This window comes from Monodon monoceros, unplaced genomic scaffold (assembly GCF_005190385.1).
Source record: "Monodon monoceros isolate NGI ecotype Baffin Bay Population unplaced genomic scaffold, NGI_Narwhal_1 Super_Scaffold_12, whole genome shotgun sequence".
Lineage (NCBI taxonomy): Eukaryota > Metazoa > Chordata > Mammalia > Artiodactyla > Monodontidae > Monodon > Monodon monoceros.
In genome coordinates this window covers 148,374,537-148,518,715 of record NW_021703768.1, presented here as the reverse complement: position 1 = coordinate 148,518,715, position 144,179 = coordinate 148,374,537, and the positions used below count along the sequence as shown (strand labels likewise).

The 144,179-nt window shown below is 43.8% G+C and overlaps 1 protein-coding gene and 1 pseudogene across 1 annotated transcript; one reads left to right on the top strand and one right to left on the bottom strand.

Annotated features, from left to right (window-relative positions):
• Positions 1–50,905: 50,905 nt before the first annotated feature.
• Positions 50,906–111,146, bottom strand: NSG2 (neuronal vesicle trafficking associated 2). The gene is made up of 5 exons (XM_029218178.1): positions 110,976–111,146; positions 109,936–110,086; positions 94,090–94,173; positions 56,463–56,573; positions 50,906–52,726 (listed from the first exon to the last, which is right to left on the bottom strand). Exons 2-5 carry the CDS (start codon positions 110,062–110,064, stop codon positions 52,535–52,537), a joined length of 516 nt encoding a protein of 171 aa, XP_029074011.1. The 5' UTR covers positions 110,065–110,086; positions 110,976–111,146; the 3' UTR covers positions 50,906–52,534.
• Positions 111,147–113,435: 2,289 nt separating this feature from the next.
• Positions 113,436–114,006, top strand: LOC114893203 (annotated as a pseudogene).
• The last annotated feature ends 30,173 nt before the right edge of the window (positions 114,007–144,179 follow it).

The following is a 144,179-nucleotide window of genomic DNA, read 5'->3' as shown; positions in this document are numbered from 1 at the left end:
ATACTTGAAGATAGATACTTCTGCTCTTCAAGACACTGTTTAAAAAATGAAAAGAAAAAGAATAAATTAAAAGAACAAAAAATATAAAAACAAAAAAAAGACAATCACAGACTGGGTGAAAACATTTACAGATCATATCTCTGAGAGAGGACTTGGATCCAGAATAGATAAAGAACTCTCCAAACACAATAATAAGAAAACAAACAATGCAAGAAAACATGAGGGAAATATTTGAACAGACACTTTATCAAAGAATACGTACAACTGGCAAATAAGCACATGAGGATATGCTTAATGTTTTTAGTTATTAAGAAAATGCAAATTAAAGCCGCAGTGAGATACCACTTTGCATGTATTAGAATGGATACATAAAAAATTCTTTTGACTTTCAACATCAAATGTTGATGAGGATGAGGAGCAACTGGAACTTTCATACATTGCTGGTAGGAGTGTGAAATGATACTGTCACTGTAGAAAACAGTTTGGCAGACTCTTGTAAGGTTAAATAGACACACATCACAGGACCCAACAAATCCATTCTTAGCTATTCACCCAAATGAAATGAAATGTGTATGCAAACGTTTACAGTGGCTTTATTTTCAACCAACAAAATCCAAATACAAGCCTAAATATTCTTTAACTGGTAAATGTAAGAACAAACTGGTACATCCTTACAATGGAATACCACTCGGCTACAAAAAGAAACTAACCCTTGGTACATGATCGAGATTCAATGGCATGGGAAAATCTCAAATTCATCATGGTAAGCGAATGGGGCCAGCTGCAAAAGGCTATATACTGCATAATTCCGTTTATATGATTTTCTGGAAATATAAACTATAGGGACAGGAAACAGATCTGTAACTGCCAGGGGCTGAGAGTGGGAGAAGAGTTGACTGCAAGGGACCTGGGGCAGTTTGAGGGATGATTAATGGAACTGTTCTACATCTTGATTGTGGTGATGGTTACACAACTCTATACATATGTCAAAACTTGCAGAGCCATATACTAAAAAGGGTAAATTTTACTGAAGGTAAATCATACCTTATTTTTATTTATTTATTTATTTATTTATTTATTTTTGGCTGTGTTGGGTCTTCGTTTCTGTGCGAGGGCTTTCTCTAGTTGCGGCGAGTGGGGGCCACTCTTCATCGTGGTGTGCGGGCCTCTCACTGTTGCGGCCTCTCTTGTTGCAGAGCACAGGCTCAGTAGTTGTGGCCCACGGGCTCAGTTGCTCCGCGGCATGTGGGATCTTCCCAGACCAGGGCTCGAACCGGTGTCCCCTGCATTGGCAGGCAGATCCTCAACCACTGCGCCACCAGGGAAGCCCTATTTATTTTTTAAAGAAAAAAAATCACTATAATGACTGAAAGTAGCCATACACATTCTGCATGAGTCCATTTATATGGAATCCTAGGAAAGGCAAATTAATGTATATTAATGAAATTTGGATCAACAGTTGCCTGAGACTGTTGGCTGGGTGAAGGAGGCATGGACTGGAAAGGAGTATGAGGCGTATTTTGGGGATGATAGAAGTAATTCTGTATCTTGATTGTGACACTTTTTCATGGATGCATACATCTGTCAGAAGTCTCCGAACTTTACCTTTTAAATGGATGCAGTTTATTGTACATAAATCATACCTCAAGGAAGTTGATTTTTAAAAATCCAACTCAAATTTTGTGTTGTCTGTGAAGCCCTCTAAGACCTCCCCAGGCATCATGGATTCTCCCTTCCTCTGGACCCCATGGATATATTCTATACATGGGTACCTTTCACAGAACTGGCTTTTCACGCCTCGTTCTTCTCCAACACCCAACACAGAGCCTAGAATTCATTCTTTCAAAATAATTATTTCATTACAAATATGTAATGCACACCTATTAAGAACTAGGCAATGACTGGGCCTTCATGAAGATTACAGTACAGCTGGAGAGAAAGATAATAATCTCGTAGATAAGTAAACATAACTTCTCCGAGCCTCAGTTTCCTCATCTGTAAAATAGAGGTAATAATAACCATCGGGTCGTTGCGAATATTATAACAACCTTATAACATTATATGATGTTATACTAATGTCAGTGCCTGACGCATAGTGAGTACTCAGTAAGTGGTTGTCATTATTAAATTTAATTACTACTGTGACAACGGGTAGGAAGGAAATTAACTTCATTCAGTGATAGAAAAAATGAGAAAGCACCTACTTTAGAAAGGGTCATGGGGTACCTTTCTTCGAGGGGACATTTAAGCTGGGACTTGAAATCTGAGAAGGCACCAGCCAGGCAAAGTCTGTTCCTGGCAGATGGAAGAGCCTGTGTGATGCTCTTGAGACAGGGAGTTGGTGGGCCGCTTGGAGAAGCTGTAAAGAAATCAGGTGGCTTCAGCCCAAGCAGGGAAGGGGAGAGAGTAGAGGAGATGAGAGAGAGGCAGGGGCCCCTGCACCAGGGCCTCATAGGCACTGACATGGTTTGGGCAAATCTTGGTAAATGTTGGATGGATAGGTGCCTGTGTTGATGGATGGACAGATGGAAGGATGGATGATTGGATAGTTGGATGGATGGATGTATACATGGTCAGACGGATGGCCACTCAACTCAGCAATCACACAGATCTGAGTGAGCCATCTTTGCCTCTAAGCAGCTATGCAAACTCAGGCAAGTACCTTTCCCTATCCCAGCCCCTGCTTCCACATCTGCAAAAATATTGTTTATAAGAGTAGTGATGCCACAGGATTATTGAAAGAATCAAGTAAGATCATGCACAGAGGCTTCCATTTAGTAAATTTCTCTCACTGTCTCCCCTCCCCCCGCCGTGTGCGTGCATGCATGTGTGTGTGCGTGTGTGTGTGTGTGTGTGTCTGTGTGTGTGTTTCATACACCCAGGTCAGGAGCCTTGCCTCAGCTTGGCAAAAACAGAAACAGGACTTGGTGAAGCAACTGGAGCCGACTGGGCTCAGAATCCATCAGACTCACCAGGGTTGGATGCATAAACCGGAAGTCAGGTTCTGTCATGCCCTGAGGAGGAGGGACTGGGCCATTGAATGAGGACATTCTTGGAGGTCATCGGAAGCTGACTAAGGCAGGGCAGGGTCAGGGAATGGATGGATCTCAGCAGCAGAGCAAAGCGAGGGAAAGGACAAGGAAAATGGTGAACGTGTACACAAGTCTTCTTAGGATGGGGAGCACTTACACAGATTTTCTCATTTGATCCTCACTACAAAGCTAGGAGGAGAGTACTATTTTTATCAACATCCCCATTTCACAGATGACGAGCCAGAGGCTCAGAGAGGTACGTCAGGCTTCCCACCAAGGCACCCGGTTCAGTTAAGTGTGTGCTGAGAAAGTATGGGTGGCCTTGGCATTGCATTTCTGACTGTGGGCAAGCTCATCTGTCTTCTCCCTGGCAACAAACAAATGTGTACATTTTCTGTGTGTTCTTTGATATGGGAAATGATAAGAAGCACCAGGGCAATTAATTTACTCAAAGTCACCCACTGGTGAGTGGTGGAGGGGAGATTCAGACCCTGGCTCCCAAGCCCACCCTCCACGTCAGGGAAAGCCCTGCTATGCACACACCCGAGCCCCAAGGTCTCACTCCATGGCCACCCTGCTCTCCTCACCTCCGGCAGGATGCAGTCGGTCATGAGCCTCTTTAACCCTCCCACAGGCCTGGCGGGGCAAATACAACTCCATCCACTCTATAGATGAGGAAATTAGAGCGCCCTTCATGCCCGCTTCCCACTTGTAGAACTTTGTCCAGGCTGTGCCTTCTCTGCCTACCCAGAACCGGGGCAGTGGGGCCGGGATAGATGATGCTTGGTTCTAGAACTTCCTGGGGCCCTCGGTCAGCAGCTCCTTTGCAAGCCTGGTGACCACTTCCTCACCCAGCCTTCCAGGCTCAGCTCAAATCCCACCCCTTTTGTCCCACCCCCAGAAAAACCTAGTGATTCCTCCTCACTCCAAGGCTTCCTTACAGCAGCTCCTCCTGGGATTATAACTGGCTCTGCATCGGCAGCATCCCATTCTGGAGAGAACTTTGGAGGGAAGTATCTGCAGGGTGGAGGGCCATGCACAGGGCTGGGATTTATTGGGACACAGAATTAACAGAACTTGGAGATGAAGTGGATGTGGGAAGAATGCTACAGGAAGGAGACATAAATACTCCCAGCTCTCTGGTATAAGCAAAGGTGGAAGACGATGCCATTTGCTGAGAGGGGATGGAGGAAGCCAGCTGGGGCATCCGTGGAGGGGCAATTGGAAGTCCCATGAAAGCTGGAGTCCCGGCACCAACGACAACAATCTCACAGCAAAGAAATCTTGACAAGGTGTTGAAACCTTTGGAGGCAGAGTCACCAAAAGGCACCCTTTCCCTCAAGTCCCAGCCATTACATTTCTAGACCTTTATTTAGATGATGGAAGCACCTAGAAAGAAATGAAACCAGGAATTTTCAGTGTGGATGAGCTCAGTCGAGCTCAGATGGCTAGGAAATCACTTACCTTTTTGATTCCAGCTGCTGTCTAATGAAATTCCTGTTTGTGGGGAGGAAGTAGAGAAGGGAAGGGGGAGGGGAGATGAACGTCAACAGCATCTGGGGTCCTGGGCTAAGCATAGGGTTGGCCTTGGAGTCAGCAGGTCTGCGTTCTCACCCCAGTGCCACCTCTAATGAAGGCTGTAAGTCTGGCCCTTTCTCTGGAATGCCTGGAAACTTTCTCCTTGTTTCAAGGCCACTTTCTGTGACTCTTGTCTCGCTCTCAGCAGAGTTAGACATTTTCCTCTTTGCTCCTCAACACCTTGTTCATCCCTCAATTACAGCAGCTGCCCTATTTAATTATGATCGTTCCTGGTCGGTGGCACAAGTAGAAAGAACCAGGAAATCAGACAGTCTGGGGTTCCTGTTCCGAGCTCTTTCTCTCACTACGTGTGACCCTGGGGAAGTCACATTTCCTCTTTGGGTCTCTAGCCCTCAATGTTGTCAGGTTTCAAACATAGGAAGAAAAATGCACATAAACTGCTTGCTATCATTATGGGCACGTGTTAACTGCACAATAAAGATTAGGTCCTTGCCCCAAGAAGATGGCAGGCTCTATTAGGATTGGGACCCTCTATCTTCTGCATCTCCAAGGATCTGGACTTTGCCAGCAGCTTGAAGTGTGTTCATGTCCTGGCTCTGCCCCTTACCAGGTAAGTGACCTTAAGGCAGGTCATTTTATTTCTCTGAGCCTCAATTTCCTAATCTGTAAAATTGTGGCTTTTGTTAGGAAAAATCATAAATGTGAAGTGTCTGGTGATGTCTGGCACTCATTACTATAAAAACCTCAAATTGTCGAATTAAGCCTTTCAAACTGCAGAGTCTGAGATCAGGAACTGTTTCTATCTTCACTAGTGTAACCCCAGGTCTGCCATGTTCAGTTGCACAAATTGTGCACTGCACTATTCCAGAGCACCCTTCATACAGATTTGTTGTGAATTGTGCCAACTAGAGTTGTGCAGTGCATCAGCCCTGCAAGTACCACGCCTGGCATTGTTCTAGGTGCTGTAAACAGGATCAATTCCTGCTCTCATAGAGCTTATATCATAGTAAGGAGGGGGGGAAATAAACAAGAAAATAAATTAAATGTTACCAGTAAATACAAGAGGAAAGAGGGTGATGTGACAGACAGTGACTAGGCTAGGGAAGCCTTTAAGGTGACAGTGACATGAGCTGTGGCATGAATGTCAGCTGTGCAAATATAGAGTGAGGTGTTACAGGGAAATCACAAAGACAAAGCATGAGTGTGCAGAGAAGTGGGCAGAGGGCCAGCCATCGTGGGCACACAGTCCCAGGTAAGGACGACATGCCCTTCTAAGGGCTCCAGGCAGCCTCAGGAGATTTCCTTCAGGGGCAGGACATGATAGAGTTTGTGATCTACAAAAGGGAGGGGTGGAAGCAGGGACCAATCAGGAGGCTGATACAGTCATCCTGGTGGGAGATAAGGGCCACTAGGACCAGAGGGTGAGTATTAGAATCAGAGAATCCAGTTAGTGCATATCAGAAGTAGAGAAGTAGTAGACACAAATGAATGGGCTATGGAAGAGAAGGACAGAGAATTGTCCTCATCTGGGGTGGATGGAGAGCCACTCATGGAGTTGGGAAGCCCGGAAGAGGGATGGGTTTGAGGAGAGTTTGCAGTGCTATGAGGCAGCCTCGTGAAGCTAATGAGTCTCAACTGATGCTCAATAAAACCCACTGGATGAATGAATGAGTGAACAAACGAAGGAACGAGGTTCCATGTCCTCTCTAACCTGGGGATAATAATCCCTCCCGTGAAGAGGGATAAATGGTCCCAGTGGTCTGACCCTGAGCTGCCCTCCGTCCTCCCATCCACCCCCTCCATGGTGGATGGGAGGTGGCATTCCTGGTGTCCCGTGGAGGGGCTGGGCCTCTGCAGGGCAGAGTTGCCGCTCTTTCCCTGTGCTTTCCTGTAACTCCCTAACCCCCCTGTTCACCACACTTCTCCGCTCCCTCCCCCCCATTTGGTCTTTTCATTTTCTGGCAGGTGTCGGATTTGTGAAAATGTCAGTGCTCTTCTTTCTGCCCGATTTCACTTTAAATGCTCTTCAGAGAGACCTGCAACTTCACAGCAGAGCTATGGGACCAGAGAGAATTGGGCTTACATCCTGTTAGTCACAAGCTGTGCTGCCTTGAGCAAGTCGCTTCCTGTCTCTGAGCCTCAGTTCCTCACCTGCACAATGGGCTACTGGTCCAGCCTGAGAGCTTACCCTCAGATGGACCCTAGACCTCAGCAGAAATTCTGGCCCAGAAGAGCAGCAGATTGAATGCTAATGCTCAGCTTTCTCCCAAATGAATGTAAGACCCCAGGAAGCTCGCTTCCTGGATTCAAACATCTCCTCTTCAGCTGTCAATTCGTTCAGAAAGTATTTCTTGGGCCTGTCCTGTGTGCCAGGGCCTGGACCATATATTGGAGCAGATGAAGTGTTAAGTAAGATGTGGAATCCCGGATCTTGGTAAAGGAGAGTCATGTGAATGGGCAGAGAGGGGGCTGCAGGATGACCTAGCAGTCAAAAGTCACCCCCAGTCAGCCTCCAGGAAGGCTGCTGAGAGGAGGGGTGTCTGAGCTGAAACCTGGAGGAGAAGAAGGAGCTCCCAAGGTGAAGGTGGGGGACGTCATGTGCTCTGAGGCAACCAAAAGCATGAAGCTTAGAGAAAAGGAAGCACAAACAAAAAGGAGGGAGGAGGAAGCATGAACTAGGGAAGCAACGCCATCCCATCAAAGAGCGCCTGGCTCCTTCGGTATACTATAAACCACTAACTGTTAAAAAGGGATGAACTCTAGAAAAAAATAATATAGTTTTTCTGCATTTATATTATGAAGCTGATGTAGAATATCAAAAATTCTTTATTTTGAAAAACAATGTAATCAATTTGACATAATTCATATATATTGAACCTGTGGTACACACACACAATAAAACTTACATTCAAAAAAAAAAAAAAGAGCGCCTGGCAGCTTCAGGCCACAGGCAGCAGTGCTATTCAACTTAAGGAGTATCCTAAGGGCACTGGTAGTGTGCGTGGGCTGTGGCAGGAGCACACGATCTGATTTCTGGGTGCTTTGCAGAGAATGAATTGAGGATGGTAGATGAAGCAGGGAGTGCTGAAATCAGGCACGAAATCAAAGCCGAATTCCCCTTCCACTCATGAGCCCCGGAATCAGAAGGCCCTCGGTTTAAATCTCAGTTCCACCACTTAATATTTACATGGAATTTGATAAGCCACTTTTCCTCTCTAAATCATGGGTTTCTCGCCTATAAAATGGGAGTAGTTATAAGATGCGTCTTGGAGTTGCTATAAAAAATTAAATGAGTTGATCCACGGACAGTGGTTGGCACAGAACAAGTGCTCAGTAAACGGAAGCTATCACAATTGTTCCTGTTGTGCGTGTAATCCCCCACCACCCTAACATACCTTTGGACTTCAGGGTATGTGAAGTCCAAAGTCCCTCCCCATTTTCACAGCCAATTCCAAGGCAACCGCTGTGAGCAGGGTTGAGGGGTGAGTGGCAGAGAGGCCTCAAAGGATTTGTGCTGTAGCTCCGTTGCCTAGCAACAGCATCAGCCACTGCGTCATTGCAGAGCCAGGCCGCATCAGGCACCCTCAAAACAAAGGCAGCAGCAGAGATGACTCACAGCCAGTCTTTGGGAACTGGTGGAAGCAGGGCCTTTTTGGGGGGGGGCGGTGAGGGGGATCATGTATACCCAAATTCTAGCTCTAGGGAGGGACCAGCCTCAATTCTAGCTCCTGCTTTCCCCCCAGGGGACCATCCCTCTCACCATCCCCTGGGCCTTCTTGTACAAGGTGGAGACAAAGAGTTGATTATGTGCCCACTGTATGCCAAAGAACTCTGTGTACATTGTGTGTGCCATCTTCAGAACAGTTCTTTTTCAGTTTACCATGGAGGACTCCGAGGCCCGGAGAGGAAAACATTCACAGTCAGAGTCTAGCTAGCCTCAAAGCCCATGCTCTTGTCATTATGCTGCAGTGTGCCTCACAGATCCTTTTCCCCAGCTGTCACCTCTCTGCAGAGCTCTAGACCCAAATAGCCAAGCACTCCTGGCACCCATGGAGGAACCACAAGCACCACACTCAAGAGGATCCAAACTGGGCTCGTCTCCCTCCCTCATCCAGCTCCCACCCCTCCTGAGTCCTTTTCTCTGTGATGGCACCAGTACCTACCGGGCAGCCACATCGAATAAAGTAGGTGTCATCGTGGGCCTTTCCCTTCCTCCTCGACCTCAATGCCACTCACCAAATCAGCAACTGTCCCTTTCTCCCCCCGCAACCCTTTCTTCTCAGTTCATCTTTCCAACGCTCATCTAGCCATGGTCTCCTGGACGGTATGTGCTCACCCCAGGCCAGCCTCGGCCTCCCGCCCCATGCCCCATCCCGCAGCTCCTTCCAAAGGCCAAATCTGACCATGGCACTTTTTGCTTCAACCCTATATGGCTCCACCAACCACATTTGAAGCCCAAACTTCTTACCAGGGCCTGCAAGATCCCTCACAATCCGGTCCCCATGCCGGCTGCCCACAGCACATGCACAGACATTCATGCACACACACGCTTACAGACATGAACTCACACACACACACACACACACACACACACACACACACACACACACAGCCATCCTGGAAGAGGGTCCTGCTCTCCATCAAGCCTTCAGAGGACCGCAGCACCGGCCAGCACCTGGATGGACAGCTTCATGAGAGACCCCAACCCAGAACCACCCAGCTAATTCACTCCGGGATTCCTGACCCACCGAAACTGTGAGATAATAAACGTTGGTTGTAAGCTGCTAAACCGTGGGGTAATTTGCTCCACAGCCATAGATAACTAATACCGTTTCCTAGACTAGATCACCTAACCTCGCTATGCCTCCATTTCCTCATCTGTAAAATGGGGTTAATAAGAACATGTGGACAGGACTTCCCTGGTGGCGCAGTGGTTAAGAATCCACCTGCCAATTCAGGGGACACGGGTTCGAGCCCTGATCCGGGAAGATCCCACACGCCACGGAGCAACTACGCCCATGCACCACAACTACTGAGCCTACGTTCCAGAGCTCACAAGCCACAACTACTGAAGCCCGTGCTCCTAGAGCCCATGCTCTGCAACAAGAGAAGCCACCGCAATGAGGAGCCCGCGCACTGCAATGAAGAGTAGTCCCGCTTGCCACAACTAGAGCCCGCACGCAGCAACAAAGACCCAACGCAGCCAAAAATTAATTAATTAATTGATTGATTAATTAATTAAAAAATAAAGAGTTACTGACCAGGAACTGCTTATCACAGCGCCCAGCGTCTATGAAACAGTCAATAATTATCAGGTATTAGTATGATTTCTATTATTATTTGTTCTAAAAGGTTTCTTTTTCGTTTCCAAAGACTCTTTCATTTCCAAAGTGTGACTTTCCTGAGTAACACTGAACAGCATTTTTTAAATTTGGGGTACTTTATTTTTAAATATAACTTGTTATGTTTGATAGTTTGTGGAATAACATCTTCCAATAGTCTCTGTATTAAATGCTAAATATCAAAAACAGAACAAAATTAAGGGCTTGCGCAATACCCGAACAGGTGTTCTCGGCTTATTATGTCTTCCATAAAAAGCCTAGGTACCGTGATCGCTGGAAGTCAATGCCATTACTCTGCTGAGAAAAAATTTCAGCCCGATGATTCACAGCCTTTTCCTGCAAAGTGACGCTTCCCCTAAAAAAACAATAACAATAATAATAGGTAACCAATCTCTTCGGCCTAGTTCTCACTCTGCTAAGTGCCTTACGTGCATAAGCCCTCACATTCAGGAGCATCCAGTCGGGGACCGATGGGGAACTTGAAGCTCAGAGAGCGAAGCACCGTGGCTGAGGTCTCCCAGGGAACAAGCGGCAGATCCAGGACACAAGCCTGCTCCATCTGACATAAAAGCTGCTGCTCAGGGGCGTTTCGAGACCGGACCCCTCCTCTCACCTCCCCAGGCACTTCCAGCAAGGCTGTCATTGGCTGTGGCCAGAGCTGTATGCCTGCTCTGAAGTCAGAGGCACTTCTTTTCTGAGGCTACGTCTTTAGAACACGCTCCCACCTGCACTGCAGGGACACCGGGACGCGGGGGGCCCTCCAAAGCTGGGGGCCACCTTTTGCTTCAGGGTGTGGCACATGTCCCTAACCCCCATGCCATCCATTTGCTGCCCCACAGCCCTCTGAGGCCTCCAGATCCGAGGAAGGCCAAAGGCCCGGAGTGAATGAAAGTGCCGGCCAGTCACAGCTGGGGGATTCCAGCAACCCCTTACTGAGACGTCACAGAGGCCAAGGCACCGGAAAGCAGGAGGGGCCTGGCCCCTTGGCTCAGGACTTCCGCTCAGAGCTCTGCCATCAGCACCCTCCTTGAACTTGTCTGTTTGGCAAGTCCTGTTCCAGCCACCCTCTCTTACCCAACAGACACCCCAGCGGGTGGCTGGCTGTGGCTGGAAGCCAAACAGTGACCTCGCCAATGGTCACCAAGAAAGCCATCTCTTCTGGCCCTTTGTCCTGGGCTCAAGTACAGGAGAATGTGCAGGACTGAGACTCTGGCGTCTATGTGAGGCCCATCAGACGTTAAAGTTCAAATGCTTTGGGTCCATCTGCCAAAAGGTGGACTAGTTTTCAGACCTTCTTTCTCACCCAGCAGGAAGAAGCACACACCTCTCAGTTAGAGCCTGAAAGAGGGCAGGCTCTGCTTCTTGTTATCTCCCAGAGGCAGGGGGACAGAGAGCCTTTATGCACCTGGAGATGTGCTGTTTGCACAATCTTACAGTGAGAAAGCCAGACCCTGAGAGCGAGCAGAAGAGGCCACGTAGCTTAACTCTCACCCCGTTGCCTCCTCTGTCTCCTTGTTTAGGGGATACTCAGCTTCTCCTTGCATACCTCAACTGACGGAGAGCTTACCACCTCCCAAGATGGCCCTCTCTGGAACCCAGATTTTGGAATCAGAGCCCTGGATTGGATATTCAGTTCAGCACATGACCCTGGGGAAGCCACTTCACTCCTGTGGGTTCCAGTGTCTCCCTTTCCATAAATAGGGCTTGTGGTCTCACAGGTCTGCAGGGAGATTCAAATACAATATTGGCTATGGATGTACTTTTGAAATGGAAAGCCACGTGCAGCAGTGAGGGTTATTTTTGTAGTAATTGCTGTCATTATGAGGCTGTCATACAGCACAAATTGTTCCGGAGCTTCTCTGATGTAGAGCCCACACTCGCTCCCCATCATCTCCTACGCTCTGGATCTTCCCGCCCTGTGGGTTAATCACAGCGGTTGTGGTGAGAGAGAGAATATTGGTCAGCTTTGTGAAGACGCCAATCCAATCTGAGAATCGTCATTCTGGAAAAATATGGACCGAGGGTGCGCTCGCTTAGACTCCTCACTAATGAGCTAGTCACAAGGCCACGTGCACCCAAGAGAGGTACGTGCTCTCACCACCCCCTGCTCCTTCTTTCTGTCAGCAAGCATTCTAGTGCCTTCTACAGGAGAAACAGAGAGATCACCCAACATAGTCCCAACACACGGCACCCCTCTACTCTGTCTCCTGCTGATATATTTCCTCCTCTCCTATCAGACGTTTTTTATTCATCCATTTGTTCCCCATCTGTACTCTCCTGCTAGAGCAGAGCCTTCTCTGTCATGTTCTCCACTAGGTTCCCAGTGCCAGCCCAGGACCTGGCATATGAGATACTGAATCTATGTTTTTTGGATGAATTTATAAATAAATGGTGAGCAAAGTGCAGCCTCTGAACCCAAAGGATTCTGTCTGCTGGGGAACAACAGACAAGCATTCAGGTGGTATCAATTCAATGTGATCATGATAACAGATGAACAAGGAATAGTAGGGACAAAACAAGAAGAGGCAGGAACTCTGCTTCCACGGAGTCCAGGAAGGCTTCCCTGGGCAGAGACTTGAGTTGGGCCTTGAGGGGTGAGTAGGAGTTAGCCAGGTGGATGAAGAAACTGTGGTGCAAAGAACTAGGGTGTTGAACAACGAGATGCATTGGTGGTAGGACACACTGTTCCTTATGGCTTCAGAATAGGAAGAGAGCTCTGGAGCACTGAAAGAAGTGAGGCTGGGGTTCTGTTCCTAAAATGCAAGGTCAGGACTTGTGTGCTTCATCAAAGAGCAGTGTGGTGTTCTGAGAGCTCTGAGCAGGAGTGTGGTGGGATCAGAATCACAGTTGGGAAGATCACTTCGGTGCAGTGGGTTAGAGAGGGGGTGACTGGAGACAGGGAGGCCAGGGCGGAGATGGGTCCAGGAAAGGGGCAGGTCCAGAAAGGGGCAGGTCCAGGAGAGGGGCAGGGCCTCCTGAATGGGGCAAGGGCAGGGAGTTAAGGAGATGGGAATGAGAATGTCTAGAGTCAAGTTGAGAACAAAATTAGGAACAAAGAAGAACTGAGAGATTTTTAAATGAAAAACTCATCTGCTTTATGATGTTAGCACTAGTCTAGATTCCCCAGGTAGAAAGGGAGGAGATGAGACCACATGTTGATATTCACTATGTGCCAGATACTTTTCGTTCATTGCTTCGCTCAGTCCACGAGATGGGCATTATTCTCTCCATTTAACAGACAAAGAAACTGAGGCTCAGAGAGGTTAAAGAATCTGCCCAAGTTTTCACATGGAGGGCAGAGCCAGGAATCAAACACGGTTCCTTCTGACATTAAAATCCAAGTTCCTCACCTTATATCACCTGCCTCCCAGAAGACTCAGTGGGGGACAGGTTTTGGAAAGAGGGGAAGAAAAGAAAGTAGCAAGGGACAAAACTGTGCTGCCTGCTATGGTCTGAATGTGTCCCCCCAAAATTCATACGCTGAAATCCTAACCCCTAAAGATGGTATTAGGAGGTGGGGCCTTTGGAAGGTGCTTAAGTCATGAGGGTGGAGCCCTCATAAGTGGGATTAGTGCCTTTCTAAAAGAGGCTTCCGGGAGCTCCCTTGCCCCTTTCACCATGGGAGGACACAGAGAGAAGGTGCTGGCTTGAACAAGGAAGAGGACATTCCCTGGAAGGCAGCAACCGTGGTGGCAACTTGATCTTGGGCTTCCAGCTTTTGGATCATGAGCAACACGTTTCTGTCATTTGTAAGGTAGCCAGTGGGTGGTATGGTGTTAAAGCAGCCCAAACCTACCAAGACACTGCTCTTGGAGCTCACCTTCAAGGGGATCTTTCTTTCTCGTTGCCAAATTGTCTTGTCTAAATGCCAGTAGTAAAGAGAACAAATTATCTTTTTTCTTCTGTGCTAATTATGCTAACATCAAAGATTTTTAAAAATCCTTCCTCATTCCTGATTCAGGCACTAATTTCCTTTGCATACTTTAAACTGAGAGTGTGGAGACATAAACCGTGACCTGCTTTTCTCCCTCTCTTCTGGTGCCAATTGTTGGAAAAACCTTTGGCTTTAAAATGAGAATTTCAAAGCAGACCGTCCAAGTTCTTAAAGAGAAGGAAAATCCCAGTTATTGAATAGCCAGGAGAGTGCTATTACTGTAGGTGCCTTCTATGCAAGATTGTTGAATCGTGACATGTTATCATCTTCATTTTACAGGTGAGAAAACTGTGAGTCAGAGGTGGACTTTTTCACGCAGAGTCACACTGGTAAGCGAAGACCGAGCATATCAGGTCCATCATGTGGATCCATGCCGGCATGTGGCAGAGCCTATGGCCATTTCCTCATCGCTGGGCACAGCTTGGGCACTGAACAAATGTTTGCAAAATGCACGTGTGGGTAGACACGTGAGTGTCATCTTGCTCACTGTGACATCAACTTCTATACCTGCATTTTCATTTCCAAGTATAGGCCTGATATCTAGTGTTTACTCCATCCAGGTTTGTTGAGAAGACAGACGAATCATGTCCTCATCGGTGCAGAGTGGCAGAATGGTCTCCTGCTGGGGTTCTAACAATACATCCATAATACAGAGCTGTCCCTGCCCAGGTGACCACGACTGACAGAGGGCCAAGCCATGAAGGTGGGCTGGAGTAGAGCCACTGCAGAGAAGACAGGCTTGGAACTCACCAAACCCATTCGTCTAGTTTCCGAGGCACAGAGCGACCTCCCATTTGTACGCAGGTGGAGCCATGTGACTGGAAGAGAAGGTATGACAAGAGCAAAGGTCTTGAGTCAGAAGCTAGCAGAATTCATGCTTGAGGTACAATAAGAAGGAAAGTGTAGCTGGAGTCCGCCATGGTCACTTTTACCTGACATGGCTTTTTTGAGGGTCATACAAAGTTAGAAAAGGGAAAAACCTCAGGCAGCAGATTCCTCTTTTCCTCCTTCTTGGACCTGTGGCAGAGAGATGGACCAGCTGAAAAGATGGGCAAGGACTTGAGCTTAATGGGAAGTCGAAGATGATGGCATTGAAGTTGATGATGGTCCAGGAGTGTACCACTGGGTGGCTTTCAGTTGAAGTGACAAAAAAAACGCCCTGACTCTGGTTCCTGTACTAAGAACATTTATTTATCTCTCATAGAAAAAGTCAGAAAGTAAGTGACCCAGGGTTGGTGTATCAGCTCAGCAATGTTAGTGAGCTAGATCAATACCCCTTGAGTTCTCTTGTCCTTCTTCTCATGGTTACAAGATGGCTGTCATGGCACCAGGCATCACAGCCTCACTTGACCATCTTCAAAGACAGAAGGCAGAGAATAGTAGTGGCATGGTGGAGCAGAGTTTATCCTCACATGCCTCCTTTCCATTATGGAAAATACATTTTCCAGAATCTTGTCAGCAAATTGACTGGATCGCTGGTCATACACTGGGAAGGGACTAGTATTTTAGATTGCTGTGGTCACCATGCCCACAAAGTCACTGCTCAGTCTCTAAAGTAATTGGTCAGTTCAGGATAAGTAGACAAATAAACACATTGAACTAATCAATCAGGAGTAACAACTCATCTTTGAGCAGTACCTTATAATTATAAAATGATTTCACATATATTGGCTCCTTACATCCTCATAGCCAACTTTTCAAGAAGGGGATATCATCCCCATTTTACAGATGAGAATACTGAGGCTCAGAGAGAGAGTGACCAGCATATGGCAGAGCTAGATTCGTCTGACTCAAAATTTCCCCGGGCTGCATCTACTTCCTCTTCCTCCATCCAAACCATCTGCCTGGTTGGCTAAGGGGACTGCTTGGTCCCCATTGCCCAGAAGTCTCCTTCAGAAGGAAGGGGAGGGGAATCCTGAGCTGTTGATCACGTACTGTGTGCAGAGAACAGATACACAAAGAGCAGAATGATGTCTCTAGATGGTCATGTGGGGCTGGTTCACATTCTGGGTTCTACTGACCTTTCTTTAAGCAGTTGGAGCCCTTGGCCTGGCCTTGAGGGGAATCTGGGTTGTTTAAGCAGGAAGACCAAGAGACAGACATGGTGGATGTGTGCTGACTCCCAAAATCAGCTCTGAAGAATCAGCAGGGGAGGTTGTGCAAGAAGCTTGGTGCAGGGCTTCCCTGGTGGCGCAGTGGTTGAGAGTCCGCCTGCCGATGCAGGGGACACGGGTTCGTGCCCCGGTCCGGGAAGATCCCACATGCCGCGGAGCGGCTGGGCCCGTGGGCCATGGCCACTGAGACTGCGCGTCTGGAGCCTGTGCTCCGCAACGGGAGAGGCCACAACAGTGAGAGGCCCGCGTACCGCAAAAGAAGCTTGGTGCAGGGTTTATGGACCTAGATTTGGAAAAGAGAAGAGGGGGACAGTTAAGCCTCTCCTGCCCCTGCTTGTGCCCCAGGCATGGAAGGAGGGAAGCCAGGGTGTGGAGGATAAGGTGGAATGTGACACCACATTGAGAAGCACACACCAGCATCAGGAAAACAGGAGGGCACCTGCCGTTCTCAAGCCAGGGACTCCCAGAGGCAGTGACACCCACCCAACCTGTGGATGGTCCAGTGGAGACTTAGAGAAGCTGAGCCACATCCAGAACACCGCAGGAGGACACCTCCTTCCAGCAGCCAAGGTCACATATAAGCTCTCCCACCATATTCCTAGACTGAAAGCTAGGGCCTGTGACACCCACAGGGGATGCTTTGGTGCTGAAGGGTGGCCCCAGCATCTAGGACTCAGGTGGACAGGTCAGAGTCAAAGGTCCCACCCCTGATGACATAGGCACAGTCTCTTTGAATCTCAACAATGAGTCTAGAAAAACATATATTGGCATTTTACCATGATACAGAGCTGGAAACAGACTCAATGAAGTTCCATATCAATTACCAAAAGAAGGAGGAGGTAGGATTTGAACCCAGGACTGTATGTTCTTTTTCTGCCCTTGAAAAGATTGTTCCGAAATCACAACGTGTCTTCTTCATACCATGCATGTTGCTTATTCATCATTATTTTCATCTATTATATATTATCACTACTATATCTTTTTTGTTGTGGAGTATCGTCCTGTCTTCAAGGATTAGGGGTCTCCTGAAAGCAAAGATGCAAATATCTGGAGGAGAAATAAACTAGCCTCACCTGTATTTTAATAGGCTCTCAATCCTCAGACTTGTCCAGAAAGACCTAGAGGCCTGGGGACAGTGGTTTCCTCCATCTGCAGATGCCTCCTCACTTGCTTCCTGGCCCTGCTGTTTCCTCCCCTGGGGAATAGCATTAACTGTCTACTTTCCTTCAAAAACGGAAAAACAGTCTCGTGGCAAAACTTTAAAGTATATCTGATCTGATAACCAGGTAGACAAGCACAGTCGCTTTAGAAGGCATGTTCAGATCCCAGGTAAACTTCTCTTGCTCTTGGGAGGGGGATAATCTTTGAACCTGGTGACTAGTATCCTCTCTCCTCCCTCCCCATCTTCACATTACTTTCTCTGCTCCTTGCCATCCCCTCCCCTGCCCTTGGGCCCATCCTGCTGGCAGCCTCAGGGGCTAAACGTGGGCAACTAAAGCAGGAAAAGGGGGACTTCCTCCTGGCTTTTAAAAACCCAAACCCTCAGGGCAAGGAAATCTCCTCACAGAGCAGGCAAAATATTTAGGAGAAAACATGAGGCCGAACGAACAAGGTCTCTCCTTCCTTTGTAGCTCACCACCCTGCAGATCAGAACCAATTTTTTCCAGACTGGGGATAGCTCTCCTCTGAAGAGAGGGTCTTAGAGGAGAATCAAGATACTCTGGGTGGGTCCTAAAGAAAGAGCCCCGATCTCTCTCCAGGCTAAGCCCCAAGAAGGGAGCCAAATCCCCAAGATGTCTGTGCGATTCCAGAGGAGAGAGGACCTGCCCCCTTGCAGCCCACAGGAGCCCAAGAGAGGGGAAAGAGACCACAGAAAGTGATACATGGTGTATCTTGGAAACAAGTCTATGAACAGCCTTGCACAGGAGCTGCGGAAACAATGAAATAACCTCTGAACATCCAAAGAGCCAGAGACTCAGGGGCCAGCAGAGCCAGCACTGCTGAAGGAAAGCAGCCCTTCATTCTCTCTCTCTTCCGCCTCTGTCTCTGTCTCTCTCTCTCCTTCCCTTCCTCTGTCTCTCACTCCCTCTGTTTCTCTGTCTCCCTCCCTCTAATCTCTCTCTCTGTCTCTTTATGCGCGCACGCACACACACACACACACACACACACACACCATTAGAAAATCTCAGACAGATCCTTCAAAACATATCTACATAAGAGATTGTCCCACTAGTATTATTATTTTCACTTCGACTTTCTCACCATCCTCACACCCTGGACCCAGCCATCACCGTCTCACCTGAATTGCTGCATGAGCCTCCTAACTTATTTCCACACTTAATCCACTACAGTTTTTCTGGCCACAGCAGTCAGCGTGATCTTTTAAAAACACAGGTTAGATCATGACATTCTTCCTCTGCTCGGAATCCTACAGCAGCTTCTCATCTCACGCAGCACAAAATGCAAATTCTCTCTGTGACCTACAAGGTCGTACCTGCCCGCCCCTCAGAACTCATCTCCCAGTTACATCCTCCGTGCTCACTCAGCACCAGCCACTCTAGTTCTCCGCAGACACACTGAGCTCACACCCCACCTCAGGGCCTTTGCACAGGATCTGGAATTCTCCCGGGCTGGCATGGACCTTACTCCTTTAATTCATTCAGGTGTTGGCTCAAACACTACCTGAGAACCCAATCTCTATAAGCTCTGAAAGCATGGTTTTGTCTAGTTCTTTCATGTCTGTATCCCCAGCACTTAGGAGAATGCCTGACATTTCCTTTGTGATCAATGACTATTTATTGGATAAACAAATGACCCATGTTGACAACTAACCAAGGGCCTGTCAAGTAAAATGCTGAGGTTTTTTTTTTAATTAATTAATTTATTTATTTATTTATTTTTGGCTGCGTATGGTCTTCGTCGCTGCGCCTGGGCTTTCTCTAGTTGCGGCGAGCAGGGGCTGCTCTTCGTTGCGGTGCGCGGGCTTCTGACTGCGGTGGCTTCTCTTGCTGCGGAGCACGGGCTCTAGGCACGCAGGCCTCAGTCGTTGTGGCTCTCGGGCTTAGCTGCTCCGCAGCATGTGGAGTCTTCCCGGACCAGGGCTTGAACCCGTGTACCCTGCATTGGCAGGCGGATTCTTAACCACTGCTCCACGAGGGAAGCCCCCTGAGTTTGAAAGGATGTAGTCAAAGACCAGAGTAGCCAGGCCCTTCTCCAGATCTTAGGCACCACCCTAGGAAAAAGCGGGGGAGTATTTGCTCGTGTCCACCACCCTAGAATGGGGACTAAAACTAGAATTAATGTAAATGATAGAAAATGAAATTATGTTTCTTGCCCTAAGCTTGTGGTCTAAGATTCTCAGTAGGCACACTTTCCTCGAAGCAGAAATCCTCAGCCAGTTGGTGGCAACCTCTCAACAGCCTCAATGATTTTCTGTTGGAACAGCTCACCTGCTTCCTTCATTTCCAGGCACCCTTAAACAGCACTGAATCCCTTCGATGTGCCATACCTGGGCTGGTATCAATAATAGGCTACTATCAATAATAACGATTAACATTTATTGGACTTTTACAGTTCCAGAAACTGTGCCAAAGGCTTCCTATGGGTGATGTCCTTTAATCTTCCCAACGGCCCTGTGAGGTTTGTAAGGCTCGCACTATTATTAACCATACGGCAGGAGCTTGAACAGAAGGAAGCACAATGCTGCAGGGACACAGACGGAAAGCTGATTAATTCTCTTTAGGATGGTGCGGGGGGGGGGGGGTCAGCGAATTCTGCCTTTTGCAGCTACCAGAACCCTTCCAGCCTCTTCCTTTCTAAGGCTTTCAAATCTATTGTGCCCTCTCAGACACCCCATCCTTAGCTCTTCCCGTGGCTCCTCCTTTTTCAGCTCCAGTCTCCTTCCAAATGTCCCTCCAAAGTAGAGTCCCATCTCCCCCACTGGAAAGTAAGCTCCCTGAGGGCAGGGCTCCTTCCTGTCTGGTTCATTACTGTATTCCCCAAACCTGGGTAAGTGATTGACACAGCAGAGGTGCCCAGTAAGTATTTACTGAACAAATGTCTGTATGAGTGTGTGAGTGAGTTAACTAATTGAAATTACAACAGGCTCAGTAGGCGGGGAGGAGGGAAGAGAGGAACAGAGAATTCTCCTTTTTGAATGGGTAAAGCTGGAGGGAGGTTGCCAGAACATATGGCAGGGAGGAGCAAAGACCCATCAGAGATGTCCTCTGTCTCACTCTGCTTAGGGAGCCTCATGGTCAGTTCTCCTAGGCCCTCACCCCCAAGCAGAGTTCTTAGAACATACTAGTCTCCTGATGTTTGATGAATGAGGGAATGACTAGGAATCACCCCAGCTGAGCAAATGCATAGCCAGATGGTGCTGCCTCTCCCTAGCATTCCTTCCTCAACGAGTAAATGGTCAGTTCACTGTTTTTCTCACTAGCCCATTCATTGGAAATTTTGATGTCGGGCAGATCTGAGTTGGTACCCCAACTCAACCACCTTGGACAAGCTGCTAAGCCCCTGAGCCCCAGTTTCTGCACCTGCAAATAGAGGTAACAGTACCTGCATGAGAGCTGTGAAGATTGAAAGAGATGAGGCCTGCAAAGCCCTCTGCATGATGACCGGTACATAGTAAGTGCTCAATAAAGCACTGGATCAATGAAGGAATGGGTGAATGAATGAATGAAAAAGGGAATACGTATTTTTGGCTAGACCTTAGATTTAGTAAATTTGAGACAACTTGATGCAAGAGAGGCTGCAAATCCTCCTTTCCAAACGTCTTGAGAGGTAGTGCTTATTGAAAAGCATACTGAAGCCTCTTGACAGACTAGAGTGGTGGCTTTAAGGGCATGGGCCAGGGATGCTGATGTGATGATTGGCATCATCCTGTCCTGTGTCCTGGCCAACACAGGCAGAGGGCTGCCCCAGCACACGGAAAAGGGACCCCACAGAGGGGCCTGGGGGCTTGAGGCAGCGCCCCCAGCGAGCTTGTTGGCCCTTTGCAGACTTAGTTTAGTTAAGTCTGAGAGTGTGGACTCTGGAACTGTCTGGGTTCGAAAGTCAACCCTGCTTCGTATTCATTGAGCAGGTTTGTGCAAGTCACATGACTTCTCTAGGCCTTGGTTTCCAAATCCGTAAACTGAGAATAAAACAGCATTTGCCTCATTGGGTGGTGGTGGGGATAAGTGAGTTCCCACAGGGAAAGCATGAGAACAATGTCTGGCACACTGTAAATACCCAAGAGACAGATATTGGCTGAAAGTATAAATAAAAAGATTCTGGCCTTATATAACTACCCTTCACTCAGTGTCTCCTCTGTTCTGGATTCTGGACATGGAAGATGCAGAGATAAATAAGCTATGACCTCATTGCTCCCAGGCTGGTAAGGAAGGCAGCTGTGTAAACAGACAGTGGCCCCCGAGGACACTGGGGCTGTGGTGGAAGAATAATTAACAGACTGGGAGACCCTCAGCAAGGGCACCCAAGCCAAGCCTGGGAAACCAGAGATTCCTTCCTGGAGGAGGTGATGAACTTCAAGTGGGAAGGAGCACTGAGCCGGGAAGAGGGGAGGGAAAAAGCATTCTAGGCCAAAGATTGTGAGAGCCATGGCCCAGAGGCCAGCATGGTTGGCACAGCCAGGGGATAGGAGGATGAGAACATGAGGGCAAGGTGGGAGATGATAGCTGTAGGAATCTGCAGAGCACACTCTGTGTGCCAGACTCTGTGCTCAGCATGGGGTACGGGGAGAGCGAACAGTAGCAGCTCTCAAGGGGCATACAGTCTAGTTAGAGAGATGGAGACCTAGATTATGATATTATAGTCATAATAATAATGCAGTACGGCAGGTGCTATGGCTGAGCTTTGCCCAGCGGCTGTGGGGATCCCTAGGTAAGCACAGGAGAAGAGTTTTGAAAGACTTCTCAGAGGACAAAATAACTGCAACAATCTTTCTTCTTTCCTTCCTTCTCCCAAGAGGTAGTATAGGATGTGGCTGAGAGCGCCAACTCTCTGTTCATATCTCCGTTCTGCCCACTTAGCAGCTGTGTGACCTTGGCCAAGTCTCTTAAGCTCTGTTTCCTCATGGGATTGTTATAGAATTAAACAAGTTAATATATTTCAAGTATTTAAAACCATACCTACCGCAAAAGTAAGTGCTGTCTGTGTTGGATGTGGTAGATTCACTTATTCAGTATCTGTGTATTCAGGTGCACTGCATGTCCGACATTGTTCTAATCACGGGAGACATGAGAGGGGACCAAATAAACAAGGTCCTTGCCTTCATGCAGTTAAGATTCTAGGGAGGGAAGATAAGTAATAAGGATGGAAACAATAGATGAACAAGATAATGTGTGCTACTGGTAAGTGCTGTGATGGAACTACATCAGAGGAGCGGGTGACTTAGATAGTCTGCTCCGGAAAGGCCTTTTAGATGAGCTAATTCTCTGAGCATAAGGAGAAGCCAGCCGGGGAAGAGCTGGAGACAGAGAGAGCCAGACATTGGCCACGGCAGGCCCGATGACCCCGGATGAATGCATGAAAAATCAGCTCAAGACTTCCCACTAGGATGTCTCCCAAGATGTCAGGAGCCAGCGTGGCATGTTCAAAGAGGGGAAGGAAGATCAGTGTGGCCAGGGCAAAATTCAGAAGAGGAAACATGAGAGGAGATGAGATGAATAAAATATGGCTGAGAAAGATGGGGTTTGATGGAGTTGGGGCAAGAAGACCCTTTACGTGGGAGACTCCTTATGGGCAAAGGTTCAAATGTGTGGGTCTGGCTTGCTCACGGCTGCGGCTGGAATTTAGGGTGGATGGTGAGGGTAATGGCTGGAGAGGGTAATGGTTGGAGAGGTAATGGCTGGAGAGGGTAATGGTTGTGCGGATAAGAGGGTATTTGAGCTCTAGCTTCTATGCGACGAGAGCCACCACAGACCAAACTCGGTGTTTTAGAAAGATCGCTGTACCATGTTAGTTTCCTTGGGCTGCTGTAACGAAGTGCCATAAACTGGGTGGCTTAAAACAGAAATTGATGGTCTCACAGTGCCAGAGGCTAAAAGTCTGAAGTCAAGGTGTCAGCAGGGCTGTGCTCTCTCTGAAAGCTGGAGTGGAGAACCTGCCTTTCCTCTTCCGAGCTTCTGGTTATTTGACGGCAATCTTCGGCATTCCTTGGTTTGTCCAAGCTTCCTACAGAGCTTCAATCTTTACCTCTATCGTCACATGGCTTTCTCCCTCATATGTTTGTGTCTTCGGTCTTTTTTTTCCCCTTCTAATGAGGATACCAGTCAGATTGGATTAGGACCCACCCTAATGACCTCCACTTGATTACTTATTTCCTAGTAAAGTCATATTCACAAGTACCAGGAATTAGGATTTCAACATATCTTTAGAGGATGCAATTAAACCTATAATAAGTATGGATAATATCAGAGTTGTCTCTGGCCCAAATTAGCAGGTATCTGTATGCTGGAAAACACAAGAGGCTGGCCCTGGAGAAAAGGTGAAGACCCATGGGAGCTGTTTTTTTGCAGATTCCAACCATAAGCATTTGCAGATTCCAACCAAGCATTTTCTTGGACTTCCCCAGTGGCTCAGTGGTTAAGAATCCACCTGCCAATGCAGGAGACACGGGTTCAAGCCCTGGTCTGGGAAGATCCCACATGCCGCGGAGCAACTAAGCCCATGCACCACAACTACTGAGGCCATGTGCCACAACTACTGAGGCCTTGTGCCACAACTACTGAGCCCGCGGGCCTAGAGCCCGTGCTCTGCAACAAGAAAAGCCACCGCAATGAGAAGCCCACACACCGCAATGAAGAGTAGCCCCCGCTCACCGCAACTAGAGAAAGCCCTCACACAGCAATGAAGACCCAACACAGCAAAAAGTAAAATTCATTAGTTAATTAAAATAAATAGAGTCCATAAAAACAAAAAAGACCTTCTCAAAACAGTGTCTGGTGGGATTTGTTGCCTGGATCCACACAGCTGCCACCTTCCCGCTGATGCTATGAATCAATAATCTTTTCTCAAAGACTGTGAAAGTCAGGACCTTATCTCCTGACTGGAGATGGTTTTGCCTTCCCCGACTTCAAACGCACTTCAGAGGCACACACTGTTTGCCTGCTACCTCTGCCTGAACAGCAGCGAGCTCCAGGGCCTGTATGCGGGCCACCCCCAAGAGGGGCACCTCTCTGCCTCTCTGGTGTCGGCGGTGGGAGGCAAGAGGAGGTGGTGGGGTGGAAGACTGAGACTTCCCAAGCTCTGCCATGTGCCCGCATGGGTGCTGGGCTCAGGAAGGAACCAGAATTTGAACCCAAAGGCACTAAACTTCTCAGCCTTTGACACAGTCACGCCTCACCCATCCCACTGCCCCCGCCCCCAGCCTGGAAGCGCTAAATAGGCTGCAGGCTTGCAGAGCCCTTCTAGATCCTTTGCGTGTGTCAGGATAGACTAGTTGCTGTAACAAACGCATTTCAGTGGATCATCATGAGAATGGCTCATTCACACAGAAGTTCAAAGTGAGTGTTCCTGGGTGGTAGATTCCCTGGGTAATAAGGAAGAACCGTGCGGGTCTAAGATTTGACCCTGCTTGCAAGCTAGCAAGTTGGCTTGCCACCATTCCGCGGATGCTGGCAGAAGGCACAGGACTCTGAGTCAGAGGCAAAGGACCTGAGTGTCAAGTTCATATTGGTTCTCCTTGTTCTCAGCCTCCACAGCAGAGATGCAGAGGAGCCCAGGAGGGTGCTGCACAGCGGGCTTACATCACAGACGAGGAGCCCCATGCTTCTGGAACCCAAATCTTTTGGCCTGGGTGGTAAGTCGATCTTATCTTTGCCCTGAAAGGAAGTATTATCTTTATTCTACCAGGCAGCGAGCAAATCTTCCCTCTGCTCCAGAAGCAGACACCATCTTTATCTCCCGAAGCTGTTCACTGTACAAACATCCTTGAAAAAATAGTCTGGAACAAAAGCTGTCAGTGCCTCTGCTCACAAGACATACAGAAAGGAGAAACCCCGTGAACAATAATCTCCCAAGAGTAGCTCCTCAGTAAGCAAGGACTCAAGAGCCCAGGTTCCTTCCAAACCCTCCTCCATATCCTTAGAGCTTTCTCTATACAGATGGAAAATGGGGGAAGAGGATAAAGGATCAAAAGGGAGAGAGGATTTAACAGTGTAGGCTTGAAGTAGTGTGCTGGTATTTCACTGAGCCATGCTTTGCACGGGAGATTGAGAAGTGTAGTGTAGCTTGTGCCCAGAAGGAAGAGAAAAAAGGAATGCTTTGGTGAACGACTAGCCAGGTTCTGCTGTTCTGCTTTTTTTTTTTTTTTTAATTGAAGTATAGTTGATTTACAATGTTGTGTTAGTTTCAGGTGTACAGCAAAGTGATTCACATTCTTTTCCCTTATAAGTTATTACAAAATATTGAGTATAGTTCCCTGTGCTATACAGTAGGACCTTGTTGTATATCTATTTTATATCTAGTAGTGTGTATATGTTAATCCCAAACTCCTAATTTATCAGTCCCCCACCCCCTTCCCTCTTTGGTAACCATGAGTTTGTTTTCTGTGTCTGTGGCTCTATTTCTGTTTTGTAAATAAGTTCATTTGTATCCTTTTTCTACATTCCACATATGAGTGATACCATGATATTTGTCTTTCTCTGTCTGACTTACTTCACTCAGTATGATAACCTCTAGGTCCATCCATGTTGCTCCAAATGGCATTATTTTATTCTTTTTCATGGCCGAGTAATATTCCATTGTATATACCACATCTTCTTTATCCATTCATCTGTCGGTGGACATTTAGGTTGCCTCCATATCTTGTCTGCCATTCCACTTTAATTCTAAGCTAAACTTTACAAAGATCCTCCAAGGATTTCCAGGAATCTCCTGGGAACTAGAGGTAAGGATAATGGGGAGTGTGACTGAGAAACAGAAAGAAAGAAGGGAGGACCACTCCTCTGAGTATATAGTAAAATATCTATTTAACAAGAGTACTAGATTTGAAAAATAAGAAGCACAATTTTAAATCCTTGAGACTATACTTCCCTAGAATGACAACCATCCCAGACTGAGTGTTTCTTGAGATGCGGGACTTTGGGTATTAAAACCAGGAGAGTCGTGGGTCAACTGAGGCAGCTGGTCATCCAATGTCTTGGCTGTGTAGTCTCAGGAAATGATTTCCTCTTTCCGAGCCTCACTTTCTTCACTTAGGAAGGAGACATACCCTTACAGATATGTGATGAGGGACCCAAGGAGATGGTGCATGGAAAAATCTTTTACAAAGAATCACATACATGTGAGTGTAGCTTGAAATATGTTTTTAGAACCCAGAAGGTTGAAGCGGGGCAGAGGGAATTGGATCCAAATAGGAGCCATCATTGAACAGTTTAACGTATAAAATGACGCCATCATTGAACAGTTTAACGTATAAAATGAGGAAACATGAGATTCAGGACAATAAGCCAGAGGAAACGCACCCAAGCCCCACCCCAGAGAGTCTGTGGCAGAACTAGGCCTCTTAGCAGTGAGTTCACTACCTTTCCTCTGCCTCTCATGGAATTTCTTGCCTTCTACTCCCTGTATCTAGCAGGACCCTTGTGGAGTCCACAACACCCCCCCAAAGATGAGTACTCAAAGCCATTCTTGTTGTAGATGGAAAGACTCCTTGTAAATGTTCAAACCCACATTCACCCAGTCCTCTGTCTTTGTGGCCGCCAACTGGTTGGGAAAGGAAATTTTTGTCACTGTCATGAGTATTTATTTCCTTCAGTTAACTCTGGCATTGTATTATGAGAGCCCTAAAATATTGATATTCCCCATGATTTGGAGTCAATAGGGAATAAAGTACTTTGCACAAATCCTGGTTTATAACTCAGATACTTAAAAATGAACTCCAGCATTACTGTTCAAATTTCAAATAAAAACCTCATATTCAGTCTGGGTCTGCTCAATTTTCTAACCTTCACTGGAGTATAAATATGATTTGCTTCTTCTTGAGTCCAGAAATTTGCTTTACTAAGCCTCCTAACCATTTTTGTTTAAAAAGGCTAATTTATCATGGCAGCATGTGTAGGATTAAGTGGAGAATCTGCTCAAATGGACTGCCCCAATCTTTATCTGCGATGAAACACTTACATGCTTCATCATGAACACACCATCATGTATTGACAACCAAAATGGAATTCATTTTTTTTCTCTCCAAACCTGGTTCTCTTCCCAGGTTCCCTGTCCTAATAATGCCAGCACAGCCACTTAGATGCCCAGAAACACAAGAATATTCTAGACTCTTCCCTCTCCCTCACCACCACCCCCACACACACTCAATCTGGCAGGTGCCTCATCATTTCCGTCTCCTCAAGTATTATCTTCTAAATCAGTTGACATTGCTGCAGCTCTACTTTGTTCAAGTCTTATCTTCTTTCCCCTGGACTATTACAGTAGCCCCCCGACCGGGTCCTCTGTCCCCCGTTCTCCCACCTCTGATTTCTACACCACCTAGGCTAGCGGTCACACATCCTTCTGATTGTCTGCATTTTTCTTTATTTTAGATTTCTCTCCTTCCTCCCTGATTCTTTAAGAGCATCACCCACCTCGGCACTCAGCCTAATGTGTCTCATATGTGGCCTTAAATATGCACTGATTCTTCTCAGCTAAGTGAGGTTGCTTGGTATAAAATGAGTTTTAATTTAAATAAATAGTATCATGCTATTAAGTTCCTTTGGTTTCCCTTCTCTTTCTCAGTTTTGTTGCACGGAGACCTTTTCATGTAGCTGTAAATACACCGAGTTTGTGGTTTCTGGCTTCCGCAGAGTATTCCACAGTGCGCATCCACCATATTTTATTTGTTCTTGCCCCAGTGGTGGCCACTCAGGGTGCCTTCCATCTTCTCTTGCCCTTCCATTCAGACCCTAGCAATGACCATCCTAGGACATGCTCCTTTGCAGACCTTGGAAGCGATTTATCTGAGCTGTATACCTAGGAATGTGTCAACGGGAACATATGGCATATGGACATATGCATGCTTCATTTTGCTAAGTGATGCAGAGCACTTTCCAGAAGGACTCTGCCAGTTTATGTTCCTGCTTCTGAGCAGGGGAGTTCTGGTCTCCCCACATCCCCATCAGCATGTGGAATTATTCACGTACTAATGTTCGCCAAATTAATACATGGAAATCCATTATCACAGTATTGTTCTCACTTCCATTTCCCTCATTACTAGTGACTTTGAGCCCTTCTTCATATAGTACTTAGCCATATGAATTTCCTCTTCTGTTCCACTCCTTTGCCCAATGTCCTATTGAATTCTGTCTTTTTAAAAAAATTGATTTGTAAGGGTTCTTTACATATTACAGGTACCAGCAACTTGTTGATATGACATACTGCAAAAATCTTTATACAGCCTGTCATTTGTCTATTAACTTTTCTGGTGCAATTCGTCATTGAGAATGAATCCTCCATTTTAATGTCAGATTCATCCAGATTTGCTCTATGGCTTGTCAGGACACCCCTTTTCCCCCCAGTTTACTCCTGGTCCCAACCATGTGATTATGGCTGAGACAGCCACGTGCCTTCAGGGTTATCTTGGCTTTGTGGACACAAGAAGTTGGGTCACAGGTGGGCACCTGGCCCCACTGGGCCAGTGATCCCATTATTAAGGGAGGCAAAATGGGGACTGAGTGCAAATCAGTCAGTCTCTTTCCAGGTGGCTGTCAAATTTGGGAGCTGTTGATGACTATTTTCTACAGTGATAAAGCTGACCTGCAGGGTGACACCAAAATGTAATAGGTATGTGGAGAGAAGCAGAGGAAGGGCAGGATAGGAGGGCATCACACATTTCCTTCCCATTCTCTGGTTCCTGAGTTCCAGCTCCGTAGAACGACCCAGCATATTCTTGACTTGTATTTTCCAGTTACCTTACAAAAAGCCATATTTGGGCATTCAAACACCATTTTTAAATTAACCACATCCTTTTGCCACATCTACTGCCATTTGCTTAATACTATTCTTTCAATTGACCAGATATTTTTTCTTAAAACTTTTGATTCAAAGAGGAAATTTCATATCAAGACTATAAGTAGAAAGTTAGCAGTATTTGCTATACCTAGAGGTAATGATAGAAGTAAATAGAAATAAAACGATGTAAATGTTAACTAGATGCCATCACATGCTGAAGAAATGCATTCAAGCAGAATAGACCTAAACTGAGACTTTCTTCTCAATGTAATCAGGATTTACAGAGATTTAGGGAGATAGTAACCCTTTCTTGGTGTGATTCAATGTTATATAGTGCCTTCTCTCCAACCTCCTAAAAGCATCTCCCTGCCCCAGTGGTACCTTTAAAAACTAGTGTTCTAATAAATCTTTCCTCTCTCCCTCTGACAGGTTTTTATTTTTCTTTTCCTTAATCTATGTTTAATAATAGGTTTCTGATCATTGAAACGAAAAACATAACAAAATGAGGTTCCTGCAGTTAAGGGGCCCAGTAGTTCTAATTTATCATTAAGAACCAGGCTTATGGGAAAATGGTTGTAGATCACCTTCTCGGACAAGTTGTCCAGGACTCAGGCATAGGAACCCCTCCTAAAAGCAAGGGGGTCTGGGAAATGTAGTCCAAAGCTCAACAGCTGATCCTTTGCAACAACTCTACACCATGGAATTAATGCATGGATCTCTTATGGATGGTGTCTGCCACACACTGTCACCAACAGCTCGCACAGGGCTGAATATGTTATAGGAGCTCAGATGAGAGAGGGAAGAAAGGTAGGAAAAAGGGACAGAGGAAAAAAATGTGCCCTATTCCTTTCCTTTAGGTGAGAAAAATTCTATTCATCCTTAAGTCTCATTATTTTAAATGAGCATGAACTACTTTTTCCACGGCTATACGGATAGTCAGCATAAAGCAGTGAAAACCTTATGGTTTTATTAAGCAGATTAATTTTCACTCCCAGAATCTTTCTGGGAGTATATCATGTACAGATTAATTCCTGAAAGGTCACTTGGAAAATACTTTTCTATAAATTAAATCTTGTCTTCCCCTGACCTTCATGTTGCTATCAGAGTTGAGTTTCTCTGGGAGCATATTTCTAAGTCCTATCATCTTTAAGAATCCAGTGAAACATATAATATCACAAACTGGAGTGTGTGTGTGATGGTTCTCAAAGCAAGTCACACAATAAAATGGCCTGGGACTAAGAATTGCTCTGAGGTTGTATTAGTTTTCTAAGCATGCAGTAACAAATTACCACAAGCTGGGTGGCTTAAACAACAGAAATGGATTGTCTCATAGCTCTGGAGGCCAGAAGTCTGAGATGAAGATGTTGGTGAGGTTTGTCCCACCCACTGACTATGAGGAAGAAGCCATCCCATGCTTCTCTCCTGGCTTCTGGTGATTTGCTCGTCATCTTTGGCATTCCTTGGCTTGTGGATATATCGCCTTGATCTCTGCCTCCACGTTCACATGGCATTCTCCCTAGGGCATGTGTGTCTTTGTGTCCAAATTTCCCCTTTTGATTGGGACACCAGTCATACTGGATTATATGACCTTAAAGATCATCTGGAAAGACCCTACAGTATTTTCAAAGAAGGTTGCATTCTGAGGTTCTGGGGGGTTAGGACTTCAACATATGAATTTGTGGGGACGCAATTCAACCCATAGCAGTCATTGTCTCAAAATCAAAATGTTCAAAGGAGAAATAGTAGGGACCATGTAAGAGAACGAAATGAACTGCACGGAAGCCAGCCAGCCTTTGTGATGCCTCCTGGTCCACAGCTAGAGAACAGAAAACACTTCTGATTTCTCCAACCTTCTTTCCCAGGAGTTAAAATAGCAACTGACCCCTAAAACAATGGGCTGCGGGCTTGTCAAGAGGATTAGAAGGTGGGTCCTAGAGGTGGATGGCCTGGGCTCTGATCCAGGCTTGCATTGAACCAACTATATGAATTTATACATGAGCCTCTGTTTTCTCATCTGTAACCTAGGCTGATGCAGACCTCATAAGATTGTCCCGATGATTCAGTGAGCAAAATGCCTTGTAAGTAGTTCCCAGCAGGCATTGTGTTAAGCGCTGGGTACAGAGTGGTGCTTAGGACAAGCTTACCTTAAAAGAGTTGTATGGTGACCTGCCACACGCCCATCGCCTAGATGTGATCAGTGCTTTGCTGCATCTCCTCCATCACATACCTCTCCATCTCTCCGCCCCCTCTAGCCTTCTGTTACTCCATCTCATTTTTAATGCATTTCAAAGTAAGTAAGTTGCCAACATCAGTACTCTACCTCCTCAACATTTCAACATGCATATCATTAACCAACGTTCAATATATTTTTTATTTTGCGATAAAATTTAGTACAGTGAAATGCACAAATCTTAAAAGCATCCATTGGTGGGTTTTGACAAGTGATACCACTGAAATGCAAGCATTTATCAAGACACAGAACATTTCCATCACTCCAGAACCTTCCCTCATGCCCCTTCTGAGTCAATCTCCACATCCGCCTACTCCCCAGAGGTAGCCACTGTCCTGATTTCTATCATTAGAGACAAGTTTTGATTGTTACAAAACTTTATATATGGAATCAGACAGTAGGTACTCTTTGAGGCAAGCTTCTTTCACTCATATAATGTTCTTGAGATGCATCCATGTTATTGCATGTCTCAGTGGGTCGTTCCTTTTGTTTCTCAGTCACCTTCCATTATATAGATAGATCACAGCTTGTTTACCCATCCTCTTACTTATGGACACCTGTGCTGTTTCCTGTGTTTTGGCTGTTCCGAAAAACTCTGCTATGGATATTCTTACACGAGTCTTCGTGTGCACATGTGCTTTCATATTTCTTGGGAATGCAATTGTAGGTCATAAGGTAGGGATATGTTTAGTTTCATTTTTTTTAATTCCAGAATGTTCTACAAAGTAGCTAAATCATTCTACACTGCCTTCAATTTCCTAAGATTTTGAAAAAGGAAGATCACCCTGGTGGCCTCTGAGGAAGGTAAACTGGAGGAGGAAGGGCCCAGACCAGGCAGGTGATGGACTGAGAGGCCTTTGCAACATTCTGGAGTAGGTGACAGGAGCTGCACAAGTGCCTCCTAAATCACCAAGACCTCGCTCTTCTTTTTAAAAGGTTTATAATGCAGCAGGATTTTGCTCCTGTGTGTGTGCTCAGAATAATCCCAAACTACTACCAGGACACAAGACAGGGCTGAGAGAGAGAAGTCTTCATTCTGAATTTAGACAGTAATTTCTTGGGAGAAAAGAGACTTATAAATGTGGACTATTTTAACATTTGTGCCAGTGTATTCTCTTATTAACTCTAACGAGGTTTCACCTATTTAATATGAGAGGGGGGCCAGTCTGGGCTGAGAAATGAGGATATTTCCGTGCTGTTTCTCCATTCCTTCACCGCCCTGCAGCTGGTGCAGTGAATGGCCTCCCCAGCAGCTCCCAGCAGCAGGGTGTGGGTGCTGCCCAGAGAGCTAAGCCTGTGTTGGGGTCTCCAGCCCTCTCAATGAAGCTGGGAACCCCTTAGCCAATTTTAATCAGTCCCTTTTTCTCCTATACTAGCTGGCAATCTTCAAACTGGGGTGGGGTGCAGATCCCTGAGAGGATGTAAAGTCTCGGGTTTTAGGGAATCAATTTCCAGATCTTCAGCTTCCAAAAGCCCTTGTTTCTCAAATGGGCCCTCTGGTAACTTCCAGGGTCTGCCTGTTCTTTTCCACCTTCTCTTTCACAATCACACCTCTTGCACTTAACAAAAGAAAGGCTTGCTTCTCCTCCAGCTTATTATTGCTATAAAGGGCAAAGATCTCCAGGACCAAATAAAGGGGAAAAATTTCAGAAGGACAGCTCCAGAGTCAGGGAGCCCCTTAGCAAAGACATATAGTGAGGAAAACTGGAGCAACCTCTTTGCAGGATCCCTCTAACTTTATTCAACCATCTATTTATCTGTCTTTCCATCTATCGGTCTGTCTATCTAACTTAGAATTGTTTGTTTATTTTTTAATTTTTATCGAAATATAGTTGATTTACAATGTTGTGTTAGTTTCAAAGTGATTCAGTTATACATATATATATATATTCTTTTTTAGATTCTTTTCCATTATAGTTTATTATAAAATATTGAGTATAGTTCCCTGCGCTATACAGTAAGTCCTGGTTGGTTATCTATTTTATATACTAACCTAGAATTAGAATTCAGAAGTGCAATAGTTGTCTCATGGTCAAGTTTATTTGAACTAAGTGATGCAGTCAGATGTTTTCTTTCAAACACTTTTTTTTTTTTTTTTTTTTTTTGCGGTACGCGGGCCTCTCACTGTTGTGGCCTCTCCCGTTGCGGAGCACAGGCTCCGGACGCGCAGGCTCAGTGGCCATGGCTCACGGGCCCAGCCGCTCCACGGCATGCGGGATCCTCCCGGACCGGGGCACGAACCCGTGTCCCCTGCATTGGCAGGCGAACTCTCAACCACTGCACCACCAGGGAAGCCCTCAAACACTTTGATCTGGCTGATAGTTTCAGTAAGTGGCCTTGCCATTTAGGCATGGGGGCTGACATTTTTCAAAATTGAAAGCACTAAATGTGCAGCTTCAAGATTTCAAAGAAAATATATCTAAATCAAATACTTATACAATGAATAATAAGGTACGTCTTTTACAAGCATCTAAACTCGTGACTTAAAAGAATTTATGTTATTAACCTGAAAAAATGTGCAAGAGAAAAAGCTTTTAAAATTATTATTGTTTCAGGGGGATTTGGAGTAAAATTTTCCAAGACCTCTGCCTTGGGATATCACCCTTCATCCAAACCGGCTTCTCAATGTGTTTCTTCCAAATAAATACTATTGTGCTCTTTTCAGGCGGAAGTCTGGAGAATTGAATTCTCCCCAGCTCATAACTTAAGGGGAAAGAAATGATAAAACTGTCCCTTTGCTTTTGGGAAAGGAAATGCATTTGCAAAGGATTTGATCAGCCACAATAAAGCTGCCTGATGGGCCTTGATGAAAGACTGGACGTATCAGAGACCAACAGAATCACAGGGTGCTCTTTTCGGCCAATCCGTATCCCGAAGGCCTCCATTGAAAGAGGCTTTCTTACCAGAATTGCAGGAAGGGGCTGTAGGCTGAAGCCCAACCAAAAAGTACTGCTTGGTGCTTTTCACCCAACAAGGCTTTGCCACCTTCACTTGGAGGACAGCTCTCCTCCAACGAGGAGGCGTCCGTATCAGCAGCGGCCCCTCTGCTTGCTTAGGAAGCGTGGAGAGAGGATGCACCTGACTGCAGGACCGGCTTGAGCCCAGCTGCACCGTTCATGCGTGTTCCTGAGAAAAAGGTCAAAGAACAAGTAATTAAAAGCACCACTTCTCACACTGGAGAAAATACAATAATGACTTCAAAAGATTTTCCTGTTTTCTTTCCAAAAGCAATTAGATGCCAAGCACCTTGACTGATCCCAAGTCCAAATAGCTGATGCTATTTTATCTAACTCATGATTACAAAAGCATTGGAGAGCTAACAGCAGCTATGCTAGGGAGAAGGTTTGTTTTCCAGCTCATCTAGTCCACATGAAGTTTTTCTCCTATTTTTTTTTCCTCCTGGCCAGCTCATGGTTGGGCTGCGGTGGTAGGTGTGGCAGTTGTTATTGCCTATGGAGTGTTCTCCCCTCACCACACTGTGAAACTTCCGGCACCAGAGTTCATGGCGGACTCCCTTCCCATGGCCCCCTCTAAGCTGTGTGTAACACTGCATCCTGCCTTGCAAGGGTCAATCTGGGAGCTCTGTAAGGGTGGCACCAGGTCCTCCCACCTGTGAGTCCCCAGCAGCTGATCCAGGCAGCCTGGGCACTGCCTGAATGATTACGGGACATTTAAAAGGATGAAAGAGCATCCCTCTGGAGCTGTACGTGTTTGGCATCTGTCACTATCTCCTTGAAGGTGGGGTCTGCATTTCAGACGTCACTGGCTCCCCAGTTTCTAGCGGAGACTCTACATGTGGGAGGTGATCAGTGAACACTGAACTGGATGGGTCACTCAACTTTGTGTTCATTTATTGTAACAGCTATACAGTGACTAGTTGCTACATACAGCTCAGAGAAAGAGCACAGCCCTTGGGGTCTGCATTCGTTTGCTGGGGCTGCCAGGACAAGGACAACAGACTGAGTGGCTTAAAATAACAGAGATTTACTGTCCTCATCGCTCTGGAGGATAAGTCCAAGATCAAAGTGTTGGTGGGTTGATTGGGTCTGGGATGTGAGGGAGAGTCTGCCCCGCCCCTCTCTAGCTTCTGGTGGTTTGCAGGCAGTCTTTGCGTGTCTCAGTTTGTAGATGCATCGTTCCAATCCTCTGCCTGCACAAGGTGTTCACCTCGTGTCTCTGGTTCTGTGCCCAAACTCACCGTTTTTAGAAGGACACCAGTCACATTGGATTAGGGGCAACCAATGACCTTACTTTAACTTGGCTACCTCCCTAAAGATCCTATTCCCAAGTAAGGTCACAATTTGAGACACTAGGGGTTAGGACTTCAACGAATCTTTTGGGGGAACACATTTTTTAAATTTTATTTTATTTTATTTAATACAGCTGGTTCTTATTAGTTATCTATTTTATACATATTAGTGTCTATATGTCAATCCCAATCTCCCAATTCATCCCACAACCACCCCCACCCCGCTTTCCCCCCTTGGTGTCCATACATCTGTTCTCCACAACTGTGTCTCTATTTCTGCCTTGCAAACAGGTTCATCTGTACCATTTTTCTAGATTCCACATATAAGCATTAATATATGATATTTATTTTTCTCTTTCTGACTTACTTCACTCTTTATGACAGTCTCTAGGTCCATCCACGTCTCTACAAATGACCCAATTTCGTACCTTTTTATGGCTGAGTAATATTGCATTGTATATGTGTACCACATATTCTTTATCTATTCCTCTGCTCATGGACATTTAGGTTGTTTCCATGTCCTGGCTATTGTAAATAGTGCTGCAATGAACATTGGAGTGCATGCATCTTTTTGAATTATGGTTTTCTCAGGATATATGTCCAGTAGTAGGATTCCTGGGTCATATGGTAATTCTATTTTCAGTTTTTTAAGGAACCTCCATACTGTTCTCCATGGTGGCTGTATCAATTTACATTCCCACCAACAGTGCAAGAGGCTTCCCTTTTCTCCACATCCTCTCCAGCATTTGTTGTTTGTAGATTTTCTGATGATGGCCATTCTGACAAGTGGAGGTGATACCGCATTGTAGTTTTGACTTGCATTTCTCTAATACTTAGTGATGTTGAGCATATTTTCATGTGTTCGTTGGCCATCTGTTTGTCTTCTTTGGAGAAATGTCTCTTTAGATCTTCTGCCCACTTTTTGATTGGGTTGTTTGCTTATTTAATATTGAGCTGCATGAGTTTATATATTTTGGAGATTAATCCTTTGTCCACTGATTTGTTTGCAAATATTTTCTCCCATTCTCAGGGTTGTCTTTCCATTTTGTTTATAGTTTCCTTTGCTGTGCAAAAGCTTGTAAGTTTCATTAGGTCCCATTTGTTTATTTTTGTTTTCATTTCCATTGCTCTAGGAGGTGGGTCAAAAAAGATCTTGCTGTGATTAATGTCAAAGAGTGTTCTTCCTATGTTTTCCTCTAAGAGTTTTATAGTGTCTGACCTTACATTTAGGTCTTTAACTCATTTTGAGGGTTCTTTTGTGCATGGTGTTAGGGAGTGTTCTAATTTCATTCTTTTACATGTAGCTGTCCGGTTTTCCCAGCACCACTTATTTAAGATCCTGTCTTTTCTCCATTGTATGGCCTTGCATCCTTTGTCATAGATTAGTTGACCATAGGTGCATGGGTTTATCTCTGGGCTTTCTAACCTGCTCCATTGATCTATATGTCTGTTTTTGTGCCAGTACCATATTGTCTTGCTTACTGTAGCTTTGTAGTATAGTCTGAAGTCAGGGAATCTGATTCCTCCAGCTCCATTTTTTTCCCTCAAGATTGCTTTTGTTATTCGGGGTCTTTTGTGTCTCCATACAAATTTTAAGATTTTTTGTTCTAGTTTTGTAAAAAATGCCATTGGTAATTTGATAGGGATTGCATTGAATCTGTAGATTGCTTTGGGTAGTATAGTCATTTTCACAATATTTATTCTTCCAATGCAAGAACATGGTATACCTCTCCATCTGTTTGTGTCATCTTTGATTTCTTTCATCAGTGTCTTATTGTTTTCTGAGTACAGGTCTTTTACCTCCTTAGGTAGGTTTATTCCTAGGTATTTTATTCTTTTTGTAGCAATGGTGAATAGGATTGTTTCTTTAATTACTCTTTCTGATCTTTTGTTGTTAGTGTATAGGAATGCAAGAGATTTCTGTGCATTAATTTTGTATCCTGCAACTTTACCAAATTCATTGCTTAGCTCTAGTAGTTTTCTGGTGGCATATTTAGGATTCTCTATGTATAGTATCATGTCATCTGCAAACAGTGACAGTTTTACTTATTCTTTTCCAGTTTATATTCCTTTTATTTCATTTTCTTCTCTGATTGCCATGGCTAGGAGTTCCCAAATTATGTTGAATATTAGTGGCGAGAGTGGACATCCTTCTCTTGCCCTGATGTTAGAGGAAATGCTTTCAGTTTTTCACCATTGAGAATGATGCTTGTTGTGGGTTTGTCATATATGGCCTTTATTATGTTGAGGTAGTTTCCCTCTATGCCCGCTTTCTGAAGAGTTTTTATCATAAATGGGTGTTGAGTTTTGTCAAAAGGTTTTTCTGCATCTGTTGAGATGATAATATGGTTTTTATTCTTCAGTTTGTTAGTATGGTGTATCACATTGATTGATTTGCATATATTGAAGAATCCTTGCATCCCTGGGATAAATCCCACTTGATCATGGTGTATGATCTTTTTAATGTGTTGCTGGATTCTGTTTGCTAGTATTTTGTTGAGGATTTTTGCATTTATATTCATCAGTGATATTGGTCTGTAACTTTCTTTTTTTGTAGTATCTTTGTGTGGTTTTGCTATCAGGGTGATGGTGGCCTCATAGAATGAGTTTGGGAGTGCTCCTTCCTCTGCAATTTTTTGGAGGAGTTTGAGAAAGGTAGGTGTTAGCTCTTCTCTAAATGTTTGATAGAATTCACCTGTGAAGCCCTCTGGTCCTGGACTTTTGTTTGTTGGGAGATTTTTTTTTTAATTAATTTATTTATTTATTTATTTTTGGCTGTGTTGGGTCATCGTTGCTGCTCCTGGGCTTTCTCTAGTTGTGGCGAGTGGGGGCTACTCTTTGTTGTGGTGTGTGGGCTTCTCACTGTCGTGGCCCCTCCTGTTGCGGAGCATGGGCTCTAGGCGTGCAGGCCTCAGCAGTTGTGGCACATGGGCTCCGTAGCTGTGGCTCTCAGGCTCTAGAGCTCAGGCTCAGCAGCTGTGGTGCATGGGCCCAGCTGATCCACGGCATGTGGGATCCTCCCCGGCCAGGGCTCAAACCCGTGTCCCCTGCATTAGCAGGCAGATTCCCAACCACTGCGCCACCACGGAAGCCCTGTTGGGAGATTTTTAATCACAGTTTCAATTTCATTACTTGTGATTGGTCTGTTCATATTTTCTATTTCTTTCTGGTTCAGTCTTGGAAGGTTATAGCTTTCTAAGAATTTGTCCACGTCTTCCAGATTGTCCATTTTATTGGCATAGAGTTGACTGTAGTACTCTCTTATGATGCTTTGTGTTTCTGCACTGTCAGGTGTAACTTCTCCTTTTTCATTTCTAATTTTATTGATTTGAGTCCTCTTCCTTTTTTTCTTGATGAGTCTGGTTAAAGGTTTATCAATTTTGTTTATTTTCTCAAGGAACCATCTTTTAGTTTTATTGATCTTTGCTATTGTTTTCTTTGTTTTTATTTTGTTTATTTCTGCTCTGATCTTTATGATTTCTTTCCTTCTACTAACTTTGGGTTTTGTTTGTTCTTCTTTCTCTAATTCCTTTAGGTTTAAGGTTAGATTGTTTATTTGAGATTTCTCTTGTTTTTGAGATAGGATTGTATTGCTCTAAACTTCCCTCTTTGAACTACTTTTGCTGCACCCCATAGGTTTTGGATCATCGTGTTTTCATTGTCATTTGTCTCTAGGTATTTTTTGATTTCCTCTTTGATTTCTTCAGTGATCTCTTGGTTATTTAGTAATGTATTGTTTAGCTTCCATGTGTTTGTGTTTTTTTACAGTTTTTCCCTGTAATTGATTTCTAATCTCATAGCATTGTGGTCAGAAAAGATGCTTGATATGATTTCAGTCTTCTTAAATTTACCGAGGCTTGATTTGTGACACAAGATATGATCTATCCTGGAGAATGTTCCACGTGCACTTGAGAAGGAAGTGTAATCTGCTGTTTTCGGATGGAATGTCCTATAAACATCAATTAACTCTATCTGGTCTTTTTTTTTTTTTTTTTTTTTTTTTTGCGGTATGCGGGCCTCTCACTGCTGTGGTCTCTCCCGTTGTGGAGCACAGGCTCCGGACACACAGGCTCAGCGACCATGGCTCACGGGCCCAGCCGCTCCACAGCATGTGGGATCCTCCCGGACCAGGGCACGAACCTGTGTCCCCTGCATCGGCAGGCGGACTCTCATCCACTGCGCCACCAGGGAAGCCCTGGTCTATTTTGTCATTTAAAACTTGTGTTTCCTTATTAATTTTCTGTCTGGATGATCTGTCCATTGGTGTAAGTGAAGTGTTAAAGTCCCCTACTGTTATTGTGTTACTGTTGATTTCGTCTTTCATAGCTGTTAGTATTTGCCTTATGTATTGAGGTGCTCCTATGTTGGGTACATATATATTTATAATTGTTATGTCTTCTTGTTGGATTGATCTCTTGATCATTATGTAGTCCTTCCTCATCTCTTGTAACATTCTTTATTTTAAAGTCTATTTTATCTGATATGAGTATTGCCACTTCAGCTTTCTTTTGACTTCTATTTGCATGGAATACTTTTTTCCATCCCCTCAATTTCAGTCTGCATGTGTCCCTAGGTCTGAAGTGGGTCTCTTGTAGACAGCAAATATATGGGTCTTGTTTTTGTATCCATTCAGCGAACCTGTGTCTTTTGGTTGGAGCCTTTAATCCATTCACATTTAAGGTAATTATAAATATATATGTTCTTTTACCATTTTCTTAATTGTTTTGGGTTTGTTTTCGTAGGTCCTTTTCTTCTCTGTGTTTCCCACTTAGAGAAGTTCCTTCAACGTTTGTTGTAGAGCTGGTTTGGTGGTGCTGAATTCTCTTAGCTTTTGCTTGTCTGTAAAGCTTTTGTTTTCTCCGTCAAATCAGAATGAGATCATTGACGGGTAGAGTAATCTTGGTTGTAGGTTCTTCCCTTTCATCACTTTAAATATATTGTGCCACTCCCTTCTGGCTTGTAGAGTTTCTGCTGAGAAATCAACTGTTAACCTTATGGGAGTTCCCTTGTATATTATTTGTCATTTTTCCCTTGTTGCTTTTAATAATTTTTCTTTGTCTTTAATTTTTGTCAGTTTGATTACTATGTGTCTTGGTGTGTTTCTCCTTGGGTTTATCCTGCCTGGGACTCTATGTGCTTCCTGGACTCGGGTGGCTATTTCCTTTCCCGTGTTAGGGAAGTTTTCAACTAAAATCTCTTCAAGCATTTTCTCAGGTGTTTTTCTCTCTCTCTCTTCTTCTGGGACTCCTATAATGCAAATGTTAGTGTGGTTAATGTTGTCCCAGAGGTCTCTTAGGCTGTCTTCATTTCTTTACATTCTTTTATCTTTATTCTGTTCCACAGCAGTGAATTCCAGCATTCTCTCTTCCAGGTCACTTATCCGTTCTTCTGCCTCTGTTATTCTGCTATTGATTCCTTCTAGTGTATTTTTCACTTCAGTTATGGTATTGTTCATCTCTGTTTGTTCTTTAATTCTTCTAGGTATTTGTTCTTTAGTTCTTCTAGGTCTTGGTTAAACATTTTCTTGCATCTTCTCGATCTTTGCCTCCATTCTTTTTCTGAGGTCCTCAGTCATCCTCACTATCATTATTCTGAATTCTTTTTCTGGAAGGTTGCCTATCTCCACTTGATTTAATTGTTTTTCTGGGGTTTTATCTTGTTCCTTCATCTGGTACATAGCCCTCTGCCTTTTCATTTTGTCTACCTTTCTTTGAATATGGTTTTTGTTCCACAGGCTGCAGGATTGTAGTTCTTCTTGCTTCTGCTGTCTGCCCTCTGGTGAATGAGGCTATCTAAGAGGCTTGTGCAAGCTTCCTAAGGGGAGGGACTGGTGGTGGGTAGAGCTGGGTGTTGCTCTTGTGGGCAGTGCTCAGTAAAACTTTAATCCACTTATCTGCTGATAGGTGGGGCTGAGTTCCCTCCCTGTTTGTTGGCCTGAGGCAACCCAGCACTGGAGGTTATAGGCTCTTTGGTGGGGCTAACTGTGGGCTCTGGGAGGGCTCATGCCAACAGAACTTCTGCTGCCAGTGTCCTTGTCCGGGGTGTGGGGGGAAAACATTTCAACCCACAACAGAGTTCACCAGACCTAGGTACATTTCCAGCAGTGGGACCCTATGCTCTAGGGTCCTAAGAGGATGCACCCCCTACTTGTGTGTTTTTCTGCAATATAATGTAAATGAATATTCTTCCCCTACTGTCAGAGCACCTTGGAATTCCCAAAACATCTGGATCCTTTCTCAAAGGAACTTTCTAGCCATGGTATGAAGTAGGGATCAGCACCCCCACTTCACAGATGAGGAAAGTGTGGCTCAGAGAGGTGAAGTGACCTGCCCTAGGGCCCATGGGCAGAGAGCAGTGAAACTGGGATTCAAATCCAGGTCTGTTTGACTCCCAGCCCAGGACCTTGATGCCACCTATTTGCTGACAGTGCCTTCATTTTCTCTTTCAAGAGCTCACTGGTCTGAATTGTGTTGTTGTTGGTTTTTTTCCTTGTTAATTAGTGGGACAATTTGCATAGAAGGGAATAAATTGCCGACATAGAGAGACACATCCTCCTAATCAAATGTGTTTGTTTAAAGCTGCAGGGGAAAGAGCTGACCTGTGGAGATGCTGTGGATGCTGTCATCCTGCAGGAGAGTGGGACTGGGGGCCTCCAAGCCAGATGGCAGAAGGCCACAAGGAGGATGGAGGGTGGCGAGGGTGGGCACAAATGGACTCCACACAAGGGTGCAGAGACGCACACCTGGGTGCCAGAGCAGCAGGGCGGGTGTAAACCTCAGCATCTGACCCCTCTGAGCTTCTGTTTCTTCATTTATAAAATGAAAGAATAATAATACCTACCACATATTCTACTGTGTATATAAAGAATTATAAAATAAGTAATGTAATAGAGGAATAGACAAGGAGCTATGGAGGCCCAGAAGAGGGGCAAGTCTGTGCCACGAGGATGACGAGAGTGAGCCTGAGAATGGTGAGAAGGGCAGGGAGGGTATGAACCTCACTCCGTAAGTTCAGGTGGGCAAGATTGCTCTCTTTTCCCCCAAACTCAGTTAAACTCCTGTCTTGAGCCTTCATTCTGCTGGGCCAGCAGGAGATGTAGCCTCAGCCATTCAAGGAATTTCGTTCTGGGATCAGAAGCATCTCTTAGAGACACAGCTTGCCTGTCTCCATGGTCTTTTCAGCCTGCTTCTGAGCCACAGATGAGCCCCTACAGTCTTCTGGATGAAGACTGTACAGCATGTCCATTCTCCGGACATGCCTTTGCTCTCTGGGGCCTAGGTGCCCTTGGGTGGGGGAGGGGGCACTTGGTGCCCTTAGCATCCAGGGTCCCTCTTCTCTCTGAGATCCCCAACCTCTCTGCTCCATCCGCTGCTCCCTTCAGCCCAGGGGATTCTTACTGGAATAAGACAAATCTTTCTACATGTTTCTTCAAAACACTTCATCTGTACCCAGGAATTATCTCCCCTCTGTGGTGTAGATTTTGGAAACAAAAGCAAGAAGTTCAGGAAAGGGCTTTCTGCTTTCCTTCCTGCCTTATCCTTTTCCCACGCAAGAAGGATACCTATTTCAATAAGGCATGGTGAGGAGGATGGAGAGAGGGGAAAAAATGAAACAGTGTCCCAGCTTACAGGGCATTTGAGGCTATGGGTGCTGTGAAGGGCCATCTTGGTGGGACTGAGTGTGTGTGGTGAGGGGGGTGTGGTCCATGGAAGACATGAGGGGGTGGGAGGAGCCAGGGTGCAGACTGCAATGGGCTTTCAACGTCAAGTTTGGGAGACTGGATTTAATCCTAAGGACCAGGAGGAACATTGAGAGGCTACAGTCAGGGGAGTCATGGGCTCCATTTAAGCCAGTGAGAAAGCTGGATGGGAAGAAAAACTAAAGGAGGGAGATTGTAAGGAGGCATCTGAGGGAGGAGTGAGGGGGGCCTGGACTCAGATTCTGGCAAAGGAAGGGGCCAACTCAAGTCACTTTGAAACTGGAATGGTCAGAACTTAGCAGCCGATAAAATGTTCATTGATATAAAGGGAAGCATCTAAAATGGCACCTGGGTTTCCAGTCTGGTGACATCATCACCCAATTTAAAGCACATGGACATATAACATAGTTGGGGGAAATATGATGAAGGTTCTGGGGAACATGTTGACTTTGAGGTGCCCGCAGGGATATTCAGTTAGCAAGAAACAGCATGAAGAGATATATATGAGTATGAATCTCAATAGAAAGATCTGGGCTGGAAACAGACATTTAGAAGTTATTGGCATAGAGATTTTTTTTTCATCCATCCCTTCAACCATCCATCCAGGAGATCACTGACAAGTAATCTGATGATAAAAATAGATTGTAGCCATTCTGTGATACAGGGATACACAGGATTTGGGGGGGACTGCTATGGAGAATCCTACCCAGTTTGGAGAGATCAGGGAGATCACAGAAAAAGTGACACCTGAACTGAGTCCTAAGGTGTGAATTGGAAAGTGCTTCATGGATGAGAGAACTTGGAGACTGAGGAGCTCACCTGAGGATCTAGCTGGAATCATGAACCTAAGCCCAGAGGAAGGTCATTGTCACAACCAGTCCTAAACAAGGCACGGTGTTCAGATGGAACATGGATTTCATTTATGTATTGGTCATGGTAATTCTTTTTACTGTAACAAATAAAACACAGAATTTCATTAATAGCACCATAAAAGTTGTTTTTCATTCATGTAACAGCCCAATGTAGGCAGGTGGCTCTCCACATGGTGATTCAGGGATCCAGGCTCCTTCTATCTTGTGGCTCCATCATCCCCCCAAGAGTTCTCAGCTTTACAACATCGCAGAGTAGGGAGAAGTGGGAAGGAAGAGACAATAGAGACTCTGCACTACCTGCTTAAAAATGCCATCCTAGAAGGGACACACATCACTTCCACCTTCCACTCACAGTCGAATGCTGAAAACTAGCATATAATGAAGCTTAGAAACAAGAGGGGGTGAGAAAGATAATCCCTTACCAACTGAAGCCCTCATGGTGACAACTCCATGCTATGGAAGGTGGTCATGGACTTTCAATAGAACCAGCAATCTCTGTCACTCTCAGTATCAAAGTGAGCGATAGAGGGAGCATGGATAACTGTTGTAGGGGAAGATGATTTGGCTGCAATAGGGCTCAGTAAGAAAGCTGATGTGACAGATTCACAGTCTTCCATGAGTGCAGATAGGAGTAGTTATGGTGTGTGGCCAGTTACTTCCAACCCAGGCATGACACCTCTTCCTCAAATTTGCCTTTTAGTGAAGCCCTATGGATTCATGTTGGGGTCCCAAGTAGAGTGTGGAGGAGGTAAAGGTGCTGTCAATATAATAAAAGAATAAAAGAGCTGTTTGGTTAAAACTCTGTAGGGCACAGGAAACACAAGCAGTCCTGCAGTGGTCCTCTGATGATAGACTGAAATACAAAGGGAAAAGGGCATCTTCTCCCTTTACCCCACCAGAGCCTGAGGAAAGTGGAAACTACAGGACCCCAGGGCATCAGTGGCCCTGCCCATCAGAGTCTGAGAAATTCTGGGTATCCAGGGAGCTCAGTGGATAACAGACCCCAGCAGGTTCACACCTGTTCTCCAGCACATGTGAGAGTCCACCTGGGCTAGGAAGAGTGGTCTTCATAAGAGGATGGAATCTCCCAAAGGCAGATGGGGGCAGGTGTCTATGACATTTAAGGTGCTATTGTTATTAAGACCCCATCATTACTCTCAGTGGTGAGGCCTGAGAAACTCAGCTTAAATATAACACAATGCATTGAGCCATTCAAAAATGTTAGCTTTCAGAAAATAAATGGCTCTCTATATATGTCTTACAACGAAACACAAAGCAAGATGGTTACCCTAAAACACAAAGTTTACGAATCAAAATGTGTCTCTAGTGATGTCAGAAATTCTAAATGTCAAAAAAGGCATGTATCTGAAACATTACATGTATACGAGAGATGAATAAGTAAATATATTGTAAATAATAGTCATCTGTCTCACTGTCAGAGAAAGAAATTACAATCAAGCAAAGAGAGGATGTTAGAATAAACCCTTTGCATTGGAACCAGAGGTATCAAAATAAACTTATGTTTGATTTTGATAGAGATAGATAGATTATAGATGATAAAAGAGAAACATGGGGAGAGAGAGAGAGAGATGGAGAATGACAGAGAGAGAGAGAGAGGTGTGTGTGCGTACATGGACTGCTGTACCTCCATCATTTCCTAACTCTGTCCACTGAGAGGAACTAGAAGCAATGACACTCCTCTAGCACAACTAACATCAGATCTTGGTTTCTAAATATGATTTCTCAACAAAAAAGAATCAGAGCTCCTTGGAGTCATGGTTGATTCCAGGACTGGGAAAGGGAGAACACAAGATGAGCCTGGAGCATCTTGTAGTGCCAGAAACTAAGAAAGCACTGAAAACAAGTGGGATGTGTATAAACTATATGACTAATGAGAACCTACTGTATAGCTCAGGGAACTCTACTCAGTGCTCTGTGGTGACCTAAATGGGAAGGAAATCCATAAAAGAGGGGATATATGTATACGTATAGCTGATTCACTTTGCTGTACAGCAGAAACTAGCACAATATTGTAAAGCAACTATACTCCAATAAAATTTTTTTTAAAGTTAAAAAAAAATAAAGTGGAGAAAACAAAAGTGGGGTGTGTCAAAAGGACACAGGAACCAACCTGAAAGAGCTTCCAATTACAAAAGCTGAAACAATCTGAGCAACAAAATAGAGTATTTGATTATAACCCAAAGAATATATAAATATCCTTGAGTCCACACTAATAAAATGAATGATTGAATCAACACATAAATGGGGACAAGAAACAACTCTTCCTTTCAGAAGAATTCTGATAAATGAAAGTAGAAGAAATAGAAAATTACTACCAGAACACTACAGTAGTAACTGCTGCAGGCAAGACCCACTGATGAACGCTAAAATTAGTGTCAGAAGGTTTAAGGAGAAACAGGATATTTGTACATCCTCCAAGTACCTTCCCCCCAATTTTTACTAATTACAGAGGGAAACATGGTAACATTACGGTGGAGAAACTTGGAAAACACCACCTAAACTGAGGGGTCGAGGTTAACAACACTAAGAATAAGACAGATCAATATCACATACCCCATAACGTGATGCACTAAGAGCGGCATATCCCCTCAGAATCCCCAAAATCGTATCTTCAGTGTAACTACGGGAAAACAGCAGACAAACCCCAAATTGAGGGTCAGTCTACAGAACAGTTCTCTTCAAAAGTGTCAAGGTCATGAGAGACAAGGTAAGACAGGGGAACAGTCACAAATAAGAGAAGACTAAGCAGACAACTAAATGTAACGTGGGATCCTGGAAGGATTTTAGTGGAAACCTCGTGAAATCTAAATAAATTCTGTAGTTTGGTTGTTTCTTTTTTTTTTTTTTTTTTAATGCATGTAAGGAGTTTGATCAAAATTGTTTCTGGAAATGTGATGGAGACCTCAAAGCAATATTTAATGTCTTAGCAGCCGCATGGCACAGGGATATCGGCTCAGTGCTTTGTGACCGCCTGGAGGGGTGGGATAGGGAGGGTGGGAGGGAGGGAGACGCAAGAGGGAAGAGATATGGGAACATATGTATATGTATAACTGATTCACTTTGTTATAAAGAAGAAACTAACCACTATTGTAAAGCAATTATACCCCAATAAAGATGTTAAAAAAAAAGGAATAAAATTCCAAAAGTGACATTAGCAACCATTCTAGAAGAAGCACACAGCCTCTGTAGAAATACAAGTAAATTCGCTCTTTTTCCTTAAAAAAAAAAATTAATATCTTCATTAAAATGATATATTTGTGTCTTAGTTTAGCAAATAAAAACTGTTAGTAGACAGAGGAAGATGGGGTGTATGTGGCTCTGTGCAAGGGTGTCTGCTCTGACGATCTCTGGGAGGCCTGGAAAGAAAGGGGTGTGCCCATGAGCTTCCTAAGGGCCCATGGGAGCTAATCGACTTCTGGGCTGTGGGCACTTCACAGCCACTGCATTATTTTAAGCCACAGCAACTCTATGAGGGGGGGTGTTATTTATAAATAATTCCAATTTACAAATCAGGAAACTGAGTCTGAGTGAGACTTATTAAGATATGGCAGCCACAATTTGTTGAGTGCCCGCTACAGGTAGAAATTTATTATTTCATGGCATTCTTGCAAAACGAGGTAGATACAATTATTATGCCCGTTTTAGAGATTGGGAAGCTGCAGCTTAGAGAGAGGAAGGGAACTGGCCAAGGCTACAGAGCCAGGAGGAGCAGAGCCTGGGAGCCACACTCCTCCGGGGCTGTGTCACCCTCTGCCACGCACCCCACTTCACACCCAGCCCAAACCCAGCACAGAGCCCACCATGGACCTAGAATTGAAGCATAATTACAGCAAGTCAGTTCGCACCTCCAGACACCGTTTCCCTTGGAAGGAGACAGGGAGGCAGAGGCACAGACAAGGACAGATAAGAACAGAGAAGAGACAGAGCAGAGAGTCTGAAAGAGGTGTGGCCACCTCTCAGGGCAACTCGGACTCATGGTCTCTGGGGCTGGGTTCTCAGAAACACATCATTTCTGACAAAAGAGCAGAGTCAGATGAACACCCCTCTGTGCCAGACTGCATCTCATGGCATTGATATTGCCAAGGAAACCAGCCCTCAACGGATCCCGAGAGCTATTCTTCTAAAGAGACAGTGTTGTGTACTTCTTGAAAAAATTATCGGAGATTTATTTCTTTTCTTTCTTTTTTTTTTTTTTTTTTTGCGGTACACGGGCCTCTCACTGTTGTGGCCTCTCCCGTTGCGGAGCACAGACTCCGGACGCGCAGGCTCAGTGGCCATGGCTCACGGGCCCAGCCGCTCTGCGGCATGTGGGATCCTCCCGGACCGGGGCACGAACCCGTGTCCCCTGCATCGGCAGGCGGACTCTCAACCACTGCGCCACCAGGGAAGCCCAGAAATTTCTTTCTTATTCTTCCTCCACATGAATTCCCCCTGGGATTAAAGCCCATCGTAGGGATGGAGGGGGGATAAAGTGATTCACAGCAGCTCCAAGTGGTCTTTCAATTTTCCAGAAAAATATACATCTCCCTAATATGTTCAAACCTGATTGACTGCTGGGAACACCCCAGGCGCCATTCCTGCCTCTCCCCAAGGTGAAGCGATAGTGCCTTCATTTATCTCCCTCCCCCTCTCCCTGGCCTGGACCATGAGCCACAGGGCAGTAGCAGCAGCTTCCTGTGCCTACTTAATCTTCGCATCCAGCACTGGCACTGGGGAGACATCCCAGGGGCATCTGTGAGGGGCAGCCTTGGGCTGTCTCCTCGGCACCTTTATGAGGCTGTTCCCATGGCCTGGGAGGACGGCTCTGCGGTGTCTTCTCTCCCCCTCCTGATTTCTTCCTGTCAAAATGCAAAATCCTTCAAGATCCAGGTCTAAGTTCAGTTCCTCCAAGAACCCCAGGCTGGCACCCCACTGCCACGCTCTCCCCTCCTGAGAACTTCTGTCCCAGCTCCTCTCCTGCACACCTGATTGTCTGACCTCCCCAAAAACTGTGAGCATCTTGAGAGAGGTTCCCACTGCTGGAGAGCAGATTAAAAAATGAGCAAAAGCCACGAACAGATCTTGTTCTACAAACCAAGGCACTGTTTTTATCATCATCTCCTGGTTCCCCTTGGCCCTTTGTCAGCCAGCAGCGCCCTGCAAAACCCCATCCTCCAAAACCCAGGGCAGCTTTCCCCTGACCAATACCCCTTTGGTTAAACTCTTCTAGAACCAATCTCCCACTCCTTGGATATTTGTGGGAGGAGTTAAGCATCCTCCTTTTTTCTGATGAGAAAATTCCAACTCCGCCAAGAATAGCACATGGCCCCAGGGTCGGTCCTAAAATCAGAAATCTCTGTCCCCGTCTCCTGTCCCTGACGTTCTCCCTTCCTTCCAGTCGTACTCCCAGAGCCTGTTCATTCCAGAGAAAAGATAGCTTTGGTTTATTTTTTGAGGCAATGGAGTGGCAAATCCATTTATGACAGAATGTTTGAACATGTGTTCACTAAGTCTTTAGCTGACTTTGCATAATTGAGAAAAATAGTGGGTGTTCATGCATTGGCCATAAGGATGAGGCTACCTCTGAGAGTGGGAGGCCAGCCCACAGCCTGGCCCTGCCTGCCTAGCTCACCAGTCCCTGAACAGAGGCTGCAGTCTAAGGCCTTATGGGTGCAGGTGCGGTTGGCTAAGGCCCGTTTGTGCTCAGCTGCCTTTGTGCAGGAGCCGTGCTACCTCTCTCCTCCTTCCCTCCAGCAATGCCTGCATGGCCACCACCCCCAGTGCAGCAATGAGACTGGGGAATCAGCCTCCAGCTCTGCCCACATTCAATCTTGACCTCTCCCCCAATGGTCTGCCATCTGAGGTTGAGAAGAGCTGTGAACACAAACTAGAAACTCCCAAGCAAAAGGCAGAGATAAGCGGTTACTGCTGGAATGGCACTGTGGTTGAGAAGCTGGTACCCAAATATGTGGGTTGGAATCACGCCTCAGCCGCTTCCTAACTTCAGGTCTCAGGTGGAGGTGCTGCGCTGCTCTTTCATCTCAAAATAGGTGTGATGATGACATGATGACAGTGATGTTGAGTATGGGGGTACCTACCTCACGGAGCTGGTGGAAGGGTTACAGGAACCAGGATGCTCAAAACGCTTACTGCTTGGAATGTAGAAAGGGACCTTTAAATGTTTGCTATCCTTAACATTCACTGCTGATACTGAATTCAGGCTGAGAATAAGCTAGTTCGCTTTTATAAGTGTGACGTGACTTTCTGAGGCATGAACCTTGACAGCATTGCTTTGGGGTCTTACAGAAGCAGTCGAGGGGGATAAAGTAGTCACACACACCTGGGTTTGAATCCCAGCTCATCCGCTGTAGCCCCAGGGCATCTCTCCATCCCTCTGAGCCTCAGTCTCTTCATCTGTCAAATGGGGACCAATAATCTCTACCTGCCTAGGTAGTAATAAGCCTTAAATGAGCTCATTATGAAAAGGGACCACTCATCACCCACCAGCTTCCTCCTTAAGCTGTTGGCCAAATGCATTCTGTCAATGGCGCCCTCAGACTCTTCTTGTGCCAATGTCTGTTTCCACATCCGACCCTACCTCCAGACTTCAGAGAGTGAATATGTGTCATTCGTGGCTGAATGCCCCATGCCCAGCACAGCCTGGCCCTCTGCAGGAGCTCAGCAGATGCTCATAGGATGAAGGATGTTGGGCTGCAAGATAAGAGCCAGGTGCACCTCTTGGTCCTTTGCCTTTGACCTCAGCGTCATTTCAGACCCATTCGGCTGAGGATGGAGTTCCCTCCACAGCCCAGATCCAGCCCCAGCCTAACAGGACACTCTGCCCACAGAGCTCACCCATCCTCGGGGACCCCTGCCCCCAGCATCTTCCCCAGCAGGCTCACTGAGCAGAAGATAAAGAAAAATGCAAAGGAAGGTCAAGACCCAGACACATCTATCTTTATTTGTTTCCTGTCAGAAAAGTCCAAGGATTACACCAAAAAATACTTCAGCCTCTGCTACCTACCGACAAAAATACACCACAAAATTATAAAGCGCTCAGCAGTTTTGCTAGGGACAACTTGTTATTCCGCTTTAGATGACCAATGAATTTACAGGTGACTCGAGGTGACTGAAGGGTGGGGAGGGAGGAAAAGTCAGATGATAGCTTTCAGCAGACTAGTTTGAGCTACGCTTGTCTTATTACCCAGCTATCATGTACGACGATTTCAGCATCACAGCAAAGCCACACACGACAAAGTGCCCTTTAAATGGCCTGTTTGAGCTTCGAGGGGAGCCAGTACCACATCTCATACAGCCTCTCCCAGCCAGTGCTAGCTTTGCTGGACCTGGAGCCAACGCCACACAGAGGGGCTCTCCCCAAAACGTTTGCGGGAGAGCCGCGTGGAAGCGCCTGAGGTGGGACCAGGGCCACGGGAGGCCTGGGCAATGTCAGATGCTGCCTCCTGGCTAGGAGCTTCCAGAACCAGACTGCGGAGTTTGGACGGTGGCCCCTGTCAACACAAAGGAGTGGCCAAAAGACGGCCACAGGTCTTAGCTTCCTTTAGAAATGATTTGGCTTTGCTGCAGCTCCAGTGAAAAGTCTCCCTGGCTGTCACCTGAGGTTCCTGGTTAGGACACTTCCTGTTCTTCCTCGTGTTATTAGCACTTTGGAAAACAGCCAACAGACACAGATTTTAAACTTGGGTGCTGTGCTTATAGCTTGGCCAACTGTCACATGCCCACGCTGGGCTTTCTTCCTGCAGCCTCTCCTTCCTTCTCTTTCTACCCCTTCTGTCTCCTGGGCAGTACCCAGGTGTAGGGCTAGAAACACAAGAGAAAGACAAAGAAAGTCTGCCCGCTGCTCAGTGTTTCTTATACCCTACACATCCCTAGGCCATGCAGCCCGGCCCCAGCTCCAATGCCCATACAGACAAGTTTGTGCTAACTTTGCAAAACACACGACGCGGTGGAGGCTTTTCTCTCTGGGTTGTATGCTTCCTGGGCTTATAAATGCCAAAATCAGTCCTTCTCTCCAACTCAGCGGTTCCTAACTTCCGGTATTCCTCCCCTGCAGACCGGAGGCCAAGGCAAGCAGCCCCGCCTGCATCACTCACAAGTTCTGTACCTTCCGAAGCTCACACTGAAGCTACCATCTCTCGTCTAAGAAGCCCAGAGCATCTGTGCTCTTTACTACCCTTCAGTGTCTTCCAGGTGCAGCCAGTCTAACTCTTTTTTGTTCGTTTTCTTTGTTTCTTTCCTCTTCTGTTTTTAAATTTTCCTAACAAATAATAAGCAGTGGCTTTGAAAATATCTTACATGGGAACAGTCAACACGAAACATGCCTTTGTACATGAGCCTGACTCGGGGACGAATCAACCATACCAAAGGACGAAAAGAAATATTGATTCAGACAACTCCAGTGCAGGAGATTTTCGGTGAGATCCCACCCCCCCACCCCCGGCCCCACCCCCGCCCCCATATCCCGGGAGTACAGTGTTGTCTTGTAACTGGAGCTTGGCTTAGCCCACGGGGGTCCCCCTCTCCGCCCCCGATTCTGGCTGGGGGTGGGCCTCTAATGGCCCTGGGTCTTGGGCGGCTTGGGCTCGTGGATGACGGCGGCTGCCGACAGCCACGGCCCGATGGCCCGGGCAGTGCTCTGCTTGGCCACGCTGTAGTGGCTGATGACCGTGTAGAAGCGGCTTCTGGAACTGGGGTCCTGGGATGAGTAGTAAGCATCCAGGGAGGCCGGGATACAGCGCTTGTGCTAGGGGAAGAGAGAGACAGAGTCAGGGGTAGCTCAGTGGACTGCTTCCAACCCGCCCTGCAACACGGCCACCCCACCTGGGGCCCACAGGCACGGCAGGCTCTCAGCCAGAGGGCGGGGGATGGTACCTGGCCTGCGCCTGGCCCTCATCAGGCTTTCCCCAGCGTCATCACCATCATCAAAGCTGCCACCTACTTGAAGCCAGAAGAAACTAACCTGATGCTAGGTTGTAGGTTCCCAGAGGTGGAGAGGTGGTAGGAGAAATGGGTGAAGGTGGTCAAAAGGTACAAATTTCCAGTTATAAAATAAATAAGTCCTGGGGATGTAATGCATAGCATGGTGACTGTAGTTAATAATACTGAAAGTTGCATTTTTGAAAGTTGCTAATAGAGTAGATCTTAGAAGTTCTCATCACAAGAAAAAAATTTGCAACTATGCAGGGTGATAGATGTTAACTAGACGTATAGTGGTGATCATTCTGCAATATATACAAAGACTGAATCATTATGTTGTATACCTGAAACTAATATAATGTTATATGCCAATTACACCTCAATAAAAAGTAAAGAAGAAAGAAAGGGAGAGAGAGAGAAGGAGGGAGGGATGGAGGGAGAGAGAGAGGAAGGAAGGAAGGAAGGAAGGACGGGAAGGAGGGAGGGAGGGAGAAGGAGAGATGGAGGGAGGGAGGGAGAGAGGGGAAGGAAGGAAGGAGGAAAGAAAGAGAGAAAGAAAAAGAAAGAAAGAGAAAGAAAAGAAAAGAAAGAAAGAGAAAGAGTGAGGGAGGGAGAGGAAGGAAGGAAGGAAGGAGGGAAAGAGAGAAAGAAGGAAGGAAGGAAGGAGGGAAAGCGAGAAAGAAGGAAGGAATGAAGGGAGAAAGAGAGAGAGAAAGAAAAGAAAGAAAAAGGGAGAGAGAGGGAGGGAGGAAGCTGCTGCTGCTACTAATTCAAGGTCAACATGCTCTGCTTACTGACTGTGTGGTTACAGTAGACACTTGGTAGCTCTTTACCTGGCTGATTCACCCATCCCCTAACTCCTCCTCTGGGCCATTGCCTGCAGCCAACTGCTGTCCATTTCGTTCCCTTGATTGGATAGTTGTAACTCTTTTCTCTTATACCAAAAGACTTGGTTCCTGACAACATTAATATAATTATATATTTGCATTATCCTACAATATATATCAAATGGTCACAAAATAACAGCAATATTATGAGTAATAGTTAGACTACTGAAGGAACTATAGGATTTCTCTGCAGCTCTCTGTGTCCTTAGAATATATGCCACTGAGGGTGTACAGTCAATATACTGCATTCTACAGTCATTTGGAATATTTATTTTCTTGGTAAGTTTATGTTCCCAACTTGATATACAGCTAGATTTTAGCTTGTATTTAATTTCAGGAATTATTTTTTATTTATTTATTTTTACAAATACATCAAACATTGATACACATCAAGGACGAATGTAGAGCAAGATACATCCAGAGAAGCCTTGCTCCCCAGCCCTATTCTTTCTGTCCCCTCCCTGCCCACCTGAGTCACCATTTTTCTTACTTTTTTAAAATTTATCCATCCAGAATTTCTTTCTGAAAATAGAAGTAAACATCCCTGACCTCCCCTTTTCTCACTCCAATGTAGCACATTTTTTTCTTCACTATTATCCTGGAGAGTATTCTGTGTCCATGTCTGGAGCCCCCCCTCACTCATTTTCACAGTTGTTTGAAATTCCATTGTGCGGATACATCATAGTTTATTCCACTGTCCCCTATTGACAGTTGTTGCCAATCTTTCAGAACCTCAGCTTCTAACAACTAAAAATGTCATCTTAGGAAGTCATGTAGCAGAACCAAAGGACATGTGTTTTTTTTGTTATTTTGTTTTTTGGTTTTTGGTTTTTGTTTTTGCGGTACGTGGGCCTCTCACTGTTGTGGCCTCTCCCGTTGCGGAGCACAGGCTCCAGACGCGCAGGGTCAGCGGCCATGGCTCACGGGCCCAGCCGCTCCACGGCATGCGGGATCTTCCCGAACCGGGGCACGAACCCCGTGTCCCCTGCATCGGCAGGCGGACTCTCAACCACTGCCCCACCAGGGAAGCCCAGGACATGTGTTTTTAAGACAGAACAGTCCCCATTTGATTCCCTCACTTTGAAACATAACATCTGTGATGTCTTAGAAAACTCATAACAAAACGCTCTTAATCTCCGTTTCCTCAGATGTAAAATGGGGGCAATGAAACCTATTTTTCAGAATGGGTGGAGAGCTCAACTGAGATATTGTTTATGAAAATGTCTAGGTAGGGGGTGACATATAATGGGTACTCAGTAAATGGTAATTTATAAATATTCGTTTCAGCTCTGAAATGTTACTACCACTAACATTTGTCGAGAGCCCATTCTCTAGCAGGCCCTTTGCTAACCGATTTTATTTAAATTTTCTCCAAAATCCTGTGGGCAGACATTATTGACGCCCATTGCAGGCGAGAAACCTGAGGCTCAGAGGGGCGAGAGGATGCCCGGGGCTCATGCAGCCAGCTCAGTTTTGCAAGGGAAGGAGCACAGTCAGAGTGAAGGTGACGGGGAAAGGGCCCAGCTGCAGGATTGGGGGAGGCCACCTCAGAAGCTCTGCTCCCTGTCTTCACGTCTCTGCAGGAAGAAGAAACCAGCCATCAAACCAGGAAGACTCACACCTAGGCAGAGCGCTCTGGAGACGGAAGTCTATTTGCAGCAGGAGTGAGCTCTCCCAGATGCGGATGGGCAGTCCGAAGCGAGGGCCATCTGGGAGGAGGCCCTCTACTGCCTACTTGAGACCGAGTCCTTCATGCAAGCCTGAAAACTCCTTGCCAGACATTTATGACTTTTTTTTTCTTGTAATTTTTTATTTCATATCAAAATTTATTGTGAAGATACAACTTTTTAGGAAAAAATTTTAGATTGCCACCATCAGTTTTGTTTTGGTGTTACTTATGCATTTCTTTATACTAACTTTTTTACGTATTTCAACGCCTTTATTGAGTGCATAAAGTTTTCTTTTTTATTGAGGTATAGTTGATTTACCATATTTTATAAGTTTCAGGTGTATAATTTCATGAGTCACAGTTTCTACACTTATAGTTAGTATAAAGTATTGGCTATATTCCCTGTGCTGTACAATATATCATTACAACTTAACTTATTTTACACATAGTAGTTTGTGCTTTTAAATCCCCTACCCCTATCTTGCCTCTCCCTACTTCCCTCTCTGCACTGGTAACTACTAGTTTGTTCTCTATATCTGTGAGTCTATTCCTTTTATGTTATATTTACTAGTTTGAGGTATTTTTTAGATTCCACATACAAGTGATATCATACAGTATTTGTCTTTCTCTGTCTGACATATTTCACGTAGCATAATACCCTCCAAGTCCATCTGTGTTGCTGCAAATGGCAAACTTTCATTCTTTTTGTGGCTGAGCAATATTCCATTGTATATACATACCAGTCTTCCTTATCCATTCATCATGGATGGACACTTAGGTTGCTTCCATATCTTGGCTATTGTAAATAGTGCTGCTATGGACATTGGGGTGCCTGCATCTTTTCAAATTAGTGTTTTCATTCTCTTCGGACACATCTTACATTTTAAACAGTCTGTAGGGAGGTTGCCATACCCAGATTTTAAATGTCAATGAAAAGAAGACATTGATAAACCCTTTAATTGAAGCTGACAGTCACCTGGGCCACTCCCCTGCCAGAAGCCCCTTACCTTATAGACAAATCCTTCTGGGCAGCTGTGGTCATAGGTGAAGGCTTTGTAAACCACCAGGAACACGATGCAGGCGAGGAAAGCTAGGGCCAGGCTGACGAGGATGGTGACCTGGAGAAAACAAAACAGAATCCTCCAGCCTCAGCTTGCCTGCCTTCCATCCACATGGTGCAGCCTTCGAAACCCAGAGCCGATAGGCAGCCTGGTATGTTAGAAAGAGTAGGGGGTGGCCAGGGGCCCAAAGAACCAGCTCTGTCTCAGCTCTGTCACCAACTTGGAGTGTGAGCCTGAGCAAGGCATCTGCAGTCTTTGGGTCTCGGTGTCTCCTTCTTCCAGAAACTCTCGGAAGCTCCGTCTTGGCCCAATGTGTGATTTCCACCCCCTCCCCATTTACTTTTCCTGTTAATTCTGTGGGGGCAGGGAGATGACCATTAAGCCCTCACTTACGGTGTTCCTGCCTCCCATCACCTCCCTCCCTGCCACTGCTGAATTCCAGTCTCAGGTATCAATGCTCATTCCACCTCCACTTGGATGTCCAGTACTCACCTGAAGTGCGTTCTCAAACAAAACTCCTGCTTCCCTCCCATCCCAAACCTGCTCCACGCCCCGCATTTTTACCTATCTCAGGAAGTGTCAACCCCACCTTTGCAGTCACTCAGGCCAAAAAGTTTGAAGTCATCCCTGACTCTCTTCTTCTCCCATTCTACGTCCTAGTTACCAGCAGAAGCTGTCATTTCTGCCTTCCAGCACATCCATAATCCAATCACTTCTGACCCACTAAATCATCTCTTTTGTGGCCAAAGCCATCATCACCTCTCACCTGCAGTACTGAAACTGCCTTCTAACTAGGGGCCTCCTCGACCCTTACATGTATTCACACACAGCAACCTGAGAAGTCCATTCAGACTTGAAGTCAAAGCATGTCCCTTCTCTGCTCAGAAGCATCTAATGGTCTCCACATTGCTCGTAGTGAAAGCCCAGCTCCTAACCATTATCAACAAGTAAGCTTTAAAACAAATACAACACCAAACAAACTGAAGTCACCAACAGGATTTACCAGAAAGGACTAAGTAGCTAATTTCGGAGGCACCTCCAGGTTTGCACTGGCCCCATCCCACCACCTGTGTACAAAGTGGTAGGGTAACCCCCATGATGCTGGGCACCTAGTGTTATACGCAGGTGTAATATGTCATGTTATTTTTAAAGCTGCTGGGCTTTTCAGTCAGTTGGCCTAGAAATATGGTAGAATTCCTATCATGGAGAGAAGTCTTATGGTGATTCAGAAGAAAAATAAAATCAACTTTGGGGTGGGGGGCGTCCCTATCCCATCTCCTTCCCACCTCAGGACATGGTTTATAAGGACAGGAGGAGATGGGATTCTACATTACTCCAAATGGAGTCATTTGTTAGCAGCTGTAAATACTGGATGGAAGGAATTTGAAAAGGAAAAGAGGAAGATGGGTGTGGGAGACGTCCATCTGAATCCTATGGGCAGACACTGTCTGTGAGAAGTTCCTGTGCATGTGTGTATATGAAGTTTTAGGACGATGTGCTATTGTGATGTAAGAGATAAATCTATTTGGTCTTGTTCCCGGTTCCTGGCACAGAGCTAAAATACTTGTAATTTCCTAAGTGATAAGAGCAGGGTAGCAGCATCTTTTGTTGTAATATTTGGTTTTTGTGCCCAGTTCCTGAAATAACTCTGATCCATAAAGGTGAAAGGAGCAGCTTCTATTATTCATAACAACCCCCTTTCAACTACATCTGAGTTAGTGTTGTCATATTATGTTATGAGGTAACTTTTGGAAAGTCCCTAAGGATGGGGGCTGGTTGCCAGAGGAACTAACCATTGATTGGAGCGTTGTAACTTAACTGCCTCCCCGACCTCCAGGGAGGGAAGAGGGGCTGGAGATGAAGTTAACCACCCATGGACAATGCTTTAATAAATCATGAAACCTCCAGAAAACCCTAATCGAAGGGGCTCAGAAAGCTTCCAGGTTGGTGAACAAGAACACATCCATGCCCCTGAGGGTGGTGTACCCCAAACTCCACTGGGACAGAAACTCCTGTGCTCGGGACCCTTCCAGACCTCATCCCATGTATCTCCTCATCTGGCTTTATCGTCCTTCATAAGGAACCAGTAATAGTAAGTAAAGTGCTCTCCTGAGTTCTGTGAGCCATTCCAGCAAATCACTGAACCTGTGGAGGAGGTTGCAGAAGCCCCCAGTTTATAGCCAGTCAGTCAAAAGTTCAGATGTCAACCCGAGATTTCTGACTGACGTCTGAAGTGGAGGCAGTCTTGTGGGACTGAGCCCTCGACCTGTGGGGTCTGTGCTGACTCAGGACAGTTAATGTCAGAGTTGAGTTAAGTTGTAGGAAATCCAGGCAACCTCCACCAAGAATTGGAAAAGTACATGGTATGGAAAAAACCCCACACATCTGGTGTCAGAAGTGAGAGTATAGAGAAAAAAATGTTTTTTCCTTTTACATGGTGACACATAAAATTCAGTTCTAAACTACTGTCCACACAATGTGCTGTCCACCCTCTCCATTCACATCCCAAACCCCCAGCTGCAGCCTCTTGCTGACTCATCAGCCTTCTCCCCAGGATTAGGGCGGTGACAACATGGGGTGAGATGGTACAGAGGTCAGACTGGAGTCACCCAGCAAGATGTGGAGAGAGATGGAGATGTCAAAGGCCAGAATTTGGAGCAAGAGGTGCCCCCAAAGACGTATACACCCCTTAGAACCTCCAAAGATAGTATTTGATTAGTTCAGGGACAGGAGCCACCCAAGACCACTACTCATCGCTGAGGACCTAAGAACACCCAGTCAGCAGGTGTTTGGAGTATAGATGTAAAGAATTTTAAATGCCCAGTTTTCCCAATAGCCAAAAGGTAGAAATAGCCCAAACATAATCAAGTGATGAGTGGGTAAACGAATTATGGTCTATCTGTACAATAGAATATTATTCAGCAATAAAAAGGAATGAAGTTCTCGTACAAATGTGGTGGGCCTCGAAAACATGCTAAGCGCAAGGCCACATATTGTATGATTCCATTTGTACAAAATATCGAGAATAGGTAAATCCATAGAGACAGAGTGCAGACTGGTGGTTGCCAGGGGCTGGGATGCAGGGAACAGGGAATGACTGCTAATGGGGATAGAGTTTCCTTTTGGGGTAATGAAAACCTTTTGGAACTAGATCGAGGTGATAGTTGCACAACATCGTGAATGTACTCCATGCCACTGGATTTTTCACTCTACGTTCTCAACTTTATGGTATGTGAATTTTACCTCAACTTTCTAAAACATGCCCAGAGCTCCGGCTGACTGTGTCAAATGGACCTTAAACTCCTGCTAGCACCCCCTCATCAGAGCTGCCCCCATGACGGGGACAGACACGCTCACAGTCGCCTCCATGGTCGCAGACCTTGAACATGCAAAGGAAAAGTCGAGGGCTGCAGCCCGCCCTGCCACCACCTGAGGCAGGATCTGGGGGAACCCTCAGAGAGCTCCCCCTCCAAATGACCCCATACAGCCCCAATCTCCGACTGAGCAGAGAGCCAGGTCTCTTAACTGACTCGGAAGCAGGACAAGACTCCAGTGTGGGTGTCCCCAGGCAGGGCTGGATGCTTCCCCTGGTTCCCAGCAGGCTGATTATGGCGCTGGGAGCTGAAGCAGGGCCCGGCAGGCTGGCTGTGAGACAGGTTCCCTTTATGGCGGGGTTTTTTTAGGTGGGGCGCGGGGGGACCTCTTTCATTCCTAACAGCCCTGAGTTAACAGCCTCCACCTAGGAGGGGCAGGATCTGATTCACCATAGCACTCCTATGGCTTGACGGGGTAAGCACAGCAAATGTTTCTGAAAAAAGAAAAGAGAGGGAGGAGAGGAGAGAGAGAGGGGGGATCCTAAAGGATTCAGTGCTGGTGCCTAGATGGCCACCACCCCAGTGGATTCTGATTTATCTGGTCAGGGATGGTGGGTCCAGGACACTCTCCAGGTGATTTTAATGTACAACCAGACATGAGAACCGCTACTCCAGTATGACTATGTATGAGGGTCCTTGAGCTTAGAATCACCTGGGCAGGGTTTTAAGCGATCCTGATGCTCTGGCTCCGTCTCAGACCAATTACATCAGAATCCCAAGGCAGTTGCTGTGTGCGGGCAAGTATTGAGAAGAGTGCGGGACACAGACCCCAGGCAGGGTGGCCTATATGACCATCAGAGTCAAGGTCTGATGCTGACTGGGACGCCAGGGGTGCAGCTCACCTCAGGGCATTCTTCCGAGCAAGGCTAAATTCTGCCACGTGTTCCATGGCCCCAGCACGAGGGTGATGGGAGGCCGTTTTAGGCGAAGATAAGTCTGCCTCCCCGCCCTGAATCTTGGTAACTTCTGCAACAACTAGAGGTCGGTCATTCCTTAAGAGACTGTGGAGGTCAGAGAGTTCAGGGCTGTGAATCAGGCACAAGCCCTCCCTCAAGGCTTCACAGCCCACAGGCAGAGGTGGACAGGAGGACACAGGCACTTGTAACACAAGGGTGGCACCATGAGTGAGGACATCAGCACAGAGGGCTCCTGGACCTAACAGGCCTGCGGGTGGGGAGATCAGGGAAGGCCTCCTGTGGGAGGTGACTCCGGAAGTGACTTCAGGGAAGGATGCCAGGATAGGGGAGGAAGAAGGTTCTGAGCGGGGAAGTCACACCTGCCACAGTGCAGAAGCTGGGGCTGTTCTGGAAACATCATATGGTTTGTCATGGCTGGTCCGGAGGATGCAAGTGAGGGAGAGACGGGCCTCGGGCAATGGGTAGGTAGGAAGAGAATAGATAAGGAAGGACCAAGCTAAAACTTGGGCTTTATCTCCAGGGTGGCAGAGAGCCCCTGAAGGTTTTAAGCAGGGGAATGACAGGATTAGAATTACGTTTTGGACAGATGGTATGGTGGGGGAAGGGAGGAGTGAGGTGGACATGGAAGCAGGTTTGCAGGGGCAACGCCGGAGGCAGGAAGGCTGATGTACCAGGACATATGCCCTAAATAGGCCAGACCTGGGGCTGTAAGGGTGGAAGGGGTCAATGGCTTGAGAAGGCCTGGGAGGTGAGCAGAGTGGTGTGAAAAGGAAGGAGGAAGGGGCTGACTCCCAGGAGGAAGGAGGATGTCGAGCTGGGTCTGGATTCCTATTCTTAATGACCGAGTCAGTGTTGGCTATTGGCTGGGGTGGGAGGGGGAGACCAAGGTTTCTGATTGGTTCCAGGGTGAGATTTTTCCTGAAGACGGGTCTCCGTGGGGCATCCTGAAGCTGGCCTCTCCCTTTCCAACGGATTAGATTCTTGGAAGTCAGAGGTCCTAGTACTTGGTCCCTGCAGCAAAGCTCCTGATGTGGCAGGGGAGCCTCAGAGGACCCGGGAGAGCAGTCCCCACTTCCCCCATAGAGCACCTCTGAATGTGAAAGCCAGCAGCACATCAATATCGATTGACTCAGTTTATATAGCCTTGTTGCTTGGAAACATTCTAAAGGCCTTGGCTTTACCTCCTGAATGGAACAGCCTTGGATTAGAAATAAACAAGTTCTCAATGCTGATTTGAGTGTTTCCTTAGAGATTGGGTCCTCTCTGCTCCCCATCTCCCTGCTCATCCCTTCATTCACTCAGCACATGTCTATTAAAGGGCCCACTGTGAGCCAGATGCCGCCATACAGTGGGAGTTTACGGCAGGGAGAGGGTCAGACGCCGAACTAGCAAATCACCAAATAAATAACTTCAGAACAAGACCACAGCAGGATCTGGAACAGTGAATAGGAGGGGAGCCTCAGATATGGTGGGCAAGGGTGGGAGAAAGAGGCCCACACAAGAAGACCCTGGGCCAGAGCCACCTAGACCGAGGCGCAGCCCCAAACCCCTAAAAACAAGAGGAGCTCAGGGTCTCAGTGGACCTGGAAGAAATGGTCTGACTGAGATGGGAGGAGGGGCAAGGGGGAAAGAGTGCTGAGGTGAGACCCTATAGGCCTTTGGAGACCAAGATCACCCTTGTCCTGCCCAGGAGAGGAGCTTCCTCCAGCTTCCATCCAGTGTTTTCCAGGTAATGTCCTGCTCAGCCTTGCGTCCCTCTGCCACCCTCCGGCCTCTTAGGCCACCGCTCCCTGGCTCACAGTTTCCCCTCCAGCCACCACCCACCCCCAGGCTGCTGAGGGCTCCTTCTGTCATGCTTATCCGTGCCTTGCCCAGCCCTGGAACACATCATCCCCACTACCGTGTCCTTGCTCATCAACCTCCTGGTTCAGCCCTGGGGCCCCTTCCCTGAACACCTGATCCTGCCCTGCTCTGTACCTGGGGCCTGCTTGGGCTGCCCTGATGGGACCCACCATGTCATCCTTACCTCCTCATACCTCTGAACCCTCCCTCTGCTGGGAATGCTCTGGGCAGCCAGCAATCTCATCCTTTCCTCTGTACCCAGCACCATGGCTCCCACAGTGGGGGTCACCCATAAACACTTCCTGAACTGAAATGCTGAATTGACTTAAGACCTGGAGGATGAACACATCCATATACACATGCACACACACACATGCACACCCTTACTCCCCACATACACACGCGCAGACACTCAACCTGGTCCAAACCACATCACATGGGATGGGGTGGGGCACTGAAACATCTGTACTTCTCCAGCCCCTAGTCTCAACCCCTTCCACCACCCGCCCATACACATGCTCAAAATAAAGTACCTTAACCTTGAAAAAACTCAGGGTTTGGGTTAGCATCAGCTAAGACCTGCCCAAGATCTCTCCTCCAGCTTTCGAGCATAGGTCAGGGAGAGAATAGAGGAAGAACTTAGAGTGTGCAGCCAGGGCCTCTGGTGAAGGTGCACTGAAATGGCAGTCATGGTGACCACCCTGTGATCCACACCTCCACATAGTGATAATAGCAGCAGTAGCGGTAGTCACAGTAACAAAAGATGCTAAGAGTTATTGGGAGCTTACTGTATACTAATATCACCACCATCATATGAAGAAAGTAGAATTCTTAACCCCATTTTGCTGATGGAGAAACTGAGGCTCTGAGAGGTTAGGTGACTTGCTTCAGGTCCCACATTTAGTAAAAGATAAGTCTGAACAATGCTTCGAGGTACCTCAAGGGCACCTTGAACTCACCATGCCAGAACCAGCCTGCTGTCTTCCCCTCAGCTGTGGTGGGAAGCAGCTCTGCCCACTCGCCTCTGGACCTTGCAGAGGTCCAGAGGCGAGTGGGTTGTCCTGCAGCCAACCCTGCCAGACCTCCCACTTCTGTCCCCAGCCCCACCCGTCAGCCACCAGTTCCCGGAGCTTCTGCCTCTGGTGTGGTTTGTTCATTTCTCTCCACCATCTTCAGCATAACTTCCCTGGGTAGGACCACCATCACCTCACCCCTGCATGCAGCGGCCTCCCTGCTGCTCTCCTGGCCTCCAGCCTCCCGGCTTCTAAGACCACCCTAGACTTTCTAACAAGCCCACCTGAGCATTGCTGCTTCCCTGGTGAATGAGCCATCACACCTATAGGGTCAAGTCTGAACTCATTACAGAGCAGACAAGGCCCTTCCTGATGGAAACTCGATGTGCCTCTTTGGCCCCAACCCCTCCCCCCGCTGCCTGATTGCACCCTCATTTCCCCCACCTCAAAGCTCCGGCACTGCTGGGCCCTCTGCCCGGAATGCCAGCTTCCCCTCCCAAGTCCATCAAGCTGCTGCTCATCCTAGACCCAGGTCAAGTTTCTTCTCTTCCCCAGAGTCTTCAGGTGGTATTTAGCCACTGCCCTGTCTGCTCACTGCTCCTGACACACTTTTCCCAGAGCACTCTAATTAACCACCACCTGTATGCATCCCCTCCTGAGAGGCAGTGTGGAATACTACAACACACTTCCGTTTACTAAGCACAGATTGTGTGCCAGGCACTTTTCTCAGCACTGGACGTGGATTTATTCTTTTTTTTTTTTAAACATCTTTATTGGAGTATAATTGCTTTACATTGGTGTGTTAGTTTCTGCTTTATAACAAAGTGAATCAGTTATACATATACATATGTCCTCATATCTCTTCCCTCTTGCATCTCCCTCCCTCCAACCCTCCCTATCCCACCCCTCTAGGTGGTCACAAAGCACCGAGCTGATCTCCCTGTGCTATGCGGCTGCTTCCCACTAGCTATCTATTTTACGTTTGGTAGTGTACATATGTCCACGCCTCTCTCTCACTTTGTCCCAGCTTACCCTTCCCCCTCCCCATATCCTCAAGTCCATTCTCTAGTAGGTCTGTGTCTTTATTCCCGTCTTACCCCTAGGTTCTTCATGACCATTTTTTTTTTTTTTAGATTCCATATATATGTGTTAGCATACAGTATCTGTTTTTCTCTTTCTGACTTACTTCACTCTGTATGACAGACTCTAGGTCCATCCACCTCACTACAAATAACTCAATTTCGTTCCTTTTTATGGCTGAGTAATTCCATTGTATATATGTGCCACATCTTCTTTATCCATTCATGTGGATTTATTCTTACAACAGCCCTACAAGATGGTACATTTTCACTTTTTAGACTAAGGCACAGAGAGGTTACATAATTTTCTCAAGGTCACACAGCTAATTAAGTAATATAGTCAGGAGCCTAACCCTCTAGAGTATGGCCTGGGCTCGTAGCCTATGCTATACTTCTCGTAAAGCGTTTATTCACTAAATATTAAGCACTTACATGTGCCAGAGAGAATTCTACACACGGGGCGTACAGTGTGGAGGAGGACAGTGAGGTTCCTGCTCTCGTACGGTTTACCTTTAACTGTTTCAACAAGTGTCCACTTCTGCAAAGGGGAGTAATAGTAGTATCTGCCCCTCAGAGCTCTGAGGATTAAATCAGTAATGGATGGGAAGCCCTCTAGTGCGTTGAATGGTGGCCTCTCAAAAGATATGTCCACGTCTTAATCACCAGAACCTGTAAATATGATCTTATTTGGAAAAGAGGTCTGTGTAGATGTAAGTAAGCTAATGCTCTTGAGATGAAATCATCCCTGGATTGTGCAGGTGGGTCCTAAATCCAAGGACAAGTCCCGTTATGTGAGACACACAGAGGGAGACAAACACACAGAGAGAAGAGAAGGGCATGTGAATAGGGAGGCAGGGATTGGAGTGATGCAGCCACAAGCCAAGGGACACCTGGAGCTACCAGAAGCTAGAAGAGGCAAAGATAGATCCTTCTCTAGCCTTCAGAGGGAGCATGGCCCTGCCAACACCTTGATGTTGAACCACTGATCTCCAGAACTGGGAAAGGATGAATTTCTGTTGCATTAGTCCAGTGTGTGGTCACTGGCTGTGGCAGCCCCAGGGTGCTTTCCCACAGTGTCTGGCACATGTGCTATATAGATGTGCACTCCTCCGTCTCTCCATATCATCTGCCATGCTTCTCAGCAGGTACTTCAAAGGCTCCAACCACTCAGGAAGACTGCCATTTCTCAACATGTATTTCTCTTGTATACCTTTTCAGCCCTTTTTTCCTTGGAGAACTCCTAGTCATGCTTCAAAGCCCAACTTACAACATCTCACCTCCTCTGGGAAGCCTTCCCTTGCCAATTTGTGTTCTCACCACACTTTTATTCCCTTCACCACTTAGCACTCAGCCCCCTGTATCACGACTATCCATTCTATTGTATGTTTGCCTCTGTGGTCCCAGCTCATGACCTGGCACAGAGCAGAATGTACATCCCACATTCCCTACCGCCACACCTCTTTCTTCATTTTTGGCACAAAACACTACCAAGAGTGAATTTTAGGGCCCCTTTTAACTGTTCCACACCTGACAGGGTAACTGGATAAAATCATTGCATTGGGTCATCTGAAGTAGTCTGTATGATGCTGGGAAATGATTAGTTTTGCCCCTGAAACAATCTCCTTGTCTGCCTGCTATGCCCTAAAAGACGGGAAGCTTTTCTCTGATGGCTGGGTGAATTAGACCTTCACTCTAGTCAACGTCCGTGCAGTTCTCTGCAGTAGCTGTGGCCCCATCCCTACAAGGTTCCCATTCTGCTTCTGCCTCTGATGAGCTGTGTGACCTTCAGCAAGATGCTTCACCTCTCTGAGCTCCCGTTTCCTCTTCTGTTAAATGGAAACAAAAATCCCACCCCACAAGGTTGGTGTGATGATTAAATGAGATGATGTCTATAAATTATCCAGTGTTGTCCTGGCCCCTGGGCTTAACCGATAATAGCAATCACTTATTGACTGTAATAGTGCACTGGTACTGTGTCAAGAGCTTTTCATATAATATCTCCTTTAATCCTCATGATAGCCCTATAAGCCTAAGTATTACCCCCATTTTACAGTCCCCCCGTGCACACTGAGGCACAGAGTAACTTGTCTGAGTTCACGTGGTTATTGAAGTAGCAGAGCCTGACTGGAACTGTGGAATATCTGATTCTGTAGCCCTCAATCTTAAACACTACCTTAACAGACTTTCTGATAAATATTCCTCAGTCCTGCTGCTGCATTCGCTTGCAATAGTGCAATGAAGCAAGGCGATGTATACTGTAAACTTATTCTAGGAGGATGTGTCACCACAGGCATGAAACCCCAGGAGTTAGGAAGAGAGAGGAGAAAAACAAAAACCTTCCCACTGTCTGCCAAGCCAGGGTGCTGATCTAGGACCCTCATTATGCCAGGAAACATGAACTTCATTAACATTCATGTACTGCAGCATCTCGGCACCACGATACTGAATAAACCGTCCTTCTTTATGAAGAATGCAAACCCTGGAAATCTCAAAGCAATAGAACCACTCATAACAGAGAAATTAAACTTTGTGGGGAGATAAAAACAGAGCTATCCAACAGACATTCACCTTTTGTATGTGACAGCTGGAACCTCCAGAGACAGAATTAGACCACCCGGCACCCTGCTCCTGGCTCTGCCCCAAAGATCCTGACAATAGGGCTTAAGAGGAAAGTGCAAGGGAATCACGGAATCCATAAATTCTGCCCAAATGACAGCCTGGTTTCCCTGGCCCTCTCCCTAGCACCAAGTAATGAATAGAGTCGAGTCTTTGGAGCTGGATTGTCAGTCTGAAAGCCCAGCTGTGTCACTTATTACTGTGTTCCTGGGCAAGCTGATTGTCTTTTGGAATCCTCTGCCTACTTCTCTCCACCGGCTGTTGTGAGGCAGAATGTGCTAGCATCTGAAGCCCTCAAGCATAGGCCTGGCCCAAAGTAATGACCTTCGTTAGCATCCAGGGGGAGCACACACACGTTACATCATTTTGTGTCCTGACAATTCTATGGGGAAGGCACTATCAATGTGCCCATTTTACAGATGGTCTATCAGAGGCAAATGGAAAGACTTTCCCTATATGAGGTGAGAACTGAGTATTTGAACTCAGGTCTGTCTAACGCAGAAGTCCAGCTGCCTATGCTGCAATATGCTATATTGCCAGTAAATCTATAACTATGTTAGAGTTTATTTTTATTAAAAATGTATTGTACCATTATAAGAACAATATTGGAAATCCAAGAGGAGAAACGCCCATTACAGTTCTGCCACCATCTCCAGTCTGTTTTTACACGCTTGTTATTTGTTCCTATCCACGTGCCTCCCTGCATAAATCTTGATTCCTTCTGCTTCTTCCCATTTCACCCATTTGTGGCCCATCCAACTGTCTCTGATCACATAGAACATCGTCACAAGCCTAGTCCGAGCCACCCCAGAAGAAGAGAGGCCTCAACTTCACCATCTGCAAAGTGGCCCCAAATCATTACACTGATCTACACAAAACTGTCACGAGGCACAACCGAGATGAATAATGCAAACAGCAAATTGCCACGTAAAGGCAAAAATGATAAGCGAATGCTTCTTGTTGCCACCACTGTTATCGTTACAATTGTACAACATCAGAGCTGAGTGTGGTTCAGTTATTTCCTCAGCACGAGGACCTTCAGCTGTTACACTGTGTTACCATTGCCTGTGACCTGTCCTCCCAGACCAGCTAACAGCCGCCCCTCAAGGGCAGGGCAGTGCCCTCTGTCTTTGGGCTTCTGAGGGCCTGAGGGTCCTACTATTTAAAGGATTTGCTGGTGATTCATGTTGATGGGGGAGAAAAGCATCTCTGCCATGGGCCATCTCCTCCCTAGTCTCCGCTGCTTCTCACTCCCAATCCATCGTCCCTGCTGGCCACCGATGGGATCTTCCTATATTAAATTATCCCTCTGAACCTTTCACGGTAGGGCTGAAGATCCCACGTGAGCCTGCTTTGGGGCAGATTTTGTGTCCTGACACAGTGGGCCCAGGATCTTACTGAGCATCAGAGCCCTGATGCATCAAATAAAGGCGATGGATCAGATGCAGAGCCCTGGACCCTGCACCCAGAGATCCGGGTTCCCTCGGTCAGCCCAGCACTCACGGGTCAGCATTTCCACGCAAGTCCAGGAGGTTTGGATGCGAGTGACCTGGAAACTGTAGTTAGATGAAGATGAGGGCCAAAATGCTTTGGCTTCTGAAGAGAAGAAAGCAAGGAGCTCACATCCCTGATGGTCAGGTACTCAGCATTTTCCATAGATGATCTCACTCGGTCCTACCCAGTGTCCCATAAAGTGGGTACTGCACATATTCCTGTTTCTCAGACGATGAAACTGAGGATTGCAGAGGTTGCATAATTGTCAGGATTTTCCAGACCATCAGTGGTGAAGCAAGTCCCAGAAGCCAGGTCTGTCTGGATCCAAAACATATTTTCTTCCCTCAGCACTGCACTGCCTTCATCCTCTGGCCCCCACTTACCTGTCCAACAGCACCAATTGCTTCGGCCCTAGGAGCCCTCACACACACACAGAGAAAGGCACTGAGACACACACAAACACATGCAGACACACATACGCAGTTATACACACACAGACTCACACGCAGACACACAGAGACACACGGAGACACACACAGACACACACAAACACACAGACACACACAGACATATATAGACACACACAGAGACACAGGGGCACAAACACACACAATAACAAAGACACACAGACACAACAAACACACACGGACTCACATAGATAGACCTATCACACAGACACACACAGACCTATGCAGACACACACACACATACACACACACAGTGCAGCCTTAGCTCCTGAAAGTTCTAGGCTTTCTGCTACTGGCATGCCTTTCCATTGTCTTCCCCTGGAGGGTGTCACCCCCACACGCCAGGCAGCCTCCTCAGATCTCTCCCTCAGGAGTGAGGTCTCTCTGGGTTCCCCCTCGCTCCATCCTCACCACCATCATGTGTTGCTCTGTGTTATGACGACTTCTAGACCTGTCAGCACGCCCTACTGCACCGTGAGCTTCTCAAGGGCAGGGAGCGTACCTCAATGACCTCCTGTCCAGCTCTCAGCTGGGGCTCAGCACCAAGAGCACATGTGTGAGCTTCGAAGGCCTCACATCCATTTGCTTCAGCCAGCCCAGAGCCAGGCCCCAGCGTAGGGCAGGTGGTCTCCTGCCCCAGATGGCCGACTACACGCGTCCTGGCCACAGTCGGAGGTGCACCGCTGCCTCACCACATCCCAGCTGAGCCTTGTCTAGATGCAGCCTGCATCCGCATCTCCATGGAAACACCAACCCTGCAGGCCAAATAGCCTGTTCCATTAAGCTACTTTCATTTCTCAGTCCCCTTTCTTGGCAGAAGAATTGATAAAAAAAAAAAAAAAAAAAATCAGGTCAACAAAATTGGTTTGGAAAATTAGAAATCATCTTCTCCAAGTTCCAATGTGTAGCACTGCTAGGCGTGCCAGCAGGGGGTTCTGAGCCAGATAAGCTACTCCACGTCTTCCTATAATTCCTGCAAGGCTGAGAACGAATGCCTGCCAATAACACAGCAGCACACACAGCAGGATCGCCTCTGGACAGAAGGTGGCCGTCTTTGGGGGAGGCAGCGTTCCTGCCTCTTCTCAGTTTCTGCCTCAGAAACTACTCAGAAGTAGTAGTTTCTGCTACTTTTGTCCATGAGGAGGAAGGAATCTCTATCCAACCTTCTACCTCCTCACGCCTCCCGCCCTACACACTTACACCCACACAGACACAGACACACACTCCCTACCTGGGAGGAGTCCTGGAGTGTTTTCACAAAACAGTTAACACAGCAGACCTGAGACAGCTGCCCTTGGAAAAGTCCGCTTGGGAGGCTGAGTCTTGGCTGGCGTCCTGGAACTTGGACATCGGGAGGGCTCCCACGATTCCCAGAACTAGTAAAAGGGGCTCACCGTGCGTAAACCGTGCAAACAACGTGGTTTAGGCTGAACACCTGCCTTCCTTCTGGAGGCCGGAACTTGGGTACGTGCTAGGCAGCGGGTGCCAGCCCCCAGCAGAAACCTTGGGCACTGAGTCTCTAATGAGTTCCCTGGTCCACCACTCTCCACGAGTGCGCTCACAGCTCGTTGCTGGGGGAAGTGAGCGTGTCCCACGTGACTCCACTAGAAGAGGCCTCTGCAAGCTCCTGTCTGCTTTCCTCTGGAGGTCGCCCCCTGCACCTTTTACCTTTGCTGCCTGTGCTTTGTACCCTTCCGCTGTAATAAAGCATAGCCAAGACTACAGCTACACCCTGAGTCCTGTGAGTCTTTCTAGTGAATCATCGACCTGGGGGTGGCCTCAGAGACCTCCAACACAATTCCCCTTGCTGTCCCCTTTTCGGTTTCCCCTGAAGGAGCGACACCGTGAATCTTATGTTTCAGAGCCTAGCAGCAATGGCTATGCTATACTATGGATCCTGTGCCTTAAAGGCAGCGTCAGGTTCTAGCTGTGAACTCTTCCCTACCTGCCCCCCAGAGCCCAGGCCCCATGAACACCTCTTCTCTGACTCCTTGCCTCATGGGTCAGCATGGCTGTAAAGTTCTCACTCTTCCTACATGGAAGAAGCCTGGGCCATCTCTTTCTCGTCCATCCCTCCCCTCCCCTGCAGCATCTTGACCAAGGTTATCACTAGGTGAACCCGATATTAGGAATTAGGAACAGACACTCTCTCTCCTACCTCCCACCTCAATTTTCCCTCCAGTGATGATGAGTATCCATCAGTATGAGATCTCTTCCTGGGGTGAGGGTGGAAAAAACAGGGTGAGAAGCTAGAGAACCACTTAGGCCTCCCACTCTGAGCCTCATGCCCAGCTGTGCTCATGGGAGAAGCTGCTTCTTGGGTTATTGGGTGCCCACCAGGTGAATAAGGCAGTTCTTCATCTGCCATTTGGGGCTCATCCTTATGTGCAGACCTCCTTGGCAGGGAGCCTCAGAAGGAAACAGCGGAAGGATTCTGGAACCAAAAACTCTTCCAACCCCTTGTCAATCTACAGCAGTGGGTATGTAGGCTGACCCCTCAGCTACTTGGCCCTGTCAAGGGCTCACCATTCTCACCGTCAAGCAGCACCTAGAAGTTGAATATACCCTCCAAGCCCAAATGTTCTCAGATCAGCTATGCATGTGTCACTGTGGCCTCAGATGGAAAATTTTCCATCAGTCTGTTCTGTTTCAAGAAAGAGAGAAAAATGGGGTGGTGGCCAGAGCCTTGGCTTGGAAGCCAGAAATGCCCACGTTTGGATTCTAACCCCAGCACCTCCTGGTTCTCTTATTACATTTCCTGGGCCTCAGTTTTCTCTTCTGGAAATTGGGATCCTAATAATTATATTGAAGCCCCGATGTAAAGATGAAATGAGATCGCTATGTGAAAACACAGAGGGCAACACCTGGCACAGAGCTGGTAGCCGGAGATATTCGTCCCAAGGATCTGGAAAGAATGAACACGCCTCAGGATCTAAAACCACGTGCCCTCTGCCTGTCCCATGGTTCCATGCTTTGAGTGATTTCTTTTTTCATGCCAAACAGACGGCATTCGCTCAATGTTAATGAATTCATTCTCCTATTTTGGACACATCAGACTCACGCACATAGCTGTGAATGGGAAATAACCAGAGGGGCCAAAACAACAACCCATGGTGTTTTTGTTGGTTTGTTTGGACTAATCAGGAGAAAAGAAACCGTTTCCTTTGGGTTTTATGAAATATTGGGATGAGGCTGCAGACGGCCATCACTACTAACCAGAGCCAGTCTGGAGCCAGTGCAGACTCTGAGAACATACATGCTCTCCATTGGCAGCTCCACCCCTCCTATCTGTGTGACTTCAGACAAGTTCTGTGACATCTCTAAGGCTCAGTTTCTCCATCTATGAAATGGGAGTTACGATGATCCCTAGTTCCCAGAGGCTCTGAAAGGCAACATGAGGTCATACAGATCACCTGCCTGGCTTTGGTCCGAAGCAGTGTTCGGTAAGTGCCTTCTAAGTGAATGTATCAGAATGATTTCTGTTGAGAATGTTATCTCTTGGGTAGAAAAGCAAACGCTGAAATGGCAGGTCAGGTCTGGAGGGTGAGAATCCGTTCTGTTTACTGACCAGATTCTGTTTCATTCCTCACTTGGGGTCAGTTCCTGAAGAAGGAGTTGGCTTTGCTTATGGTTTTGCTTTATTTCTTATTGAAAACTTTTAAAACCAATCCTATAAGGTAGGTCTTTTCATTTTTCCTGTTTTATAAATGAAGAATGTTGTAAGACCCAAAGAAGTTAAGTCACTTGCCCAAGTAAACTCAAATAATGAGTGGAGAAGAAGCTGAACTCAGATGTGAACCCCAAGGTTGTGTGTACATACACTTCCTCTGGAATGGCTGCTACCAGAGTGGCTGTTTGGAATACAAAGGTTCTCTCCATCCCAAATCAAAAAGATTATGTTTGGTCAGACTCTTTGGTCAGCTCCCCATGGAAGCCCCCCAAAAGCCATTAAAGAAGCCCATTCTCTAGGGCCCCAGTGAATCCCACTGAGGTAATTGCCTTTTGAAAGGAAAGGGAAAATGAAACATCTGTGGCCTCAAACTTTATATGAGCAAAAATTCAAGAGTCTCTTTCAGAACCCAGAAAGGGCAACTCCCCACGGAAGGTGGAGCGGTACAGAAGTGTGATCCCGGCCAGAGCCAGGAATTCATTTATATTAGTGGAAACCTTGAAAGAGAAAAGGCACAATTTAAATTGGAACATTCCAAAGCAATAGCTCATTTTCCAATTGAATTTGCTATAGGCATAATCATTAGAAAGAAGAAACAGGGGCCCTGGGGCCCAGGTTATGCAGGAGATAAATCTCTGGACTCCTGAGGTATTTTTCATTTTGCAAGGGCAAACCATTGTTCAGCTTGGGCCAGAGGATATTAAGACCTTTGAGAGTAAACCTTTTACAGGTTGGAGAAGCTGAGGCCTTACTTCACAAGGCTGTGTCTTTATCAGCCGATAATCAAAGGCAAATGCAGAATAGAGATCTTAACCAGTGTACCTAGATCTAAACAGCCTATCAAAGAGAGAAGCCATCCTTTCCTGGTCACCTACTATGTGCAACCACACAGCAGACAAGCCACATAACTGAGGCAAGAGGGCCAGGTGTGGAGACTGGAGGGAATGGAGGAAACATGTCCCGTCCACATGGGGTAGTTGCTCAGCCCCAGACAATTGTCAAGGATGGGAATGAGGCCCTAATATGGCTGTTCTTCTGCTTTTTCAAGAAAAGACAGAGATTCTGCCCACAAGTGAAATGTCCCAATTTTTAAATTGGGGGCAGCAGATACAACACTATGGTTTCTTTCATTATTCATTTTAAACCTTTCAGTGACTCTGTAAAGTCAGTCTTTTTAACCCTATTTTATAGGAAATAAGGTTCCAAAAAGTGGTTGGTCCAGGGTCAAACAGCCAGTAAAGGCTGAATCCAGGACTCGCTCCCAATTTGTTCTGGGAGGGAGGTAACGAGGTCCAAGGTGATGAGCTGGGGAGTGTGAATGATCTGGGGCTGAGCGGAGAGCCAGCCCAGGTGGCACCCAGAGCACCTGTGACACTTAGTATACACGGCAGGGTAGGGAATTAGAAGGGTCTGGAGCACATGTCTAGGAAACAGCTGCAAAGAGGCCCAGCACTGTCTATCATGGAGGAAAGATTTGGGGGCATAGAGAAGGAGGACCTAGTATTTATTGAGCAACTACTAGAAGCTAGGCCCCAGGCTCTACATGCACTGCTTTACTGAATCCACACAACTATTTGAAGATGTTATTATTCCTGTCTTCATGAGGGGACTTCCCGGGACCACACAGCCAGCCCGGGTTGAGCCTCTTTGTTCTAACATTTGCTCAAAACACCTGGACCTTCCTCCTGCCCGGGCTTTAGACAAGGAGAAGCCTGGAGCTTCCACTGCAATGTGGTCTATCACCAGTATTTTGTAAAAACCGGTCTGGGCCAGAAGGCCTCACAAATCTTACCAGGGTTATTTTGCACAAAGTGGAACTCAGTGAATTAAGATGTTGCACAAGCCTTGCTGTTTCCATGGGGAGGGATCATAGCTACAAATCTGTCCCAACGTGCAGGCAAATGGGCTTTGAGTAGATAGGTCATGAAGTTTGTTTACTGCTGCTATGATTATGATTTTTACTTATTATTAAGAAAATGAAAGGCGTCCAAGTATCCAGGGTAAAGGCGGTGTGGCTGTCCACTTTCAGCTCTGCAGAGACTGGGATGCAGGCGTCTAAAAGGGAAGCAGTGCCAGGTGGTACAAGAGGGAACAAGCCTGGATCCAGTCTCTCCTCCACCACTTATGGGCTGTGTGACCTTAAGCATGTGATGCCACTTCTCTGAGCCTCAGTCTCCTTAGCTGCAAAAATGGGATTAATCATAACAGCCACTACCAGGCACATTGGTAGGACTCCCAAGGACGCTGGATGTAAAGCTCCCAGCAACGCTGGATATCATCACTGCCGTTATTACTAAAGTACATTCTGTAAGCAGCCACCTATAAAACCACCTGCTTTATACCCTGTCACTAAAATAGCATGATGCCTGGCTGGACCTCTTAATTTCATCAAAACGGTCTGTTGAGTCACAGCTTTAATTAACTTTCCCATGATTTCACTGGGAAACCATGTTTCAGGCCCTTGCCTCTTGCCCCCTATCCCTGGCTCCACACAATGGAAGTTCATGTCTCTTATAAACCAATTGTGACTCTGCGAAGACGAGCAAATCACCCATTGACACACAGGGTTGCACACACAGCTAGTCTGCGATGCTGCAGAGACCTTTCCACAGAGCATTAAGGTAAGGGCTTGGAACCTAAGGAAACTGCCTTTCCTCAACGAGTTCCCTATAGTGGCTGCAATCTGGGTCCCTGGTTTGCGTGCATATTCAACTGTGACCGCCTGCTGTGTCTTCCCAGCAGTCCTGGCAGGATGAGCTGGGCATGGTGACCCAGAGCAAAGGATCATTGTGTTTCACATCTATGCGAAGCTGCTCTTTGCAGGGTTGCAGAAAACCATGGGGCTGGGGGTGAGGTTCAGGTCAGGGCTGCTTCCTGGGTACAGAAAATAAAGCAGGACAGAAGAGGCAGAATGTTCTCAGCTAGAGGCTCCGTGGTGGGAAACCACAAGCCTGCTGAGAATGCCTATGGGGGACTTGAATTTTGACTGAGCTGTTTCCTCCTTGGGGGTCCCAGCCCTGAGGATTCATCTTGGTAGCCCCTGCATTTGGCCAAGGCTTGACTGCAGTAGGTGCTCAATAAATCTGTGCTTAGTAAATAAATGCCCCTAACTAGTTTCATTCATCTTATTTTCATTACACCCCTATCTTTTTCCAGAAATGATTTAAGGTGCATGATTTAATAATCATTAACATTCGCTAAGCGCTCCCAGTTTGCCAAGTTTTGCCCTGAGCATCTTATATGGTTTCCCCATTATGTCTTCACAGCAATCTTTGTGATAGGTATTATTATTACAGTCCCCATTGCACAGATGAGGAAAGTGAAGTAAATGAAGTAAACGAAAGTGAATGAACGAAGTAAATGAAAGGAACAAGGATGGACATACATCAGAAGCAGGTGTTATAACAGTGCCTGTACTTGCAGCAGGGGGGCAAAAAATTGGTACAAGATTTTCTGGACGCCTAGCCACAGATAGGAACTGGATCCTTTATAACATTCAGGAGTCCAGAAGATAAAAATAAACTGATTGCTCAGGAGATGCACAAACGGCTCCTATCTAACATGTGTGGCCTTGGTCAAGTCACTTCTTTCTCACCCTCCGGTTCTTTGGTTGTTTTTGGTTTTGTTTTCTGTACAAAGAGAGTGATTACAATAATGTCCCCAATGCAGAGCAGTTACGAAGGTCAAAGGAGATGATGAATGAGGCAAGCCCAGTGCCTGGAACCCAGCAGATGCTCTATCCATTATTCACCCTGTCATATTTCTGGCCTTTTCTCCCCCTCCACTTATTGAAGGAGGCATCTTGGAGTGTGGGTGTTTAACTGTAACATCATCAGCGAGGCTGCCCAGCCAGCTCAGTGTTGCCTAAAAAGAAGAAAGGAGCTATGCAGGGCTTTTCAAGCAGGCCTGCTCCTGAATTTCACAAGCAGTGGGTGGCTGAATTGTTCGGTGAGTTCCAGCCTGGGCCCCACTTAAATCCACTTTAAAATGAAAGGTACCTCTAACGTCCCGTTATAGGGCCTTGCCCTAGGAGGCTCAGGAAAGTCATGCTTTTCCATCGTCTCCTGCAGCCAAGAAATGCAATTGATTCTCCTGGTCTTATTTTCATATTTTAAAGAAATGTTTCCCCCGGGCTCCTCAGAGAACCGAAATGGAGAAAATCTCATTCATATTTTACCATGTAACCCAAAGACTAATCATGCACCTGACAACAGATACTAGTGGAACACCTGGTCCATAGCAGGTCTAGGCCAGGCACATGGGATGCAGCGATGACATATGTGTGGTCTCTGCCCTTAAGAAAGACTTTAGAAGACAAAGTGAGAAGCACTGTGATGGAGAAAGCACTGGGGAAGAGGTCCTTAAGCCAGCCTGGAAAGAGATGGAGGAAGGGTGATTCAGGCAGAGAGAACAGTCTGTACAAAGATATGGAGGTGTGGGTGGTACATGAAAGATGACGCTTAAAAGGTAAACAGAGGCAAGCTCAAGAAGGAGCATGGGTGTCAGACTAAAGAGTTTATTGTGAGCACTGGAGAGCTAACAGATGTTTGACATCTGGTATTCAGTGACATGGCTCCATTATTTTAAAATGGAAATTGAATGGATGGGTGGAAATTGAATTGGACGGGATGAAATTGGGAGGTAGGAGAAGCAGTCGAGGGCTCTAAAAATAGTCCAGACCTAAACGAGTATTCCATGAATGTCTTCTTCACAGCCCAGTACTGAGCTAGCTACTTTGGGAAATACCAAAAAAAATGGGTGCCAACTGTGTTTTGATGCTTTACATTTACATACTCATTTAACTGTCACAAAACAGGATTAGTATCTCCATCTTACAGATTAAAAAGTCTAAAGTTCAAGGAGGTAAAGAGAAGTGAGTCACACTGGGAAAGCCCAGGAGTAAGGCAGGTCTGACGGGCTCCACCCACTGCTGACCAACGTGGCCCTACCCTGCAGACCAGCATCAGAAACGGAGCAGGCTCAAATACAGAAAGGAAAGACAAATTGTTACATCTCTGTGTGCAGCCTGGAGTGAGATGTTTTACTCTAGATCCAAGAATAACTAATGTGTGCCTAAAGGGTGATCTGTAAATACAGAGCCCCGAGCTCTATTAATATTCAATGATGAATGATGTTTCTTTCAAATCAAATTCACATAAATGGAGGTTTCAGCAGTATGCCAGCTCCTGGGAACATTTGACTGTGGGCCATGTCAGGTACTTCCATGAATCACCTGTACCACCTACCTCAAGGCCAAGGACACAGTGGCTACTCTACAAATACTTGTTGACTGAATGGGGCCACTTTGAGAAAAATCACTGAAGGGAGTTACAGTTAGGAGAATGACAGTGGGCGCATTTCATAATGTCATCTTTTAAAGCTTTAGAGAGGTAGCTGGGCACAAATGGATTTTTTTTATTAATTCTTCACATATTTACTGAAAACTACCCACACCCTCCCAATAACACTAAGCCAGAGGATTTTATGAGTTAATTCTGTTTTATAAAAGACTCAAAGAAACATTATTTCTCTACTCTTTCCAATTTTCTAGAACATGGAGAAAGGAAAAGGCATGTATATTCTCTTTACAAACACAGCATAACACTAACAACCTTACCTGACAAAGACAGCACAGAAAAGAAAACTCAACACAACCTCACAATATTATTTAAGCAACAATTTAAAATAATATATTAGCAAACAGAATTCAGTGGTACACCACGACCAAATGAGGCTATGTAAGAATGCATTAATATTTAAAAGTCTATCAGTATAATTTACCATAATACTAGGTCAATGAAGACAAACCATGTGATCATCTCCATAAATGCAGAAAGGGCATTTGAGGGGAAAAAAATCCATCAAAATTTAAATGGTGAAATGCTAGAAACAGCAGATCTGAAGGTATTCACCAATGCAATTAGATAAGAAAATGACATTAGGAGTCTAAAAATTTCAAAAAGGAAATAACATAAGAAAACGAAGTTTCAGAAAAGGGAAGCTATTAGTATTATGGACAGATGATACAATTATATATGTAGAAACCCAAAGAATCAAAATTTTTAACAAATTATTTGGAACAACAAGAGAAGTTTGTAACTGCGTAGTGGCAAATAAATGTACAAAATTCAAAAACATTTTTATTAAGTATAAATAAAAACTTAATAAAAATTAAATTAGAAAATATAATGGAAGAAAAGGGCCTTTTACAATACCAACAAAAAATAAGTAAAATACTTCGGAATAAATTTTTTTTGTGTGTGTGTGCTTATGTGGGCCTCTCACTGCTGTGGCCTCTCCCATTGCGGAGCACAGGCTCCGGACGCACAGGCTCAGCGGCCATGGCTCACAGGCCCAGCCACTCCGCGGCACGCGGGATCCTCCCAGACAAGGGCACGAACCCGTGTCCCCCGCATCGGCAGGCAGACCCCCAACCACCGCACCACCAGGGAAGCCCCGGAATAAATTTAATAAGAACTGTAAAGATGATTTTAAAGAGCAGTTGAGAACCTCAAAAGAAGATGTCAACAAATGCAAAGTTAAATCTTGTTTCTAAATAGACTCAATACTTTAAAGATGTAGCTTCTCTTCAAGTTAATCTTTGAATTCATGTAACCCAAATTTAAAAAGTTAACAGGAGTTTTTTGGACCTAAAATATATATTAATATTTACCTGGAAAAGTAAATGTGCAAGAATGGATTAGGAGTTCCTGAAATGTAAAAGGAATAAGAGAAGAAGACTTTACACAGATTTTAAAGTGTATTATAAAACTACGTAATTGAGACAATTTAGCATTGTCTCTGTTATCAATAGCAAATAATTGTCAGATCCATGGAAGAAAAGAGAGCAGAGAGGTAAACTCAAATACATATGGGAACGCAGTATCTAAAAACTGTGGCATGTCTAGTCAAAGAGAGAAAGGATTAACTAATAATCATAGATCAACTGTCAAACTGCCATTCAAAAAGAAGTCAAGTTGGATTCCTACCCTGCTCTTTACAAATTCCAGAAGGATCCAAATTTTAACATAAAATAAAAATCATAAACGCAGCAGAAGAAAACATGACGTTAGGGTGAGAGAAGGCTTTGGTTTTTATAGAGTCAAATGTACCCATAATTTCCTTTATGTCTCCTGGAGTGTGTGATTAATTTGAGTTATAAAGCAAAAGTAAGAATTACTGAAGATATAAGAAAGAAGTTACACCATTAACAAAACAAAAAAGGCAAAGGACAACTGAGAAAATACTGAATAAGTGAGAATGACTAAGTTCTCAGCTTTTGGAAGAGGCCACGCAAATCAACAAGAAGGAACAGCAAGCGGTCCAACCAAGTAGGATGTTTTCCGGGAAGGACACAAACAGGCAACTGGTATGTGGAAAGAGGCTCGATCTCACCAGTAGTGAAAGACATACAAACTTAAGCAAAGGTGAAGAGCCATTTTCCATATATCAGATTGGTGAAACTTTTAAAGTTTGTTGAAACAGGTGCTGGCAATGTGGGGAAGAATGCATTTGCAGGCACAGTGGAGGATGTATATGTGGTGGGAAATTTTTGGAAGGTAATTTGGCAAAAGCTATTAAAACTGAAAATTTACTTTGGTAAAGTTTTTAAGATAAAGATTCTTATATCTTACAAATATACTTGTAAAATATATGAAAGATGTGTGTGTGTGTCTGTATGTGTGTGAAAATACACATACTAGGAATATTACTGAAGCAGAGTTCTTAGCAGCAAAAGACTGAAAGCGAAAACAATAGGGGACTGATTAAGAAAGATTGTGAAAATCCTCAGTCTACAGTCATTAACAAGAACAAAAAAGGATCTCAGTGTGGTGATGTGGAAAGGTCTCCGAGATATATTATTAAGAGAAAAAAAAAAGCAAGGTACAGAAGAATGTATATAAAATGGTCCCATTTGAGAAAATGAAAAAGAATATCAAATGAGCATATGCATATATAAATACAAATATGCTGACACGTAGAAAACGCCTCTGGATAGAAACATAAGGAGATATTCCTAGGCTGTTCTATAGAGATTTCTGCAATATGGAAATGTCCTATAAATCTGAGCTGTGCAATATGGTAGCTGCTAAGCTCACGTGGCTATTGAGCGCTTGAAATGTGGCTTGTGTGACTGAGGAATTAAATTTTGAATTTTATTTTATTTTGACTAATTTAAATGTATATAGCCACACGCGGCTCGGAGCTTCCAATTTGGATAGCACAGACTTAGAGAATGGATAGTTTGGGGGAGAAGGATTATGAAAGGAGAGAAAGGGAGATATTTTTTCAGTTTATGCCTTTCTATAGTGTTGGAATTTTGTGCATGTATTATATGTGTTACTTTTCTAATAGTTTAAAGCACATTTTATTTGCCTTCAACTTATTATCTGTGTAGAATATACTCTACACCACAATCTGAATGCTCTTCAATGGGCATTTGATTACACAGAATCTCCAAAGCTTTTACTTTATTTTTTTTTCTTCCAGTTTTATTGAGATATAATTGACATACAGCACTGAATAATTTTCAGGTGTACAGCATAATCTTTTGACTTACATACATTATGAAATGACTACCACAATAAGTTTAGTGAACATCCATCCTCTCATATAGATACAAAATAAAAGAAAAAGAAAAAAAAGTTTTTCCTCGTGATAAATACTCTTAGGATTTACTCTCTTACCAACTTTCATACATAACATCCAGGAGTGTTAATTATATTTATCATGTTGTACATTACATCCCTATTATTTATTTATCTTTTTATAAATGGAATTTTATTCCTTTGACTACCTTCATCCAATTCTTACTCTTATTTAAAAAGTTACTGACCACCAAGGTCCCAGGGTCGATAGTCATAGTAGAGGATTTAGAAGTGAATCAAAGGTGGTGTCTGTCCTCAAGAGTCCAGGCTTTCTTAGGGCCATGGGAAAACACATGTAAGGAAATAACTGCACAGAGGAGGTCAAGTTGACAAACTCCCCGGTGAGTAAGGTCCCAGAGGAAGAAAGGGTCAGTTCCACATCTGACAGTGGGGAAGAGAGGAGGGGCTATCAGAACAGGCTTCACCCAGAAGGTGATGTGTGAGCCAGCCTATGAGACGAAAAGGTGCCCGCTAGACCATGGGGGAGAAAAAAGCACTCAGGGCAGAGGAAACAGCTACTTGGGGGAGTGGAGGCAGGATAGGGCAGAGTATGCCCAGGATTCCACAAGTAATTTTGGTTGGTGGGAGGGGTGTGAAGTCAGAAAGGAGAGGAGGTTGAAGAGAGGAGAAAGAGGTTCTGAGGACCAGGGACCATAGACTGAGGAGTTCAGATTTCACCCTGAAGGCCAGGGAAGCCCCAGAATGGCTTTAAGCAGGAGAGAGAACTGATCACACGTGACTCTCAGAAAAGACGTCTGTCTGGCTATGGCTTGGAATGTCAAAATCAAAGACAAGCTGGAAAATGAGGGATACAATTGAAATATTTGTATCCTATATAGAAAAATAATAAAGCTGTTTATGGATTTAAAATTGCATTTTGTACATTTTACTTTGCCCGTGAACAATCACCCTTGATCCATTAAGAGTTATGCAGTACCAAGGGGAAAGAAAATTCAAAGGAATTAATTTTTCCCACCTCCTGTGACCATCTCATATTTTAGTTAGTCCCTTAGGACCTTGAGAGGTCTTTTGTCATTTTACTAATTTTTCTGGGGCTTCAAATCTCCAGGAGATGGCTAAGATAAGAAACTGAATGCTCAACAACTCTGACATGTCGTGGTGGGACGTAATTCCTATTTTCAGACAAATAAATATGGTGATAAATCCTAGGCCAAGGTTTTCTCAGCCTTGGCACTATCGATATTTTAGGTAGGATAATTCTTCATTGTGGAGGGCTGTCCTGTGCATTTCACAGCATCCTTGACCTTAACCCACTAGATACCAGTACCACATATACATACAAACACACACACAGAATGGTGACAACCATAAATGTCTCCAGACGTTGCCAAATGTCCCCTGGGGAACAAAAGCATCCCTGATTGAGAACCACTGTCTTAGAACATCTCAGACAGAAGAGCCCTTGGGGACTGTCCCACCCAACTTCCTCATTTTTACAGATGAGAAAACTGAAGCTCTGAGGCTGAGACCAGAAACCAGGTTTCCTTACTCATTTTAGAATTTTTTTTTAGAGATCAGATATATTTCTTTTTTGCTTTTCTTGAAATTTTTCTCCAGTTTTACTGTTTATTTTATTTATTTTTTGGCCACGCCGTGCAGCATGCGGGATCCTAGCTCCCCCGACCGGGGATTGAACCCACGCCCCCTGCATTGGGAGCACGGAGTCTTACACTGGACCGCCGGGAAGTCCCGAGATCAGATGTCTTTTTCTCAGCCTCAGAGAAATGCAATCTTCCAAAAAAAAAAAAGTTGGAGGAATTTTAAATCAAATCAGTTGCACATGGATGGACCTGGAGATTATCATATTAAGTGAAGTAAGTCAGACAGAGAAAGACAAATACCATATGATATCACTTATATGCGGAATCTAAAAACAAAAAATGATGCAAATGAACTTATTTACAAAACAGAAACAGACTCACAGACTTAGAGAACAAACTTATGGTTACCGGGGGAAGGGTGGGGGGGAAGCTATAGATTGGGAGCGTGGGATTGGCATGTACACACTGCTATATTTAAAATGGATAACTAATAAGGACCTACTGTATAGCACAGGGAACTCTGCTTAATATTCTGTAATAACCTAAATGGGAAAAGAATCTGAAAAAGAATATGTATATGTATATAAAAGAATATGTATATATATATACATATATATATATGTATATACATAACTGAATCACTTTGCTATACACCAGAAACTAACACAACATTGTTAATCAACTCTGCTCCAATGCAAAATAAAATTTTTTTTATAAGATAAGGAAAAAAATAAATCAAATCAGTCTCATCTAGCTGAACATTCATTTATTTTTTCTCTCTCCTCTCTTTTCACCTCTCTCTGGTTCTCTCCCTGATATACATGACTCAGCCTAGAATTTCGATTTACTACCTTGTTTTTCTAGCTACAAATGCTACCAAAATTAATAACAATAATGATGATGATAATAATAATAAAAGAATATGAAAACATCCATCCTTCTCTAATTTAGCATTTTTCTTCTTTCATTTGTTCACAGTGAAGAGGTGAATGGGAAGACGTCTAGTATATATCAGAGTTCCTGTGTGTCAGGCACTCTGCCAGGTGCATCCTAACACAGCCATTACAACAACCCTCCGAAGTGGGCGTTGGCATACCCATGTTACTAAAGAGGAAACTGAGGCTCATGCAAGTGAGATGACTTGCCCACGTAGCCACTGAGTTCTAGAACCAGCGTTCAAACCCAGGTCTGTCAGATTGCATAGTAAAACTGAGTTCGGGTTGTGGAGTCTTAGAGTGCGTTCATGATTATCGCCCAAGTGAGAGTTGAATCCCCTCTGAGAACCAAATCCACCTGCAACTGCTCGGATCACAGAGCCCAGGAGCTTGCCAGCATCTCCAGGAGGAAGCCAGGCCTATGTGGCAGTTGCTATGACGACTAGTTTTCTTATAATTATAGAACATGATGGTGACACAAAAAGCCACACAGTCACTTTGTTAGGACCTGTCTTCCTCTGACAGTTCCAGGAGCTTAAACATCATAAATTTTTTTTTAATCCCGTTTAAAATAATCCCACATGGCAGCAGCAGAGGCCCAGAGAGCAAGACAGTCAGGAGATTAATCCTCCCAGCTGCATGAGGGGACCGCGAGACAAGCCACATGACAAGCCACGAGGAAAATGGCATGTCTTCCTTGGGAAATGTTTGCTTCTCTCCTCTCTTTTGGATCAATGCATTTAGGACTTGGCCAACCAGTGTATTTAAAGAGAAAAAAGAAGAGAGCCAAAGCAAAATTGGCCTAATGCTTGGCAAGTAACAGGGATAGGCAGCAACATTTTAGTATTCTAGCAACCACTTTTCAGTTTAGTTTAAGTTAGCCAATTACCCATATGTACAGGGTTTCCTGATTTGGAAGCTGATAGAGACAAAAGAACACACACATACTCTCATATACATACCATAGACATACATACCCCTCTGGTCCAGAAAAGCCTGACTCTTGCCACTTATTGGCTGCGTGAGCTTGAATACCTTCATTAAACTCTCTGACCCTTGGTCTCCTCATCTGGCTATCAAAAATAACGCCTACTTCAAGAGTTAAAGATAAAATAGAAAATGACTAGCAAACTACCCAGCATATAATAGGAGCTCAGCGAAATGGAAGTTATTGTTATTAATTAATTACAAATAAGAATTCTTTAAATCTTGTTTTACTTTCCACAAGCATCTTCCTTTCATTACCCCAACATGGGATGTGAGAAACCTTTATGAAGCCCTACCTTCTGCACCACTTTCATCAATCCAGCCAGGTAGCAGGAGAACTCTAGTTGAAGCCAATGTGGCATCTCAGAGCAGTGGTGGGTGCAGGCAAAGGCTGGGACATTCTCCAGATGAGAAATTGACTTGGGGAATCAAGGACAGGTTTCTGGAGGAGGTGAGCTGGTCCACAGGGAGGAAAACGTGGGCTGGCAATAGAGCCAGAGGAAAATGCACGGGCAAAGACCTGGAGGGGTGAAAGGGCATGGTGGTTTTACAGAGCCATGAGAGGCCCAGAGCACAGAGGACACAGGAAGGGTGGAGGGACTTAGCAGCAAGGACCACCTTTGCAAGAGCCTGCAATATCACGCAAAAACCTCACATTGTTGCCTGTCGGAGTGGGGAGCCATCAGAGATTTCTCAAGCAGGATCTGATGATCGTTCTGACTTCATAACAGGTAGAAAGGGGAAGATGGGATGAAGCTGGAAGGTCAAAAGCTGGCCTGGCAGGAATGGTGGGCGAGGAGGTGCAACTGAGCCAGGGCAACGTCAGTCGAGACAGAGGGCCTAGTGAGATGGAGCCAGGCGTGTCTTCCCACTGAGACCCACCCTGGATGGAAGCATTCCGTCTAGCCGGACGACCAACACCTCAGCAATGAAACTATCATGTAACGACAAGAGGCAGCTCACATTGATCAAGCTACCATGGGGCTTATATTATCTCATTTTGTCCTCAGGCCAGGCCTATGATGTAGACAGCATTATCCCATTTTACAGATTGGGAAACACAGGTTCAGAGAGATGAAATGGCTTGCTTTAGCTCGTACACACCCACAGTGTCAAACCCCCAGCCCATGTATTTCCTCTTTTCCATACTGCCCTTCACACAAGTGTGCTGGTAAACCCTCCTGGGCTAAGAAAGGGGGGTGATGCATGATTTACACTGTTTGCTCATTTCCATGGTGTAAATACTCCCACCATGGTTGGTTACAAACTTCCAACGGTTTAACAAGCAGTGTGCAAACTTTTAACCAGCCACCTCCTACAGGAGTCCCATAGGAAACAAGAATATTCACTGAAGTCTAGAAGTCATCTACACTAAACTTATAAACAAGTGACTTGCTTTATTACAGCATTTATATGCCAATGTTTGAGTCAATGAGAATGAGAACCTGGCAATAAAAGCAGCCCAGTCATTAGGCTGTGGAGTGGTCATTGAATCTCCCAGTCCCACATCCAAACCCTGAGTACATTCCTCCTGAGATAGCACCACAGATGTTTCCTCTCCCAGGGAAATGTTTTGTTAAAAAAATTAAGCCACATTTGCTTCCCAGTTCTCAATAATATATGTTTTTGAAGGTCGCTCTAATAGTACCATTCCATGAGGCCAGGAGAAAGCACCCAGCCATAAACATAGGCCTACATCTTTATTCTGATTTTTGGTAAAACCCTAGCCAGAAGTGTGATAATAAACATCAAATACTATTGCAGATTTTCTCCACCAAGCGCTCACATGTAAATTCTTTCCGTTCCAGATGATGACTCTGCTCCTAAGCCAGCAGGCAGTGTTTTTAATAACTTACCTGAAATGTTCCTCAAAAGTTAAAAAAAAAAAAAAGAGGGCAATAAAAACCAAGACAACAGATAATAAAGTAAAATCGCTTATCTCCATTTGCTGCTGTCAGCAAATATTAGAATCCCACCAATGGAGGGCAGCCCCTGGGGTTTTGATGAAAAATTGGTAGAAGCAAATGGCAAAGCTATAAATGAGGTCTCACCTCCCAGGGAATGTGACATCAGGAAGAGGACATTTATGAGAATGTGTCATCGGCAAGAAGCTTAGAAGCAAAATTAGAGCCCCGATTTTAAATAAAGATATTGAAAATGAGGCAGCCAGAGCTCTGGTATTTATCAATGTGTAGTTTTCCATCAGCCAGATATTTTTGTTTGCTCATTAACCTGTTTATTTAGTTATTAAAGACATCATTTGGTGCCAAGTGTGGGCCGGCACTGGCTAGGTTCTTGGGGAGCAAAGATAAAGAAGACACTAGCCTCAAGTCAGTGGGAGACACAGCAGGTAACGTTGATGCCAACACTATATAACTGGAGGGTTATATAGCAGGTGCAGGAACCCCGAGGAGGAAGGACAGACTGCGCAAGGGCTGGCAGGCAACTCCTCACAGGCCAGAGCCATTTGAGTTGGGTGCTGAGGGATGAATAGGGAGTTTGCCCAATGATGGAGGTGGGAAGGGCATTCCAGTGGGAAGGGGCAGCACGAACAAAGACAGGGAGGCATACGAAGTATGGTGTCATGAGGGAAGGACCAGGGCTTCATGCAGGTCAGGGAGAAGGCAGGTGAGCAATGGAAGCTATGGCAGGGTTAGAGGATGGCAGTGTCCTTGCAGGATATGCACGTTAGAAAGAGTCCTCCTTTGGGGAGGTGAGAAGAATGGGCAGGAGGGGGCCGAGAAAGGAGGCAGAGGGACCCAGAAGGAGGATGGGCCAGGAGATGATGGGTGAGGACAGAGACCAGAGAAGAAAGCACAGTTACCAGAGACTCTCAGGAAGGAGAGGGGCCTGGACTCTGCCGGCTGCTAAATGTGGCCACCTCCCCACACCCAGCCGGGGAGGCTGATTCTGGTGTTTTGCCATGTCTTTCCCAGGTTGGAGTTAGAAGGAATGTGAACAGAGTTGAGGCCTGAGACAGAGTGCAAACACCCCCATCCCCTGGCTGGGTGGAAGAGGAAGAGAAGGAAAGAAACGTCTGGCAGGTAGACTGGCCCAGCAGCATCCCCCGGGAGCTATTCACTGGTAGTCAGGCTCTCTTCCAATGGCGGCAGCTTTCCTAACCTCTTACACCCAGCCACGGCCCCCTGCTTAGGACCTGCGAGTACATCCCAGCTCCACAGCCTCCTGGGCGTGGAACTTGGGAAAATTCCCAGCCTCTCTGAGCCTGGTTCCCTCACCTGCAAGTGGGGTGACAGTCTCGCCAGCCCAGTTTGCTGGGATCATTCAGTGGGATACCTTACATAAAGCGCCAATCACAGGTCAGGTCAGGAGCAGAGCACAAGCCCCCAAAAGTTGAGTGTATCAGTGAATGGATGGAACACTGAAAAATCAACACCCTATAATATTAGGCCTGAAGCTTCAACTGGATTTTCGTTTATTTTTGTTCTGTTGGTTTGTTGTTGTCATTTGTTTCTAATAATAGCCCACAGACACCAGCTCCTTAAAAATTGCTAAGCTCTCGCTTCTAGTTCTCCCCAACCAGCTTTATTTTAATGCGTCCATTTGCTTGACGGGAATCGTGGGTTCTGGTCCCTTTACACTAACGCATCCCTCCCATTCTGGATTCTCCCCACTGACTGCGCACAGGGTCTGGTCTGTAGACATCCCCAGGATCTTTCCCCATGCGCCCGAACACCCTCTAATCTGAGCTTATCCAGGCCATAGCCACCAGAGGCAAATTTCCTGAACCCGGACTCAGCACGTTACTGGGGATGAATACTGAGGCGGTCCCAAAAGTCTGGGGCTCACGTTGCAGCACACGTGACACCCACTCTATGCCAGGCCCTCTTCTGGGAACTAGGAACACATGAGTGGGCCAGCGTGACCCTACCTCCAGTGGACCAGAGGCTGGAGGGGGCTGAAGACGCCGGAGTAGCCAGTTACAGTACAGCAGCATTCGAGAACCCCATATGATCTGCAGAGCCCAGAGGAGACACCAAACCCAGCTCAGAGGATCAAGGGAGGCATCCCAGAGGAGGTGACCATACGGGGACAGTATTCCAAGAAATTGGCCAGAACACTCTTGTCTAATCCACACCTTTGCAAGCTCCTCCAGAGCAAGGATTTTGTCTTGCATATCCGTGTGTCTCCCAGCAACAGGCATCCAGCCCAGCCCAGAGCAAATTTGATAAAGACAAAGAAGAAAGGGGAGAAAGGGCAGGAAGGGAAGAAGTCGGGCAGGAAGGGAAGAATTCAGACAGGCCACACTTTGGCAAGGACAATGGCAGGGTGGCATCAGGTGTAGCAGAGAGAGTGGGATGTGGAGCCATAGGGCTGGGTTCTTATTTTGTTCTGACACGTCCTCGCCGCGTGGCCTTGTCAGACAATTCACTTCTTTGAGCATCAGTTTCCTCGTCCGTAAAATGGGGATAAGAATAACAGTAACAAGTACACAAGGTTGTTGTTAGCCTAAAAAGTGGATGTAAAGGCATTTTTAACAGGTACTAGGATTATTCATTTTAGAATGGATGTGTTGAGAAGTAGCCTACCAAAAACTATTGCCTACACTCCCCAGGAGGCAAAGAGATAGCTCCCTAGGTCACTGTAGAGAGCCAGAGACCACCCATGGATCCTGACATTGAACTGGCTACACTTAGAACAGTTCCTCCAGGTTTTCCCAGCCACATTCCCAGGGAGAAAAAGCCAGGAGAGGGAGGACCAGGTCTGTCTCAACCAACACACAAAATTCAGCTAATTAGGTAACAAGCTAAGAACCCAGGGTGAAGGAAAGGGATCTGAACAGGAAGAGAATAAAATGATCATTCATTGAGAACTAGAGTGCGCCAAGGACTTACACTTTGTGCTATTGTGTCCCGGTTTACTGACGAGGAATCAGGAGCTCAGAGAGGTGAAGGGACTTTCCCAAGGTCATGAAGCTAAGAGGTGACAGGGCTGTGACCCAAGTTGCCAAGTGGATCTAGCCCCAAAGTGCAGGTGTTCCCTGGAATACCTCTCATCAGCTTGGCACAAACAGCCTCCAAATGCAAGACTCAGTTCCTTCTCACAGGTGAGCCTGGGGACAATCAGGTCAGATGGCATGGCCGGATGCACCAGCTCCTTCGATAGCATCATCAGCTTTAGAAGAACCTCCAGCTCCCAGGACTAAGAAAGAAGGAGGGGCTTCTCTCTGCATGCTCCCATCTTCTCAAAGAAGCCTGATGCACGGTCTCTCAAGTCTGTGGCCCTTGGCAATGACTGCAAGAGCCTTCACGTTAAAAAAAAGTTCCAGGCGATTCTTTCAATCTTTCTCAGTTCGTCTCTCCCTCCCTGCTCTCTCCTCTCATTCTCTCTCATAGAGAATTGCTATGAGCTGATCTCCCCAGGTCAAATTTGAGATGTGAACTCACAAGTTGTTCCACCTCCATGAAGATATTGGAATGAGGGAGGGAGGCATCTTTGCCATCCCCATGGTTACTTCTGCCACGGGCAATATCCTGGAGGGGCAGCCTGGCCACTGTTTACCAGCGTTATGCTCTCTAAGATGAACTGGGAATTCTCTGACTTCCAGCCCCTGTGGTCTAGCCGAAATTCCTATCCTGAGCTCCAGACCCGTTACATCCAAGAGTGGCCAGGCTGCCTCTGCCCCACCCCTCCCATGGTCCCCAGGCACCTCACACTCAATGCGTCTCCCACTGCCTGGTCCCCCACCTCCTACCCAGTGGACAGCATCCCGCCCCCCCCCCCCCCCCGCCCCCCTGCTCAGTCAGCCAAGCCAAACACGGAGGAGCCCCTGATGCCCCTTTCTCCAACCAGGAACAATTCTACCTCCATAACAGCCTAGCTGGACCCCCGAGTCCCACTGCAGCTGACAGCTCAGACCCTCAGACGCTTCCTGTTTTTTTTTTTTAACATCTTCATTGGAGTATAACTGCTTTACAATGGTGTGTTAGTTTCTGCTGTATAACAAAGTGAATCAGTTATACATACACATATGTTCCCATATGTCTTCCCTCTTACGTCTCGCTCCCTCCCACCCTCCCTATCCCACCCCTCTAGGTGGTCACAAAGCCCCGAGCTGATCTCCCTGTGCTATGTGGCCGCTTCCCACTAGCTATCTGTTTTACGTTTGGTAGTGTATATACGTCCATGCCACTCTCTCACTTCGTCCCAGCTTCCCCTTCCCCCTCCCCGTATCCTCAAGTCCATTCTCTAGTAGGTCTGTGTCTTTATTCCTGCCTCAGACTCTTCTTAATCACCAGCACCACAACCTCCTCCCTAGGGTGCTGCATCCACCTTCACCCCAGCAGATGCATCCTTCACGCGGCTCAGGGGGAGCTCTCTTTAAGGAAGTGAAAAGCCAGGCTAATAAATGCTCACAGCTCTACAAAAGCAAACAATTTTGCTCCATTCCTCCCATTTTGTTCCAAGCGGCAGGGCCCTCCGCCCACACCTGACAGTCTGTGCTGACAAACGGCTGCCCCGAAACCCCAACGCCCTTTCTTCCCAACCCCCAGGGCCAACTGAGTCAAGCTGCGTGGGGCACTTCCTCAGGCCCTGGACCCTGAAAAGCCACTCATTTTCTCCTGACTCGCTCCTGTTCTAACCATAGTTACCTAAAGCAGGCTGCACAGATGAACAGAAAGGCGGGGGGTGGGGCCGGCTTTCAGCACTGGCCCTGCCACTTGCTAGTGGGTGAGCAGGTCACATCACTGCTCTGAGCCATAGTTCCCCTTGAAAAAAACGGGATTATATCAGCTTCTCAGGGACTCGTGGGCATCAAATATGATAAAATTGCCACATCACCAAAAGTTGCCAACAAAGAGGAAAAAAAAAAACCAATGACAACATGGTCCAACACCACGGCTGATAACACAGCCACAAACGACATTTTGAGACATTTCTTTCCATGTCCTTTTTCCTCTGTATACTTGTGGTTTTCTTCATAGTTCCAGCCATAGAAAACATACAATTTCAATCTCTGCTTTTTTCACTCAGCTTCCTCTATGAAGCATTTGCCCAAATTATTGCATGTTTTCATAACCATCATTTTAAATGATTGCTAAATAAGGAATAATTCCATCAAAAACTGTAACACTCTATTTGGCAAAAAGAACAAATTTTTAAAATATTCTGATTTTTTTCTGATTATTGTAAAAATTCATGCTCGTGTAAAATTGAGAAAGTACAAGAAAGATGAAAATATCTCGTTAAGCCCATAATTCAGAGTAAACTAAATACTCTCCCTCCAAAAGTGATTCCTAAGAAACTGTTGAAACAGTCCATCCTATGCATGTGGTCTTACATATGGAATCATGAGAAAGCTGCTGAAAATCTAGCATTGTTTCCAATGCTTCGATTTTACAAATAACACTGCAATAAACATTTTTGTGCATGAATCTGGGCATACTTCTGATGATCTCTGCTGCCAGGAGGACAGTTCAGCTTTACTCCCTGGCCTGATGCTCGTACATTGTGCACCATGATACTCCTACCCTCCCCTCACAGCTACCTGCTGGTTCTTGCAGATACCTGCATGCAGTTTAGGCCAGGTCAGCGTTCACTGGGCCCATGCTGTGTGCCAGACACTAAAGCTACAGCCAAAAATAAAAGCAATTCCTGCCCTCAAAGAGGGGGTCAGCGTCCAGGGAAGTCCCACATTCTGGGGGGAGGTACACAGAGGTGCCATATTCCCTCCCAGGCTCACACACCCAGCTGCTCTGACACATGTAGCAGGGAGAAAGATAGGGACAGAAACGGACCAATATGTTTATCCATGTATAATACATACTCCAACCAAGTATGTATTATACAAATACATACAGACAACCAGCCAACGGCTGTTTTCACTTCCAAAGCCCTCAGCCACAGTTGATACAAAATAGTTACTATTAATCATGCACTTATCATGTATAGATCCAACTGCTTTGCATGTATTCTATATTCCATTCTCACAGTAACCTTCTATTATCGCCATTTGATAAATGAAGTTTATTGGCTAGCTTGTGGCCACATGGCTGGTATGAGGTGGAAACAGGGCTCAAACCCAGCCAGACTGCTTCAGTTTCCATCCACAGAACCACTTATTCTACTGCCTCCATGGCTGATATTGCCTCCTAAGTATCTTTTAGGCCTCTCTCCACTCACCTTCCTTTGCTAAGCCACTATTGTTTTTTTACTTGCAGTAACCCAGCAGTCTCCCCACCCTCCCTCTAGTACTCATGTAAAAGCCAGCATGCTTTTTCCAAAAACCCAGTTTAATCATATCCTTCCTCTTCTTGAAGTCCTTTGGGGTTTCTTTCATGCTTCTAGCCTAAAATAATAATTCCTCCATACAGTCTATGATGACTGGGACTGTCTGCCCTCTGCCCACTTTTCATACCTCATCTCTGTCTGGTCCCCACACCCCTCCTAGAGCTGAGCTTCACTGCCCTTATTCCTATTCAATGTTGGGTTCAACTTCCCTCCAGCCTCAGGGCCTTTGCACAAGCTGTGCTCTCCTTAGCCATCTAAGTGACTTCCCCAGGGTACTTCCCTGAGCTTCCTCCATACATCCTCACAGAGCAGCCTTCATGGCTCCTTCACGCAATTCATCACAGTGATATGTATTCACCAGTTCTCCTAGTGACCCGGCCACCAATAAATAGAAAATCAACCATTCGGTTTTTACCACTAAGAAGTCAACTTTTCTCTCCCTTTGTCTTTTTTGTATTTGTTGCAATCAACCAATGTCTAAACTTTGAGTTTCTTTATACATTTCTATCACATTTCCTGAAGATTGTGATGGAAAGGCAGAGAGACAGGGACAGGAAGAAGAAGAAGAAATGAGACACATTTATCAATTATCAAATTGTCTGAACATTTCGGAGTAGGAGAGAGGATAACTTGTCCTCAAGAGGCAGAGCTTTAGTTATTTGATTAGACTCAGTGACCCACACCCAGTCTTTCTGTTACACCATCAAGACACTGACCGTAAATTCAGCGATTTTCGGCACCCGGAACTTCCCTTTGTTCTTCTGTTCGGGCTGATATTCCGTTCTTGTCTTCACAATCACCTGAAATGTTCAACCAGTGTTAGCATGCACAGAGACTTGAAAGGCTTTTCTGTTCCTTTTTTTTAGTAACTAGAATTTACCGTATATTGCATAAAGATCAGAAAATAAAGAGCCTCCCACTCAAACACAAGAAAATAGAAAATTCAAATTACCCATAATACTTTCCAATTCCAACAGAGAGCCATAGGTGACAATTTTGGTCTCACCTTTCCAGTTTTTATATGCATATATATGCACATATTCTGCATATGTATTTGCTATTTATGCAAATATATACTTTATGAAACGCATTCATACTTCATTTTATCACACAACACTCTACTAACATTTTCTCCATGTAGAAAAATATATGATTTCATTTTGCCTTTTGATGTAGCTTAATATTTCATTGTATGCATATAGCACAATTAATCTAACCGGTCTTGATGGCTGAACACGTAGGTTGTTTCCACAGTTCAGGGTATATAAACAAGTTATGATGAACATCTTGTAGCAAAACTTTTGCACATATACTTAATTCCAATTTCACTTAGGGACTTCCACAAAGAAAAACATAAAGGTCTACTGAATCTATTGTATCATCTTATTTTTCTGAAGTCTGAATATTTTGCAGAGGTGGTTAATATCTTTTCAAGATAAGCTGTCAACCTGCCAAGACATTTATGGGACTCCATCCCACTGTGTAGGCAAAGTGGAAGAAAAAAGAAACTTGACAGACAATCAATAACTATTGCCAAGTGTCACAGTGTCATGGGTAACACAGAAGATGTCTGAGTCTCGGGGCCTCAGCTGTAAAATATGGACAATAATCATAACCCCTAGTTAACAAGGCTGTTTTGAGGGTTGAATGAGATGATAGTGGGTAATACTTTTGGAATAATTTATTATGTGCCACAGCTAGATCAAGCCCTCCATATACTTTATCTACATACCACTGCTATTTCCATTCTCCTGAAAGGAAAACTGAAGCACAGAGCTGTCAAGTCACTGGTCCAAGGTCACACAGCTCAAAGGAAGCAATCTTCTAACTATGATCATTCTTCTCATTAGTGCTTAAATTAACCAAATTTTCACTGAAAACTTTCACCAAGTTTTCCTAGAGACAATAGTCAAGTGTATGTACTCCTGCAAGAATTCTTCTATGAAGAATTTTCTTTAAGGTCTGTGAGGCATACCTTGGACAAAATATAGCTCAAAAAGGAAAGGATGGGGAGGAACTACTATTATTGAACATCTACGGTGTGGCACTTAAATATGTTAGTTAAGGAGGATCTGGGTCCCAGCCCATCTAGAACATCACTCCTTCCCTGACATTTAGAACTCATTTGCAAATGTAAATTCTGTTGTTTTGCTCCACCCTCTTTGGATTCTGCTTCTCCAAATATTAAAAAGTGAGCCCTGGCTTCCTTAAAGAAATGGTACAGCTAAACAAGGATGAGGGTTTTGCGGGGGAGTGGGGTGGGGAATGTTCTTTTTATTTTTTTCTAGCTCCTGTTCCAAAGAATAGGAAAGCAGAAGCTTCTTTGCCACAAGTAATAAAAATATCCCTCATGCTTTGCAAATTTACTATACAGCAGACACTGAGTACTTGACATGCACTATCTCACTTAATTCTGTGCTGTGGGGCAAATACTGATACTGTCAATATTGTAGGGAGAGGAAACATTGTGCTTTGGGTTTGAATCCTGGCTCAAGCACTACACCTTCTGTGTCTTAGCTTTCTCATCTATTAAATGGGAAAATAACCATCACTACCTGGTTGGGTTGTTAGGAGGCTTAAATGAGTTAATATAAGTTAAGCACTCAGACCGTTCATTCAGTAACAACGTTTTTTTGAACACTGCCTCTGAGTGCTGCCAAATGTTCTTCCAATAGGTGTCTGAGGCAGATATGGAATCGGGCCTCTCTTGCACCTGTCAGCCTGCAGGTCCTCCCTATCCAGCCCTCCGAGAGCAAGGCAAGGATTTCTCAAGAACAATACTGTTCAAGCATGGTCTGAAAAAAAAGGTTTCAAGGATGAATAGAAGTTTCCTGGGTGAACAAGACAAGATACTTTATGCAAAGTGAACCACATGGTCAAATAAACAAAAGTGTAAAATAGCATGCAATCTACCCATCTGGCCGTTTTGGTGTTATGTGAACTTCAGTGTGTTACTGAGAGTTAAGAACTAAGATAAATGTAAGAGTAAATGCCAAGGCACGGTTCACAGGCTAAGTGTTTCTGTTAGAAACTCACAACGTTCTGGGAAGGGCCAAATGAAATAATGTATGCGCAGGTGCTTTGTGAACTTAAAAGATATTCTACAAATTGTAATGATTAAAAATATTTGGAATATCACTAGATCAACTGACAGGCTACGGAGTATATTGAAAATTTAGATGTCTGATCAGTTCTCTGAATCCACATTTTTAGAAATATTCACCAACTGGGAATGATAGTTCCTTCTCCCAATTCCCCATGTTGTGTGTGTATATATATCCAATGTCTGTATGTATATATATAAATATATTATAATACATCTCAATGTCTCTTTCTAAGATAGTGAATTTCCTGGTCAGTGTGCCATGTGACCTATAAGCCTTAGGGCAAAAACTGCCTTTGCCTTTTATGATAGACAGCATTCTAAGATGGTCCCCAAGCTTCCCACCCCTGTGTACATGCACTGTATAATCTCCTCCCTCAAGACTGAGGACAGGACCTGTGAATATGATGGCATAGTCACTCCCATGAGTATGCTATGCAAACTCGGTCACAGCAGACTGGAGAGAGATTCTCTTGCTGGCCTTGAAGAAGTAAGTCAACATGTTGTGAGAGGGCCATGCAGCTAGTACCTCAGGGTGGACTCTAGGAGCTGAAAATGACCCCGATCAACAGCCAGGTCACTCAAGAAAGTGGGGACTTCAGTCCTACAACCACAAGTAACTGAATTCTGCCAACAACCTGGACCCTAAGAACCAGATGAGAATGCAGCCGAGCTGACAGCTTGATTTCAGACCCATGAGACCCCCGAGCACAGAACCCATCTAAACTGTGCCTGAACTTCTGACCTATACAAACTATGAGATAATAAACTTGTGTTGTTTTGAGCCACTAAAGCTTTGATAATTTGTTACATAGCAACAGAAAACTAATATGCCTTCCCACATTGCAAAGTCCATCTCGACCATCTCTTAGCTTGAGTCCTTCATTTCTAGATCCTTAGCCATCAGACTGGTCTCAAGCATAACACCTCAAGTGTTAAGAAGCATTTAGCTTCTTAGTTCTTAGCTTCTTCTTAAGCTTCTTAGCCTTTCCCTCTGCCCCTTTATTTTTATAAACATCTTTCCCAAAACTTCTCAAAAAGCCCTTTATATCATTCCATGTAACTTTTAAAGACCTCATGCTGTGGCCAACATGTTGAGATAGGAGCCAAAACTAAACAAATATTACTGTTGGAATGAGACAATGAATAACCATTACAGCCAATATCATTATAATTGTCATAATAAATACTTTGTGGTTGCTTCTCTAACATCCATTTCCTTCTTCAATCCAAAGCCCCCGCCCCCCCACCGCCTGATATTGCTTTCAAGAACTCACCCCTGTCCCATGTGGCAGCCATGTGATTTGGTGAAACTGATGACTTCCTTGATGGCGGGGATGGACCCTAATTAGGTTAAACCAATCAGAGCATATTATTCTATTGATCACAAAATTTGATTGGCTCAGAGATGGGCATGTTACCTAACTTGAATCAAAGAGATATGAGGCAATACTGACTGGGAACTTGGGGGAAGACACCTCCTTGCTCTTTATGAGTATTCCCTAAAGAACATGTTCTTCCTCTGGATGGTGTGGTGAGGGCTTAGTTCTGAAACTGCTGAAGCAATTGTTGCTACTATGGGGAGGAGCCAGGATGAGGTCAAAGGCAGCATACAAAAGAGGGCAGAGCCAAGAGGAACCCAGAGAAGTGGAGATGAGCCCTGATGACACCCTGCCCTCTAGATCACACCTTGCCTGAAACCAGACACATGCTGTGCGCTGCAGTCGTGGGGGTGGGGAGGGGGGCAAATATATACTCTTTGAACCTTAATCCAATTTAGTTGTGTTTTCTAGTACTTGAGGTGAAAAGCTTTCTATCTGATAGCAATGTGTTCCAAGAAAAAATGAACTGAAAAGCTATTCGAATTTAGTAAGATGGTCAAGTACTAAATAAGTATAACAAAACCAACAGATTTTCTCTGCACCAGCAAAAAATCACCTCAAAATATGATGAATCCACCAAAAGATACACACAACAATGTTCATAGCCACTTTTTTTTCATAATAACACAGAACTGAGAATAATCCAAATGTCTATTAACAGGAGAATGGATAAATTATGGTGTATTCATAAGATGGAATGCTACACAGCAATGCTACAGAGACATGGGTGACTCTCACAGACATTATTATATTGAACTAAAGAAATCTGATGCAAAAAAGTATTTTTATGTCTTGTGTGATTTCATTTATATCAAGTTCAATATATATAAAATAATTTATATATTATCTGAATAGATATATATATTTAATATGCCATTTACCATTTGCAGGAGTGATGCTGAGTTTAGGCAGAGTTGGGGTCATAGCCCTCCTTCAAATCCATATACTACTTTGCCCCGAACCCCTATGAGATGTTGCTTATGCCCTGAGTGAGTTTCTAATGAAAACACTTCTTTTGGCTTCAGAACACTCCTCAAACCACTGAGTTCAAACTAGGCCAACAGACTGGTTGACTGACCCTGTGTCAATCCTCAGTCATCTGCTCCTCTCTTTAGCTATACCATATTTTCTCCAAAAGCAACCCAGGTAATATTTTACCTTTGCCCCTAAGGAAGTGTTAGCTCATTAGAACCCCTTCTCCATGTCAAAAGCAGGTCTTTGCCTACTTGCCTGGAACAAATGGGCAGTCCGTTGGCCTCATCTTCTTTGACGTCTCAGTAATATTCTTTGACCACTCACTCCTCCTTAAACGTCCTCCTCCCGGGTCCACGGTCTTCTCCCCGCTCACTGACCAGCCCTCCTCAGGTTCCTCCTGCCCTGCTTGACTTCTCAATGTCAGAATCTCTCAGGGCTAGGTCATGGGCATGCTTCCTTCCTACAAGTCCCTTCTGAGTGTTCTTACTCCCATCATTTCCAAGTCCATCTTTATTCTCCTAAGTCTCAAATTTACATCTCCAATTCGGACCCCACCCGGCACTCAGATTACCCTACTGGACATTTGCCCTTGGATAGACACACATAAATTTACCATGTCCCCAGCAAAGCACTTGGGTTCCCTGACCCACTTTCCCCAATCATCTTGCCCTCAACATTCTCTTCCCCGTGTAATCGCCAGATAAGAAAATAGCAGCATGATATGTCATTGTTTATGTCAAATCATATACAGGAATCTCTCATGACCCGTCCCTTCCCTTCAGTCTCCAAATCCATTCCAATCACCAGTTCCTGCTTCCTCAAAAATTTCTCTCAAATAAACCCATTTGTCCAGTTACACTGCCAACACCCTAATCCAGAGCATCATCCTCTCTCTGCGAACTTTTGCTCTGACAGCTTCCTTGTTTCCGTCCTTGCCTCCCCAAACCCAAACAAAAAGAGATTTCTAGACCAAGAGAGCATCATAAACCAGCAAATGTTCAGAAGACATCCAGGAGGCTGGACCTGGGAAAACCACAAAGAGGTAGTTTTGAGTGGCCAGGGAACAGGGCAGGTGAAGTGAGCGATAAACAGAGGCTCTGAATGCCATGCCTAGCATCTTGAAGATGAACTTGAGAAGAGTGAGGAACTGAGGAAGGATTATAAACCAGAGAATGGCTTTCCAGGTGTGCATTACACGTAGAGGAAAAGCCTCTGGCACAGTGAAAATACACTGGAGACATGTAGAGAGCAGGAAAAACCAGCCCTACAGTTACTGGAATCAACCAGCTATTGGGCATGTCATGGAGCGTGGTGTGCTGCTCCCATGGACTGGAGCCAGAAACAATTCCCTTCTATAAAAGGAGATATAGTAACAGTCAATTTTTTTTTAGTACTATGAAGGGGAAAGCATAAGAAATGTTGGCCAATCGTTATTAATTGTACCTTGGAGGAATCAGCTTGCATACACAAAGAAAGAGAGAGAAGAGAAAATAAATTTGCAAAGAAAGGGTCTATTTTCTGCAGTTGAAAAAAAAAAGTGGAGCAAAACAGAGCCCTGAGCTCCTTGATTAATAACAGAAATGGGAGGAAAAAGTGGAGAGACAGGAGGAAAAAATTCTTTCTACTCTTGTTATTATTAAAAGTGGGGTTTTATAGGCACTTGGGAGAATGAAACTCCAGGTTTTCAAATATCATTGTGGATATGGGCAAAGAAATAAATTTGTTTTCTTTTCATGTCAATACATCAGTCCCCATTGTTCGGTCAGCAGCTGATATGAAGAACATAATTTAACACAATTGGCATTGTGAAAATGGGATAAATTATTCATCCCAAAAGGACCCCTCATCTGGATATATTCCCCCTTTGCTGGCAAGGCCAGATAATACATGGTGGTTCAGACGGTGCAAAGTACAGAACATAAAAATTTAAAATACTACTTCCCAGGATTATCAATAATGAAGAGGTTCCTACATGGAGAGGCCCCAGGATTGGCAGGAACAATAAATAAAAATGCAGAAGTGCTGACAAGGAGCATGATTGTATTTTTATGAGCTGGACTTGCACAGGCCAAAAATAGACCTAAGCTGTATCCTTCGGCTCATTCCTGCAGCAAAGAGAGAAATTCGGGGCAGTACAATGAAAGGCTAGCCCCTGAGCACCTCTTGTGTGCCAGACACTGACCTACAGGCCCTACTGATGTTTTCCCTCAGTTAGTGCACACAACCCCCCTCTCCGATCCTCACATCTCTCCTTTAAGATCATTATTATTCTCATTTTTCAGATGAGGAAATTTAGCCTCAGAGACTTCAGTCACTTACCTGTGATCAAATGACTGGTAAGTGGTTGAGCTGGTATCCAAGCTCAAGAACATGTTGCTTTTTTCTATCATTTTTTTAAGGTACCCACTATGTGCCTGGCACTGTACCAAAAGCTTTACATCCTATATCTCAGTAAACCTTCTCAATCACTCTGAGGTAGGACTGATTATCCCCATTTTATAGGAACCTGAGTCTCAGGGAGCAGAAATGACTTCACAACCTCACATAACCACTAAGAGGCAGAGTCAAGGCTTGAACCTGAGCTTCTGGCTCAGATCAAGTGCCACTAGTAAGGTCATCATTCAAAACTCGTAACACTCAAACTTTGATCCTATGGCACCTGTTGCTCCATAAATGCTATTAACTGAATGAACAAATGAATGAATCCTTCATCTAAAGAGACAAGGTGAAGTCACCCCAATGGGGCCTGAGTACATAGTTGGGAACCTTCTCCCATTTACTGCCTCACTCCTCAACCCTCACTCTATCTCTTTGCGTTCGAGTCTTTCCCTGGACCCTTGAAGTTTGGTAGCGGGCCCAGAACACAAGGTAAAATGTCAGTGCTCAGAGTACATTAGTGGCAGTGTTGTCCAATCCCACCCATTCACCGACGGGGACATGGAAGCCCAGAAAGGGGGAGGGATTTGCTGCAGGTCACACAACAAGGCAGTGTCAGAAGTAGGACCCTAGTATGGACCTGCTGACTCCCAGTCCAGGGCTCTTTCTGTGGAATTGAGTCTCTTTTACTTGCTGGGCCTTTGATTTCTCAGGGCAGAATGGAAGGCTGGCCAGTATGGCCTCAAATGGATGGTCTAACCCAATAAGTCTATGACTCTCCAACTCTCAGGCAAGGCACAGAATTGGGCAAGGTGAGCGACTCTTCATTGGCTCCTACAGGGACGGCCAGCTCCTGCCCTGAGCAGAGGCTAGCTGCCCGGGGCCGGGAGTCACTACAGCAAGGCCGGCCCACAGCTCTGCCACCCAGGCCTGTCCCCTATAGGGCAAGGCCCAGCCCACCTTTCTGCTCAAGCCTTCTTACAGCCTGGGGCCAGCCCCGTGCACTTCAGGAAAAACAATCCTGATTCTGGGACTGAATCGATGATGATAACAGCAACGACCATAATAGCAACCTAGCATTAAGCAGTTACTCTCTGCTGGGCACTGCGATAAACACTCGATATGCATTTTCTCATTTTACCCTTTAAACAATTCTTAGAGGAGGATATTGCTGTCCTCGTTTTAACAACGAGAAAACAGAGAGACAGAGTGGTTAGTAAACTGGCCCAGGGTCACACAGCGAGTAGGTGGTGGAATTAGGATTCAAATCCGAACTGCATTGCTATAATGCATGGGCATCTATACAGACCTCCCTCTACATGCAGGGGCACTAGCTCGTTCCACAGTGGTCTCTCCGTGTGTGAACGTGAGCAAGTAAGTAAGTCACTTCAGCTCTCTGAGACTGTTTCACCATCTGTGAGATGGAGGTGATTTTTTTAAAAATAGAAAATCTGATATATGCTCATGGTAAAAAAAATGTATGAAAATTGTAGAATAAAAGTTTTCGAAGGGACCCCAACCACTCCATCCATACTCTAACCATCTAATGGTTTCTTGCGTGTCTTTTCAAGACTATTTTATGAATTATAAGAATGAAACATACACACATGTTTTCACAAATGGGATCACTCTATACCACACTCTTTAAAGTTGTTTTAACAGAGCAATGTGTCTGTTGCTTTTTCCACATTAGCACAAACACAAGCAAATCTGTCTCATCCTCATAACAATTGCTTACTATTCCACATCCATGCACCAGGGTTTGTCCAGCCACTCCAATCTCATGGAACATTCCAATTGTTCTCTCTCTCTCTCTCTCTCTCTCTCTCTCTCTCTATATATATATATATATATATATATATATATATGCCTTTGCATACTTGAAAAACATACCCATAGAATAAATTCCTGCCAGTAGCAAACATACCAACTAAATAGGATATACAGTTTAAATTTATAAACAATATCCAAATACCCTCTAAAAACCATTGCATCCCATTATATAACCAACCGGAGTGCAATGAGAAGATCTGCTTTCTCCCAGTGTTAGCAACACTTGGCACTATTACTTTTTTTTTTGGCCAAAATTTATGTTTCATTAAAATTATATTTTCAAATTATAAATAATTTTTAATCTGCTTATAGGTCATTTTTTGTCTATTTTCTGGAATCACCTAGTCAAAGCCTTTGCCCAATTTAGGGTGATTTATAATCTTGTGAGTCTCTGAAGAGCAGAACGAGGGGGCTCAATGAGACTGGAATCGGCAGAGACGTGCATTCTCTGCTCCCCAGGGAAAGGCTGACAGTTCTCTGATCCTGTGTATCAGGGAGAAAAAGAAACCCTCTAGTGAAGCCATGAGAATGACCAAGAAGGCATGGAGGACTCAGTGACAGGAGCAGCATCTCCTTTGCCCAACATCCTTCCAGATCCGTCCTGTCGGACCCCTGCTCCCCCGCTGTTGAAACCCCATCCTTCTCAGCATGTCTCACATTTACAGTCATCCTCCAAAAATGTCACCTTCGGGAGACATATTCCGAATATCCAGTGAAAGAAAGGAAACTCTATCAATGAGCACCATCTTTGTGCCATTAGACGATTTTCACTTTTTTTTTTTCCTCACAGTAACCCGGTTAGGTAGCTATTATGTTCATTTTACAGAAGAAAGAAAAAAAAAAAGCCCAGAGATGCCAAGCAACTTGCCTAAAGCCACACAGTACATAATTAGTTTAGCTGAGAGTTGAATCCAAGTCTCTAAGACAACCAAGCACATGCGCTCTACCACACAAAGTGAAGGGTGCTAAACATCAATAATTGATCTTTTAATGTCTGCGTTCCTTTCCTCCCACAAGCAGGTGAGCCAACGTCCTCTAGGATGTGTAAAGACTTAGTAGAAAGGAAAGGTACATTTGCTTAGAGCCTGGCAGCTGGCTTGATGAATACACAGTTCATCTGGGGCTTTGCCAAGGTGGGGTTGTGCCGGTCTGTGGCTTGCTTTCCACAGACCAGCCATTCCTTAGCTGGCATTTCCCAGCACTCTTGGGTGCAGATCTTGGCTGCACTGTTTTCTTTTGGTGTGTCCTAGGACAGCATTCCCCTTCTCTGAGCCTGTTTTGCATGGTTACAACCTCACAGAGGAGTTGTGGGGACATCTGGGTTATCATGGTCACTTAGGTAAACCAAAGGCACGTCCTGGAAATTGGTATCTACAGACTGATGTTCCAGCTTCTCAAGAGCTTGCTCCCATGACCTAGAGAGAGCCATCAGACTGCTTAGATTCAAGTGGAAAAATTAAGCCCAGCCTTACCCTAGGCAAGGGGCAGGGGGCCTCGTTCAGCCAGCATTTCCTGCTGCCCGCCGTACGCCAGGACCAAGGGTACAAAGATGAGACAGAGCCAGGACCCTCAGGCCTAGTAGGAAAAGCTCCTCAGTGCTGACCCAGCACCAAGTCTCCATCAATCCATCCACCTCCCCATTTCTGCTGCCACCATCCTAGAACCCACCACCACCATCCCCTTCATGAGCACAGCAGTAACCTTCTAGCTGATCTCCTGCCCCCCACTCTTTTCTTCCACCATATATGGCCAGGGCTGGGAGGTTGGTGGTACTGCAGGAAACCCAGTAGCCTCTGTTTTGGGGACATTTCTCTGGTGCTGCCTCATCTGGAAGATGGATTGGAGAAAAGAGGAAGAAGAGACCAGGAGACAAAGCATGAGTCCCTTGGCCCTAGGGTGGCCCACTGCAGCCAGAGGAATCTTCCTAAAATAGAAATCTGATCCTGTTACTCTCTTCTTTAAGCCTCTTCAGAAAAATGCACGGGGCCCCTCATGAGCTGGTGCCCACCCCACGTCATCTCCCAAGTCTCTCCCCCTCCCTCAGCTGACCCAGCCAACCCAACCTCCGGACTGTTCCTCCCATTCCCTCAGTGTCTGTCCACATGCTGGTCCCTCTGCCCCCTACTCCCCTTACCAACCCACCCTCCATCTCTCAGCCAGGGCTCCTTCCTCAGAAGGACCTCCCCTGACCATCCTGCCATCATAATTTAATCCCCTTAAGTCTTTTTTTTTTTTTTTTTTTTTTTTTGCGGTACGCGGGCCTCTCACTGCTGTGGCCTCTCTCGTTGCGGAGCACAGGCTCCGAACGCGCAGGCTCAGCGGCCATGGCTCACGGGCCCAGCCGCTCCGCGGCATGTGGGATCTTTCCGGACGGGGGACACAAACCCATGTCCCCTGAATCGGCAAGCGGACTCCCAACCACTGCGCCACCAGGGAAGCCCAATCCCCTTAAGTCTTAGCGTCTCTTAACCATACAGCACCTTATTCTTTCCTTAATAGCCCTTCCTGCAGTTTGCATCTCTGTATTCCTATTTGTGTGCCGGCTTGTTTGAAGTCCCTCTGCCCGCAACGGCCATGCCTGACTTTTCATGGCTGTATATGCATAGCTTAGCATAGGGCCTGGCACGTAGAAGTGCCCAATAGACATGCTGGATGAGAGAGTGAGTACCTTCCAGTGTAATAAGTATAAACTTAGCTATAATTATGGGTGGTCAGGGAAGGTATCCAGGAGAGCTGCCATCTGAACTGGGCTTAGAAAGATGAGCACTGGCTTATCAGACAGGCAAAGAGGCAAGGAGAGCATTCTGGGCAGAAAGAATGGCGTGGGCAAAGAGGAGGGAGCAAGAAATACCCTGGAGAGTGTAGAAAATTCCAGGGAGGGGTTTCTCAACCTCAGCACTGTTGACATTTTGAGCAGGGCAATTCTTTTTTTAGGGGGGTGGGGGGGTGGAATTTTGTGCATTGTGGGATATTCAGCAGTATTCCTGGCCCAAAACATCCCTCCTCCTATTGTCACAACTAAAAATGTCTGCCAAATGTCTCTCTGTGCGGAAAAGTCACCCCCGGTTGAAAACCACGGCTCTAGGTTAGTTCTGACATGCTGGTGTTCAAGGTACAAAGTGAGGAGTGATAGGAATGGAAGCCAGTGGGGCAGATAATGGAGGACCTGGAGTGCCAAGGTCAGGATTTGAGGACTGTACCCTGTGCGGGTGACTGGACAGGCTTTCCCTGGGAGAAGGACTGGTCACAACTCCAGAGGCACTACTGCAGGTGTGCTGTGGAGGATTGATTAACGTGATAGAAGAGGTGGGGAAACAACCACGAGGCCAGCCCATCTCATCTCCTAAGGCATGCACAGTCCCGCTAGCACTGGGTAGGGAAGGAGCCCTGGAGGCCATGACATTCTCTCTGCAGGATCGCCCCAGGCCCCACCTGCATGTCCAGGAGAGCTCAAGAAGAAGCCATCGCCGTAGATGAGGGAATGCGGAGTTTGAAGAAGCACTGCCTGGGGATGGGAGGCTTCTCATTATCGAAGGTAGCACGGTGCAGAGGGGAAAGCTGTGGTGTCAGGTGCACCGGGGTTCCAACCCCAGCTCTTCCACTCTCTCTGTGAAGCTTGGACAAGTCACTCCATTGATCTGAGCCTCAGTTTCCCCAGCAGTGAAATGGGTGCACTAACACTCACCTCACAGGGGTGCTGGGAAGATTAACTGAAATGACAGCTATGAATGCCCTGCATGGCCCATTCCTGGCCCAGAGCAAAGGTTTCAGACATGCTCATCCTCACTCTTTAGCCTCCAAAACCTTTTCCCCAGAAACTCGCATTCCATACTAAAGAGTATGTAGTGAACAAGATAATTGTCAGTATTACACACCAAGCACACTCCGTATTTTACATTTTCAAGAGGAAAACCCATGATGTAACATTGGGGTTAAATATACTTCTTTCTGATAACCTTTTTAGCTTCAAACCCTCACCATCTGGCTGGACATAGTGAGAGAGCTGACAACTGTGTCAGAACTCACCTTGCCTTCGCTACAGCCCCTTGAGGTTGAGTCCCCCCTCTACCCACAAGGAGGCTGAGGCTGAGGCAGTTAGAGAACCTCACTCAAGTCCTCAGCCAAGGTAGGCTCATAAAAGGTAGAGCACTGAACCCCCCAAGAGAGGGGCTTCCGAGTCTGTGCTGGTAAACACAACACTGCTCTCAGCATTTGGTTTCTTGAGTGGAATTTACTGTTAACACATCTGTTCTAATGTCAGGGGAAAAAACCTGGTTTACTCTTATAAATATTATAAAATCTAAATCCTAGCACAGAAAACTCACAGGAGTTGAGCTGAGGTTGGTGACGGAGCTCTTGCTAGAGTCCAAGTTTGGGGACTCCCAGACCAGCTGGCTCCCTATTCCTGCTGAGGTGGAAGGTTCTAGAAGAGCGCTGCCTGGGCTCTGGGTTCTCCAGATTTTGCCAGGAGGCTTACCAACTCTGCGCTTTGGGAAGTGACTTTACCAATCCATGCCTGAGTTTTATCGTCTTTAAAAACTGGATCAAAGTAGCAACTCCCTTATTAGGTCCTATTAACTATTGAAAGGATGAAAGAACATTGTGTGTGTGTGTGTGTGTGTGTGTGTGTGTGTGTACTTGTGATTTACAACATCAACTAGCATTTAAGAAGCACATGAAAATGATAATTTTTATTCTCTTATGGTTAGTTTTGTGCCAAGCACTTTATTTATAAGACCACATCTAACTTTGCCCCAACCACTGTGAAGTAGGTGTGATCCTCCCCACGTCATGGAGGAGAACACTGAGGTTCGCCTGGTACAAAGACTTTATCATGAACATCAGAGTGAGTCTGTGATGTGCCCCTGTGGCAATGTGTCCCTTTAGGGATTTGCATCTTACAGGATACTTTGGTTTGCTTTCCATGCATGCAAGTCCACAATGTATTATCTTCGGGCTTTGGGACATCTGGACCAGATGCTCAGTGGTTATCAGGTGTGTCTCCTCTCTCAAGGAAAGAAAGAAGCCTTTGGAGGTGGGAAATGGGGTGGGGAGTAAGGGGAGACAGAGGCCATGATATCTCTGGATGACCCGCAGATGTGTGTAGAGCTAAGAGGAGAAGTGAGCTCACCCCAATCACTTTTCCTTGCATACCTGTCAGGGACATAGAGATCTTCGAGACTGTAAAGGGTAAAGATTCTTCCTGAAACTTCACGAAACCTTGAGAGAATATTCCCTCTGCTTCTCCTCAATCTCCATTACATCTGGGATCAAATTCCAGCATTGCCACTTACTCCTTCTGTGAATTTGGATAACTACCCAAATTTCTCTGGTCCTTCACCTTTTGCCCACAAACGTGGATGTATAATCCCTGGGTAATGTGCATCTAGCACAGTGGCGCTCAACTTTGGCTACACACAGGAGTCACCTGGGAAGACTTAATTAATATTGACACCTGGGTCTCACCCCCAGAGATTCTGATACAATTGCTCTTGTACAGATATCAGGATTTTCAAAGGCTCCCCGGGTGACTCTAATATGCAAGTCAAAAACTGAGAACCTCTGCTGTACAGGTAGCCAATACCCAATTAATACTGTTCCTTCACATTTCTTTAGTGCTAACTGCCTGTTCAAATTTTATTTTCAAAAGGTCTTACCAGTTTCTCAGAATGGCTCAAGGATTCTTTATTTCTGCCACCCTTATGCACATTTTCATACTGACAACCTCTGCACTTTCAAAACAGATGACTCAACCCTTAGCCAATCAGCCAGGACGTCTATCTAGCTTTGGCTCCTCTTCTGTTCATTGGATAGAGCCAATTGGTTAAGACACACAATGCCCTCCTGGAGATGCCGATGAGAAAATCAAACAAATGGAATGATCCATTGTTCACTCTTCAGCAAGGGAACCTCATCATTTGCCTCCAAACCTCTCTCTTATGGTAGGTAAAAGCTCACATTGTAAAACCCCAAGTTCTCTCAGATGGATCTTAAACAATATCCTTTCTCCCACCTATGTCCGTGGGATAACTCCACCACTTTTGTATAATTGCTCACCTCCATTCCTCATGGACTACTCCCATGTCAGGAGATGTGCCATCAGCCAGCCACTCATTTCCAGCCACGCCTCCGCCAAAGACACTCTACTTCAGTCATGCTATTTCCCAAAAGCTCTCCATCCTTTGCATATGTGTGCCCTTTGCCTTAAATGCCTTTTCCTCCAATGGTCTACCCGGGAGGTTTTTACTCACCTTCAAAAGCCAAATTCAAATATTCTCCTCTGCAGCTTACCTAATCTGTCCTCCCAGTCCCCTCTCTGCCACAACAGAGTCTAGTTTTTTCCACTCCTGTGCTCTCACAATCTTTGTAATGCTCAGGCACTGCATTTACCATGATGCTTTATATTAATTTAAGCGTTATACTGAATAGGGATTTCGTAATGTGTCTTTTTATAACCAACTTGCAGCATAGGAATGGGGCCTTAGGAGGCGCAAACTAAACGCCTGCTGGACTGCATCCAAGTCTCTGTCCTCAAATCTGTAGCAGTCAATTTTTGAAACACCTTCCCAAAATAATCAAGACAATTTTCTCTTTCATCATCTAGAAGCTTATTAGTATTCATCTACTATGATGGAACTTTTAAGAGGAAAGATTATTTTCTTGCCCATGTATGTATATGTGAACAAAAAGATGAATAAACACTTACCATAAATCTGAAATAACGTAAGAGATGTCATGTCTCTGGAAGGAATAACTACATTTTACAAGAAAGGGAATGTATTTGGCTGATGAGGGAATGAAAGGGTTCGGGGGAGGTGGAATTTTTTGCTGCTTTATTTCCTGGGAAGGGGGGAGCATGGGGGTGCTGATGAGGAAAAGAGCACCTGCTTTACCTTTTCCGGAGCAGGTAGCTGTAAGTGATTAACCTCCAAGGGAGTGATGAGAGGGACGGTCTGGAAGCCATCCTCAACCGAAGGCGGCTTGGTTCCCTTCTCACTGGGGTTACTGTTCAGCTTCACCATCCTTACGCCTTTCTTCCCAGACCTAAGGCAAGCAGTGGGATTCTAGTTACAGTGGGAAGTGAGGCAGGAAAACAGAGGGCTGACGACAGAGAAAATAGCGCTGTCCTCAACAGTTCCACTCCAGCAGCTTCAGTGTACAGATCAGTCATCGATCTTCCACTAGATTTCCTGACATGATTCCCATCATCCAGTAAAACTTCTTTAATCATCCAGATATGCCACCTACCCACGGCACTTAAGAGCTTTCAAATTTGAGAAACTCAAGGAAAATCCTAGGCTCACGTACAAAATATACAATCTTAAAAAAATATCCAAGACACTAGAGTTAACATAATCATATAATCTCAGTGGAAAGCTTATTCTTAGTGCAAAAATAAATCCTATTATTCTGGGTCACCCTGCAGTATGATAAATTTCACCTTACCATCTTGGTTGCTATTTTATTATGTGGTTGTTTTTTTCCATTAATCTCCCTAAAATACAATAAATACACTCAATGCCCCTATATGTAGTGTACCCTTTGACTCAATATGTAGGTTGTACAGGAGATACAATTTCCTAAAACAAAAAAGGTTTGGCTTGAACCTGATCCTGTTATTCAGCCATGGAATGCCTCCATTTCCTCAATAGCAAAGGGCCATTTTTTTTTTTTTTGGTTCCATGGAAAGTTAGCAATCCCCATATTGCAAGATTGCCAACTAAATAAACAAATCACATTTATTTCTTTCCAGCTCCCTTGGAAGTGAAACGGTGATCCCACCCCAGCCCCAGAAGCCCAGCACAACTGAATTTTTCTTGTCAACCCTGCTGATGGAATGTTATTAGACAAAATAGGGTTGTTGTGGGAGTGAAAGGGAAAGGGTTGGAGGACATTGGGGAGTGGTTTATAGCAAAAACAAATGCCTACTTACTGCGCTGCACTCTTGAGGGGTCAGAGCAGATTCAAGCCAATTTGAAGAGGAGGAGGACGGCCAGGAGTCCTCCCTCCTCAGCCGGAGCTTGTGGTGCTGAAAGGACAGCGCCTTGCGTGCGTCTGGAGTGAGAGCTTCTGAGAGCGAGGCGCAAGCGAGCGGGCTCCTCGCAGCTGTCTGCCTGCTTGCTCGCTCGCTCGCTCGCGCCCCCTCCCACCGGGAAACGGGCTCCCACACCATCTGTCATCTGGCACCACCTGCTGTTTCTCATGCATGGCCACAACCACAGGATGGAACAAAATGGTTTCAAAAAAGTGGGAGGGATTCTGGCCATAAAAAATAAAAAATTAATACGCACCATATTATAAGCAATCCTTGAGCCTTTAGAAAAACTGGAGGAGGCACATTCATTAGGAGAACGGACCACTCCTAAGATCTTCCAGAACAATATCATGAAACAGAATTGTTCAGGACCTGCATCGTGCTCTGACCTGTGTAAGGAGAGAAGGAGAACTAATATTCATTATCTCCCATGCAGTGGGGACTTTTCCAGGCTCTTTCAGACTATTTCCCTCATTTGCAAATTGCGATTTCTAAGAGTACCTACATGATGGGGTTAGTGTGAGGTGTGAATGTGATAACTTGGGGAAAGCATTTAGCTCAGAGCAGGGTGTTTGGCAAGCAATGCATAAACATAAGCTCCTATTCTCACAATGCTACTGTCATCATGCAGGTCAGCTAAGGTCACAGAACTGGTATAGCACCAGGAACTGGGATTTGAGCCCCGATCCATTGCTGTGAAAGTCTGTATGCAGTCCATGACATTACGGGGCTTCCAGGTTGGTGTGTGGAATCAGAGAGGGCAAAGTCCTAGTGTCAGCTCTACGAAATTCTGGCTGTGGGGATCTTAGACATTTTGCATTCACTCTCCAAGCCTCCATTTCTTTATCTCTGATAATAACACCTCCCTTGTAGACTGGTTGTGAATATGAGAAGAGATTGCACTCAAGGAAACCCCTTTTAGTTCAGGGACAGGGATCTGAATGGCTGAATTGTTTCATCTCTGGGGGTTGCTCTTACATGCTCTTCAAATCCTCCGAGGTCAAGGCTGTTTCCACTGGTTTCTCCCAGCTGTGTCCAAATCACATTGGGCCATTCATTCCCAGCTGCAGTGCTGTTTATGAGGCACTTCATGAGGTCTTGGCATTAGTAATAGCATCCCCCTTCACTTTCAAAAGTATCCTGGCTTGCACGATAAAGTATTTGGTCACCTTAGTTGGTGTTCACATACTGAGCATATAGTCTCCTAGCTAAAAGGCCAGGAGAAAACATATACATTACCTGTACTGCTTAGGAGTGAAATGTGTGTGTGTGTGTGTAAAAAGAGAGAGATGTTTCTGAGACAATAGAGGCTCTACTACATCAGAGCTGCGTAGGGCACTTCTGTTAATAGAGGTATGCATATATATGAGAAGGAGGTGTTCCAACAAATGTTAGTCCCCCACTCCCTGCTTTTCCAAAGACCTGGAGGATTTTCAGGTGTAGGCATTGACTAAGGACAACAAAATGTAGACAGCTACATGGAAACAATTGTGAACACTTGTATTTGTTTCTATTATTGCTGCCTCCAAAGGAAAAGGGAAGTCCCTTCAACACCACTTGTGATTGATTCACAAGCAGAAACTGTGCCTTTAATAACTCTAAGCCACAGGTCCTGAGAGTTTAGTAAGGTCCAGGATAAGGGCCTGTCTCATGGAAATAGAAAATCCAGGCTTCCTTATATGTGAGGACAGGAGAGAGGGTGCAGAAAGAAACAGGGGGCCAGAGTGATGTGGAGAAGCCCCTTGTTGAAGAGTTATATTGAGAAGTGCTAAATATAGTAGACTATTATTCTCCTGTAGAGCTCTGGAAAAGATGTTTGACAACTGAAAACAAAAATTATGATATTTTCTGATGAGGTTCTCCAAGTATGTAGACGTAGATGTAATATATTAGACAACTGCAACATAATAAGTGAAGGATAAAGGGACCAATCTGGTGGTAATATATATTCCACTTGAAGTGGTAAAGTACTGATTCCAACTAAACTGTGAAAACTTAATTATGCTATTGTAATCGCTAGTATAACCAAAAATATACTGAGATAAAGTCCAAAATGTGATATATAAATTTAAATGGAATACTAAAAAAAAGCTCAAATAGCCCAAAAGAAGGCAGAAAATGGAAAACAGAGAAACAACAACAAAAAAAAGAGAGAACAAGCAGAAAACAAATAATGAAATAGTAGACTTAAATTCAAACATATCAATAATTACATTAAGTGTAAGTGGTCTAAAAAAACCAAATAAAAAGAAGAGTTTGTCAAAATGAAGGAAAAGCATGAACCAAATATATATTGTCAACAAGAAACTCACTTCAAATAAAATGATATAGGCAGGATAAAAGTACTGGCTCAGACTTTCAGCTCAAAGGAAGACAAGGTGTAACTCTCTTCTGTCCTCCCACCTCTGGGTTCATCTGACACTAGCTGCCTCTGTCATGCCACCCAAGTGTGACCTCAATGAGATCAAAGTCATGAACCTCAGGTACATCTGTGAGGAAGTCAGTGCCACGTCTTCCCTGGCCCCCAAAATCATCCTGCTGGATCTGTCTCCAAAAAATGTTAGTGATGACATCACCAAGACAACTGGTTACTGGAAGGGTCTAAGGATTATAGAGAAACCATTCAGAACAAAGAGGCCCAGATTGAGGTAGTACATTCTGCCTCTGCTCTGACCACCAAAGTCCTCAAGGAACCACCCAGAGACAGAAAGAAGCAGACAAACAGTAAGCACAGTGGAAATATCACTTTTGATGAGATTGTCAACATTGCTTGACAGATGCAGCACTGATCTTTAGCTAGAGAACTCTCTAGAAACATTAAAGAGGTTCTGGGGACTGACTGGTCAATGAGCTGTGATTTGATGGCCTTCATCCTCATGGCATCATAGATGACATCAACAATGGTACAGTAGAATGCACAGCCAGTTAAAAACTACAAAGGAAAATATTTCTCTAAAGGATTATTTGACAACAACAACAAAAAAAGGTAATGAGATGGAAGAAGACGCATCATGATAATGCTAAGCAAAAGAAAGCTGGAGTAACTATGTTATTATCAGACAAAGTAGACTTCAGAGCAAAGAAAATTACCAGAGATAAAGAGGGACGTTACATGGGCTGAAAGGGTCAAGTGACTAAGAAGACATAGCAATCCTAAATGTGCATGAACTTAATAACAAAGCTTCAAAATACATGAAGCAAAAACTGACAGAACTGAAAGGAGAAATGGACAGGTTCACAATTGTAGTTGAAGACTCAAACACTCCTATCTCCTTAATTGAAAAAACAAATTAAAAATCAGCAAGGCTATAGAACAGAGTTTCTCAACTTCAGAACTATTAACATTTTGGACTGAATAATTATTTCTTGTGGGGGACATGGGCTGTTCTGTGGACTGTAAGATGTTTAGCAGCATTCCTGGTCTCTACTACTACGTGTCAGCTGCATCTTCCCCCAAGTTGTGACAATCAAAAATATCTCCAGACATTGACAAATGTCCCCTGAGAAAGAAGGGCAAAACCACTACCGGTTGAAAACCACTGTTATAGAAGAACTGAACAACATCATCAACCAACTGGATCTAATTGACATGTATAGAAAACTCCACCCAACTACAGAATAATATATATTATTTTTAATTGAACTTGGAACACTTACTAGGATAGACTATATCCTGAGTTACCAAGATATACTAAAACCTGAGTTATAAAACAAGCCTGAACACAGTTTTTCAAATTGAAAATTATATAAAGAATGTCCTCTGACCATAATAGAATTAGACCTGAAATCAGTGACAGAATGATAATGGGCAAGTCTCCAAACACTTGGAAATTAAACAGCAAACTTTGAAATAATCCATGTGTCAAAGAGAAAGTCTCAAGGGAAATTTAAAAATGTTTTGCACTGAACAGAAATGAAAATATGAGATATAAAAATTTGGGGGGGCTTCCCTGGTGGTGCAGTGGTTGAGAGCCCGCCTGCCGATGCAGGGGACACGGGTTCGTGTCCCGGTCTGGGAAGATCCCACATGCCGCGGAGCGGCTGGGCCCGTGAGCCATGGCCGCTGAGCCTGCGCGTCCGGAGCCTGTGCTCCGCAACAGGAGAGGCCACAGCAGCGAGAGGCCCGCGTACCGCAAAAAAAAAAAAAAAATTGGGGGAGTGCAGCTAAAATGGTGCTTAGAGGAGACTTTACAGCATTAAGTGTGTATAACGTAAGATAATAAAGGTCTCAGATCAATAATCTAAGCCATCACCCAGAAAAAAAGAAGAGCAAAATAAACCCAAAACAAGCAGAAGGAAAGAAATAATAAAGAGCAAAAATCAATAAAATTGAAAGCAGAAAAAACAATACAGCAAATCAATGAAACCAAAAGCTGGTTCTTTGACAAATTAATAAATCAGATAAACTTCTTGAAAAACTGACAAAGAAAAAAGAGAGAAAATACAAATTACCAATATCATGAATGCAAGAGGGAATAACACTACAAAGCATACAGACATTAAAAGGATAATAAAGGAATAATACAAACAACTCTATGTACATAAGTTTGATGAACTAATTTAAATGGACCAATTCCTCAAACACCATAAATTACCAAAACTCACCTGAGATGAAAGTATAACATGAATAGTCCTAACTATTAAGGAAATTGAATTTGTAGTTAAAAATCTTCCAGAAAAAACAAATCTCCAGAAAAAAACAGACAAAGACAGTACAAGACAAGAAAACTACAATTCAATATACCTCATGAACATAGGTGCAAAAATCGTCAACAAAATATTAGAAAATCAAATAGATCATTAGACAAAAAAAATGAAACACCATGAGCAAGTGGGCTTTACCATGGGGATGCAATTCAATAGAAAATGATTTTAATAAAATTTAACATTCATTCGTAATAAAAACTCTCAGAAAATTGTGAATAGAGGGGAAGTGCCCCAACCTGTTAAAGGGCATAAGAAAGAAAGAGATAAAGGCAGGAAGGCAGGCAGGAAGAAAGGAAGAAAGAAGGGAGGGAGAAGGGAGGGAAGAAGGGAGGAAGAAAGGAAGAAGAAGAAAGAGAAGGAGGGAGGGAGGAAGGGAAGAAGGAAGGAAGGAAGGAAAGAAGGAAGGGAGGAAGGAAGGAAAGAAAGAAGGAAGGAAGAAGAGGGAGGGAGGAAGGGAGAGAGAAAGAAAGAAGGAAAGAAGGAAGGGAGGGAGCGAGGGAGGGAGGGAGAAAAGAAGAGAGAGAAAGAAAGAAAGAAAGAAGAAAGAAAGAGAAAGAAAGAAAGAAAGGGAGAAAGGAAAGAAAGAAAGAAAGAGAGAGAGAGAGGAAGGAACAAAGGAAGGAAAGAAAGAAAAGAAAAGCTAATGTCATAATTAATGGTGAAAGACTGAATGTCTTTCTCCCAAGATCTAGAACAAGCAGGCAAGGATGTCCATTCTCACTACTCCTAGTCAACAGCATACCTGGAAGTACTAGACATTGCAATAATGCAAGAAAAATAAATAAGAGGTAAACAGATTGGACAGGAAGAAATAAAATTATCCTTACTTGCAGACAATATGATTATTTACATAGAAAATTCCAAGAAATCTATTTTTTAATTCCTGGGACTAAATGTAAATCTAAATCTCTAGTGTAGCAAAGTTGCAGACACATGGATGTATGCAACTTAATATTTCTGTATTTTAGCAGTGAACAATTAGAAACCAAAAGGTTTTTAAGATATCATTTAAAATATTGTCCCCAAATGAAACACTTAGGTATAAATCTAGCAAAATATGTACCAAATCTGAATGGGGAAAACTATGAAATACTTATGAAAGACCTCAAATACGTAAATAACTGAAGACATACCACATTCATGAATTGGAGCAGTCAACATAATAAAGATGTCAACTCTAAAAATTTATTTATGGATTAATTTTATATTATAATCTTCAGTAGCAATTTTTGTAAGTAAATCTAGATCATTCTAAAATATATATGATAAAAAAAACAAACAACCCAATCCAAAAATGGGCAGAAGACCTAAATAGACATTTCTCCAAAGAAGATATACAGATTGCCAACAAGCACATGAAAAGATGCTCAACATCACTAATCATTAGAGAAATGCAAATCAAAACTACAATGAGGTATCACCTCACACCAGTCAGAATGGCCATCATCAAAAAATCTACAAACAACAAATGCTGGAGAGGGTGTGGAGAAAAGGGAATACTCTTGCACTGTTGGTGGGAATGTAAATTGATACAGCCACTATGGAGAACAGTATGGAGGTTCCTTAAAAAACTAAAAATAGAACTACCATATGACCCAGCAATCCCACTACTGGGCATATACCCTGAGAAAACCATGATTCAAAAAGAGTCATGTACCACCATGTTCATTACTGCTCTATTTACAATAGCTAGGACATGGAAGCAACCTAAGTGTCCATCGACAGATGAATGGACAAAGAAGATGTGGCACATATATACAATGGAACACTACTCAGCCATAAAAAGAAACAAAATTGACTTATTTACAGTGAGGTGGATGGACCTAGAGTCTGTCATACAGAGTGAAGTAAGTCAGAAAGAGAAAATCAAATACTGTGTGCTAACACATATATATGGAATCTAAAAAAGATTCTGAAGAACTTAGGGCAGGGCAGGAATAAAGACACAGACGTAGAGAATGGACTTGAGGACACGGGGAGGGGGAAGGGTAAGCTGGGACGAAGTGAGAGAGTGGCATGGACATATATACACTACCAAATGTAAAGTAGATAACTAGTGGGAAGCAGCCGCATAGCACAGGGAGATCAGCTTGGTGCTCTGTGACCACCTAGAGGGGTGGGGTATGGAGGGTGGGAGGGAGACGCAAGAGGGAGGAGATATGGGGATATATGTATATGTATACTGATTCACTTTGTTATAAAGCAGAAGCTAATACATCATTGTAAAGCAATTATACTTCAATAAAGTTGTTTTTAAAAAAGTAAAATAAAATTTAAAATAAATTTTAAAAAATAATAAGAAAAATATAAAACATAAAATGTATATGAAAAGGCAAAGGAACTAGAATAACCAAAACCATTTTTTAAAGAATAATAAAATTGGATGAATCACCCTGCCCATTTTTAAGACTTACTATACACAGCTACAGTTATTTATACTGCATTGTATTAGTAATGGGACTGACATATAGATTAAAGGAAGAGAATAGAGACAACAGAAATAGACCCATATAAATAATAGTCAATTGTTTTTTGACAAAGTGCAAATGCACTTCAATGGATAAAAGATAATCTTTTTTAAAAATGGTGTTTGAACAATGAAACTTGACTTAAACCATATGCCTTATACAAATATAGATCATAAATCTAAGTGCAAAATATGGAAATATGAAACGTTGTGAAGAAAACATAAGAGAAAATTCTTTGTGTCCTGGGGTTAGGCAAACAGTTCATACACTTGACACCAAAATCACCAAAATCAATGTATAAAAGATTAGTAAATTAGTATTCATCACGTTTTAAAATTTTTGTTCTGCCAAAGACACTTTAAAAAGACAAACTACAGACTGAAGAAAATATTTGCAAATTATATATACCTGACAAAATACTTGTATCCAGAACATATAAAGAGCTCTCAAAACTCAACAGCAGGGATTTCCCTGGTGGTGCAGTGGTTGGGAGTCTGCCTGCTAATGCAGGGGACACGTGTTCGAGCCCTGGTCTGGGAGGATCCCACATGCCACGCAGCAGTTGGGCCCTTGAGCTACAACTACTGAGCCTGCGCGTCTGGAGCCTGTGCTCCGCAACAGGAGAGGCCGCGACAGTGAGAGGCCCGCGTACCGCGATGAAGAGTGGCCCCCACTTGCCACAACTAGAGAAAGCCCTCGCACAGAAATGAAGATGCAACATAACAAAAATAAATAAATAAATAAATAAATAAACTCCTACCCCCAATATCTTCTTTAAAAAAAAAAAAAAAAAAACGACAGTAAGAAAGAAAAAAATGAAAATGAACAAAAGACTGAAACAAATGTTTCATCAAAGAGAATGAATAGGTGGCAAATAAACACATTAAAAGATGTTCAAATATCATGAGCCACTAGAGTCCTAGAAGAGGACATACTTAAGTCAATCAACCTTTGTGTGAATGAATGAATCTTTATGACCCCTTCCAAGGCTTCATAGAGAAAGAAATCAAGCATGATTAAATGGAAGAAAGAAGCTTAAAATGCTTTAAAGGTAAACTTCACCTACTTCCCAGAGGCAATAATGTGAAGTGGAAAAAGCATGGATGATGAGGTCAGACATGGGGCTTTGAACCCACCTCCAACATGGTTCCAGATCTTGAAGATGTCACCGTCCACTAAGAGACTCAACTAGCAGGCAGATACATAGTCCTTCCTGTGTGCCAGGTACTGTGATAAAGATTTTGTATGCATTTTCTCTTACACTTCACAGCAAACTTCTGAAATAATGATAACAATATTTAACATTTTTTGAGTACTTACTATGTGCCAAGCAATAGTCTAAGCACTTACCATGTATAATACCATTAAATTCTCACAATTACCTTATAGTGTAGATACTGTTATTAGCCCCATTTTACAAGAGAAAAAAAATCAAACTCATAGAAGTGACTGCCCAATGTCAAGCAGCTAGTAAGTCACAAAACTGGAAGTCTCTCTGAATCCAGACACTAACAGGACCACTATAACAAAGGGAAGCACAGACTACAGTAGGATTACTGAGATTCCACTATCCAGTACTAGCCTAGGAACAGGAAAGATTTCCCAGAGGAAGTCTTAGCTGAGATCCGAGGACAAATAAGAGACAGGAAGGCAAGGAGGGTAGAGACATGTACTGAGGCTTGGACAATTCCCAGGAATGCAGAGTAGTTTGGTCTGGCTGGAGTTCAGAGTTCAGAGCATGGAGTTTAAGCTGCAGAAGAAACAGAAGAAGTGAGCAGAGGTCAGTTGAGGAAAAACTTTCCTGTGTGTTGTCATTAATCAGGACTCTTGTGATTTCAGATAACAAGTTTGTGGAGTCACCTTATATTGAATCAGAAATGTATTGGCTCAAATAGTCCAACTGTAGGGACCACAGAGATGGATCAATTGATTAATTTGTCTATCATTTTTTCTGTTTCTCTCTGTGTTGACTTTATTTTCTCAGATCATTTTCCTCCATAAAACAAAAGTTAAGGTTAACAACAGCCTTCAGGATTACTTCTTAATGGACAGTGAGATTCCCTTTCTCCGAAGAGTACTGTTTAATGCCCAAACATTTGGGGATTTTTCTAGATATCTCTTTTGTTATTAATGAATACCTTATTGTGCTGTGATCAAAGAAAATGTTATTTAGGATTTTATTCCCTTGAAATTTATTAAAACAGACTTTATGGCTCAGCCTATGGCCAATTTTGTCAAATGTTTCATGTGCACTTGAAAAGAATGAGTATCCTTGAATTGTTGGGTGCAGAATTCTGTATAAGTCAACATGGTTAGGGTTGTTTATCATATTGTTCAAATCTGCACGTTGATTTTTTTCATCTGTTTGTTCTATCAATAACTGCAATAAGTGTACTAAAGTTTCCTACTGTAATTGTGGACTTACCTACTTCTTTTATTTCTGTTAGTATTTAATCCCTATTTCTGTTAGTTATTTAATCCCTTTTTAAATTTTTATTTATTTATTTAATTTTTGGCTGTGTTGGGTCTTAGTTGCAGCACATGGACTCTTCATTGTGGCAAGGGCTTCTCTCTAGTTGTGGCTCGCGTGCTCAGTAGTTGCAGTGCACGGGCTTAGTTGCCCCGTGACATGTGGGATCTTAGTTCCCCCACCAGGGATTGAACCCACATCTCCTGCATTGGAAGGAGGATTCTTAACCACTGGACCACCAGGGAAGTCCCTATTTCTGTTACTTTTGCTTTACATATTTGAGCATACAAAATTAAGTAGATACAAACTTAGAATTGTTTCTGTTGGATTAACCCTTTTCTGTCATTATGAAATATCCTCTATCTCTACAGCTGCATCTTGTTTTAAAGTCTTCTTTATCTGGTGTTAGCATAGATGTACCAGCTTTCTTTTGTTAATGTTTGTACAGGAAATACTTTTTCATCCTTTGATGAAATCTTCAATCTCTCTGTGTTCTTATATTTGAGGTATGCCCCATGCAAGCAGCATATACCTGGGTTTAAATTTTATCCAATCTGAAAATCTTTGTCTTTTTACAGACTTGCTAACACTGAATCTAATTATTGATATATCTGAGTTTAATCTACCATCTTACTATTTGTTTTCTATGTGTCCTATATATTCTTTATTCCTTTCTCCTTTTTTACCTTTTTTTGGGTTATTAAAATATTTTGTTAGTTTTACCTATATTTGTTTTAATTATTTCTTTTTTTATTACTTTGCTCATTAACTTGCAGATTGCAATGTGCAACTTTGATTTATTATAGTCTAATATAAATTAATATTTTTACTTTTCAAGGACCTTAGAACAATTTAACCACACTCTACTACTTTTGTGATCCTGCTGTCATAAATTTTACATTATATGTATATTGAAAACCCACCAGAGATTATTTTTTATTTTCTTCTTTTTTGAATTTTATTTTATTTTATTTTTTTATACAGCAGGTTCTTATTAGTTATCTATTTTATACATATTCGTGTATATATGTTGATCCCAATCTCCCAATTCATCCCACCACCACCACCACACCCCCACTTTCCCCCCTTGGTGTCCATACATTTGTTATCTACATCTGTGTCTCTATCTCTGCCTTGTAAACCGGTTCATCTGTACCATTTTTCTAGATTTCAAATACATGTGTTAATATATGATATTTGTTTTTCTCTTTCTGACTTACTTCACTCTGTGACAGAGTGAAGGTCCATCCATGACTCCGTGACAGTCTCAAGGTCCATCCATGACTCTACAAATGACCCAATTTCAGTCCTTTTTATGGCTGACTAATATTCCATTGTATACATGTACAACATCTTCTTTATCCATTCATCTGTCAATGGGCATTTAGGTTGCTTCCATGACCTGGCTATTGTAAATAGTGCTACAATGAACATGGGGGTTCATGTGTCTTTTTGAATTATGGTTTTCTCTGGGTATGTGTCCAGTAGTGGGATTGCTGGGTCATATGGTAGATCTATTTTTAGTTTTTTAAGGAACCTCCATACTGTTCTCCATAGTGGCTGTATCAATTTACATTCCCACCAACAGTGCAAGAGGGTTCCCTTTTCTCCACACCCTCTCCAGCATTTGTTGTTTGTAGATTTTCTGATGATGGCCATTCTGACTGGTGTGAGGTGATACCTCATTGTAGTTTTGATTTGCATTTCTCTAATAATTAGTGATGTTGAGCAGCTTTTCATGTGCTTCTTGGCCAACTGTATGTCTTCTTTGGAGAAATGTCTATTTAGGTCTTCTGCCCATTTTTGGATTGGGTTGTTTTTTTAATATTGAGCTGCATGAGCTGTTTATATATTTTGGAGATTAATCCTTTGTCCACTGATTCATTTGCAAATATTTTCTCCCATTCTGAGGGTTGTCTTTTCGTCTTGTTTATAATTTCCTTTGCTGTGTGAAAGCTTGTAAGTTTCATTAGGTCCCATTTGTTTCTTTTTCTTTTCATTTCCATTTCTCTAGGAGGTGGGTCAAAAAAGATCTTGCTGTGATTTATGTCAAAGAGTATTCTTCCTATGTTTTCCTCTAAGAGTTTTATAGATTCAAGTCTTACATTTAGGTCTTTAACCCATTTTAAGTTTATTTTTGTGTATGGGGTTAGGGAATGTTCTAATTTCATGTACATGTAGCTGTCCAGTTTTCCCAGCACCACTTATTGAAGAGACTGTCTTTTCTTCATTGTATATACTTGCCTCCTTTGTCATAGATTAGTTGACCATAGGTGCATGGGTTTATCTCTGGGCTTTCTATCCTGTTCCATTGATCTATATGTCTGTTTTTGTGCCAGTACCTTATTGTCTGATTACTGTAGCTTTGCAGTATAGTCTGAAGTCAGGGAGTCTGATTCCTCCAGCTCTGTTTTTTTCCCTCAAGCTTGCTTTGGCTATTCGGGGTCTTTTTTGTCTCCATATAAATTTAAAAATTTTTTGTTCTAGTTCTGTAAAAAATGCCATTGGTAATTTGATAGGAATTTCTTTGAATGTGTAGATTGCTTTGGGTAACATACTCATTTTCACAATATTGATTCTTCCAGTCCAAGAGCATGGTATATCTCTCCATCTGTTTGTGTCATCTTTGATTTTTTTCCTCAGTGTCTTATAGTTTTCTGAGTACAGGTCTTTTACCTCCTTAGGTAGGTTTATTCCTAGGTATTTTATTCTTTTTGCTGCAATAGTGAATGGAATTGTTTCCTTAATTTCTCTTTCTGATCTTTCATTGTTAGTGTATAGGAATGCAAGAGATTTCTGTGCATTAATTTTGTATCCTGTAACTTTACCAAACTCATTGCTTAGCTCTAGTAGTTTTCTGGTGGCATCTTTAGGATTCTCTATGTATAGTATCGTGTCATCTGCAAACAGTGACAGTTTTACTTCTTCTTTTCCAATTTGTATTCCTTTTATTTCTTTTTCTTCTCTGATTTCTGTGGCTAGGACTTCTAAAAACTATGTTGAGTATTAGTGGCGAGAGTGGACAGCCCTGTCTTGTTCCTGATCTTAGAAGAAATGCTTTCAGTTTTTCGCCATTAAGAATGATATTTGCTGTGGGTTTGTCATATACGGCCTTCATTATGTTGAGGTTGGTTCACTCTATGCCCACTTTCTGCAGAGTTTTTATCATAAATGGGTGTTGAATTTTGTCAAAAGCTTTCTCTGCATCTACTGAGATGATCATATGGTTTTTATTCTTCAATATTTAATATGGTATATCACATTGATTGATTTGCATATATTGAAGAATCCTTGCATCCCTGGGATAAATCCCACTTGATCATGGTGTATGGTCGTTTTAATGTGTTGTTGGATTCTGTTTGTTAGTATTTTGTTGAGGATTTTTGCATCTATATTCATCAGTGATATTGGTCTGTAATTTTCTTTTTATGTAGTACCTTTGGTTCTGGTATCAGGGTGATGGTGGCCTCGTAGAATGAGTTTGGGAGTGTTCCTTCCTCTGCAATTTTCTGGAAGAGTTTGAGAAGCAGAGGTGTTAGCTCTTCTCTAAATGTTTGATAGAATTCACCTGTGAAGCCATCTGGTCCTGGACTTTTATTTTTTGGGAGATTTTTACTCACAGTTCCAATTTCATCACTTGTGATTGGTCTGTTCGTATTTTCTATTTCTTCCTGGTTCAGTATTGGAAGGTTATACCTTTCTAAGAATTTGTTCATTTCTTCCAGGTTGTCCATTTTATGGCATAGAGTTGCTTGTAGTAGTTTCTTAATGATGATTTGTATTTCTTTATTGTCCATTGTAACTTCTCATTTTTCATTTCTAATTTTATTGATTTGAGTCCTCTCCCTCTTTTTCTTGATGAGCCTGGCTAAAAGTTTATCAGTTTCATTTATCTTCTCAAAGGACCAGACTTTAGTTTTATTGATCTTTGCTGTTGTTTTCTTTCCTTCTATTTCATTTATTTCTGCTCTGATCTTTATGATTTCTTTCCTTCTACTAACTTTGGGTTTTGTTTGTTCTTCTTTCTCTAGTTCTTTTAGGTGTAAGGTTAGATTGTTTACTTGAGATTTTTCTTGTTTCTTGAGGTAGGATTGCACTGCTATGAACTTCCCTCTTAGACCTGCTTTTGCTGCATCCCATAGGTTTTGGATCATTGTGTTTTCGTTGCCATTTTTGTCTAGGTATTTTTTATTTCTTCAGCAATCTCTTGGTTATTTAGTAATGTATTGTTTAGCCTCCATGTGTTTGTGTTTTTTATATTTTTTTCCCTGTAATTTATTTTTAATCTCATAGCATTGTGGGCGGAAACAATGCTTGATATGATTTCAATTTTCTTAAATTTACCAAGGCTTGATTTGTGGCCCAAGATGTGATCTATCCTGGAGAATGTTCCATGTGCACTTGAGAAGAAAGTGTAATCTGCTGGTTTTGGATAGAATGTCCTATAAATATCAATTAAATCTGTCTGGTCTATTGTGTCATTTAAAGCTTGTGTTTCCTTATTAATTTTCTGTCTGGATGATCTGTCCATTCGTATAAGTGCGGTGTTAAAGTCCCCCACTATTATTGTGTTACTGCCGATTTCCTCTTTTACAGCTGTTAGCATTTGCCTTATGTATTGAGGTGCTCCTATGTTGGGTGCATATATATTTATAATTGTTATATCTTCTTCTTGGATTGATCCTTTGATAATTATGTAGTGTCACTCCTTGTCTCTTATAACGTCTATTTTATCTGATATGAGTATTGCTACTCCAGCTTTCTTCTGACTTCCATTTGCATGGAATACCTTTTTCCATCCCCTCACTTTCAGTCTGTATGTGTCCCTAGGTCTGAAATGGGTCTCTTGTAGACAGCATATATATGGGTCTTGTTTTTGTATCCATTAAGCAAGCCTGTGTCTTTTGGTTGCAGCACTCAATCCATTCACATTTAAGGTAATCATCAATATGTATGTTCCTATTGCCATTTTCTTAATTGTTTTGAGTTTGTTTTTGTAGGTCCTTTTCTTCTCTTGTGTTTCCCACTTAGAGAAGTTCCTTTAGCATTTGTTGTAAAGCTGGTTTGGTGGTGCTGAATTCTCTTAGCTTTTGCTTGTCTGTAAAACTTTTGACTTCTCTATCAAATCTAAACGAGATGCTTGATGGGTAGAGTAATCTTGGTTGTAGGTTCTTCCCTTTCATCACTTTAAATATATTGTGTAACACCCTTCTGGCTTGTAGAGTTTCTGCTGAGAAATCAGCTGTTAACCTTATGGGAGTTTCCTTGTATTTTGTCATTTTTCCGTTGTTGCTTTTAACAATTTTTCTTTGCCTTCAATTTTTGTCAATTTGATTACTATGTGTCTAGGCGTGTTCCTCCTTGGGTTTATCCTGCCTGGGACTCTCTGTGCTTCCTGGACTTGGGTGGCTATTTCCTTTCCCATGTTAGGGAAGTTTTCAACTAAGATCTCTTTAAGTATTTTCTCAGGTCTTTCTCTCTCTCTCTCTTCTTCTCGGACTCCTATAATGCAAATATTAGTGCGTTTAATGTTGTCCCAGAGGTTTCTAATGCTGTCTTCATTTCTTCTCATTCTTTTTTCTTTATTCTGTTCTACAGCGGTGAATTACACCATTCTGTCTTCCAGGTCACTTATCCGTTCTTCTGCCTCAGTTATTCTGCTATTGATTCCTTCTAGTGTATTTTTCACTTCAGTTATGGTATTGTTCATCTCTGTTTGTTTGTTCTTTAATTCTTCTAGGTCTTTGTTAGACATTTTCTTGCATCTTCTCGATCTTTACCTCCATTCTTTTTACAAGGTCCTGGATCACCTTCACTATCATTATTCTGAATTCTTTTTCTGGAAGGTTGCCTATCTCCACTTCATTTAGTTGTTTTTCTGGGGTTTTATCTTGTTCCTTCATCTGGTACATAGCCCTCTGCCTTTTCATTTTGTCTGTCTTTCTGTTGATGTGGTTTTTGTCCCACAGGCTGCAAGATTGTAGTTCTTCTTGCTTCTGCTGTCTGCCCTCTGGTGGATGAGGCTATCTAAGAGGCTTGTGCAAGCTTCCTGATGGGGGGGACTGGTGGTGGGTAGAGCTGAGTGTTGCTCTGGTGGGCAGTGCTCAGTAAAACTTTAATCCACTTGTCTGCTGATGGGTGGGGCTGAGTCCCCTTCCTGTTGGTTGTTACCCAGCACTGAAATCTATAGGCTCTTTGGTGGTGCTAATGGTGGAATCTGGGAGGGCTCATGCCAAGGAGTACTTCCCAGAACTTCTGCTGTAATTGTCCTCGTCTCTGCAGTGAACCATAGCCACCCCTCGCCTCTGCAGGAGAGTAGGTCTGGTTCAGTCTCCTATGGGGTCACTGCTCCTTCCCCCTGGTTCCTGATGTGCACACTACTTTGTCTGTGCCCTCCAAGAGTGGAGTCTAGGTTTCCCCCAGTCCTGTCAAAGTCCTGCAGTCAAATCCCGCCAGCCTTCGTAGTCTAATTCTCTGGTAATTCTTCCTCCTGTTGCTGGACCCCCAGGTTTGGAAGCCTGACGTGGGGCTCAGAACCTTCACTCCAGTGGGTGGACATCTGTGGTATAATTGTTCTCCAGTTTGTGAGTCACCGACCCAGGGTTTATGGGATTTGATTTTATTGTGATTGCACCCCTCGTACCATCTCATTGTGGCTTCTCCTTTGTCTTTGGATGTGGGGTATTTTTTTTTTTTTTTTTTGGTGAGTTCCAGTGTCTTCTTGTCAATGATTGTTCAGCAGTTAGTTGTGATTCCAGTGCTCTCGCAAGAGTGAGTGAGCACGTCTCCTTCTACTCCGCCACCTTGAACCAACCTCTCCAACATAGATTATTGTTTTAATTAAGTTTTATTGTCAATATTCATTTAGATTTACCCAGATGTTTATCCTTTATATCACTTTTTATTGCTGTCTGCATTTTGCACTTCCACCTAGGATCATTTTTATTCTCAAATTTATTCTAAAAGAGAATAGTCTTTAGTATTTACTTTAGTATAGCTTTATTGTAATAAGATCCCTCATTTTCGCTTGACATTGGCTTTCTATTAAAAAGGATATTTTTGCTCAGTATAATGTTCTTGGTTGGCAGTTGCTTTTATTTTTCAGCCCTTTAAAAGGTGGTATCATATTGTTTTCATTTTTCTTGATAAAGCAACTGTCTATCTTATTGTTTCTCCTTTGAAGATAATATTTTTTACTTTGTATCCTTTTAATATTTCTCATGGCTTAATTTTCAGAAGTTTTATTATGATGTACCAAAATGCGTTTTTACTTTATCTTGAATAGGGTTCATTGTACTTCTTGAGTCTGTGGTTTGATGTCTTTTGTCAGATTAGAGAAATTTTCTTACCTCATTTTTTAAATATATATATATATATTTTAGACCAGAAAAACTGAATGGAAGGTACAGAGATTTGCCATGTGTCCTCTGCCCCTACACATTCATAACCTCCTCCATTCTTAACATCCCCCACTTGAGTGGTACATTTGTTACAATTGATGAATCTACATTGACACATCATTATCACCCAGAGTCCATGGTTTACATTAAGTTTCACTCTTGGTGCTGTACCTTCTATGGGTTTGTACAAATTTATACTGATATGCATCTACCACTAGACTATCATACAGAGTAGTTTCTGTGCCCTAAAAATTCTCTTTATTCCATCTATTCACCACCCTCCCCCCAATCTTTGGCAACCACTCCGTCCATAGTTTTGCCTTTTCCCTAATGTCATAATTAGAATCCTACGGTATGTAGTCTCTTCAGATTGACTTATTTCACTTAGTAATATGCATTTAAGTTTCCTCCATGTTTTTTTATGTCTTGATGGCTCATCTCTTTTCAGTGTGAATAATATTCCATTGTCTGCATGTACCACAGTTTATCCATTCACCTACTGAAGGACATGTTTGTGGCTTTCAAGTTTTGGCAGTTATGGATAAAGCTGCTATAAACATCTGTTTGCAGGTTTTGGTGTAGACATAAGTTCTCAGTTAATTTGGGTAAATACCAAGGAGTTCGATTGCTGGATCAAATGATAAAAGTATGCTTACTTTTGTAAGAAATGGCCAAACTTCTTCCAAAGTGTCTGTACCATTTTGCATTCACACCAGCAATGAATGAGAGCTCCTGTTGCTCCGCATTCTCATCAGCTTTTGGTGCTGTCATATGCTTATTTGCCATCCATATATCTTGTTTGTGGAGGTGTCAGTTAAGGTCTTTGGCCCATTTTTTAATTGGGTTTTTTATTATTGTTTAATTTTAAGAATTCTTTGTATATTTTGGTTAACAGTCCTTGATTAGATACAACTTTTGCAAATATTTACTCCTAGTCTGTGACTTGTTTTTTCATTCTCTTGACAGTATCTTCTGTAGAGCAGAAATTTTAATTTTGATGTAGTCCAGCTTATTACTTCTTTCTTCCATGAGCCATTTGTTTGCTGCTGTATGTTAAATGTCAACACCAAACTCAAGGTCATCTAGAATTTCCCCTATGTTATCTTCTAGGAGCTGTATATTTTGGCACTTTACATTTGGGTCTTTGGTCCATTTTGAGGTAATTTTTGTGAAGGGTATAAGATCTGTGTCTAGATTCTTTTTCTTTTCTTTATTTGCATATGGATGCCCAATTGTTCCAGCACTATTTGTTGAAAAGACTCTTTTCTCCATTTTATCGCCTTTGCTCCTTTATCAAAAATTAGTTGTCTATATTTATGTAGGCCCTATTTCAGGGTTCTCTATTCTGTTACATTATTCTACTTGTCTATTCTTTTTTTTTTTTTTTTTTTTGCAGTACGCAGGCCTTTCACTGTCGTGGCCTCTCCCATTGCGGAGCACAGGCTCCGGACGCGCAGGCTCAGCAGCCATGGCTCACGGGCCCAGCCACTCCACGGCATGTGGGATCTTCCCGGACCGGGGCACGAACCCGTGTGCCCTGCATTGGCAGGCGGACTCTCAACTACTGTGGCACCAGGGAAGCCCTACTTGTCTATTCTTTCACCAATATCACACTGTCTTGATTAGTGCAGCTTTACAGTAAGTCAGGTAGTTTCTGTCCTACAACTTTGTTCTTCTCCTTCTATATTGTGTTGGCTATTCTGGGTCTTTTGCCTCTCCACACAAACTTTAGAAGCAGTTTGTTGATACCCATAAAATAACATTTTCTGGGATTTCTACTGAGAGTGCATTCAATCTATAGATCAAGTTAAGAAGAACCCATATCTTGAAAAAATTGATTTGTCCTACCCATGAACATGGAATGTTTCTCCATTTATTTAGTTCTTTGATTTCTTTCATCAGATTTTTGTTATTTTCCTCATATAGATCTTGTACATATTTTGCTACACTTATACCTAAGCATTTCATATTTTAGTGATACTGTAAATGGTATTGTGTTTTTAATTTCAAGTTCTACTTGTTCATTGCTGGTATATAGGAAAGCAATTGACTTTTGCATATTGTTTGTTTTCTGCAAGCTAGATGTAATTGAGTATTAATTCCAGGAAGTTTCTTGTTGATTCTTTTGGATTTTTTACATAGACAATCATATCATCTACAAACAAAAACAGTTTTAATTTTTCCTTCCCCATCTTGTATACCGTTCATTTCCTTTTCTTGTCTTAATGTATTATCTGGTACTCCCAGTATGATGTCAACAAGCAATGGTGAGAGGGGACAACCTTGCCTTGCTCCTGATCTTTGTAGGCAAGCTTCCAGTTTCTTACCATTAACTATGATGTTAGCTGTAGTTTTTTGCAGATAATCTTAATCAAGTTGAGGAAGTTCCCCTCTATTCCTAGCTTGCTGAGAGCTTTTATCATGAATCGATGTTTGATCTTATCTAATGCTTTTTTGCACCTATTGAAATGAACATGTGATTTTTCTTCTTCAGCCTATTGAGGTAATGGATTACATTAATTTATTTTCAAATGTTGAACCAGCCTTGCATACCTGGGATAAATCCCACTTGGCTGCGTGTGTAATTCTTTTTATACATTATGGCATTCAATTTGCTAATATTTTATTGAGGATTTTTGCATTTATGTTCAATAAGAGATATTGGCTTGTGGTTTTCTCTTTTTGGTAGTGTCTTTGTCTGGTTTGGGCATTAGGATGATGCTAGACTAGGACTAGGATAATGAGTTTGGAAGTTTTTCCTCTGCTTCTATCTTCTGAAAGAGATTGTAGAGAATGGTATCATTTTTTCCTTAAGTATTTGGTAGAATTCACTGGTGAACCCATGTGGGCCTGGTGCTTTCTGTTAGGGAAGGTTATTAATTATTGATTAAGATTCATTAATAGATATAAGCCTATTCAGATTATCTATTTTTTCTGTGTCTTTCAAGGAACTGGTCCATTTCATCTAGGTTATCAAATATGTGAGCAAAGAGTTGCTCATAGTATTCCTTTATAATCCTTTTAATATCCATGGGATTGGCAGTGATGTACCCTCTTTTATTTCTGATATTAGTAATTTATTTCTTCCCTCTTTTTTTTCTTTGTTACCTTGGTAAGAAGCTTATTAATTTTATTGGTATTTTCAAAGAATCATCTTTTGGTTTCATTGATTTTCTCTGTTGATTTCCTGTTACTTTATTTCTTCAGATATTTATTAGCACCACTTTATCCTCTTTTTCTGCCTTGCTAATTACATATGCTTTAGATTTTGCCCAATATCTCTTATGGCATTTTCTGGATTTTTCATCTATTTTTATTTTTCTTCTACATACTTTAAATATTTTCCATCTTCCACTTGACTAATCTTTTCATCTGTGTAATCTTTATGGGTTTTATTTTCTGTTTAATTTATCCAATTTACTGTTAAATCATCTATTGAGTTCTTGATTTTAGTTATTAAATTTTTTCTAAATAGTTTTTATAGTTCTTTTTATCAAATTCAGGTCTTTGGTAACACTCTGCATCTTGTCATTTTTTGATGCTATTACTCACATATATTTTTAAATCCATGTTTGATAACTTTAGTATCTGTATCTCATGTGAATCTCTATTATGTCTTTTTCTCTCCTGACTTTTACTAATTAGATTCTGGCATGCCTATTAATTTTTTATTGAATGTCTTACATTGTATATGAAAAAAAGTATAAAGGAACTAGATACTATTTTCTTCTAACAAAGTTAAATTAATTCTCACAGGGAGTTAAGTAGGAGCAATTCACCTTGGTCCACTTAGGGATTGAGATAGAGGCTGAGTTTCAGTTCTTGTAAGGTCTGGTCTATTTGGAGTTTCAACAGTCCCTTGGGGGTTTCAAACAGAAGCCTAGGTCATTTACCAAGACTCCTCCTCCAAGGCAGACGTTGAACTCCAATTGTTGTCTCTTGTGGCACCAGGAGGATTCAAATGTTCTGTTTAAGTTTCTTAACCTCTTCATATCCACTTTACATTTGGGCCATCAGTCTCAAGTACAGATTAGGAATCAGAAAACATCTTGAGGAAAAAAAATGGTAGGGAAGTTTGGGCTGACTGCTCAGCAGTTCCCTTTTCTCTGGGAACATGTCCCCTTCCAGTCCTGGATATCTTGGTAGCAATGAACTCCAATGTTTGATTCCCCAGTCCCAAGAGACTGCTGAAAGCTCTTGGCCACTGCTTTCTTCTCAGCTTCTAGGTCTGCCATCAAGAATTGGCAGTGTGAAGGAGGAAAGCAGTAGAGAATCTGAGGCTTGCCCCAATCCATTATTAACTTCTCTCCAGAACCATAGCTCTTCAATTCCTTGCTTCATTGGTCCCTCTCTTTCAAACAGCTACTTTGGGCTTTGTTTTGTTTTTAATTAACAGGCTTTGTTTTTAAAAGCAGTTTTAGGTTTACAGAAAAATTGAGTGGAAAGTACAGAGTTTTCATATATCCTCTCTCCTGCCACCCCCCACCCCACACATGCACACACAGCAAAACACATACACAATTTCTCCTATTATTAACATCTGACATTAGTGTGGTACCTTTGTTACAATTGATGAGCCAATATTTATACATTATTATTAACTAGAATCCATTGTTTACATTAGGGTTTACTTTGTGTTGTACATTCTATGAGTTTTGGCAAATGTATAATGTATCCACTAGCACAAGTATGTAATATACTCATTATTACAGTATCATACAGAAGAGTTCCACTGCCTTAAAAATCCCTTGTGGAAACCACTTTTTCAAAATGACATAAAGTTGGAATCTTACAGTATGTCGCTCTTTCCGATTGGCTCCTTTCACTTAGCAATATACATTCGAAGTTTCTCATGTCTTTTCATGATTTGACTGGTCATTTTTTACTACTGAATAGTATTCCATTTTCTGGATGTTCCACAGTTTATTTATCCAGTCACCTATTGAAAGACATCTTGGTTGCTTCCAACTTTTGGCAATTACGAATAAAGCTACTTTAAACATGTATGTGCAGGTTTTTATGTAAACATAGTTTTCAATTCACTTGGATAAATACCAAAAACAGTATTATTGGATAGAACAGTAAGAGTATGTTTACTTTTGAAAGAAACTGCCAAACCATCTTCCAAAGTGTTTGAACTATTTTTCATTCCCACCAGCAATGAATGAGTGTCCCTGTTGCTCCACATCCTCACCAGCATTTGGTGCTGTCAGTGTTTTGAATTTTAACCAATCTAATAGGTATGTAGTGGTATCTCATTGCTGTTTCAAACAGCTGGTTTTATTTTAACCAAAATTTTAGTTGTTCTCAGCTGAAATATTGCTAAGATAATCTCCTTCATACCAAAGAACAACATGAGACTTGTTCTCTCAGGTCCTAAGTTCAAAACTTCCAAGGAAGGACTCTGGTGGGCACAGTTGAATCCAGTGCCCATTTCTGACAAGAGAAATGAGATCTGAAGATGATCCCCTACTCAAACCAGATGGTTGATGGGGACAAAGCCATTTCTTGGAAGAAAGGAAGGGAGTATTCAAAAAGTTGGAAGGAGTGTTGAGCACTCAAAAAAAAACCAAAACTGATGTGTGTATACTACAATCCCCTGATGAACAGTTTAGTTTATCAACTTTACTTTTAAATTAATAATACACACTTAAGGTAGTGTATAGGCCCTGGCTTGGATAAAACAAAGAAATAGTTATTCTTTTGAGCATTACCTGATAATTCCAGGTGACTGTTACCATATATTACTTATAAAGAATATGTTTAAATTACCCATGTTTTTAGCATAATATCATATGGCTTGTTTTCACTTATAAATTTTTAAATTGCTATTTATTATTTCCATGAGCTTGTAACTGTTTTCCTTCATAATTGTGAGTATAGTGTGAGAATTAAGGACATAGTCTTAGCAGCCAGACTATCTGGGGTCAAATCCCAGCTCTGTCACTTCCTAGATTTCTGATTTGGGGTAAAAGTTACTTAACCTCTCTGTGCCTCAATGTCCTCATTGTTAATTGAGAGTACTAGTAATACTTCATAGGCTCATTATAAGGATTAGATGAGTATATATATATATATATATATATATTGCTTAGAACAACAACTTTAAGTGAAAAAGAAATATTTACTCTTTTTATTCAATTATTAGATAAGCATTTTTTATAACTAGCTCAGGGGGTTTTTTTAGTTTTATAATTTATTAACTTATTTTTTAAATTATTTTCTTATTCTTCACTCCCTTGTTTGTATCTCATTTTTCTCTTTTGAACTTCCTGGAAAAAATATCTAGTTTATTGATTTATTTTCTTCCTGTTCTAAAATAAAATAAATTAATGTTATTACTTTAATATATCTCTGATTAGTGCTGCTTTTTTATTATCCTCCTTCAAATGTTGTATAACTGAAGATTTGCTTCTCTGACTCAAGAGTCATTCAGTAAAATAATTTTGTTTCATTTTAATTCCTAAATGCTTGGTTTTCATTGTTACTAATTTACATCTCTTGAGACTAGTTTCTGGTCTCATTGCATGTAGTCCAAGAGTGTTTTCTATTTATTTTCTGATTTGGGGAATGTAGTAAATTTTCATTGTAGCCTAACATATGAACTATTTCTGTTAAAATTCTCTTAGCATAAAGAAAGAAGTCATATTCTACATAAATACAGATTTTTATACATAACTATTAAATCAAGTCTGTTCCTTAAGTTATTTAAATCTTCTATACCTTCATTGATTTTTTACTTGCTTGATCGGTCAAGAAATGAGAGAGGGGTGTTGCTGTTTTCCATTATTGTTGTGATGTTTCTCCTTGCATTAAAGCTACATTATTTGGCACATAGTTTCATGATGCCACATCTTCTTATGAGTTTTGCTTATAGATGTAAAATAACCTATTAGTCCTATTTAACATTTCATGATTTGGATTCCTCTCTATGTAAAATATAATTGCAAACCCTTCCTTCTGTTGTTTGTATTTTGCTCTTACTGGTCTTTTATAATTGGACTTTATTTCTTGACTAGGTCACGTTAAGTAACCTTTTTAAAAAAATATTTATTTATTTATTTGTTTATTTATTTAATTTGGCTGCATTGGGTCTGAATTGCAGCACACGGGACCCTTGCTGTAGCATGCGAAATCTTTTGCTGTGCCGTTCAGACTCCTTGCTATAGAGCTACAGTGGGTGGGCTTCTCTCTAGTTGTGGCACGGGCTCCAGAGCACATAGGCTCAATAGTTGTGGCAGGCGGGCTCTTCAGTTGTGGCACGCAGGCTCTAGAGCATGCAGGCTTAGTTGCCCTATGGCATGTGGGATCTTAGTTTCCTGACCAAGGGCCAAATCTGTGTGCCCTGCATTGGCAGGCAGATGCTTAACAACTGGACCACCAGGGAGGTCCCTAAGAGCACTTTAGGGGCCTCCCTGGTGGTGCAGTCGTTAAGCATCAGCCTGCCAATGCAGGGGACACGGGTTCGAGCCCTGATCCGGGAAGATCCCACAAGCTGCAGAGCAACTAAGCCAGTGTGCCACAACTACTGAGCCCGCATGCCACAACTACTGAAGCCCACGTGCCTAGAGCGTGTGCTCCACAACAAGAGAAGCCACCCCAGTGAGAAGCCCGCATACCGCAATGAAGAGTAGCCCCCACTCGCCACAACTAGAGAAAGTCCACGTGCAGCAACAGAGACCCAACACAGCCATAAATAAATTATTTTTTTAAGAAAAGCACTTTAGATGTCTCATTATAAATCTTGTTTAGTTGTCAGTTTAAGAGTTTATTCCAAATTTAATGGTATGATAGGAATATAAGCTTTTTAGAAATCTGTCCTAAGACTCTCCCAGAGGCAAGCATAAAGGGAAGCTAGGCTCATATTATTGCTAGGAGCTCTATATTTAAATTTCAAATAACAGCAGTCAGAAAGCTATGAAAAGCTTGAGATTCTCTTTCTTCTTAAAAAGGGAAGGGGACACTGCCTACTTTTGATTTAAAGGGAAAAAGAACAATAGAGAAGCAGAAAGGCAAGTGGCAGAAAACCCAGTGCAAATGTCTCCTCTAGTTGGCTAGAAATAGATGAAGAAGGAGACACTGTAAAGGAGGCAAGCCCTGGGGGTGAAAATTGACATCAGCTTGATACAGGAAGGCTTACAAAGAACCATTCCAATTAAGGGCTGGGGATCCACTTAGAAAGAAATAAGCTGATAAGAATAAAGGCTTTTTGAGAAGTTTCTAAATTTTGCCTGGAAATGTATGGTTTAAAAGGCATTCCAAGGGGCTCTCTTCCTGTTAAATGATCGATCCTCTCATCTGTCTCATCTAACAAAGTGCTTCCCAGTCTATGCTGTAAAATAACTCTCAACTGAGTGGAAAGTTCTGTTGTGGGACAGGTTTCTCCAAAAGCCAATTTTGAGAGTTTGAATGCAGAAATTTTTTTCAGGAGTGCTCTCAGGATAAAGAAACGAAGGGAAGGAAGCAGAATTGGTTAGAGGGAGCACTTGAATGCTGATACAGTCTCAACAAAGCCCTCGGCCAATCTCACAAGTACCTACAAAGCTGGGATGGCCCTTCATAGTTGTCCTGAGTTGAGATGCAAGTGAATGCCCTTCCCATGAGGGCAAGACCTCGGCCAAAGTGTCACTCTTCAGCCAAGGGCAATTCCTGGAGAGGGTTAATAGCTAAGGCTGTCAGCCAACAGCCAAGGGACAAAAGACTTTCCATCCTGAAGGGGGATCTATCTGGGAGCACAGCATCCACCACAGGCTCTATCCTAGGCTGTCCTCATATCATATTCCTTCACTTGGCAATCACACCCTGAGACTTCAAATACCATTCACATATAAATAACTCCTACATTCCAACAGATAGATTTCTTCTAGACTCCAGACCCCTATATACAACTCTTTCCTTGGCATCTTCATTGGATGGTTCACAGGCACCTGAATCTCAACATGTCCAAAACTGAACTCCTGGTCTCTCTCTCTCAAAAATGCTCTTCCTCCTGTGCTGTCTTTCAGTGATTTGCCCCATCATCCATCCATTGCTCCAATCAGAAAATTGAGAGGGACCCTTGAGGTCTTCCTAACTCCTACATCCAATCACCAAGTCCTGATAATTCTCCCTCCCAAGTATCTCTCACACCAGTCCACCCCTCCCTATGTCCATGACTCCCCCGAATTGCTCTCTATTTCCCTACCTAACGAGTCTCCTGACAACTGTGCTTTCCTCCACACCAATCTATTCTTTAGACTATAGTCCAAGCAACTTCTATAAAATAAAATTCTGGTAGTGTTATTTCCTTGTATAGAACTCTTGAGGCTTTTCTTTATTTTTAAAAGATAAAGACCAGGAGGGATCTTCAAGACGGTGGAGGAGTAGGACGTGGAGATCACCTTCCTACCCACAAATACATTAAAAATACATCTACATGTGGAATAACTCCTACAGAACACCTCCTGAACGCTGGCAGAAGACCTCAGACTTCCCAAAAGGCAAGAAAATCCCCACGTACCTGGGTAGGGCAAAAGAAAAAAGAATAAACAGAGACAAAATGGACAGGACCTGCACCCCTTGGAGGGAGCTATGAAGGAGGAAAAGTTTCCACACACTAAGGAGCCCCTCCACTGGTGGAGACGGGGTATGGTTAGGGGAGCTTCAGAGCCACGGAGGAGAGCGCAGCAACAGCGGTGCGGAGGGCAAAGCAGAGAGATTCCCGCACAGATGATCGGTGCTGACCAGCACTCACCAGCCTGAAAGGCTTGTCTGCTCACCCGCCAGCGCGGGTGGGGGCTGGGGGCTGAGGCTCGGGCTTCGGAGGTCAGATCCCAGGGAGAGGACTAGGGTTGGCGGCGTGAACACAGCCTGAAGGAGCTAGTGCGCCACAGCTAGCTGGGAGGGAGTCCGGGAGAAAGTCTGCAACTGCCTAAGAGGCAAGAGACCATTGTTTTGGGGTGCACGAGGAGAGGGGATTCAGAGCACCACCGAAACCAGCTCCAGAGATGGGCGCGAGATGCGGCTATCAGCTCAGACCCCAGAGATGGGAATGAAACGCTAACACTGTTGCTGCAGCCACCAAGAATCCTGTGTGCAAGCACAGGTCACTATCCACACCACACACACACACACACACACACCCCAGCCGCCCACCTCCACCACCCCCCCCACCCCAGGGGAGCCTGTGCAGCCCACCACTGCCAGGGTCCAGTGATCCAGGGACAATTTCCCCAGGAGAACACATGGCGTGCCTCAGGCTATTGCAACGTCATGCTGGCCTCTGCCACCACAGGCTCTCCCCGCATTCCAATTATAACTACCATACCCCTTCCTGCCCCAGCCTGAATGAGCAACAGCCCCCTAATTAGCCGCTGCTTTAACCCCCTCCTCTCTGGGTGGGGAACAGACACCAGAGGGCGACCTACATGCAGAGGTGGGGTCATATCCAAAGCTGAACCCCAGGAGCTGTGCGAACAAAGAAAAGAAAGGAAAATTTCTCCTTGCAGCGTCAGGAGCAGTGGATTAAATCTCACAATGAACTTGATGTACCCTGCATCTGTGGAATACCTGAATAGACAATGTGTCATCCCGAAATTGGGGCAGTGGACTTTGGGAGCAACTGTAGACTTGGGGTTTGCTGTCTGTGACTGATTTGTTTCCGATTTTTATGTTTATCTTAGTTTTTATACCCTGTTATCAATGGTGGATTTGTTTATTGATTTGTTGCTCTCTTCCTTTTTTTATTATTATTATTTTTTTTAATTATTAAAATTTTTTTTTCTTTCTTTTTTTCTCCATTTTCTTCGGAGCCATGGGGCTGACAGTGTCTTGGTCCTCCAGACTGGGGTCAGGCCTGAGCCTCTGAGGTGGGACAGCCAAGTTCAGGATATTGGACCACCAGAGACCTCCCAGCCCCACATAATATCAATCGGTGAGAGCTCTCCCAGAAATCTCCGTCTCAACACTAAGACCCAACTCCTCCCAACAGCCAACAAACTCCAGTGCTGGATGCCCAATGCCAAACAACTAGCAAGACAGGAACACAACCCCACCTATTAGCAGAGAGGCTGCCTAAATCATACTAAGTTCACAGACACCCCAAAACACACCACCAGACGTGGCCCTACCCACCAGGAAGACAAGATCCAGCCCAACCCACCAGAACACATGCACCAGTCCCCTCCACCAGAAAGCCTACACAAGCCACTGAACCAACGTCACATACTGGGGATAGACACCAAAAACAATAGGAACTACGAACCTGCAGCCTGCAAAAAGGAGACCCCAAACACAGTAATTTTTTAAAAATGAGAATACAGAGAAATATGCAGCAGATGAAAGAGCAAGGTAAAAATGCACCAGACCAAACAAATGAAGAGGAAATAGGCAGTCTACCTGAAAAAGAATTTAGAGTAATGATAGTAAAGATGATCCAAAATCTTGGAAATAGAATGGAGAAAATACAAGAAATGTTTAACAAGGACCTAGAAGAACTAAAGAGCAAACAAATAACGATGAACACACAACAAATGAAATTTTAAAATTCTCTAGAAGGAATCAATAGCAGAATAACTGAGGCAGAAGAATGGAAAAGAGACCTGGAAGATAAAATAGTGGAAATAACTACTGCAGAACAGAATAAAGAAAAAGAATGAAAAGAATTGAGGACAGTCTCAGAGACCTCTGGAAACACTCCCATTTACCATTGCAACAAAAAGAATAAAATACCTAGGAATAAACCTACCTAAGGAGACAAAAGACCTGTATGCAGAAAACTCTAAGACACTGATGAAAGAAATTAAAGACGATACAAAACAGATGGAGAGATATACCATGTCCTTGGATTGGAAGAATCAACATTGTGAAAATGACTGTACTACCCAAAGCAATCCACAGATTCAGTGCAATCCCTGTCAAACTACCACTGGCATTTTTCACAGAACTAGAACAAAAAATTTCACAATTTTTATGGAAACACAAAAGACCCCAGGTAGCCAAAACAATCTTGAGAAAGAAAAATAGAGCTGTAGGAATCAGGCTCCCTGACTTCAGACTATACTACAAAGCTACAGTAATCAAGACATTATGGTACTGACACAAAAACAGACATATAGATGAATGGAACAGGATAGAAAGCCCAGAGATAAACCAACGCACATATGGTCACCTTATCTTTGATAAAGCAGGCAAGAATATACAGTGGAGAAAAGACAGCCTCTTCAATAAGTGGTGCTGGGAAAACTGGACAGCTACATGTAAAAAAATGAAATTAGAACACTCTCTAACACCTTACACAAAAATAAACTCAAAATGGATTAAAGACCTAAATATGAAGCCAGACACCTTAAAACTCTTAGAGGAAAACATAAGTGGAACATTCTATGACATAAATCACAGCAAGATCCTTTTTGACCCACCTCCTAGAGAAATGGAAATAAAAAAAAAAATAAACAAATGGGACCTAATGAAACTTAAAAGCTTTTGCACAGCAAAGGAAACCATAAACAAGACGAAAAGACAACCCTCAGAATGGGAGAAAATATTTGCAAATGAAGCAACTGACAAAGGATTAATCTCCAAAATTTGCAAGCAGGTCATGTGGCTCAATATCAAAAAAACAAACAACTCAATCCAAAAATGGGCAGAAGACCTAAATAGACATTTCTCCAAAGAAGATATACAGATTGCCAACAAACACATGAAAGGATGCTCAATATCACTAATCATTAGAGAAATGCAAATCAAAACTGCAATGAGGTATCGCCTCACACCAGTCAGAATTACCACCATCAAAAAAAATCTATAAACAATAAAGGCTGGAGAGGGTGTGGAGAAAAGGGAACCCTCTTGCACTGTTGGTAGGAATGTAAATGGATACCGCCACTCTGGAGAAAAGTATGGAGGTTCCTTAAAAAACTAAAAATAGAACTACCATACGACCCAGCAATCCCACTACTGGGCATATACCCTGAGAAAAACCGTAATTCAAAAACAGTGATGTACCAAAATGTTCATTGCAGCTCTATTTACAATAGCCAGGACATGGAATCAACCTAAGTGTCCATCGAGAGGTGAATGGATAGAGAAGATGTGGCACATATATACAATGGAAAATTACTCAGCCATAAAAAGAAATGAAATTGAGTTATTTGTAGTGAGGTGGTTGGACCTAGAGTCTGTCATACAGAGTGAAATAAGTCAGAAAGAGAAAAACAAATACCGTATGCTAACACATATATATGGAATCTAATTAGAAAAAAAAAAAGGTTCTGAAGAACCTAGGGGCAGTACAGGAATAAAGACGCAGACGTAGAGAATGGACTTGAGGACACAGGGAGAGGGAAGGGTAAGCTAGGACGAAGTGAGAGAGTGGCATTGACATATATACACTGCCAAATGTAAAACAGATAGCTAGCGGGAAGCAGCCACGTAGCACAGGGAGATCAGTGACCACCTACAGGGGTGGGATAGGGAGGGTGGGAAGGAGGCTTAAGAGGGAGGGGATATATGTATACGTATAGCTGATTCACTTTGTCTTACAACAGAAACTTACACACAGTTGTAAAGTAATTTTACTCCAATAAAGATGTTAAAAAAAAAAAAAAAGGAAAAGAAAAAAGGCCAACATCTCAGACCTAGCCTGTAAGGCTCTTTATGATTTCTCCTCTGACTGCTCCACAAGCTTCATCTGCTGTCACTCTTCCCCTTGCAACTACATTTCAGGTTTCCTCACCTTCCAAACACACCCTTCTTCCCAACCCAGGTGACTTTCCACGTGATGTTTCCTTTGTGATTCCCTCTTGAGGACGTGCTCTTTCCCACTCCTTTAATTAATGTCTTGTGATTCTTCAGAGTCATTTAAATATTACTCCCTCAGACAAGTCTCCTCTGAAACCCCAGACTATATTCAACTTCTCTTGTAGTCCCTTAGTACTCTGTTCCTCTATGCTGAAATAACTGTTCTTAAACAGGTTCTTAAATTATATGATTATCTATGTAACTGTGGTATAGTGAGAGTAGGGATTGAGTTCTTGCAACCTAAATATCAACAATCAGGGGGTGAACGGGTGAATTTTGGTTCATCCCATATGGTGAAATATTATTCACTGTTTAAAAATGATGTAATAGAATATTGAATAACGGGAGATGTTTATAATGTTGAGTAAAAAGAGGGATCAAAATTGTATAGACATTATCTCAACTATGTGAAAACATAAAGACTGAATACCAACTACTAAAAAGAAAAAATAATTATGTAACGTGATAGAGGTGCTAATTATTGCTACTATGGCAATCATATTACAATATATAAATGTATCAAATTAACATGCTGTACACCTTAAATTTACACAGTGTCATATGTCAAATATATTCCCATTAAAAATGGACTGTAAGAAATAAAAATGCTTATAGGCTTTCTCTCTGGATAACGTTATGGGCGATTTCATTCTTTTCCTAATACTTTTTGCTCATCTCCCCAAAACATATGATTTATTTTTAAATCAATAGAAAAAAAACATGAATAATTTCCTGCTAGAGAAAAAAACTACCGAGTTCTAGAAAACATAAACATTTTTTAGAACAGTGAATTTACAGAGAGACTAGTAAGTCAACAAGGTGAAATCAACTAGTTGAATATAAGTTCACTGGGTGTTATGGAAGACCTATGGAAAATTCCTTTTATTCCTCTCTGACACACCAGAGAGGATTAATGGATTATAAACATCTATGTTTTTCTTCCAACTTTATTGAGATATATTTGACAAATAAACCATGTATGTATTTAAGTTGTACAATGCAATGTGTTACTATACGTATACATTGTGAAATGATTACCACAATCAAGCTAATTAACACATGCATCACCTCATATAGTTTCCATTTTTGTGTGTGTGTGGTGAGGACATTTAGGATTTACTCCCTTAACAAATTCAAGAATACAATACAGTATTATTGACTGTAGTCACCATGCTGTACACTAGATCTCCAAAATGTATTCATCCTGAATAACTGAACTTTGTACCCTTGGACCAACATATCCCTGTTTTTCCCTCTTGCCTCAGTCCCTGGCAACTACCATTCTACCCCTGCTTCTATGAGTTTGACTTCTTTAGATTCACATATAAGTGAGATCAGACAGTATTTATCTTTCTGTGCCTGGTCTAATCACTTAGACACTTCCCTTGTTTAAAAGACATATATATATATATCTGCAGTGAACATGGAAATGCAGATATCACTTCAAGACACTGATTTCATTTCCTTTGGATATATACCTAGAAATGGTATTGCTGGATCATATGGTAGTTCTATTTTTTATTTTTTTAGGGACCTTCATACTGTTTTCCATAGTGGTTGGACCAACTTACATTCCCATCAACCATGCACAAGTGTTACCTATTCTCCACTCACTTACCAATACTTTTGATCTATTGTCTTTTTGATAATAGCCATCCTAACAGGTGTGAAGTGATATCTCATTGTGGTTTTGATTTGCATTTCCTTGATGCTTAGTGATGTTTAGTGTTTTTTCATATACCTGTTGTTCTTAAAGTACCACCAGAATATGAGTGTCCCTTCCCAGAAAATGGACTGTGTATCTCCACCAAGGAGTGAGAGCTTATAATATTTGCAAATTCCCTGTGAAAATTTCCTTTTTGTAGAGAAATTTTACTTCCTTGACTTTTTACGTTCATGTTAAAGAATGGGAGAAAAAGTACCCCCCACTGACTCATATAAGGTAAGAAAGGCCTGCCTCCTCTCAGTTCATTCTCAAAACAGTTGCCAAAGTATTTCTGTTAAATGTTTGTCAGTTCGTGTCAATGCCCTGCTCAAAACCTTCCAGAAGTTTTCCATCTAAGTAAAGTCCTCAAAATAGAACACCTCACTCTCTACCTTCTCACCTCATCTACTATTCTATCTTTCTTACTCCACCTGAGCTCTTCTTTCTTTTTTCTTTCCTTTTCTCCAGCCTCAGGATATTGGCCTCTACCCAGAATGTTCCTATGCTCTTTCTGCACGTCTGGCTTCCGAACTTCAGGTTTTTATCTAAATGTCACCTTCTATGTGAGGCTTT

Excerpts from the sequence above, each read along its gene's own strand:
- NSG2 (XM_029218178.1), bottom strand. The coding sequence starts at position 110,064 with ATGGTGAAGCTGAACAGTAACCCCAGTGAGAAGGGAACCAAGCCGCCT. Across the intron at positions 94,174-109,935 it reads AGCTACCTGCTCCGGAAAAG|GTGATTGTGAAGACAAGAAC; the intron begins GTAAAGCAGGTG and ends TGAACATTTCAG. Across the intron at positions 56,574-94,089 it reads CGAAAATCGCTGAATTTACG|GTCACCATCCTCGTCAGCCT; the intron begins GTCAGTGTCTTG and ends TGTTTTCTCCAG.